This window comes from Dermacentor silvarum, chromosome 8 (genome assembly GCF_013339745.2).
Source record: "Dermacentor silvarum isolate Dsil-2018 chromosome 8, BIME_Dsil_1.4, whole genome shotgun sequence".
NCBI lineage: Eukaryota > Metazoa > Arthropoda > Arachnida > Ixodida > Ixodidae > Dermacentor > Dermacentor silvarum.
This window is the reverse complement of record NC_051161.1, coordinates 150,616,930-150,751,062: the sequence shown is the minus strand read 5'-3', so window position 1 is coordinate 150,751,062 and position 134,133 is coordinate 150,616,930. Positions and strand designations below refer to the sequence as shown.

At 47.6% G+C, this 134,133-nt stretch overlaps 1 long non-coding RNA gene across 3 annotated transcripts; it reads left to right on the top strand.

The window, feature by feature from the left end:
• Positions 1-17,097: 17,097 nt before the first annotated feature.
• On the top strand, positions 17,098-89,791 carry LOC125947427 (uncharacterized). 3 transcript variants are annotated; one of them, XR_007468287.1, is made up of 4 exons: positions 17,098-17,328; positions 65,258-65,485; positions 71,385-71,789; positions 89,560-89,791. It is a non-coding gene; the product is annotated as an uncharacterized LOC125947427 (long non-coding RNA). The 3 variants fall into 3 exon arrangements; XR_007468289.1 differs by lacking the exon at positions 89,560-89,791 and adding an exon at positions 81,422-81,534; XR_007468288.1 differs by lacking the exon at positions 89,560-89,791 and adding an exon at positions 73,679-73,732.
• The last annotated feature ends 44,342 nt before the right edge of the window (positions 89,792-134,133 follow it).

The window sequence follows — 134,133 nt, the reverse complement described above, 5'->3', positions numbered from 1 at the left end:
GGGGGAAATTAGTGTGGGCATTTCTTAGTGACTTCTTCGTTGGCTGCACATGTTCATCATCTCATCGGCTTCGTCGTCTTCATCGCTTGTGGGGACTCATCTTGAGACTGATCTGTGCCTCGAGTGTGATCGGTCCGCCGCGTCTTCGGGGCGTATTAAAGGTCGTGTAAACGCTACGTCGCAATATATATATATATATATATATATATATATATATATATTAATGAGAAGCACAGCGTCGCGGTTATCGATTTACCCAACCGGTTCGGTTGGTGAACCGACGGAAACTGTTGGGTATATAAACCTAAGATAACCACGAAGTTGTGCTTCGCAGTTTTCTACATGCGCGTGGCCCATTGAAAAATCCAGTTACTCTGTCTCTCTTTATGTATATATATTGTAAAGGAACAGACACAGAGACAGCACCCGTTCCTGGGCCGGCTGTTCTATTCTCTCCTCGTCCTCCTCGTCTTCTCTTCGAGCACCCGCCTTGCGAGCACCCGCGGCCAAGTTCACTTCGTCTTTACACTCGGCCACGCGGCAAGTTTCCGGCACGCTTGCAACAAAAAACTTGTCCAGGGTGTGAGGTCGTCGTTGGTGCAACGTCCAGCGCGCAACCAGCTTCTCTGGTGGGTGGCACTAGCTGTTGCGCGCTGGCCGCAGGCCTTGACGACTGTTTTTGAAAAAGATGACCACACGTAGTCCGATAATGTAGACCGGAACATATTGAGCAGAACGGGTGCCAGGGCCATCGGCTCCACTTTGTCTCGGTAGCCACCATTCCTTGGGTGCCGCACTGACTCTGAATGGCGCACCTTCACTCCTGCGTGGATGTTGCGCTTAACGGCGACAGCACCGATACAGGCAGCAGGGGTGTTCTCGGAAATAGAGGACCGTAGTAATAGGTAGTTCTTGTAAATGGCCTTGTCGGCCGCTGGCTCTTGCTTGAACGCCAAACCCTGCCCACTGCAGGGTAGCAGGTATCGTAACTTGCCAGCGTCACTGCTGCTGGAACAACGAGGTGTTCGCGCTGTTTGCTGCTGAACACTAGAAGATGATGAAGGGCTGCAACTGCTCCCCTGGTGTGGTCATGGCTTCGGGTAACAGGCATCCTGCAGTGAAGGCTGTGTTGTGATGCCTCCCTTGAGACCTGGTATAGCTGACCCTCCCGAAGACGAGGACGATGGCGGCACCGCGTGGAGGGGGCCTACACGCTGTTGCTGCTGCAGCGCAGGGAGGAGTTGCACAGGGTTCTGGGCCATTTGGTCCGAGCCCTGGTCAGGAACTCGCTGCTCGACACGCAAGTATGAGGCCGTCTCGTAGATGTGCCGCTGGCGGGCAATCGCGTCGGCGAACGACGCCCTCCCTGCAGCAGGCGTGGCGCGTGCTGGAGTAGGGCTTTTGTAGCGCTGGTCAACGCCAGTGCCGACGCCACTGGCATCCGTATGTATTTCTGCCGGTGCACTGGGATGGATATGTCGGAGGATCGGGGGTGAGGTTAAAAGACGACTCAGCGTCGTTCTCAAAGTGGCGGCCAGGCCGAGAGGTTGTGGTTACCCGCGAGAAGCTGCTTCAACGGCGCTATTATGGTGGCGAGGTTTCGGATGCAACGGCGCCACCATAATAGCGCCAACGGGTAGTAGGTTAATAAACATTCAATATGAGATTGAGTACCTATGTGTGTCCTATATAGCCTTCCAGCAAGTTGCCCTCAATGCATCTATGGCCAGGAACCCAGCATATTGTGACATGTTTACGAGATGAACAAATATTGCACTAATATGAGTAAAGCTCAATACAAACAGCACTTCTGTGTTTCTTAAGGTTATTAGTGCTTTTACGACGCTTAAGGAGTCCGTAAATATTATTGGATTCTGTTGTTTTAATTTCTTAATGTGTTTAACCGCAGACAGTACTGCATAGTCTTCTGCAGTAAATATACTTGTATAAGGGTTCAATACTTCTGATTCAGAGAAAGAGGGACCGCAAGCCGCGTAAGATACGCGATGTACCTTTGACGCGTCGGCGTAGAATTCAGAGCAGGAATACTTCGATTGGAGTGCACGAAAATGCATTGCGATTTCGAGCTCGGGAGCGTGCTTTGTGTCCTCTACAAAGGATACATCAAGTTCTATCACCTGCCACTCCCTGGGCGGTAACCATCGCCTAATGCTTACCTGAGGCGTTAGGCGATGTTCTAGAAGTGGGACATATATTTCTTCGCTAATTTCCTTCACACGCAGTGAGAAAAAGTGTCTTACAGAGCGTCAATTTCGAAAAATGTGTTGCACACGTATAATCGGTAACGGTTATGGAACAAGGATGTTCCTCATTAGAGAGCACTTTCAGAAAATAGTTGAAACTGACGTGCGATTTCTGCAGATAATGTGACCATTAAATCGATTCTACGTATAAGCTTTCAATAGGGCTTGTTCTAAAAGCGCCGGAGGCCAGGCGGATCCCTAGATGGTGAACAGGATCTAGCATCTTTAGCGCGCTTGGGGCGTTACCAGGTTATTGATAAACAATGAATAACGGCGTGATGAGATCTGAGGAAGTCCCATTCTAGAATGATGACATAGAGCAGCGGAGAAGCAAAACAAACTCAATGTGGTATAAACTGTCTTGTATGGCGACACGCACGGTACATGTTCTTAAAGGCTCAATCATGACTCAGCGCTTGCTGTACGTAGCGAAACGGCAGAATACAGCGTCGCGACTTTTCGGAGCGTACAGCGAAGCTGGTCGGAAATTAGTGACAATGCAACACCCGTATAGACAAGTGCGTGAAAGGCGATACCTTCGGCATAAACTTCAATCACGTTCGCATGGAATAAATGAGGACTTGATCAGTTCAATGAGATCATAGTTCTTGCCTCTGGAACTGCACCTTTTAGTTTTCCTCCGCAGCCGGAGAGGAGTTTTCCTCCGCAGCGGATAATGGGGGACAGCGAATATCGACGGGGAGAGAAAGCGTTGAAGCTTCTGGGAACAGGAGATGAGGAAGCTAAACGCGGAACTGGTGGAGTATAGCGGGACGGGGAGTCAGGAACACTGCCTTGTGGTTCACCGAGGTGACCCGAGAAAGATAAACAGTACACATATCAATATTATCTCGAAACTGGTGTAATCCTGGAAATTCATTTCAAATAGATAGGTCTTCCAAACTTGCGGCTGGCTTCCACTCGGGAACGTCTCCCAAGCTTGCAGCGCTTGCGGCTGGCTTCCTCTCGGGAACGATCTTCATCCGTGTTTCCCTCCCGCCGTCACCGACTGCATTTTCCCACCTGTTCTCGCCGTGGCTTTTCGTAGGGACGCTGCTCCTCGTGAGTGCGCACTATACGCAATCTATACGCGGCCAACCCATTACGACGAGAGAAGCGAAATTCAAAATGGAGAACAGCAGCTTGTCTTGTCGACAACGTACGACGGTGGCGCCGCCCTGGCAGAGTTGAAGGAAACTAGGCACGCACGAGCTTGAACGACGAAAAGAGAGGGTGGTGTGAACGTAGACATGGCTGACGCGGGCAGCACAGCCGTAAGTCTTTGAGAAACGTTTATTGCAGCGAAGATGTATATAGCTAGTTTCTGGCGGGTCACGTCCACGGACAAATCGACGCGTAGAAGAACAAAGTGGGCCAATCCTAGTGATTGTGATTGAAAGGGTACAAGCTCAGTGGCGCATATCCCTGTGTGCTCGGGTTCCTGTAATGTGCCCTCGAACTACCCTTGTCGCACGTGGAACCCAAAGAGACAAAAACAATGCTCCGAAGCGATGAAAAATCTTGCCCAAACACTAGTCTATGACGATGCGTGTCGAAACGTCAGTGATAAAACGTAAAGTCTTTGGACCAATAGCCGTTTCTCATTCTCTCTCGACATAGCCATTTCCCTTGCGACGTCATAAGTTGCCCCTTGGACTCGGTATGGGTAGGACCCGTGTCGCTCGCTCCCCAGAGGAATAGCGCGCCTTCAAGGAATGCCAGCGCGCTCAACAGCGCGAATGCAGAACACGCAGCGGCCTAACGTGCTGCGGCCGATGTTGGTAGGTGGCGTGAATCTAGCCGCCTAAGCTCGCTTTCACTCGCACATACAGCATACATGCAGCGCGCGGCGACGCTATGAAGTTATGTGTTTTGTCTTCTCAAGCATTTAACGTAACATCCACATAAAATGAAATTTATTCAAACAGAACCAACAGCTCCACTGGTCTTCTATCTTCATATTGTGGAAGTTCTCTGAATTTTGTATCCACAAGAGAGTAAACTGATCTTGAAAATGGTGCCAATTGATAACTAATTCACTAAAAATGCATATCCAAGTGATGAGACGTATAAGGTTTTGCTTAGAATGAAACGATTTTGCATCAAATTTGGGAGCTCAGTTTTTGCACGCACAGATCTGTTGACGGACACGAAAAATCCGCAGAACCCTAGCCTTAGAGAGCTTCGCTGTGATAAAAAAAATAGTATTTCTTAAGCTGTGAGTTGCACCTGTGGGTGGAATGTCATGGATCAGTTTCGACCACCATTCTTAATGAGTACCCACACCTTGATACACAATCGTTTTTCTATCTATAAGGACGGAGCCACCGCGACAAATGAGTGCGGCTTTCTTTCTTGCTTGCTTTCTTTTTTATCTCTCTTTGCCATCTACTGTCACCGTCATACTTAACCCGAAAGTGGGAGCGAGCGGCTTGCGTGGCTGTTAGCGCGCCGAAGCAGCAAGGGGTTGAATCGAGAGGAGGGTTAGGGCGGGCATGCGACGCCTGTCGACAGTATGTGTAACCTGTTGTCGCTCCACTGACTTTGAGATAGGCGGCCGGTACGCGCCTCCATTTCGGAGCCATGCACCGTTGACTGCGTCGTCTCTCGCTGAGGTGGTTTGAACACGCTGGGCCACAGTGGGTTCAACAGTGGTCGCAGCGACGCAAAATAAAGGTTGATGGTTCAGGTTATCAAGAGGAAAACAATGCTTCGCGCTTGAAATTTGACGTGCTTCGCACTTGAGCTGGACAGCTCATGTAAGCAAGCTCCATGCAAATATGTGCAGGTCAATTTCTATATTTTACAATATCAGAACCTTGGTGTCAAAATGGTTAAAACTTCAATTATACTATGCCCTTGTTCATTCACATCTACACTACTGTCTACAAATCTGGGGTACAACAACTAAGACAAATTTAGATAGCCTGACAATCGTACAAAAAAGAGCTGTGCGTTGCATAAAGAACCTTAAACGAAGTGACCACACAGCGCCATTTGTTTTTCAAACTAAACATACAATAGATCAGCTATTCCAATTAAGGCTTGCTATGTATACACATAGGAAAATTTTGCATGACCCAAAATACGAGCGTTCCGCTAGCAGCACCTCCCGCGTTGCGGTCGTCTCCGTTGACACCAAGGGCCGGGTACTTTCGGCCGCATCAATCGTTACCTCGTCGCCCGGTAAGGCCGAACAGCTAGCCCTAGCATTAGCGTGCTGTTAGATCCAAACAAAACTGGAAGTCTACACAGACTCAAGATCGGCAGCCAGAGCATTCGCATCTGGGGCTGTCTGTAAGGAAGTCGCCAAGATACTCGAAGGAAAAGTACTTGTTCATCACACCATCACCTGGTTCCCAGCCCATGTAGAGTCGAAAGTAGGGGACTTGACAACGCCAACGAATTGGCCCATGCTCGGGCGCCAGGTCTCGCATGCCGCGCCTTGGACCGGTGCACCGGGCGGGGCCCGCGACGGGTCTGGTCCGATGGTGGCGGAGACGGTACCCCGCCCCCCCCCCCCCCGCTTTAGGGACATACTCTCCACCTTTAACGAAGTCACAAAGCATTATCAACTTGCTTGCAGTGCATTTCCGTTGCCCCACCGAAACCTATCACGGCCTCAATCGGTTACGCTTAGGTTATTACAAACGCGCTCGTATCCCAGCCTCTCGATCTATGTCGTTTCGCGGAGGTCTCCCCTTCGTGTCCCGACTGCGGTGGATCCAGCGATTTTCACCATATGCTCTGGAAGTGCCCCTATTTACAGCACTACATGGATCACGGAATCTCGCAAGACATTTTATTTACTGATCAAGAGTCATGACTGGTTCCCTCAACTCAAGGCAGTCCAGAAGGTCGACGATGCGACGGTGAGGCTTGGCCTTCCCGTCCCGACGTGGGAGTGGCCCACGGTCCTCCCTCCATGAAAACGGGGGGTGACAACTTCAGGACTTCAATAAAGTTTACTACCTACCTACCTACCTACCTACCTACCTACCTACCTACCTACCTACCTACCTACCTACCTACCTACCTACCTACCTACCTACCTACCTACCTACCTACCTACCTACCTACCTACCTACCTACCTACCTACCTACCTACCTACCTACCTACCTACCTACCTACCTACCTACCTACCTACCTACCTACCTACCTACCTACCTACCTACCTACCTACCTACCTACCTACCTACCTACCTACCTACCTACCTACCTACCTACCTACCTACCTACCTACCTACCTACCTACCTACCTACCTACCTACCTACCTACCTACCTACCTACCTACCTACCTACCTACCTACCTACCTACCTACCTACCTACCTACCTACCTACCTACCTACCTACCTACCTACCTACCTACCTACCTACCTACCTACCTACCTACCTACCTACCTACCTACTACCTACCTACCTACCTACCTACCTACCTACCTACCTACCTACCTACCTACCTACCTACCTACCTACCTACCTACCTACCTACCTACCTACCTACCTACCTACCTACCTACCTACCTACCTACCTACCTACCTACCTACCTACCTACCTACCTACCTACCTACCTACCTACCTACCTACTACCTACCTACCTACCTACCTACCTACCTCCTACCTACCTACCTACCTACCTACCTACCTACCTACCTACCTACCTACCTACCTACCTACCTACCTACCTACCTACCTACCTACCTACCTACCTACCTACCTACCTACCTACCTACCTACCTACCTACCTACCTACCTACCTACCTACCTACCTACCTACCTACCTACCTACCTACCTACCTACCTAATACCTACCTACCTACCTACCTACCTACCTACCTACCTACCTACTACCTACCTACCTACCTACCTACCTACCTACCTACCTACCTACCTACCTACCTACCTACCTACCTACCTACCTACCTACCTACCTACCTACCTACCTACCTACCTACCTACCTACCTACCTACCTACCTACCTACCTACCTACCTACCTACCACCTACCTACCTACCTACCTACCTACCTACCTACCTACCTACCTACCTACCTACCTACCTACCTACCTACCTACCTACCTACCTACCTACCTACCTACCTACCTACACCTACCTACCTACCTACCTACCTACCTACCTACCTACCTACCTACCTACCTACCTACCTACCTACCAAAAACCCTGTCCACTTCTTCATCTGACAACTCATAATATCACCTTAGGCATAACCGACTTCGAACCCCTATGTTTAAAACCAAATATGGTACTCAGACACTCGCCTGCCTAGTACCTCTCTTCCTAAATAATCGACAAATCGCTAATATGATTCAGGAATGCAGGTCGGCTTACTGTGTCAAGAAATAGGTTAGGAATTCTCTTTTGCTTAGCTCTTACCACGCCTGTAGGGTACATAGCTCTCCTATTGGTCTCGAGATCTTTTTCTCTTTTTAGTCTCTCTTCTTTGTCTTAATTCTTTTTCTCCTATTTGTTGTATGTTTTATAACACTGATCAGTATTATTTGCTTGTTTAAATATTTCCCTGTTCCCTCGCAATACTGATGGTATACTTCGTATGAAGTGTACAAATCTTACTTTTTTGTATGTTTGATTGCCTGCCGCATACACGTTGTTCTTCCTTTTTTTTTCTTTCTACATCGTTGCCCTGTCTTTCGTAATGTTGCACCCCCTGCAGCAGTGTATCCGAAGACGTCCGACGAAAAGGCAGCCGTGAAGGAGGGTTTCCTTCGGCGCGGCGCTATTTCCGGCGTGATCAAATGCATGGACGGTAGCCTGATTGCCATTATCGCACCCAAGGTTGAGCGCAATGTTGCGTTCATGTGTCGGAAGGGCTACTACGCCGAAAACTGCATGTTCGTAAGTATGCGTTATGTTCTCTAGTGCTGCTCATTCTTTGGACAGTTGTGTTGCACTTGTCAACGCGGACTTTATCCATTTACATTTTCCGCAGATCTGCGACGCGGACATGAGGATCCTGACCATGTATCCCATGCGACCGGGGTCGGATAACGACTCATTCTTCTGACGGAGGACATGGCTGCGCCGGCGGTTCCAGGCGGGGCGCATCGCGAATCCCGGTGAATACCTCATCGGTAAAACTGAGCATTTCTGTCGCAATCACGCTTCATTAGCGAATAGAATGCCATGTACACCCCAACACAAACTTAAAACTAAATAACATGCACACAAGTGCCTGCCTAAAGTAGAAAAAAATCATACCAATTAGTGCTAGCACTGACAATTTTAAAAGTGTTAGGTTACAAGCATGCTACCAAGTACCTTCCAGGAGCAGAAGGAAGGAACACGTATTAGTGCTACTATACTGTGTCATTGGTTGCACCAATAAGTGTTGATTTCTTCAGTTTCAGGCGGGCACCGAGTAGTACGCTTGTAATTTGGTTAACAGTTTGTGTCGGGGCGGACATGCCCAACTCATGCTCTTACTTGGGACTCACGGCAGTGTAACGTCTGCAACGTCTGAACCATACCTTTGTTGAATGATGCTGTAACTTTTCTCACCTGTCAACTTACCTCTCGTCAGAGCAGTACTCAGTGCACCATTTCTGTCTTCATGCAGGTGACAGCGGCTACCCCTTGGATCAGTGGCTCCTGACCACGGTTCCCGGCCATGCTCCTATGCATACAGCCGAGGGGAAGTACAACATAGCACATGCCGCCATGCATTCCGTAGTGGAGAGGTGTACTGGGCTTTTCATGAGCCGTTTCTGCTGTCTGCAGCGGTACGGCACCCTCCTCTACGAGCGAGAACGTGCGGCCAACATTGTCGCTGCATGTGCTGTGTTGCACACACAACCTTCGGCTGTCTGACGGGGGCAAAGACGACGACGATGAAAGTGATGACGACAGCAGCAGCAGCAGTAGTAGCGAGCTCGATAACAAAGGCGACCCCATACCACATGGTCTGCCCCAAAACAGGGGGTCTCGATTGAATTATCTGAAAGGGCGGGCTGTCCGAGACAGTGTAATCGACATGTTCGACACAACCCGTGCACAGCACATGCATTGCTTGAGGAGTGTGTGGCTGCATTTGCGACGTCAACAGCATTGTGAGCATCGCTACGTGCATACGCGCTGTTGTAGTGCCAGCAAGATGTGGTGGTCTAATAGATACGAAATAATTGCATTGTGCATTTAATGCTGAGAAATTTCTGACAAAACATTTTCCCTACTCAGTTGTAGCTGATGTCTACGTAATCCAAAGCATTCACGATTTGTAGAGAAATGTAAAAGTTGTGTAGTCGAGGGTTATGTAGACCTTACATTTACAATAAGTAAAACAGACTATACAGTGGTAACATAAAAGTTTCAAAGAGGGTAAGTTTGGGCATGTTGGTATTCCATGACTTATACTTTTCAGCGCACGAAAAGGGACGAGACACCGAGGTACGACGCGGACACAGCGCTACACAACATAGCGCTGTGTCCGCGTCGTACCTCTGCGTCTCGTCCCTTTTCGTGTGCTTTTTTAAAAAGTAAAAGTCATATAAGATTGAAAGCAAGTTAAAATTAAGTGGATTTTAAAAGTGTGTTTGACATGATTTTCTTGCTGCTGCTGTCGTCATGTACATGCCCTGTGTGCCATGGATGTAGCGCGGTTTGTTTTGTAGCCTTTTTTCTTACTGGTATCCTTGACAGTTTTCCGCTCCCCTTATGCAATGAAGGACATTAGCGTTCATCTCCTCGCTTTCTGCTCTGGCAGAGGAGCTCACAAAAGCAAAAATGCACAGTGCGCATCACACCTTCCGCTCCACCTAGCATGCTGTTACACGCACACCTTCTACGTTCTGCACCCTATTCTCTCGCAACAACCGCAAAATTTCCTCCTAGTAACAAAAATGCTCTCAACTGGTCATCCAACATGTCAAGCGGTTTGGCTCCTGTGAAGTGTGTTCACGCATGAGCAGTTCGTAGATTTCAGCAAAGTGTCCTCACTTGTAAATAGTAGAGTGAATAACTGAAATGTTACACAATATTATTTTGATAGTGGAAGATAGCACTGCAAATGTAGCAGTGACATGTAAATAAAAGCATTAAACAAAACTGCAACTTTCTTTATTCTTCAACCTACAGCCCTTTTTTGAAGTAAAACGTGTTTATGCACACATCGCATGCAATATCCTCTACAATAAAGAACCATGAAAATCATCAGCCTGCAGTAATAGAGTCATATGCCACATATATCACATAACATTGTATAAATATCAGATCCCCTTGCACTTGCATCTAAAATATCACAAGTAACGGCACACATTGTTTCAGAAAACTATTGTGCAATCCATAGTTACACAGCAATGGCACCCAGTTTAAACTGTACTAGAAAAGAATGTACAGGTACAATAAATCATCACGCACCAGCAGAACCATATTTATCACAGCCAGATGTGTAGGCACATCACCAAATATGAAAGGAACATGCTGTCGTACAGTTACTTACAGAAGAAAGAAACGATGTCGTACTTTGATATTCACAGATATACAAATGAAATGAAGGAGCATAGTTAAGGAATTTTCATCCCATTTGTGTGTGTGTGTTCATAGGTTGCTTTAAATGTTATATTAAGGTCCGAATTCCCCCACCTCTCAAGAAGTGATTTGATGAGACAGGATGAAATTGTAGAACAATTGGGATGTGGCCTCGTGCGCACATTGACATGATAGCAATCAGGCACCTGGAAATTTAATTGCCACAGTCAGAATGCTCACACCACCAGGCTTACTGGCACTTGTACAGGTGAGCCTGATGGTGTGGACACACCTATTGCTGCAGTATCAATTCAAGCACAAAATCAAGCTGCATCTGCTATGCTATTTGAGTTTGCATTCAAGGGTGACATAAGCAGTTATTTGTTGCAAACCAGCAATAGTCTGACTTCATATCATCATTACATAAGAAAATTTAAAGCCATTAAGAAATGTGGTGACTAATTCCTTGCCTCTGCTTCTTTACATTTAATGAGGGGCCTGAAAGGGGTGAGGGGCTTGACTAGGACCATGAGCAAGTGCCACCAGCAACAGCTGCAGGAGGCGTTGATTCGTCCCCTGAGACCGGCGCTCCTGCTGTATGCCCCGCAGGCTACGCACTTCCTCTGTCAGCTGGCGCAGGCCAGCCATCTGCGTCTTATGGTGCTGTTTTGAAGAAAATAAATTAAAATTTACTTACAGAAGCTCAGTAACAAGGGCTTGGTATGTTTTTGTATTGGTCCGCATTCGCAGGCTTTGGAGTTACTGCAATAATGATGTTTTCACTCTATGTTAAGGCACCGAAAATATATTTCTTGCCCATCAAAATTCTACCGTCCCATTTGATTAAGATGCTTTTACATGGCTACTCGAACTGGACTTTTTTCTTTTAGCCAAATAAGTGCCTAGATATTGCCAGTTATATCATGCAAATATGTGCAAGAAATGATCATCACAGCACTGCATGTAAATTTTGTGCTTGTTTACTCATAGATAAAATTATTACAGAGGTCAGCACATGCTGGCCATTGATTGCGCGAGCGGCTTGAATTTCTAAGGGCCGTAAGTGGTGGCGTGGAGCTGAGGTAGAATACCCGGCTTCAAATCTGAAGGTCGTAAGTTCGAATCCTACTGCAGTCCACCACATTTTCAGGCATGGAGTGGTGCCTGACACCGGCAAGAAAAATATATTGCCGAGAGCTAGTTGGGATATGCTAGTTCACGTGCAACCAAACTAGGAAGGCCCATTAAGCTTCATCAAAGTCAATCCCTCACCAGAACAGGAATTGGCCTCCCTGGTGCAGTATTCCGCCACTACCTCCCTCATGACTGCGACAATTAACCCATGGCCCTCAGTTCCCAGTGGCTGCGGAGCACCTGGCCAATGCTGCGGTAAGACGTGCTACGCGGCAGAGGGTGCTAAGAATCTCTGGGCCCGGACAGGCCGCCAATGGAAACTGAACCTGGCAACGTTCAACACGCGCACCCTCTCGAGTGAGGCTAGCTTAGCAGGACTATTTCAAGACTTATCAGGCATTGCCTGGGATATTATTGGCCTTAGTGAGGTTAGAATAACTGTTGAGGCTTACACAGCGCTGACAAACGGCCCCGTCTCAGTATACTTTAGTCATGGGCGGTAAACTCAGTATACTGTAGGCATGGGCGACTTCAATGCAAAAGTGGGGAAAAATCAGGTTAGTGAGCAAGCAATTGGCAATGACGGCATCGATTCTTGGAATGCAAGAGGAGAGATGTTAGTAGAATTCGCGGAAAGGAATAGGCTCCGAATAATGAATACCTTCTTCAGGAAGCGCAGCAGCAGGAAGTGGACCTCTAAAAGCCCAGAAAAGCGAGAGAAACAAGGAATGAAATAGATTTCATACTCTCCGCCGATCCAAGCATAGTGCAGGATGTAGAAATGTTAGGTAAGGTAAAGTGCAGTGACCATAGGTTAGTGAGGTCTCGAATTTCTCTCAATTTGAAGAAAGAGTGAAGAGTCAAGAGGAAACAGGCCAACCTAGAGGCAGTAAGGGTAAAAGCAGACCAATTCAGGCTGATGCTCGCAAAAAATATGCAGCTTTAGAAAATGAAGATAAAGACAACTTAGAGGTAATGAATGAAACCGTAACTAGGTTGATCTCAGAAGCAGCAATTGAAGGTGGAGGTAAGGCACCAAGGCAACCAGTAGGTAAGCTCTGCCAAGAAACAAAGGACCTAATAAAGAAACGACAAAACATGAAAGTGTCCAACTCAAGAGATCAGATAGAATTCGCTGAACTGTCAAAACTGATCAACAAGAAGAAAGTAAGGGATGTTCGAAATTATAACGTGGGAAAGATTGAGGAAGCCGTAAAATATGGACGCAGCCTTAAATCAGTAAGAAGAAAGCTTGGCATAGGACAAGGCAAGATGTATACACTGAAAGATAAGCATGTTATTATCATCTGCAATTTCGATGACATAGTAAAAGCAGCGGAAGAATTCTATACTGACCTGTACAGTGCCCAGAACAGCCAAGCGACTTTCATTCGAAATAGTGATGAACCGGATACAGAGGCTCCTTCCATAACTAGCGATGAAGCTAGAAGGGCCTTGAAAGACATGACCAGGGGAAAAGCTGCTGGAGAAGATGGAATAACAGTAGACTTAATTAAAAATGGAGGAGATATCATGCTTGAAAAGCTTGCGGCCCTTTATACGCAATGCCTCACAACTTGAAGTATACCAGAGAGCTGGAAGTACGCCAACATTATACTAATCCATAAGAAGGTAGACGTTAAAGAATTGAAGAATTATAGACCCATTAGCTTGCTTTCAGTATTGTATAAAATATTCACCAAGATAATTTCCAATAGAATCAGGGCAACACTTGACTTCAGCCAACCAACAGAACAGGCTGGCTTCAGGAAGGGATATTCTACGATGGATCATATCCATGTCATCAATCAGGTAATCTAGAAATCTGCGGAGTACAATCAACCTCTCTATACGGCTTTCATAGATTATGAAAAGGTATTTGATTCAGTAGAGATACCAGCAGTCATAGAGGCATTGTGTAATCAAGGAGTACAGGAGGTACACGTGAATATCTTAGAAAATATCTGCAAGGATTCCACAGCTACCTTGGTTCTCCACACGAAAAGTAGAAAGTTACCTATCAAGAAAGGAGTCAGGCAAGGAGACAATCTCTCCAATGCTATTCATTGCATGCTTAGAAGTATTCAAGCTCCTAGACTGGGAAGGCTTAGGAGTGAGGATCAACGGCGAATATCTCAGTAACCTTCGGTTTGCAGATGACATTATCCTATTGAGCAACAATGGAGACGAATTGCAGCAAATAATTGAGGACCTTAATCGAGAAAGTACAAGAATTGGGTTGAAGATGAATATGCAGAAGACAAAGATAATGTTCAATAGCCTGGCAAGGGAAGAAGAATTTAGGATCGCCAGTCAGCCTCTAGAGTCTGTAAAGGAGTACGTTTATCTAGGTCAATTGCTCACAGGGGACCCTGATCACAAGAAATAAATTCACCGAAGAATAAAATTGGGTTGGAGTGCATACGGCAGGCATTGCCAAATCCTGACTGGGAGCTTACCACTGTCGTTGAAAAGAAAAGAGTGCAATCATTGCATTCTACTGCTACTAACATATGGGGCAGAAACTTGGAGGTTAACAAAGAAGCTCGAAATCAAGTTAAGGACCGCACAAAGAGCGATGGAACGAAAAATGTTAGGCCTAACGTTAGGAGCCAGGAAGAGAGTGGTGTGGATCAGAGAACAAACGGGGATAACCGATATTCTTGTTGACATTAAGCGGAAGAAATGGAGCTGGGCAGGCCATGTAACGCGTAGGACGGAGAACCGGTGGACCATTAGGGTTACAGAATGGAAACCAAGAGAAGGGTCGAGGTCGGCAGAAAACCAGATGGGGTGATGAAGTTAGGAAATTTGCAGGCGCAAGTTGGAATACGCTAGCGCAAGACAGGGGTAATTGGAGATCGCAGGGAGAGGCCTTCGTTCTGCAGTGGACATAAAATATAGGCTGATGATGATGATGGTTTCGAAGGGCCAATATCTCCTCCCACAGCTCGTTTTTTCGAGCAGCACTCATACGTGGCGAGAACTCAGTAGAAACTCTCACCAGGTATGGATTCTGCTCGATAAAGTGCAACAGGATAGCGGCCTGTTCTTTCGACACGCATGGACCTTTCGCCGACATTTTGAAGTCTTTCTAAAACTAGAGAACTTCAGCCTGACCGCATCACAGTAAGGCAAACATTTTGTCTAAACTTATCGCCCGCATAAAATGCTCACTTCGATTTGATAACTTTATGTTTTACCTTTTTATACCGTTAATGTAAAAAAAAAGTTCAAGTCGCTACTCACATTTACCGTTGTAGCAGCTTCTTTCTCGGAGCGGAACCGTCAGTACAGGGGCGCCTGACCGAGGAAGGGTTGCCGTCGCTGCGATCACTTTGACGAAGCTATTGTGCTGTCGTGTCGGTGTCTTGACAGTTCTCGATACACTATGTTCTGCACTGCTATGAATAATTCTTGTTGGCTCTTCCTAAAAAAATAAAGGATCACACGTCATTCAATACATGCAGCGAAAACCACAAAACATTGCAAGCACTACACGAGAATATTTACTTACCTCTTTCTTCTATCTCACGTTTCCCGGAAGCCACGTCTGAATTTCTTCTCAGATGAAAGTACACAGTCGTGGGCCACAATCACTTTCGGAACATTACGGACTAGCGTTAACGCTCAATGATGTGACACTCAGCTGCTCGGCTTTTGCAGAGGTCGCCATTTTGCGTGTGCTCAACAGCATGAACTGGATGTAGATTGGACAAATATGTGGCTACGGCTTCAAAAATAGCAGCACTTGCGTTTATTTTTTTATGCAATGGCCGCTTTCACGCTGTAAGGTTATAAAACAGATTTGCTTTACGAAGAATAGACGTGCACTTTTATTAAACGACTTTTCACAAAACAAATTTGCTATACAGCCCCGGAAAAAGAGAAGAGAACACGAAAGAAACATACGCCCAACGGAGGGAGCTTTGATTGGACTATTCAAAGAACATCGTTCATACGTATACACCATTTCCAAAAGCGGTGACGTCGCGCGAGAAGGCATTCTGATATTGAAAGTCATTTGTACAAAGTCGCACCCCAGAATACGTGGCGCAGATCTGACATCGGTATAGTGGCGGACATTGTTTAACTGCGCGAAAAAAAAAACGGACCACAGAGACAGCATGGAACACAGACGCGTACAGTCATTGTTCCTTCGACACGCATGGCCTGGAACAATGACTGCGCCCGTCCTTGTTCCATGCTGTCTCTGAGGTCCGTTTTTTTTTCGCGCAGTTAAACAATGTCCGCTAATATGTACAATGTTAAACAATGTCCGCTAATATGTACAAACGCGCCCAACAACAAGTTCTTCTAAACAACATCGGTATAGTGTTGATTGCGCGCCTCGTCTGAATCGCATCTCGTCGTCTGTGCCAGCGCACGCGGCGGTTGCAGGCACTTTAACTAGTTGGCGCCACCATACTGGCGGAGGCTTGGGTCGTCTACGCCTGCGCGCTGCGCGTTTAAAGGGAATATTTCTGCTGCGTGATAGCAAGCGCTTGCGTGGCTCAGTGGTAAAGTATCCGACTTCCACGCAGCGGGCCTGGGCTCGATTCCGGCGGAGAGCGGGCACTTCTTTTCGCATTTCCGCCGATATCGGTTACGGCCAAACGCCGCCGGCGGCATCATTGCGAACTGAAACAGCTATTAGAATGAGCTCATAACAGCTCACGCTGTAAAAGGAAGCTCAGTTAGAATCTCGCGAAAAATGCCTGTCAGGTGCCACAAGTGAAGCGGCTCGCTAATTTAGCAATGACACGCACAGAAGCGTCGCATCGCGAAATAGCGGCTCCGAAAAGGGAATGCAACCCCGCCACGCGTCTCTAGGACGGCGTAGTGATAACCAGTTGCATATGCCGCCGACATTAATGTCGGCAGTTTCGTCTCATTTCCGGCCGGTGCTGCTTTGTGGCACTGACAGTCACGCGGGGCAGGCGGGCCACTTGTTCACGCATTCGGGCAAAGTGTGACGGCGGCCGTACATGTTGGTTCTTTCTTTGCCAAGCACCTGTACAAGCTCAAAGTAAAGCCGGCTGCAGAAATAAAAATTTGTGCTGAAGCCGAGAGGAGTGACCGCGTCGCAGACGCTTCGAGCAAAGGTGTCGCCGCGGTCGCACGGGGATGAAACTGCAAGGAAAGGGCGATGCGTGGAAGGTCAGGCCGCAGCCCGGTGACGCACTGAGTGGCTCTAACATGCTCTTCTCCATGTACGCGTCGTGCCGTGGTGTGCAGCGCGCGTGAGCCGGCTGACGGAAAGCCGGCGCGGATATCACGATTAACGCCGAGAACCTCACCGCAGAGGCTGCGATCAAGACTGGCGTCACGGGCCCGGTGGTATCAAGCTAAAAAAGAAGGGTAAACTGAAGTTTGTCGGAACAGTGAATGGGGCTCTAACTGTGCTTGTTTTCCTTGCGTTCAGGTAAGAGGCATCTTTCATAGTGCTATTCTTTGCTCCACTAAATAGAATAATAATTGGCTGTTGTAATTTAAGCATTCCTTTCACTTCATTCCATTCTTTCCTTATCATTCGCCGCTCAACACTCGCCGATGCAGCGACATCACCGGGCGGAGCGCCGCTCGGAACATTATATTATACCACACATTATACTTGCCCTATTTCACTTCGTGACTAAGAACGCGCAGGATTGTTTTAATGATGGAAAAATTTGGACAAAAAGCACCACTGTATGACTTGTAGGTAATGTAGAATACACTGAATACGGAGATCGAATACTGAGATTGAATACCGAGATCGAAGCACACACGCACGCACATCTCTGCTCATGCTTCAACCAACGTTCACTATGCACGGTGCCATTTTTTGTTTTTACGCCCTAGTGGTGTTCCGCGGTGTTATATAGAACAGAAATTTTACCATATGCTAAACTAGAAAGACGTGCACTCATTTTGAGACCTATCGTGTACGCCTGCTCCTCCTCCCCTGTTCACGGCACCAATAATACGGCCTTTATGAAGGCCCCTCGTAAACGCATCCGGTGTGTACGATAGTACGGGAGAAATAACGTTTGACATCACCGCCAATAACCTGCCTACGATTGATTTCGTGCTTGTTCGTGCGGAGCGGACGCTGCAGACGACTACAGTCACCCATGTCGGCGTGAAAGAAGTTCTCTGAAGAGCGGCACACATATATGTACACATGTTCACATACTCAGTGACTTAAGCTTGTCCGACGGTTGGTTCCAAACCCTGTTCCCTCAGCACAGTGACTCGACGCTCGAACCATTCGACCATAGCAAAGGGAAATGGTATGACGACATTTGCGTGGCGATGACTGTGGGTGTGTGCCAATTCTGCCCAGCATCGCAGACTGTCTACGTAGACTACTAAGAAGACAGCCAAGACAGCTTCGAGGCCGTGTAATGGAACGCCTTTCGAACCATCTGGATGATGTATGAAAGACACGTCTGCGACGAGACGCCACCTTGTGGCGACAAGAAAAAGTTGAGAAAAGCACGCATTATTTCTGTACTTTAAGTCCTTGCGCCTGCGAAAAACACCATTAAGGGCGTAGGAAAGCACGTCTACGTTTTATTGTGCGCAGACGACCTTCCTGTCGGCTTTCCAAGCATCCTGCTCAGCTGCCATCCTGTTTGGACAGGAAAGTAGCCTGCACCGTTTCTGACTTCGATGCTGTCTTCGCGAAACTGTCTACTTTGACGCCTTCGTGAGAACTGGAACGAGACCTAAGATGGCCGCTGTCCACTTAGCCTCTACTTTTCCGTCTTAGGCAAGTATTGGAACACAACCCAAATCAGGACACCTCTATGATGGTGTGAGGCGTGGGCTGGACACAGGAAGGCTCACATAGTAGGAAACGGTTTAATGCTGGCCTAATGTTACACACACATCACGCCGACTTCGTACATGGCGGCCAAACGAACAAAGGATGACGCTGCCGGAAACGGAAGCAGGCAGGGTAGGCGACGATGTCGACGCGGCTACTTGCTGCGCAGGACACGTGGCGCCATCTGTAGCCGCCCAGACCAACTAGGCCAAGCACACATCACTCACATTCCACCCCCGTCCAGGTGACCAAGTCCCTTGGTCTAACTTGGCGTCCACAGGCAAGCACGAAGTCTCGCAAGTGACGGGGAAGGTGGCGCACACGCTGTTGGCGCTGAGGCTGTGTCTGGTCGATGGCAGTTTCATCGTAGGGACTGTAGTGGAGGATGTCTCCCCTTCAAGGCTGGACGAAAGGTGCGCAACAGGAGATGACGGAGGCACATACAACTTGATTTGCGATACATGCACAGTTCTTGGCTTGGAGAGGGGCTACTACTTTGCTCAGTTCTTGGACACAGAAATGTTGACGACTAGACAAGGGCTTGGAGAGGGGCTACCACTTTAGCGAAGCCCTTGATGAATCGACGGTAAAAGCTGGGTGTCAGTATCCAGGAAAGGACTTCCTTATGGTTTTGGGGTGTTGCGATACGGCACATGGCAGCTGCTCTTTCTGGATCCGGGCGATGGCCTTCGTTTGATATGATGAACCCAAGAAATTTGATGCAAGCGAGACCGAAGGAACATTTGTCAAGTGAGGCCTTAAGTCCACTGGCCTGCAGCAACTGGAGGGCTTCTTGCATAAGGTCTGCGAATGCGGCGAATGACTCTGCGTAGATAAGGATGTCATCGAGGTATACTCGTATGCCGCTTTTGTCCGGGCGAGGCCAAAGGCCTTGGAATACCAATTGCATGGCTCGCTGAAATGTGGACGGTGCATTCTTTAATCCGAATGGCATTCGGGTCCACATGTAAGTTGCGTGGTGGGTGATGAATGCTGTTTTCTCATATCCCTGGGGTCTCAGGCTGACTTGTCAGTAGGCGCACTTAATGTCCATTGTGGCGAAGTAGGCACAGCCAGCGATGTCCTGAATGATGTCATCTACCAGTGGTAGGGAGTGTACAACCTTGATCGTACGTTCATTGAGTGGAATGTAATTCACACACAAGCGCTTCTTTCCACTGCGAGACACCACAACGACTGGAAATGCCCACGGGCCTGATGCAGGGAGGATGACATTTTGGGCAAGAAGCTTTTTGATTTGCCTTTCGAGGAATTGCCTGTCTTCTAGCGTATATCCTTAAGGGCTGCGGCTGTACGGCACAGTATTAGGCAGCAAATCAATGCGATGTTGAATGTCGGTAAAATGACCAATGTCATCTTCATGGCGAGAAAAGACTGCATTGTTCTTGGCCTGTATGTCAGCAATGACAGACTGCTGTTCAGGGGAGAGCTGGCTGCCTAGGTTGGCTGGTTGAAGTTCGGGGTGGATGGTTACAGGCACCGTAGTGCAGACTTGTAGTGTGGTAGCGCTGCTGTCCAACGGCACTGTCCTTGCCGCCAAAGCTTGCCAGCGAGGCTCTTCTTGCGAAGGTAACGGTTCTCGTTGTAGACAGCCTTGTGACGTTGCTTCTGCCGGCGCAAAAAGTTTTGGGCGGCCTAAAATGACGGCATTGGCCATTCGCGGGACCAGACGCTGAGTGGCCAAAAGCGTTACACCCGTGGCTGGATGTTGCAGCTGAGTCGGCTCGAGTGGCTGGAAGATCAAACGGGCTCGCGCTGCCAAAAACCAGTCTTCACCCAGATTAAGGGGTAGGACGTTGTTCTCCAAAACTGCTGCCTCAACCACACCAGTGATAGGGCCAATAGTTATCTTAAGGAGGGCGGACCCGACTGGTAGCGCTGTACCGCCTCCAACGACGGCCAGAGGGAAATTAGTCCATCGCAAGATCATTGCAGAAATTAGGATGGCTTTAGAAATCAACGTCACGTTTGACCCAGAGTCGGGATATGCTTCAAGTTCTACGACTCCTGCAAGAGTCGCCGTGAAAAATGTACATTGATGTTGGGAGCCTTCAAGTTTGTCAGACATGCTGTGAAAGGCCCGTGGCTGTCGGGCATCAAGGATGGTTGACGATGGGGTTCGTGGTGCTCTGTTGCTACGCGAGGGACATGCTGACGCCAAATGTCCTAACTCTTTACACTTGTAACAAACTGCTTGTGCGATGTCTTGGCCCCTCCGAAATGCTGGGGCCCCATACTGTGCAGAAATCTCTTCGTATCTTCGCTCCTGTTGTTCCTTGGGCAAATGTGAAATGCGCTGTCTTGGCTGTGCTGTTGTAGCTGTTTGCGGAGCTGGTGGCTGAAAGTTATACTGCTGACGTCCTGGATTGCCCCTTTGAAATGAACGAGGCTGTGGCTTCTGTGGAAGCACCGGTTGCTTTACGCTTGCCCTGTCAGTGGGCATGTTGAGTGCACTTGTCTAGGCTTGTGCACGCGGACACGAAGTCACGCACTGTTGACGGCCTATTAGCCGCGATGGCTGCGATGACATGTGGCTCCTGAAGACCTTGTAGTAGATAATCTTCTGGGCGTCGGTAAGGGGGACGGGACAGCTTTCAATCACACGCAGCTTTGCGTAAGCATACTCTTGCAGGCTCTCGCCTGGGCCCTGTCAGATCTTTATGACGCGTTCCTGCCACTCGATGAGGGTCAGCTCCGACGAAAATGTTTCCTTCAGGGCGGCGCTCCACGTTTCCCAGGTTGAATGCTGATTTCTAAAAGCGAGGTGCCAATTCCGAGCTGTGCCTTTCAGTTTACTTGCGGCAATGAGACGGGTAGTGGTGTCATCCCATGCGGCAAGCTGCTGTACCCGGCGAACGTCATTGAGCCAGACATTGACATTTTGTGCTGGAGACTGGTCAAAGTAAGCAATCGATGACGACAGGTCTGGCAGTGTGGTAATTGTAGTCGAGGGGCGTGGCAGCTGTTGAAACAGAAGTGTCAGACTTTCGAGCGTCGCGGGGTCAAGGGTCAAACCCGAATTGCCGGCGGTATCCGCCCTCTCCACGCTTGACCGTGGCGTTGCCTCACGACGTTGGTGAATGTCGACTTCGAGACGCTGAATGAGCTCTTCCTTAGAGACGGTGCTCTCTAGCTCACGTCGGGCCAATTCTTCTCGGATAAGGGCGACCATGTCGCGACTCCGAGCCGCGACATGGTCGTCGAGTCAAATTCCTCCGAAATAATTCCGGGCATGATGCACCCCGAAACGAGGCTGGGCGCACGGGAGACTAGGCGAGTGAGCGCTAAGCCTAGTTGTCAACTAGGGCTAGTTGTCAACATTCACGGCACTCTTCATATGACGGCCGTGTTTTCTTCTGATGCGGAGCGAACACAGACGAGCGGAAAAATGGCAGAAGTATCTTCAGGCGTGAGTCTTCGGCGGCGTGAGTGCGTGAGTACAATGATGAATGCGGTTGAAAGGCGTACTCACCGGCGTTCGACGCTGGTGTTGACCAAAAGGTGTTCTTGCGCTGCAGTGGATGAGTGGCTTGGCAGAGGTTCGGGGTCGACTGCGCCAGATGTGAGGCTTGGGCTGGACACAGGAAGACTCACATAGTAGGAAACGGTTTAATGCTGGCTTAATGTTACACACACATCACGCCGACTTCGTCCATGGCGGCCAAACGAACAAAGGATGAGGCTGCCGGAAACGGAAGCAGGCAGGGTAGGCGACGATGTCGGCGCGGCTACTTGCTGCGCAGGAGACGTGGCGCCATCTGTAGCCGCCCAGACCAACTAGGCCAAGCACACATCACTCACAACGGCAATGACGTGCCGACGATGGCATGAATAGAGTCGGATGACAAAGCTAGAGTTACAACGATGACCCGACAACGACGGTATGACGACGAGTCACAAAACGGACGCAAGCCAGTGACTGTGTGACGACGACGCAGTGACGACTACGATATAATCAAAATTGGATGAAGACAGGTTTATTACCATATATTGATGAAGGAGAATCGACATTGATGTAACGACGAAAGCGGTTTGACGACGAACAGCACGACGACAATATTATGGCGACGCCGGTGCAGACATGATGGCGCGATGGCGACGGCATCACAACACGATTACCGAACAAAAATGATGCCATGACAACAGCATTCGGACTATGGAATTCGAACTACGAATGACGACAATGGTGTGACAAAAACTATCGCGTAGTCTGTACGATGATGATGGCGTGACGACGGCGGCATGAAGAGAGTCAGAACACGCAGCTGGAATGACGATCATGTAAAGGGAAATACCGGGGGCCATATAGTCGAAGATTGAGTCATATCCACTAACAACCAAATACACGTGACTTTATCTTATAGGTGCGACATAAACTCCGTGAACAAGAAAATTATGAAATTATCAGCAGTGGAGTTTTTAAAGAATGCTTCAGTAGCACATACTTCTCTTTGTTACAGTTGACCTTTTACGGCAGAGTAACCGCTCAATCATGCCCGCTTTTTAAACCAGAAGTTCTTCCCTAAAAAGGAAAAGTAGAACACAGAAAGACAGGAACTGAATTGAGCTTTTCGCTGATTTCTCGCTCAAAGGTTAAGAGAATGCTTTTTGCATCTGCATATTTGTCTGTAGATGCGGCAGCAAAATGGTAGCACTTAGCGAGGTTCTTTCTCTTTAGTAAATGAAGATACATTTGCTGCTTCTCACAACGCTCCGGGGTCTTTTGGCGAGCTGCCGAGGCGATCGTCCTTTGAGATTATCCCTAGGAAGGTAAAGGTTCATGAATTATATTTTTGCACATGGCTGTTCATAAATATCAGAAAAATGTCAGAGGCACGTTCACATTTGGCGAGCGAGGAAACAGGGAAATAAATGTCGTTGTTCGTTGCCCCCGTCAGTCGGCTGTCGAAACACCCAACAGACGGCATTGTTCTGTGATTCTGCCACCGAGCAAGTTTTTCCCACCAACATAGGACTCAATATCACGATTGCTGGAAACGCTCCGACGCTTAGGCGTTCGATAGTATGCCCGATGGTTGAGAGGAACCACACCACTTGCGCAGTTGGCCATCGTTAGTTGGCCATCGTTAGCTTTATCAAGGAAAGAGCTTGCATTCTTGACGGCACGTGGCACTTTACCCTCTTGTTGTCTGCAGATTCAGATGGGTGTATAAATATGCTCAGGATCTGCATTGAAACATTTTCCTGTCTCGACTTCTCTTTCGTCCTTACCGCAATATGTTAGATGTATTACGATGAATAACCAAAATAGCCCAAACCTATTCCCTTCTGGATCCCATCTATTTTGGCGTTGTCGGAGATTAGGAGCAGGCGACGAAGAAAAAGAATGGATCGTGGGCTGCGGCCTCCGCGCCTGGCGCCAAGTGCGCGCACCGTTATCATCATCATGACACCTTTTGTGTTTGTCTCTTGCCACTAAAGGCTTCGTTGAGTGTATCGCGGCTCGTCTTTTCTGGCGACGCGACCTGTAAGTGGCCGGCGTTCCGCAACAGGTGCTTAGTGGACGATCTTGTTTTCGAAGGTTGCGGCCGTTTTTGGACTGCTGATTGGGCGATTTTTTAACCGCGGCGTGGATGCTCTTCATAAAGGCTTCTTGAAATATCAGGCACGTTGCATCGACTAGAATTTCGATGTCCGCCTTGGTCAGCGTCGTTCCCACCTGTCTGCTTGTGCGTTCGAGCTCCTGACATTTTTTATGTGGCTTGTGTGCGAGTTCTTGCTGTTCCTTGAATTTTTGAAGCATATTGTCGCTGAGCTCTTGCTGTCTCTGTTGACTGTGGAGCAGCTTGTCTAGGAGGTTTTACTTGCTTTGGAATAGGCTGTGTTGACTGTGTAGTTTGCTCTGCTGGTTCTGCAGTCTGTTTTTGTGGAGACGTATGGCTACCGCTTCGGTCGACGAAAAGTCCATGCTACCCGTACCACTTCAGCCGTATAGAGCCGCTTGCCACGTAGGCCTAGCTCGCGTGTTTGACGAGTGGGGGCGTGAGCCAGAGCGGGAGCTCGAGGCAGTCCGCAGTATTAACACGATAGTGCTAGGTGCCCCGTGTAACAGTAAATCCGGTGTCGGCGTCGACGACGTTGTCCGTTTGAGAAAAATCATCCCGCATAACGCATCTCATATGTATAGGCCCTCCGCCTGGCGCATAAGCGTTACTGATCTAATAGAATTTCACAAAGTGAAATGCGTCAGAAAATTCGTGAAGTACGACTTACACACAGCCTGCAGACATGATAGTGTCGGATTGTAATTTGAATATACGAGAAAACATAATTTTGTTACGCAGAAACTCAAATACAAACCCCTTCAGCTACCGTTTGAGGTTGGTCGTAGTGTTTTTGGCGGTACTGCGAGCTACCTCCATGGTCCGCCCACGCAAGAGGCCGCGTTTATACCAATACCAGAGTGGCAAATACCGCTCGGTTCCTCGCACCACCATCCAGATGGCGCTCGCCTCCGCGCATCCGCGGCAGCGGAGGCGTCCGCCATGCGGGGGAAAGGAAAACAAAGAACCAGAAAGCTGGCCTTCGTGCATAGCGTTCACTGCCAGCGTTTCCTGGCAAGCATTACGGTTACACCAGCTGCAGTTGCCGGGAAGTGTGAGAAGCAGTCAGAGATCTTTGAATGCTATCACGTTACACTCTTGACAGGAACCTTCAACTTGGGCTCAACTCCGATGTTGCCTATTCAAATACATGTAAAACGCAGAAGCGCTTTTCTGAGATAACTATTTGGCTGATTTTAAGCAAATTTGTTGCATTTGAGAGAAAAAAGTTAAATTCTAGTGACTGTTGGTAACGGAATTTTGATTTAGGGCCTGAGTGTGGTAACAAGATTTTTTTTAATTTTCAAGTTGGAAACAAAACTAGACGCTTGAAGTTTCCAAATTTGTAGCTTTGCACCAAGAACACATATGACTGTTCTGTAAACTGGATCCGTTAGAGCATTCAAAGCACAGAAATTTTACAGAATATTTTATATCTTACGTGAATTTCTTACATTTTAGAAGGCGTTTGCAGGAGTGCCAGTCATATATTAGTGGTATATATAACAGCTTTGCTTATACATAAATTTTGTCCGCTTATGATGTACTTTTAGATTCAATTTACAGAATTGTGATATCATTTCTCATTGCACAGTTACACGGTAGTAAACTTGTAGTTTCGTTTTCAGAAATTTAGCGATTTTCAACAATTTTTATTTCAAAAAGTTGATGGCATTGATCGAAGTTCGCTACCAACAATCACTACATTTCGACTTATCCATTCGAATGCAACAAACCTCATCAAATTTGGTGCAGTTATTGCCAAGAAAAACAATTTCTCCTTTCTCATGTATTTAGAAAGCCGTCTCCAAGCTAAGCTTCTTCTTAAAGGGGAAGCTTACGTGTCCTCTAAGTTTAACTTGGATCTGGTCTGCCTGGGGGAGCTGCCCGTGCTGCTACTGCTCAAGCTCGAGGCTGAGGTGCCCAGCTCTATGAACTCTTCAATGGAGCCTGTTGAGGCGATGTTGGCGTATATTGTAGGATGGTGAAACAGTTTGGCTTCAGTCTCTTCTTGCACTCTCTACTTGCATTTTCGTGCCCTTCTCCACAGAGCTTGCAATGCAATCGTGGCCTTGTGGCTGTCCAGTCTTGCCGCATTTGTAGCAAAATCGGGGATCGGTCTCGGATTGACGTCTTCACGGTGTCCAATGTTGCCACAGGTTCGGCAGTACTGCACTGACTTGCGATGTGGTCTGCAGCGGAAGTGTACGAGCTGGAAGACGATGAAGTAGGCAATGTGCGGTCCTTTTAAGAATACGACTGCCCCGGTCCACTGACCCATCATTGGGGCGTGAATAACGGTGCATCTTACTCTCCCGACGTGGGAGCCGCCTGCGTCATCCTAAGGGTTGATCTTCAGGACCTGAATAAAGTTTATCATACCATACCATTGCCAGCGCTCGGATTCCTACCATGAGTTCTGCGGTGCTCGTTTCGGGTATGAGCGCATTGGTGGTGCTTCCGGAGACGTCGTCCGGGGTTCGTATGTTGCCTTTGACGTTGTGGAAAGTGCCTCCGAGCTGTATTCTGTTGATGATGAGCAGCTTCCTGGCGTCTTCCTTGTCGGCTGTGCTTGCGATGAATAAGTTTTCGATTCTTTCTACTTGCAAGTGTACTTTGTCGTTGAAGTCTTGCTGCGGCAGTCCACCAAATAGGCTTATGGCGTGCATGACTGTGACGGTGTTCTATTTGGAGAGTACGAGACCTGCATGCGGGCAGTAGACGATCTTAATGTCGGCGAGTGGCAGGGGCGGATTCTTGGGCCTGCGTTGTTGCTACAACGGTGATGGCATGGGTGTCTGCTCTTTGGGTTGTTGGTTGCCGGTGTTGTTGTATTGACGGTGCCCTTCTTGCCGTTTCTTGTTTATCGAGCTCCACGCGCTTTCCGTTTCGACTGTTCTGCTGCTGCCTGCGTGAGAGTTCCAGGTATTTATCCCGTTGTCCAGGTATTTACCGCGTCGGGTACGTTTACATCACATTTGCTTCGACTTCTTTCTGGTCTTTTGACATTTCGCTTGCTGCAGCTGCTTCTCGGCTCATCCTGGGGGCTCTTCACCGTGCCATGGGCGAGCGCTATCGTGCTTGTGCTCACGCGCCGCGCGTCACGACGGCGTTTCTCCGGATTGGGTTGCGGCAGCTGGCTTGGTGTTAGGATTAACCGGGCCAGCGTGCGGTAATCGAGAATACTGTTTGATATACTGTCTGCACTCCCACGAAAGTGACTAGTGTCCACAGATTCCTCTCGTCTTGGCTGTTAAACCAATGCGAAACTTCGGTTCTTCACTGGTCTTGTTCCGGAGTAAGAAGCACGAAGAGCGGAAGCCCCATGCAAGAAAAGTCTGCTCTCCAGGGCCCCCTGGCGGTGAGTCTCTTTTAATGAGAGTAAAAAAAAAAAACTCCTGCAAAGAAGGAAAACGAAGTGTGGCTACAAGGGCGCGTGGCACGGGAGTAGTTCGTCCTCGTGCTGGAATAAACAGCAGCGTAAGATGCGCTGCCCTCCAATCTTGGAGCGTATTGTTCTTCACGGTACTTTAAGCTTGGTCCACAGGACAACATTCCTTGTTTTTAGTTATCTTGCACACACTGGTGAATTTTTCTGTTATGATTGATTAGCAAATTAAGCAAAATTAACTGCCTAAATTTACAAATACTTGCATAATTGAATAAGCTGAAATGTAAAACTGCGTAGCGCTCTCGGAGACATTCTATTCAGTTGTTTGCAGCTCGCTACATTTCTCCCAGATATTTTGGGTGTTTCAAGGATGTGGCACAAAACGCGAAAAGAGGCATGCGAAGTGAAGGCGTGCCCGAGCGTTTCACGCGCGCGACATCACTGCTCCCGAAAGGGGTTTTAACGAACCAACGCTACTCAATGGCTGACTTGGTGACCACAAAAAAATTTACAAGGCGACGGTGTAATGAAAAAAAATTACCAAAAAGCTTTTAAACGCTCCCAACAAGCAAACCACATAGTCAACTGCAAAAGTAAAAAAATAAAATCTGTAGCTCCTCTTCTGCCGAAGAGGTGGGCGTAAGCGAAGCTTGTCGTGTGTTTCTTCGGTGTTCGTCCGAACGAATTGCACTGACGAGTACCAGTTGCGACGTTGTGCTCGAACCACAACCGGTGACAAGCACTACAGCTGGCTCCGAAGTTCCGATTGAGATACTCGCGTTGAAATCTGGTCGTCACATCGGGGAAGTTGGCGTTATCGTTGCCGAGGCGTGCACCACCGTTGTCGGGTTCCTGGAGGGGAACACAACGCTGACGTTTGGCCTCAACATCGCGCTCCCGCAACGCGGGTTGAGCGGCTCTTCGCTGACATTTCGCCACAATATCACGTTCCCTCAACTCGGAGTCCGCAGCCCTTCGCTGACGGTTCGCCAGGGCTTCGGAAGCCCTCACGCTAGAATCGGCACGTCGACGACGAGCCCTTTCCTGAGCGCGTTCATTCTGGATGGATTCCTATGAAATGTCTTCAGAATTAAATCTGTCCATTACATAAGACAATGAATGGTTCATACCCCCTTAAGCAATGGCTCATACCCGCGTAAACAGGGCCTCCCCATTACGACGTGAAAAGAGAAGTGAAATTCTACGCTGGAGTGACTAGCGGCAACGCAGCCAGGTGGGGATGCAGACGACGACGACAAACGCGGGAGCAGTGGCATGAGCGCGTGCAGACCACCTGTGCAAGTCTGAGAGTAGCTGGTTTTTTTTTTTGTTACATTGCCAGCGCCGGCTAAAGTTTTTTTTTCGGAAGCTTTCCCTTAGGCATAATACAAAGTACATCAAAAATACACGAACAGACTTGACTCATGCAAAAAATCTAGAAGGGGACGATGATGCGGTCCATGAATCCAACGTTTAAGGTGGGGTGGGCGGCCAGGCCGAAGGCCTGTTTCCCGTAGGTGGCAGAGACGGCTTAGGTGAAGTCCTGGGCACGTCGATAATAGGTGTGTCACTGTCACATTTTGAATCGTAGTGTCACAAAATGGGCACGATGTATCATAGGGACGCTGGTACTGGTGCCCAGAGAGCGGTCACAGACGGGGTGAGTGCGACTCCAACACGCAGCCTCAGTAACGTAACCTCCTCTCGGCGGGCTAAACCACTAGGGAGATCTGACCCACACGGAGGTATAAGAGCTCGTGTGGTACGTCGGAGGTTTTCTTTTTCCCGGAGCAGTTGTACGCAGGCGTCTTCAGGAAAATGCGGAAGTGGGTACGTTGAGTTCTCAGGGTCTGTTGCCAAATCTGCTTCAAGTAGACCCAGCAGGGCTACTCGAGGTACCCACTGAACGCGTATCACTAAATTCGTAATGGCAGAAATACGGTGAATGCTATCCGAGAGAAGAGAGGACCGAGATACCCTACGTATGTTGTGGATGGCTTGAGTCGAGTCCGTGCCAATGATGAGCTGAGAATACCGAGCAGCTTGAACAAAAGGGAGCAACGCGGCGAAGCCGTCCCGTATGGCGGCAAGCTCGGCAAAATAAGCCGGCGGTGCAGGATCGGCAACATACGAGCACGTCTGGCCTGCCTCTGGTATCAGTGGACACACGAGAACTGTGTGAATCGTGGTACTATTAACACTGGCGTCAGTGTATGCTACGAGAGTCGAATCGTTTTGTTTATCATCGGTGCGACGAAGTCGGGAAACTTGAGCGTTCGCCTGGCGAGGAACCGGGCTATGCAGACGACCAAGAGGCTTATTGTCACTTAATTGTACCCTGTTCCAGAGAGCTACATCGGGTGTCGTAGAAGCTGGGTTGTCTATTTCATGTCCCATGTACCGGGCAGGTGCAGCAGCCGAGCATAGCCTCGATGGCTTAAGGGCGCGCGCATCGACGCTGGTGCACCAGTTCGTCAAGAGTGTTGAGTTGTGACTCGGCCTGTAAGGTTGGCTGCGGATTTAGACGTGGCAGTCCCGTTATGGCACTCATTGCTTCATGAATAATGGCCTCAAGGCGAGCCCATTCTGTTTTAGTGAAGTGTTGAAACTGGGATCCGTAGACGAGTCGTGGTTTCAGTACGGAACGTACAAGAAGGCGAGCCATGTCGGTGCGCGCTCCGCCAGATTTCTTCGCAATCCGCCGTATCAAGTGTATCGTTTCTGTGGTTTGTTGCTTTGCCTTCTTGACCCATGGTACCGCAGATCCGGAGGCATCCATTTCAAAGCCGAGTAAACGGAGAGTTGAAGCCTGGTGCAGATTTAACAGAAGATCCAGATTTAACAGAAGAGGGCGGAGTACCAGTAGACGGTGCCCATACTTGTTCGCTACTGACATGTATGTTGTCTTGTCCTTGGAAATTTCAAGCCCTATCTGAGCACACCAGTTGTGTGTTACGTTCAGGGCCTCTTGAAGCGCTTGTTCTTGGTGGCAGATTTCAGGATGAACTGAGCAAACGGTGATGTCATCTGCATACATTACGTATTGTGCGTTTCGTATCGTCGCTAGCTTCCAAGCTAGAGGAAGGAGGGAGATGTTGAAAAGGACTGGTGCGAGCACAGATCCCTGCGGGACACCCCGATTTGCGACAAACTGACCTGCTGCGTGGCCAGCCAGGCGAATAGAGAAGGTGCGAGCGTGCAGGAAGGCTTGGACGAATGAGCAGACACGGCTAGGGAAAGGAAGCTAATGGAGAATTCGAACAATTGCTTCGTGACTCACATGGTCATACGCTTTGCGGAGGTCCATCGCCAGAATAGTGTGAATTCTTCGGGAGCTACCTCCGATAAAAACCATAGAAGAAAGGTATTCAAGGCCATCCTCGGTGCCCAGATGAGGACAGAGCCCAATTTGGCCAGGATGATACCAGGAGTATCTCTCGAGCCATCATGTAATACGTGTCGCGATCATACGCTCCATCAGCTTGCCTAACGTTTACGTAAGCGCTATTGTCCGGGGGCTTTCCGGGTTTGGGAATAGGGACCATTTCTGCATGACGCCAAGAATCAGGAATGGCTCCTGTAGCCCAAGCTTCGTTTATGGCACCTAACAGCACATCGAGAACCTTGCCTTCCATGTTTTTATACAGTTCATACGGTATGCCATCCGGTCCTGGTGCCTTGCCTGGCTTCGACAAGTCTATTGCCGCTAAAAATTCCGCCATAGTGAAGGCAGCTTGTATACCCTCGTTGTCGGCGAGCGTAGGCGGCGTGCCTGCGTCCGTGGGAAGGCTGTTTTGAACAACGAAAGGAGGCGGTGCTGCGTCCAAAGCAGAAAAAAAAGGTGTGGGCGACCGTTTCGGCGAATACTGCTGGTGTCTGGCCAGATGCTAACAGCGCGCAGGCTGCAGGTTCTGGAGGCCGCCGACCGCGTTCCATTACACGGAAGATGGTCCAAATAGAGCCATTGGATGACGAAGGGCCGAGGGAAGGGCACCAGTCTATCCAGCGGCCACGTTCTAAGCGGTGTTCATGGCGCCGAGCTACTGCAGTAAGGCATTGGGCCTCCAACCGGAGGGAATTTGATGAAAGGTCACGTTCTGATGCAAGGTCTGCTTGGCGGCGCGACGCCCAGAGACGCAGAAGTTGCAAATCTGGAGCGGTTCGCGATTCATCCACCAAAGAAGTACGGGTTGCTTCCACTAGTGCCGCACTAAGACAATGGGACGGGTCCTGCATGAAGCTGATTACAGTGCTTTCCGATGCCTCCCTATATCGATCCCAGTCCACCACTCGGTACAGCCGGCGAAGGCGGCCTGTTCCGCCCGAAGGTAAGCCAAGGTGAATCGGATGGTGGTCACTTCCCCAGTAGCCGGGTTCTCATGACCATGAGACGGTCGTCCTTCCTAGCCAAGGCAAGTCCGGTGAGTGTGGCGGCGTGCGAGGGTGGTCCCGCCGACGAGTAGGCACTGACACATTATTAAGCCGCGTGAATTGGTGGCCATAAATGTGTCCAGCACACACGTACCACGCGCACTGGAAATGGCGTAACCCCATGTGGTTTGGGGCGCGTTAAAATCCCCTGCTACCATAATGGGGCAACCAGGATGTTTCTGTCGGAGGTGTGCCAACCAGCCGAGACACAACCGAGCCGCACGACCACTGTAGGGGCGTGCATAGTACGAAACGACGATAACGTCTGTGCGTTGGAGACGAACCAATACGGCCACGACTTCTTGACATAAAGTGCACCACCGTGAAAGATCAACACGGGTCTGATAAAGGGTGGATCGTACATAAACGACAGCCTTTCCTGGAGGGACATCAGGCGTAGCACTCCTGCGGTCCAGCATTGAAGGCGATGAGTATGCCACAAATCCTGAAATGGGTGGCAGGGTTAGTTTCTTGAAGCAGTAGAGCCCAAACACGCAGTTTCCCATATCTGAGACGCTGGCGCAGCTCTCCGACCTTCCTGCCGATGCCGCGGCAGTGCCACTGTAAAATGCCTTCAGGCGCACTTGAAGACGTAGCAGCCATAACAGGTTAAGGTTGGCCACTACAACCGAGGTGAGATGCTGGAGCTGTTGCGCAACGAAGCGCAAGAGTTCTTGGGGTGAAAGAGACTGTGACATAGATGCTGGGTTAACCACGTGAGCAGGAATGGACTTCGACGTCGATTGTGATGCCCGTGCTCCGTCATGACGACGCTGGAGCAGTGTACGGCGTTCCTTGATACGCTGGATTTCCTTTTCGAGAGTGGCGAGGCGAGCGTCGATCTGGAATTCTTCATTCGCCAAGGGAAGCGGCGTGTCTTCTATCGATTGTGATGCCCGTTGCCGTTGTGGTCGCGAAATGGACGCCCTAACGGCTGTGCTATATGTAGGTTTGGCCGCATCACTTGTCGCTGTACTTGCTGTTGTCACCTGGCTGTTGTCACCTGTTGTCACCTGTCACCGCAAGAGAAATCCACTCGAACCTCCCTGGTAGGGCAGCAGCAACAACAACACAACGCATCAAGAACGAGCGAAGACTCTACAGTCACGATATCGTTTCTGAAAGAAGCCATAAAAGAAATAATTCCCTCCGTCGTCGAACAAGTCATGGCGCTGGTAGACAGAAAAGTAGAAGCTATGGAAAAGAAAATCCAGGCGCAACAAATAGAATTCACAAAAGCATTGAGAAAGCATACCAATGGTAGCTACATAAGGGAAAGAGCAGAAAAAGCATACAACAGGCAAGGCCTAATAAGCACGACACAAGAATCCACCGAAAATGCCTAACCGACCAGCAAAAACTACCGAAGAGTGCGAGATATGGCAGTGGAACTGCCGTGTATTTCGACAGAAGAAGGAACAGCTATTACAGCTGGTGGCCAAACAACAGAGGCCACCAGCTGTAATAGCCCTCCAGGAGGTTGGAGTCAAGCCAAGCCTACAGGGTTACGATACTCACGGTGACGACGTCAATACAAACAGTAAATGGAAAGTAGCGACATTAGTCCACAAATACATAACGGCAATACAGCATAAACCAATAGAAGGAATCGAAATACCACATACCATTACAGAAATCTTATGTAAAGGCAAGAAAAAGAACAGTGCCTTCATTTTAAACATTTATAGTCCACCTAAACAGAGAAAGATAACCTTCGAGCAGCTCTTTGGTGACGCAGTAAAACTAGCGAAACACAACTCTCTTATAGTTGTGGGCGATTTTAATGCAAAAGATCCAAGTTGGGGATACCTAACGCAGGATAACAAAGGGAAGAACATTTCAAAACAAATAGAAGAGACAGGCATGGCACTCCTAACAGATCCAACAATCCCAACAAGAATAGGAAACAGTAAATCCAATGACACAAGTCCGGATCTAACCATGTGCAAAAATTGTCAGGCTGTGGAGTGGTGCAACACCCTAGAAAATCTAGGCAGTGACCACTATATTATAGCACCACGATACACATAAACCAAATCCGTAAAAAGATTGGCGCAGCCAAAACAACGGACTGGCATGCGTTTAGAAAATCATTAGAAAAACGGATGACCGCCACAGACATAGCAAACTTAAATGAATGGTGCGATGAAATAAGAAGTCAAAAAGAAAGGTACACAAAGGAAATAACAAGAACAAACCAGGCGCCTGAGGTCGACTCCCACCTATTACATCTCTGGGAAGCAAGGAGAAGCCTTACAAAAAGGTGGAAAAGGCAGAAGCGTAACAGCAAATTAAAGGCAAAAATCAGAGATATCACCCAGCGTGCAGAAGAATACGCCAATCAACTAGCCTCAACCAATTAGGCCAGATTCTGTGATTCACTCAACGGAACCCTGGGTACGGCCAAAACATGGAACATACTTAAAGCCATGGTTGACCCAACAAAGACGAAAAGTGAAAATAGTAAAGCCATCGAAAGATTAATACACTCATACCCTGGCACAAAAGAAGATCTCATTCAAGCCATCCATAAAAAATGCTTTGGGGAAGACGCGAAGATACCTCCATACCACGGAAGGTATAAAGGATCACCGCAACCTGAGCTAGACAAGCCTTTCACGGAGGCAGAAGTCAGAGCAGCAATCTTTAGTACAAAAAATGTGGTTGATCCCTCTTATATAGGAATCGGTATAGAACACGAAAGTGAAACGTGTCTTCACAGAAGTAGTGTAATGTTTATTGCACATTGATATATAATGTCTATTGGTGTTTTGTGGCTAAAGCGCCCTTAGGCGTTGATGCACCCACGCTGACGCCTGGTGGCACGTCTCCTCCATCACGACTACCAACGTCGATGACCATGAGCAACCGTCGTGCATATGGAAGCTGCACTACGCTGCACACGCTAGCACAACGCGAAAGACGAAGCACGTAACTGACACACTAATACAACGCGCAAGACAAAGCACGTAACTGAATCGTCACCGAGTCAAATCAGCGCGTACAGCGCGTCGTAATTGCAGCCTCCGCGATCAACTTCAGAAACATTTTCAGAGCTAATTGCGGAGGCCACGCTCCGCTGTGCTGAGTACGGTGAACGCCACCTAGGTGGCGTTGGTAGTGCTTCTTGATGCCAGCGTCCCTTCGAATGCTGGCATCGAGGCGTCGTAGTGCTGAGACCACCGAAGCGTTCACTGTCGGTGCGCGTTAGTGTCATAATGCAGTACTTCTCTTTTCTGCTCGTAGGCGGCGGCACCGCCCCGAGCAAGAGCGCGGGTACACGGAGGAGTGTTAGATATATAAGGCGCGTCTGTGTAGCTCTCTGCATATGCGTTTGTGGCGCAATGGGTTAAACGCTCGGCGATCTATCGTCGCGGACCGAGAGGTCGTGGGTTCGATTTCCAAATTTTGCATGTTTGTGGAACTTTTTCTTCTGGTTTCTTTCTTTGTATTATGTTCTATGACGTATTTCCGTGACGGAAATACGTCAGTGAAGTCTTGGTGGACCCCGGCATAAAACACTTTCGTGTTAAAAAGAACACGGCTGCGGGTGCAGATCGAATCACTAACGTTATGATCACAAACCTAAATGACGAAGCCATTGTAGCTCTCACAAAATACATCAACAAACATTGGCTTGGAGGCACTGTGCCACGACAATGGAAACACGCGATTGTGGTCATGGTGCCTAAACCAGGAAAAAAGCTGAGCATCGAGAACCTGAGACCGATCTCGATTACATCCTGCTTAGGAAAAATCTTTGAAAGAGTGGTCAACGCCAGGCTCCTAAATCATCTTGAGTACAACGGACTGATGCCCAACACAATGTTTGGCTTTCGCCCACACCTTTCAGCGCAGGATATCCTGCTACTCTTAAAAGAAGAAGTACTAACGAACGTCTCAAAGGTGGGGGAAAATGTCATGATGGCCGTTGACATAAAAGGAGCCTTCGATAACATCAGTCACAAAGGAATACTTGAAGGGCTGGAGGAAACTAACTGCGGACAGAGGATATTTCAATACGTCCAGAGTTTCCTTAATCAGAGAACTGCAATAATAAAGATGGGTGATTATGAATCCGACACCATTCGGCCACCAAACAAAGGAACACCACAAGGGGCGGTAATTTCACCCACACTTTTCAACGTTGCCTTCATAGGCCTTGCAAAGCAACTCAAAGAAATCGCCGGTCTACAACATACGATATATGCCGACGACATAACCGTATGGACAACTACAGGTAGCCTAGCGGAGAAAGAAGATAGACTACAACAGGCAGCTAGCACCATAGAAGAGTACACGAGAATACGGGGACTCCAATGCTCAGCGGAAAAGTCGGAACTTATCCGCTTTACAAAGAGAAAATCGCTAAGGACGGACCCGTGTCTAAAGTTGCAAGTCAAGCTAGAAGGAAAAATCATTCAAGAGAAAGATACCATAAGAATACTCGGTATGTGGCTGCAAGCTAATCAGAGATGCCTGCATACACTAAATACCCTCAAATCAGCAGTGCAACAGATCTCACGCATGATCGCCCGTATAACAAACAATCGTACGGGGATGCGAGAACAAGATACCCTCCGACTGGTAAAAAGTCTCATCGTCAGTCGCATCCCATACTCACTCCCCTATCATAATATGAACAGGGAAGAGAAAGAAAAAGCAAACCAAATAATAAGAATGGCCTACAAGACTGCTCTAAGATTACCTCAGAATACTTCAAACGACAAGCTACTGGCGCTTGGTCTACACAACACGATTGAAGAATTAACCGAGCCACAGCTACGAACACAAGAAAATCGCCTGCTCCAGACTCCAACAGGCAGAGAAGTCTTAAGCAAGTTAGGGCGTGATGCACTAATGCAAAAACATCAAGAAACTAATGAGATACCCAACGAACTTAGAGAATGGTACACGGTATCCCCCATACCAAATAACATGGATCCTACCCTGCATGCTGGGAGAAGAACGGCTAGGGCACAATACATAGAAAAAATGACAAAATACATGAATACGGCAAGATTCGCTGACGCCGCGCCTTATCAGACAGATGCAAGGAAGGCGGTGGCAGTGGTCACAGACCGTAGAGGGAAAATTACAGCGTGCGCTTCAATAGATCGCGCTTCTACAACAGCAGCAGAAGAGGTTGCAATTGCGCTCGCAATAAAAGAGGGCTGGACGCGAAACGCTCCATTAACGATAATCACAGACTCACAGAAAGCTTGCAGAAACTATCTGAGGGGCAAAGTTGGAGCACAGGCGCTCCGAATACTTGTCGGGACTGGATGGAACCCCACGGTTCAATACATCCAAACGGTGACCTGGGAACCGGGGCACGAGGGTGTCACCGGGAACCTGCATGCGGACGAGGCGGCTCGAGGCTTTACAAATCACCGTGCCGCCCCAGACTCTGCAATAGAGGACCCTACACCCCTAGATCCTTGCTTTGCAACAATTCTGGAATACTTCAGAGAAAATAGAAAGATCTATCCACCCCCGCACGGTAAACTCAGCACTGCGGAGGCAACCGTGTTGCGAAGATTACAGACGAACACCTACATAAATTTGCACACACTCCACCTGATCTACCCCACGGCATACAGAGACATATGCCCGTGGTGTGGAGCAACACCAACACTCTTTCACATCACGTGGGAGTGTGCAGAACACGGAGAACACGAAACAAACGGCACGTGGAACGAATGGGAGGCGCTGCTGTCTAGCCCGGCCCTGGAAGATCAGCTACGACTGATCCAACGAGCTGAGCGGATGGCCCGTGCTAGTGGGGCCTTGGAATAGGGGCACCACCCTGCTGGACAAACTTCGTCTTTAACCCCCTACCCCCTCTGTGGACTGGGGTAGGAGCCTGTCCGGTTTCTGAATATAATAAAGTTTTACTACTACTACTACTACTACTACTACTACTACTACTACTACTACTACTACTACCTGGCTAGCGTCTTCCAGCGATGCTAGAACGGCGTTACGGTTCTACACAGGGACTTGTTTCATCGATTGACCTTGAGAGGTGCTTGGTTGCTGCCGAGAGTGGCGTTGTCGAGCTTTCTTAGCACCTTCCAACTTCGTAGGGCATGTCGGGGAAGTGATGTCATGATCATCTGTTTGGCATAGGCCGCTTCGAAAGGATGCTGATGGGTCAGGTTCAATGTTATCGTCTTTAGGTGAATCTTTAGTACGATGACTTCATGTGTCCCTGTTTAAAGCAGAAGTAGCAGTGCACAACGGAGGGTTTGAATGGGCGCGGGCGCAATACGCAGCCGTAGTACAGGATACGTTCAGGTGTGGAATTAGGACCCTGAAGCGTGATTAGGCATGTACGACCGCTCCCTAGGTAGCGAGCAGCGACGACCCTGTGCGTAGGACATGATTGTTCCTGCAGGAGCTTTTCAGGTTCTTCGTCATGGTCAACACTATTAACCACATAGCGCCTTAAATCAGTACCACTGGCGATGTACGCCTGGACTGGAAGGACACATTCTTCTGAGACTTGGATCTGTTGGAGCTCTTGGAGCTTATAAACTAGTTCCATAGCAGGCAGCCCTACTGAGACGGTATTGGTGGGTTTGTGTAGGGCGAAACCTTGAAATCTGGGCTTCTCGAGGCAGGCATCCAGAGCCGCTTGAATGGTACGGTTGGGCAGAGTAAACATGTCGTATCTAGCACGAGGCTTGATAACCACTTTGTACCATGATGTCGTTGGTGACACCGGAGGCGTATGTGTCGGTGGAGGGGGTAGGCCTTGCGATGAGCGAAATCTTTTTGGCGCCGCTGGAGCTGGATTTCCATCCGCTGGAAGGCTACGAGGTTTCGTCATTCTCTTGGCCGAGGTGTGCGCCGTGACTACAGGGCTGCTGTGCTCCGTGCTGGTGGTATCCATCCTCAGGTTACTTTCTTCGCCCTTTGCACTCGTCCCCAAAATGGAGACCGTCCTGGCAAGAATGGCAGTTGCAGCGGTAACGTTCCGGACCTTTGACACAGCGGACGACAGCTTCGATGCTCTCTGCCGAGGCGGCGAGTGCCGTGGGGGCGCTCCCACTCGCAAGGCCGCACTAGAAATCGGGCTGGACGCCGCAGCAGGAGGGTGTAGATGCCGACGGACGTTGTAAATAGGCGCCAGTAGTGATTATGACCGCCAAAGCGGTGCACAAAAACAGCGATCCAGTTTCAGAAAAAACACCAACAAACGGGTCGAAAATCCGGAGCTACGGAAACATACGTCCGATCAGAGCGAGCGCTGGGGGCGTTCAGGCTAGCGTTTACAAGCTGCGCTTGAAAAAAAATTAACATGACGAAAGTTTCAGTGAGCGATATACAAACTGACGGATGAGGAACGTGACCTTTCCAAGTGGGTGCCACGATTTGCACGATTTTCCCTTATTGTGGTCCATGTATGTATGCTTCATCATTCTTGAGCACACGATGGTCTCCATACTGCATCGCTATAGGTACTTTTATATGCCTAGAAAAACAAAAACATGCGCTGGTATAAATAGCCATATCACTGTCCATTGTTCCTAATAACAAATTTGGCCGGTCCCTTATCTTGCACACTTTAACAGAAAGTCCTAAACCGCGCTTTCATATCATTCTATGACCGGATTCCTGACACTTTTTTAGAACTAATCTCTTGAGCCTATTTAGAGTTTTCACAAGAACTTCTACGATTGCACTGGCGGCAGTCATTTTGGTCACACATGACAGACCATGGATAAATTTAATGATGGCTGTGTGCGAGCGACATTCCTGCTTTAGTTTTTTTACTGCTGCCACGCGGTAATTGAAAGAAGCCCTTCGGTCTAGCTGTTCAAGAGGTTTTTGTGATATTTGTTGACGTAAGGTGTATACTTCATTAAAAAAGTTGATCCGCACGTTATCTGGGAATACTAGGAAAAGGTCACACTTGAAAGCAGCAGTGGCAATTTCTGGCTTTACTCGGTCACATAGAGCGCCGACAAATAAGGAACGAAGACTTTGTCACTGTGGGACCTACTTCTAGCATTGAGAACGTTTCGATAAACAAGTAATAAATCTGTCAACTTTAATGTACCTTCCATCAGAATTTTATTTGCTGTGATGAAGTCTAAGATGATACGTATACCCTCTATTGCGTCAATAACTTGCATTTGAAGAAGGCAACGTAGGTTTCCACTATATAAACGCATCATTTACTTTAAGCGTTTGTAAGTTAATCTCAGATTATTATCGTACCACACCAGCAGCATGTCGTTCTGTATAGCGGGCAGGCAATATCCTAAGCTCATGCCATTTTTCTGGAGGTGAAGAATTCATAGAAAGTCATTCCATTCCATTACAAATGAAGAAGATAGGGAAAAGTGTGGCTGTTTGCCAATTTTTGAAGTGCGTATAATGCGGTATCATGACAAGCATGACGTTCATCAAATATATATTGTGGAAAGAAAGAAACGAGTACGTGCCAACGCACCATATGTTACTTTTTGATAAAGAGAATATGTAACAAGATTTCTAATTTTTGCATGTTGTACCTTGCCGGCTGGTTTAATCAACTTTGACTTTTTGTACTCGCTCGTCTTGTCTGTCCTTTATGTCTATGTGTTAATTTCCGCCTCTCTTCTAAAACCAGAATTTTTCGGTGTTCCCTTGAGTTGTTTTCACTCATTTACAAACATTTGTTGCTGAATTTCATTGATTTCTGCAGGGTCTCTGACGTCGTTTGTGTCGTCTCTTTCTTGAGTGATACACGTGTTATTTATGTTGGGGCTTGTGTGGCCTTACCTTTTGATTTCAGCAATGCAGAAAAAACGGTAACCATTCATTTCCGCAATATTTGGCCCCACTGTGCGGGAATAATATGTAAGCTTTAAAGCTTTCTTGAATAATAAACTAATCGAGTGAATGGCAAAATTAGGTTCTACTACTATTCCTCCACAGAAAGAAGGTCAGTATTTGAAAAACTTTCCGGAACAAATCAGCGATGCATGAATAGCTTAATTATTACAAATAATGGCGACAAACACGAATATACGCTCAAAAAATATTTACAGATGACAAGAGGATATTCTACTTAAACATTAGAGCTCTTTCTGAGGGTTTCACATACTGTCCCACAAGTAATTCAATGTGACAGAAAGACTACAAAGCTTGTTATTACATGGTTACGGCACGAAAAGACGTGAGAAAGATGGTTGCCTGAGGCGTTATATTGCATTCTTGAGGCGAACACCTCGAAAAGACTTCTTACGAAGACAAGGATGACGGACACCGCGGTGTGTTTGTCTTCCTAGCCTCCGTAATAAGTCTTTTTCGACGCGGTTCGGTTCAAGAACAAATACATTGGATGTATTAAGCAGTGCGCAATGACCCGAACGCTTATAGCGATTTTGTATGGCTCCTCTGCTGTCCGTTGTGGTTCTTGAAATGTATGCCTTAATCATTAGAAATGATGTTTACATTTTATTTTTATGGATTCAAATCGTTCATTCTTTTTTCGTCAGTCAGCTCAGACACATCAGCGGTAATATTACAAACCACACGCAGAAAAAGGTAACAATCAGTACGACAAACACTTGAACAAGCACTGAAGGTAAGCATGACTGCCTGGCATAACATTTTGTAAACTTTCAGAAAATTTGTTCTCCTGTATCCTGTCCGTCCTTGCGTCCTTTGGGTTAAGCCTTTCTAATGCTCATGGTATCTCCCGATTTTCAGCTGGAAACTCAATGTATTTCGAAGAAAAACATCAGAGGATCCCTTAGCTTTGGGTCTCTTTACCTAAACGTGGGAAAGAAGAAATTTAGAGGGCGAATATCAACTTTTTCGAATACGAAACGAATACGAATTGGAAGCATGGAATAGAGAATACAATATCGAACAATCAAACACAAGCTATTTAATATATTACAGCAGTATATTTTGGCCATAATTAATATTGCCAAGTGCTGGGATAGTTCGTACGTGGTGAAGAACCATCAACCAGCATCGTACCCGCCGCCGTGGCTTAGCGGCCATGGGTTTGCGCTGCTGAGCACGAGGTCATGGGCTCAAATCCCGGGAGCGGAAGCCGCATTTAAATGGGGGAAAATGCAAAAAACGCCTGTGTCCCGTTCACTGGGGCGCGTTAAAGATCCCCTGGTGGTCAAAATTAATCCGAAGTCCCCCATTACGGCGTGCCTCATAATGAAATCGTGGTTTTAGGACGTAAAACCCCGGAATTCAATTCCAACTAGCATGGCCATATGTACTGTTTGTTTCCTCTCTATGTGTTGTCTTCGCTGCTTTTCATCTTAATTAGGCACCGCGACTGTACTGATTAGTGCAAAAAATGCAGCCCACTATTAGGGACAGACAGACATAAAATTTATTTGGTCCTCAGGAACTAATAGGGACAAAGATCGTTTTTATACAGAGCATCACTACTTGTCATTAAAAAGGGGATGAATAGGCTCGCGACATATTTGGAGCCTGGTTGGAAACAAACTTTCCAAGAATGAAGACTGCTGTATGTCTAGCGTTCCAAAGGTTTAAATAAATGAATGCCGAAAAAAATAAGAAGTTGTTGAAAAAGTAAAAAAAAAAGGCTGCTGAAGAACTTGTGCGCCAGAAACAGAACTAAATGGGCTCGTTGCAAAGAAAACATCATTGGTTGCCGCGTAAAAGATGAAAGTGCCACATGACTACATTTACCAACACAATTAACAACAGACTACAAGCGAACATCACGAATGTCACATAGGCTTCCACCGCGAAGCCGAAAAAAAAGCTTGCATTGCCAACATTGTTCCTGAACTGCTTCGAATACAGTTGTCGTTGTTTCATTTCGGATCATTTGACATGCTTTGTTTAGGCTACAGAGAACAGTAGCAATTCGTTAACAGCAATTTGTTGCGACATATTTGGCTACTTTCAAGTATTCTAAAATACCCAATATTTCATTTTAATATAAAGAGTTAGTGTGTGATATCCGATTCGTATTCGGGACTTCCGTAAATCCGACTAACCCTAGAGAAGTCATTTTTCTTGGCTATTACTGCGCCAAATTTGACGACGTTTGTTGCATTAAAAATATAAGTTAAAACCTAGTGTTCGTAACACGGAAATATTTTATTTAGGCCCTTGAATGATTTATAAAAAAATTACTCAAATTCCAAAATTGTACAAAACGATACAGTTAAGTTTACAAATCTAAATATCTAAAGCGGATAAAATTGATGTAAAATACACACCTCTGAAATATACAACTAACGTGTGAGAAGATCTTTGCTATTCCCTCGTAAACATTCCAACATATCTACGCACGCAGAAAATTCACAAAATAAGGTATCCGACCGAATGGAGTTTACAGAACTGCAATACCTATTTTCCACACAATTTACAAATTTGTAAACTTCCTGTTTATACTTTTTTGAAATTTACTGATTTCAGCAATTTACGTACAAAAAAATTAAGGCTGTATTTCAAAATTTTGCTTGCCACAGTCACTAGAATTTAACCTTACCTGATAAATGCAATCAATTTTATTCAAATCTGTGCTGCGGCTATATCATAAAAGCAGTTCAGCATTGTACTTCTATTTGAATACGAAAATTGCAGCTGGCCCCTAGCTAAAGCCCCCTCTTCGCACGCTATGATGAGTGTGTATTTATATAATCTGCCCTTGGTACTGTGCATATCAGAGGTGGACGCACTGGCTACAGAGGTATTCCGCAAAACTTATGCTTGGAATTATGTTCGCGGTTTTGGGCACTAAGCACAGGCGTCGGTACATGTTTATTGGATGGCATAGCGAGTAAGCCTGTAGTGGACGAAGGTGACATTATGAGCATCGCAAGAACGCTGTTTCTGTGTACTGGTGGAGCAAGCATGGTGGTGGCACCGCTGAATCAGCTGCCGCTATCGCAGTAAGTGATTCCAGTCGCCGTGAAGTCTGGTGGTTTTATTGCGTGCTCAAGTAAGCGAAGATTGCTTTTCAGAATGTAATCCGCACGCAATAGCGCGAATTAAGTCTAGTGTTACGCGGCCAAAACTGTACATTTAACTACCGTTGCGAGATTTTTCAAGGACGACACTGCGGGAATTTAGGTGCAACAAATAGCCGGCGAGTGCAATGATTAGTTAGAGTCCAGTTACTAGTGAGCCTAGGACTACTGCGACTGTAGGGTGAGCGACTAGGCCCAGAAGAATGGTTATGAGTATTGTGGAATTTCGAAGCCTTGAGAGACAACTGCCCAGTGTATGTTAAAAATGTAAGGAAAAATATGAAGCCAGTAGGTAAAGTGCATAAACTGAGTGGCAGTCGATAAACTTTATCCGAAAGTTCAAGCGATGGCGAAAATAACCAGAAGAACGAAATCATTCTTCGGTTTTACGTCCAAAAACCACAATATGATTTTGAGACACGCCTTAATGGTGGACTCCGGATCAATTTGGCCACCAGATGTTTTTTAATGTGTACCCAATGCACGGTGCGCAGGATGTTTTTGTATTTCTCTCCCGTCGAAATGCGGCCGCCGCTGCCGGCATTCAATCCCGCACCTTCGGGCTTAGCCATTTAGCGCCAAAGCCACTTCGCCACCGCGGCGAGTAATAATGAGAATATGTATTTTCGCGAATAGTATCTTTAGCGAATAGATACATAGCAGCGAGCAAGGGATATAGCATCCTCAAATACTAACATTTCCTCCTATTTCTGTGATGAAAATATCTGGTCAAAAGGTGTCATCAAGTAGTAATTCAAGAAATCGGAGGCCACAACACCATTAGGTAGATCAATGTAGGGATGTGGCATCACCATGACACATCGAATACAGTTATTGGAACAAAGTCCTTGTTATATAATGCCACCGAGGACAATATCACACCGACAAAAACAGGACAGTAGTAGTAGTAGAAGTAGTAGTAGTAGTAGTAGTAGTAGTAGTAGTAGTAGTAGTAGTAGTAGTAGTAGTAGTAGTAGTAGTAGTAGTAGTAGTAGTAGTAGTAGTAGTAGTAGTAGTATAAAACTTTATTTATTATTATTGTAATGAAATCACAGAGGGTGGAGCCCTCAGTCAAGAGCCCCATTTGATGCTGCTATCCGGCTGGCCCGGTCAAGGAGGTAATGCTGGCCGTCCAAGGCTGTGCTGGAAAGAGCGCCTTCCCACTAGGATGGGGGCGCGTTGGGTGTTTTAGGTAGGCCGGGTGGTTTAGAGTATTTCAAACCACCCGTGCTGTGCTGTTTATGTTAAAAGTTGCTACCAGTATTCTGTTTTGGACGGCTGTTCAATAATGAGTCCTAGTGTTGAATGTTTAACTCTATCGCTGCCTAACATAGTCGTCGCGGCAATTTATTGGCCACCAACTGGAAACAAACGATATTTTTTTTCTTTTCTTGAAAAATTGCTAGACAATTTGCAGTCCATATCTCGTCCGTTTGTACTTATGGGCGACATTAATTTAAATCTACTATCTGATGACCAGAATACTAGAAAATTTAACAGTGTTGTCACATCTTTAGCGTGTTCAAATTACATAAATCTACCGACAAGAATTACAATTGATACTGCTACCCTCTTAGATAATTGTGTGACAAATACCGTACCATCTGATGTCGAATCTCACTGATTTCTGGCATAAGCGATCACATACCAATTTACTGCTCTATCCTAAGGGTGCAAAAACCTAAACGTACAGTTGTTAAATAAGTTACGCGTGATATTACTGAAGAAACTTTGGTGAACATTGAATACCTCGTTCAGAATATAAATTGGCATAACATATATGACATAGGTGACATAAATGACGAGTATTCAGAGTTTATAAGCAAGTTTTTAGACGCTTATAATAGTGCTTTCCCCTTAATCCAACGAAAGTTAAACAGAAATTAAGGAAGCCCTGGATAAGCAAAAATGTTTATGAAAAATCCGGGCAAAGAACAAGATGTACCATTCTTTTGTGCATAGTCTGGCCCCTATTGTGTTAAAGAAATATAAGATGTATAGAAATAAACTGAATAAAAATAAAGCTTCAAAAACTAATTACGTTCTCCAGCGCTTTGCACGAATCCAAAATGACAGTAATAAAGTATGGCGAGAAGTTACAAATCTAACCAAATGAAGAGATAATTTATTTCGTGATACTGTCAATCCCATCAGAGATTTTTACAGGCGTGGGTTACAAGGGTTTGTATAAGTTGTGGAACAGGCATTCACATAATTATGCAATAGGGTAACTACACAGAATATAGTAAATGTAATGAACCTATGATAACAGCAGTGAGTAGGGCAAAATGACAACACATAATCAACTTATTTCAGTTACATACTATATGTACTGCAAAAACAAGAAAACAACAAGCACATGAGATATAAAAATCGATAACCTCATCCACAATATCACATCCCAGATTTCCAATTTACCTGGTAAGTAAACAATGATAAATACAATAATGATAGAATCACTTACTCGTTGCTGACAGCACAGTTTGGCCAGCAAGTTCAACAAATTTGTCCACGGTAGGCTGTGCAACCACCGCCGGTGCTAAAGCATTCCAGTCACGAACAGCTCTCGGGAAGAACGAATAACTATATGTATTGTTAGCGCAGAAATATTCTTGGAGTGTAAGATGATGTTTATGACGGGTTTCTCTAGACGTATTGGAGGAAAGGTAGGTGTCAGGATCCACTTTAACCTTATTATGCAGAATGAGATACAGAAATTTGAGTCCGTGCAGCATCGCACGACTGGTTAGTGTATGACACCATGAACGAGATCGATACGCCAGATGGAATCCTTTCAGGTTTTAAGCTTGCCTGTGCTTTTAATAAATACTTCATCAATTTTGGTAAACGGCTCAGTGATGTACATTAATCTGACACTGTATTTGATAACCTTATCACTTCTCCATCAAAGTCTGTGTTTTTATCGCTGACATCCGTTCAAGAAATAGCCATTTTAATCAACAACTTAAACAATTATGTGTCTGCGGGCCATGATGACATAAAATCTGTTCCCATCAAACATGCTGCGGCTTATATATTTGAAGTTTTGTCTTACCTTGCTAACCTGATGTTTACAACTGGCGTGTTTCTGGGTGTCTTAAAAATAGCCAGAGTATGTCCAATATACAAAAGTGGTAATCGAAGGTAAATGTCAAACTTCCGACCCGATTTCCGTGTTGCCAATATTGCCAAGCGTTCGAGGGTGTCATTAATTGCAGGATTGAATGTTTCGTTACTAAAAACAACCTCTTATCTGCTTGCCAGTTTGGCTTCCTGAAGAAAAAATCTACAGAGCAAGAGCTACTTGCTATTAAGGATCAAGTTATTGAAAACATTGAAGACAAGCAATACACTCTTGGATTACCTTTAGATTTTCGGAAGGCGTTCGACTGCGTACATCATGACACTCTCTTACGCAAGTTAAATATTTATGGCATACGTGGTGTTACACTAACCCTACTACAGAATTATTTATGTAATAGGACGCAATATATGCGGGTGAATGATATCTCTTCTAACCGACTGCCAATCACATCAGGAGTTCCTCAGGGGTCCATAATGGGACCGATGTTGTTTTTAATGTACGTTAATGACATTACTAATCTACTAGGTGCTCATGACGTGATTATGTATGCTGATGCAAACATATCTTTTACTGCCAAATTTCTAAAGCAAGGAGAGGGTATAGTAAATAGGTATACTTAGATAACTTACAATCCTGGCTACAACGCAATAAGTTTTCCTTAAATTTATCTAAAACATGTTACATTATTTTTAGACCCATTAATACTGCTGATTTATATAAGATCAGCATTCAGTTCTGTAACGTAACAATAAATAAGTTTGACTGTAATAAATTTTTTGCGTGTGGTTCCATCAAAAACTTTCCTGGAACACAGATATATCCAAATTGACATCTGAAATAGAAGTGTTGGCTGTCTCTACAAAGTAACTAATCTGGTACCTGTGTGGATACGACTGCAGATCTAGTGTGCACTTATGTACTCTAAGTTAACCTACTGTGTTATAGTATGGGGAACCACTACCTCTACTAACTATCAGAAATTACTAATACTTCAGAAGAGAACCCTGCGGTACATCCATGGTTACTATGGCAGACCAAAAGATTTGTCCCCGTTGCCGTTATTTTGCAGGTATGATCTGCGTAAAGCGAATCAGGTCTACCCTTTTAGTTTGCTGCAATATACAAAAAGTAGTAAATTACACATACAAAACTCTCCTGTGTCTAATTGATGCATCGTCACTGGCACACCTCCTTGCCACTGCGCACGTTGTCTGCGCACACTTTCAGCGCCTATAAAAAGCCTCGTTACCAAGAAACGTTGTTCACTGTTGTACGCTCGTGTCTGCACGCTTCAGTGGCGATGAAGGTCGTCGCTCTGCGACCATGGCTGCGCACGGGGACCACCAGCTTTTGATGAGGAGGCGGACAACTGGGAGGCTTACAAGCTGCGTTTGGAAGCATACTTCGAGGTTCACGACGTCACGGACGGGAAGAAGCGCAGGGCGATTTTGATCACAGCTTTGAGCACGAGGACAGTGGATCCACTGGCTGCGCGCTGCGCGCCGGCGAAGATACAGGACCTGCAATACGACGAGGCCGTGAAGTTCCTCGGTGAGCGATTTGCTCCGACCTGTAACGAAATCGCAGAATCGTACACGTTCTTTACAAGGAATCAGCTTGCAGGAGAGTCGGCAAACGAATTCATAGTGGAGATACGAAAGATTGCAAGCAGGTGTAATTTGGTGACGCCCTCGACAGGATGCTAAGAGACCGCTTTGTCTGTGGGCTGCGCGACGCGAATGTGCGTCGGAAACTGTTGGCAAAAACGGAACTCACGCTGAGGGAGGCAGAAGAGGCAGCGCGTGCTGCAGAGATGGCGGCTGCAAACGTAGACGAGATGGCGAGCGCCCAAGATACAGGCAACGTGCACGCTATGCTTATGATGAAGAGGAAATGCCAGCCAAGCAGATATCCGTCACTGCGAGAAACTGCGAACAGGCAAGACCGGTGGCATGAAGGGGCGTGCACATGCTGCGGCCCAAGCGGTCATGCGGCGGGAAAATGCAAGTTCCGTCATGCTAAATGTTTCACTTGTAAGAGGCAAGGGCACCTAGCTCAGGTGTGCCAGCAGCGCCAGTATCAGCAGCACAGAGTAGCCCACTGTGAAGGACAATGGTCAGACAATGACGACTATGAACAATTCCTGCTCAACTTGCAAGCGGCGTCCGTGAACATGGTTCAACCACTTTTTTGCACCCTGGAATGGAATGGCGTGGCTCTTCGAATGCAAGTAGACACAGGTTCCCCTGTAACGATCATCACATGGCCCACCTACACCAAGTACCGTCACCTCTGGCCTCTGCTCCAGAAGACTACCTTGCAACTGACCTGTTTCCTCGGACAACTCCCCGTGAAGGGCCAACTGAACGTCTCAGTAACATACGGCGGGACCACTCTGGAAGCTACCTTGGTAGTACTGGGATGCTCTGGGCCTGATTTGTGCGGACGGGATGTCATCAAGGCCTTCGAACAGCACGGGAAGCAGGTGCTCGCCGTCGGAATCAAGGCCGCCCCCGGTAAGCCGTCCTCTTCTAAGGACGCGTTACTAGTGCGGCAATTATTAGGCGAATTTCAAGATTTATTATCTGATGAGCTAGGTGTAATTAGAGGGCCACCCGTTGAGTTGCGCTTGCGCGAAGGGGCCGTACCTCGTTTTCTTAAGGCGCGTGCCGTGCCTTATGCAATGAGAGAAGCAGTTAGCCGAGAAATAGAACGTCTCGTTGAGACTGGAATTTTGACACCAGTTGCTTGCTCTTACTGGGAAACGCCCCTTGTGCCGGTGGTAAAGAAAAATGGGTCAATACGACTTTGCGGTGACTTTAAGGTCACAGCCAACGCTGCGTGCCACACGGAAAAATACCCTCTGCCCAAAATTCAGGACATCTTTGCTAACTTAAGCAGAGGTGAAGTGTTCTCCACGCTCGATCTAAAGGACGCTTACAGTCAGCTGCCCCTAGATGATAAAACAAGAAGGCTTCTAGTGGTTAACACGCAAAAGGGGCTATTCTGCTTCAACCGGCTTCCTTTCGGTGTGGCGTCCGCACCAGCCATTTTCCAGAGACGCATGGAAGCCATTCTTCAAGGAATACCAGGCGTTCAAGTTTACTTGGAAGACGTTGTAGTGGCGGAGAAACAAGATAACTGCGATAAGTTGCGCGAAGTTTTCCAGAGGTTTCGTGACTACGGCGTGAAACTTCATCCAAGCAAATGCAAAATAGGAGAGAAAGAAGTAGTTTCTTGGGCATCGAATATGCGCAGACGGACTTTTGCCTAAAGCGCAGAACATTGAAGCTGTATCGGGAATGCCAAGGCCGACGTGTGTGTCTGAGCTCCGGTCATTAATCGGCTTTGTCACCTACTACAATGCATTCCTTGGAAACTTGGCAACGGTGCTTGCACCGCTCTATGAATTGTTAAAGAAAAACGCTCGTTGGCAGTGGGGAGCAAGGCAAGAAGCCTCGTTCGAAGTAACGAAACGCCTCATAAAAGACACCAAGTTCGTCACGCACTATGATCCAGGAAAGCCCCTCGTGTTAGAAACAGATGCGTCGTCTTACGGCATCGGCGCTGTGTTATACCACCGGGTCAACGGAGAGGCGAAGCCAGTCGGCTTTCGCTCGCGCACTCTAACTGCCGCAGAGCGGAATTACGCACAAATTGAGCGTGAGGCGCTGGCAGTAGTCTTTGGCGTGACCAAATTTCGGGAATATCTACTGGGTAACACTTTCACGCTAATTACAGACCACAAGCCACTGCTGCGACTTTTCAGCCCAGAGAAGCCCGTACCTGCGCTGGCAGCTGCGCGAATTCAACGTTGGTCTTTACTGCTCAGCGGATACACCTACAAGATCGAGTACAAGGCAGGAAATACTCTTCAGGTAGCAGATGCCCTGAGCCGCCTTCCGGCTCGCCGCCCGCACGATGCCAGTACCGTGGAGTCCATCAATGACGACGCCCGTGAGTACGTACTTTTCACTGACCAACTGGAGACCACGCTGATGTCGTCAAGTGATTTGGCCCGGATGACAAAAGCAGACAGCACCTTCAAACAAGTAGCTGGCTATATTCGCGACGGCTGGCCTAGGAAATTACCGGGATTAAATCCAGACTTGCGTCCATTCTTTTTCAAAAAGCACGAACTTGTGGGCAGTAATGACATTGTCTACTGGGGCCATCGAGCAATAATTCCGGTCGCTGCGCGGAATGCCGTATTACGCATGCTGCACGACACACAACAAGGAATGACGTCAATGAAGAAGCTGGCGCGGTCAATCTGTTGGTATCCGGGGCTGGACAGGGACATTGAACGTGTTGTAAATACTTGTCCTGTATGTGTACAATGTAGCAGCATGCCACCGGCCAAGGAGCCTGTGCCATGGCCGGAAACTGGAGAAAAGTGGTCAAGGATGCACATAGACTATGCCGGTCCGATTGACGGACAGATGTTGCTCATCGCAGTTGACTCGCATACGAAATGGATATAGGTGAGCCCCATGAAGATAGCCAACGCGGCACGTACTATCGAAGCATTACAATCAATGTTTAGTAGGTTTGGCCTGCCCCGAACCGTGGTTTCTGACAAAGGGCCACAGTTCACTAGTTCGCAGTTTCAGTCGTTCATGAAAGAGAACTGAATTTGCCACCTTCGCACCGCGCCTTATCATCCTCAATCAAACGGATTAGCAGAGAGGGCAGTGCGGACGGTTAAGCTGGGACTACGCAAGAATGCTAGTGGCACACTGCAAGGTCGATTGGACCGAATTCTCCTTCAATATCGACGCACCCCTCTGCCCAGTGGAACAACACCATACTTCATGCTGCTTGGTTTCGAGCCTAGATGCAAGTTGGATAACATCGTGTCATGCCGCCCTTATTCTCACGCAGATACCGACCACCCCGGAACGATCCGCCAAGTGGGAGACTCTGTTTGGAACAGGAACTACGGGACTGGAGCCAGATGGAAGGCCGGTGTCGTGCAGGCCCCCGAAGGCCACCGCATGGCAACCATCACATCAGGAGATGGCGAGCTTCATCGTCGGCACTACGACCTGCTAAGAGTGAGGAAAACTAACTCTGGGTTCGCCGCCTGTGAAACAGAAATCAAGCAAGAGCCCGGCGTTGACGCACAGCAGACCGAAGCTGGGGAACCCGGTGCACCAGTGATCGAAAGCGAACCACCCGAGAGCCCAGGTGGGACAGACGCGGATAGCAGACCAGATACGGAGGACAATCAAGTTACAAGTGACGTCAGCGGCGCAAATTGCGATACCAATAAAGATTCCGATCCTGGCGAGAACATGTTACGCAGGTCCACCAGAAACCGCCGCCCGCCAGATCATTACCAGCCTTGAGGGGGAAGAAGGCTGATGCATCGTCACTGGCACACCTCCTTGCCACTGTACACGGCAGGCTGATGCATCGTCACTGGCACACCTCCTTGCCACTGCGCACGTTGTCTGCGCACACTTTCAGTGCCTATAAAAAGCCTCGTTACCAATAAACGTTGTTCACTGTTGTACGCTCGTGTCTGCACGCTTCACTAATGACGCATACTATTTTTGTACACAAATCCACCAGGTCCCTAAACACGTACTAACTATGGCAAAAAATTAAATTTTCAGGTAATTTCAACTCTTAATAAGGTGTCAACAAATGTTAATTTTGGTGTGTCTTTGAGCGTACTTAAGAACAAACCAAACAATATTTAATTGATTCTAAGTAGAGTTTGGTATAGCGCCAATTTATTTATGTCTGTTTGTTATTTGCTTCTTTGTAATAACTGTATGTTCATCTGAGATTCTGTGTTTATATTTTTACATTTTCAGTTATGCGTTATATGGTGTCAAACTGCACAGGGGAGCCGAGGCCTTCGTCAGGCCTTCCAGCCTTTAGCCCCGGCTTCCTCCTCTGTAAGAAGTAAAAATTAACTTCACTTCACTTCACCATGTAGAATGATAGAGGTTTGCGTGACCTCCACAGAAAGGACATTTGTTGCGGTACTGGGTAGGGTAAAAAGTGTGACGGAGAGCAAGGCTAGGAAACGTTTTAGTTTGGAGCTGGCGCCATGCGGCTGGATCTGCACGGTTTAGTTTCACGTGTGGTGGAGGAAATGTTCTGCGGGATAGTCTGTGGTGTTGTAGTATATGCGTGTATGTAAGCGGTGTTGTTTCCGCTTTGTCTGGGTTGGACTGGCCTTCCTCCGGCGCCTAGAGGGTGAGTCCTCGGGCTGTCGCATAAACGCGCTCATTGCCAAGGAGAGACGCATGCCCATGTGTCCAGACTAGTTGAACTAGTGGGATATGTTGCTTCTTGTGTAGCATTTTGTGATCCATCGGGAAAATCTGCCCTTGGGCGTAGTTCCGACACGTTTGCTGGGAATCTAAGAATTTTGCTACGCGAGAGACATTCAGCCTGGGGCAGACGACGAAGAAGACGGTTCTCTCTGGTGCTAGTGGCTGTCCACCATCTTGGCTACTGTGTCTCTCACGTATTGTATATACAGTGTAAATAGTCCCGCCTTGTGTCGTTTTCCATAACATATTTGTAGTGGAGGTGCTGGGTAGTTCCCTGTTTCGATAACGGAGCTCCGCAATGGGCCGCCTCATCACGCTTGCGACCATGTCAGTCAATGCAGGCACATCGTCTTCACCCCCTGCCCCTCCCGTATCTACCACCTACATCGTTCTGCCTCCTGATCGTGATCCTGGCGTATTTTCCAGCCAGGATGGGGTTGACTTCGACAAATGGCTCAACCTTTACGAGCGGATCAGCGCCGGCTACAGGTAGGACCCGACCCTTATGCTCGCCAACGTGCTTTTTTACCTCGATGGCCCACCGCGGGTGTGGTTCGAGACGCACTAGGTGAACACTACAAGCTGCTACTCTTTCAAAGAGAAGATCCGTGACCTTTTCGGTGACAGCACTGCTCGGGAGCTTGCTGCGCGGAATGAACTTGCGACTCGTGCACAGACAACCTCCGAGTCATACGTCTCTTACATTCAGGACGTTATCACTCTTTACCACCGGGTTGACGAGCACATGCCTGAGTCCGAGAGGGTTTCTCATGTGCTCAAATGTATCGACGACGATGCTTTTAACCTGCTCGTCTATACTAACCTTGATACCGTTGACACAATCATCAAAGAGTGCCGGCGGTTTGAACACACCAAGAGCCACCGTCATACCAAGAGATTCACCCGGCTGCCCAATACGGCTGTAACTTCATCGTGTGATGCCGTTCGCCTGCCACCCCCCCCCCCCTGTGACCACGTTACGCGCATTGTTCGTCGCGCGAGATTGAGACCCCCCCCCCCCCCGTGATTACAACCCACGCCAGTCACCCATCGCCGCCATCGGCGTCCCTCATTCAAGCTGTCGTCAAGCAGGAGTTTGCCAATCTCGGCCTTCCATCAGTGTGCCCACTGACTCGTCCTGACGCTCGGCCTTATTCCTCTGGACCCGCGCGACGATCCTACACTTCTCCCGTCTCCTTCCGCAATCCGGAGGAATGGAAAACACCCGACGATCAGCCCATCTACTTCTCCTGTCATCAGGCCGGGCACATTGCTCGTTATGGCCGTTGCCGTTGGATCTACGCATCTCGCCAGACCTCCATGCACCATACTCCTTTTAGACGTCCAGCCACTGGTTCCCCTACTTACCACTCGTCGTCCTCCCACGAACCTTTTCCCTCTGACGCCACTGCTTTTGTTCGCCGCTTCTCCCGCTTCCCGTCGCCACAACGCCGCCACTCCCGCTCTCCGCAGCCTCGCCGCTTTTCCTCACCGTCCTTCTCTGGACGATCGCCGCAGGGAAACTAGATAGTGCAGCTTATGGAGGTGAAGCTGCAATGCCATCGTCCCCTGCAAGTCCTCTACTGACGCTCCCCACTCACCATAGCCTCCTAGAAGTCAAAGTCGACAATGTTCCTGTAAACGCCCTCATCAACACTGGCGCACACTTGTCTATTATATGCGCCCCTTTACGCCGCCGCCGGCAGAAGATTATGACGCCGTCTACGACTCAGACAGTGCGCTGTTGCCGATGGTGGTGCTGTTAAAGTGATCGGAATGTGCGCCGCCCGTGTCAGCATTGCCGGTCGTCACACTGTTATCTTTTTTGCCGTCCTTGCTCACTGCCCCCATGATCTTATCCTTGGCCTTGACTTTCTTTCGGCACACTCGGCCTTAATTGATTGTTCTTCTGAAACACTCTGCCTCGATCTTCGTCTTGTATCAGATGCCTCCGAAACGCCCGTCAGCCGGTTAAGCCCCACCGCTTTTCTTCGCCTACCGCCTCGAGCCATCACATACGTGTGTTTGTCATCGACTCCTCCCGTTCCTGACGGTGACTATATCGTCTTTCCGATTAGAGACGTACGGCTGACCGGCAATGTTACTGTGCCACATGCCATCGCCACATTAGCTGATAACAGTTTGTTCCTACCGCTACTAAAGTTTGGTCTGACATCCCAATTGTTGGCCCACAAGATGTCGCTTGCCCACCTCACCGCTATAACAGACCATGACGTCAAGGTTGTCGCCATAATTGCACCTGAAGAAGCTGAAGTTTCCCCATCACCAAGTTCTGACGACAGCATTGTTCGCAACATGACTGACCAGGCCGACGCTCTCTGCTGGGATTTGGCCTCATACAGCGACATTTTCGACAATCGTGATCGACCCCTGGGCCAGACTAAGATTGTCGACCCACCGAATCAACACTGGCGACTCTTTGCCCATTCGGCGTCGACCTTACCGTGTGTCCGCATCAGAGCGCGAAGTGATTCAAAAAGAAGTAGCTAGAATGCTTGCGAAGGACATCATCGAACCATCATCTAGTCCTATGGCCTCTCCCGTCGTATTAGTAAAGAAGAAAGATGGTTCCTGGCGCTTCTGCATTGATTATCGGGACCTCAACAAAATCACCAAAAAGGACGACACCCTCGACTGCCTCCATGGTGCCACCTTCTTTTCATCCCTGGACCTTCGATATGGCTACTGGCATATTGCTGTAGACAACCTGGATCGCGAGAATACCGCCTTCGTGATCTCTTGCGGCCTTTACCAATTCAAGGTGATGCCTTTCGCTCTGTGCAACGCACCAGCCACCTTTGAGAGAATCATGGACACACTGCTTCAAGGATGTAAATGGTTGACGTGTTTATGTCACTTGGACGGCATGATAACACACCTTGAGCGTTTTTCGATCATTCTAGCAATTTTCCGACGAGCTGGCCTCCAGCTAAATTCCTCGAAGTGCCACTTCGCTCTTCGTCAAATTACTGTGCTGGGCCACCTCGTTGACGCTTCCGGTGTCCGACCAGACCCAGCGAAGGTACGCGCTATCACGAATTTCCCCGTTCCACGGTCTGTCCATGACGTTAGTTTCGTGGGGCTGTGTTTATACTTTCGCCGTTTCGTGAAAAACTTTGCGGCCCTCGCACGTCCACTCACTGATCTTCTCAAACAAGACCCCCGGTTTTGTAGGGGTCCTCTACAAGGTGACGCCTTCTCTGAGCTCATCGCCGCCCTAACGACTTCACCTATTCTTGCCCATTTTGACCCAACTGTTCCCACAGAAGTGCGCACAGACGCTAGTGGTCACGGCATCGGTGTAGTTTTAGCCCAAAACCAACGAGGCATTTATCCTGTTATTGCGTACACAAGTCGTCTCCTATCGAAATCTGAACGCAATTACTCTATTACGGAATGGGAATGTCTTGCCCTTGTCTGGTTGGTTTCGAAATTCCGTCCTTACATGTATGGCCGCCCTTTCCGTGTTGTCACTGATCATCACGCTCTCTGTTGGCTTTCTTCACTGAATGACCCTACTGGACGACTTGGTCGTTGGGCGCTGCGCCTTCAGGAATACTCTTACTCAGTTACCTACAAGTCTCGCCGCCTCCATCTGGACGCGGACTGCTTGTCCCACTACCCTGGTGACCAACCAGACGAATCGGAAATCGAACCTAGCCCCTGCGTTATGTCTATGTCTCAGTTTCTCGAGATTGGTGACGAGACATTCAGCCTGGGGCAGACGGCGAAGAAGACGATTCTCTGTGGTGCTGGTGGCTGTCCATCATCTTGGCTACTGTGTCTCTCACACACTGTCAATACAGTGTAAATAGTCCCGCCTTGTGTCGTTTTACGTAACAGTATATATCATCTCATCTGGGGGTTGAGCGCTGATGGCCAGTGCTGTGGCAGATTCTGTTTCCGTTCAGTTGTCAGTGCGTATTGTCGCTGATAATACTGCTTTGCCCCTCCAGTCGGCCACCGCTACCACTTTAGTTGTAGTGTCGGAGTAGCACGCGGCGTCTGTATGAGGTGTCGAGGTCGTGGCCGTATGCTCGGTGCAGTGCCAATGCACGTGCAGCGCGCCTGCCTTTATGGTGTTCGGGGTGCATATTCCGAGGTATGGGTGCCACTGTAATGTTTTTTCTGTTGTTTGGTGCTACTGACATGGGCTCGTGTGGGGCAAATTCTGATGTTCGGTATCGTGACTGTCTGAGTACGTGCCTTCCATTCCATGTACATTTCAGTCGTTCAATCTGATTGACTTTCTGAACTTCGATTAATTTGGCCATGGTGTTGTGCAAACCAAGCTGCATTAGTCTGATTGTTGAGGTGTAGATAGGAAGGCCTGTCGCCGTTTTCACCGCTATGCATATGAGGATGTCTAGCTGGTTCGTTTGTCTTTGGGTGAGTCGGTGTTGGTAAGGGGCGTGATAGGTAATGCGCTTACGATTAAAGCGTGCGTGATGCACATGATGTCGCATTCCTTTAGGCCATGGCAGCGGTTGGTGACCCTCCGGATCATGTGCAGTACCTGATTAATATGTTTCTTCAGTAGCGTGAGGGTATAGGTCGCCTTCGCATTGGCTTGAACGTGGAGTCCCAGTTACCGTAATTTGTTTACCTTATTTACAGGTTCACCCTCGATAGTCACCGTGATGTCTGGTGGTAAGTGATGTTTCCTTTGCAGTTTTTTACTATAAACAGTTCTGACTATTGAGCTGCGCACGTAAGTCCCCGTGCTCGTGCATATTGTTGGGTGACATCTGCTACAGCTTGTAGTTCGTCCTGTATTTCACCATCGGAGCCACTGGTGGAGCAGATGGTGATACCATCAGCATAAAGCGCATGCCTAATTCCCGGTATGGCATCTAGCAGCGGAGGTAGTCTGCTCATAGAGAGAGAGAAATTTATTTACAGAAAGGCATAGAGGTCGGCCTGAGCTGTAACTTGCTCTGGCCTGCTACTCTACACTGGGGAGAAGGGACGGGGAGGATCATAGCTATGTTAAATAGCACGGGGAGAGCACCGACCCTTGTGGGGTGCCTTTTCCCGCAAAAGCGATGGAGTCCGAACGTGTATTCCCTATACCTATTGTTGCAGTGCGATCTTTAAGAAACGCCTGGACGTAATTGTATAATCGTCGGCCACATTTAGTTACCGCTAGATTGGTTAGTATGGGGTCGTGAGCTACGTTGTCAACGCCGCCTTTCAGGTCTAATGCAAGGATGGCATTGGCTTCTTGGGTGCTGATATGATCAATTATCTCTTCCTTAATTTGGAGCAGCACGTCTTGAGTGGATAGCCGCGGTAGAAAACCGAACATTGTGTGCGGCAAAAAGGCTTGCTCTTCGAGGTGCGTCTGAAGCCTAGCCAGGACAACATTTTGGAATAACTTTCCTATGCATGACGTTAGCGCGATGGGTCTCAGTTGGTGTAGCGAGGGCGGCTTGCCTGGTTTTGGCATCATTGTAATATCGGCGTGCCGCCATTCTTGCGGCAGCGTGCCCTCTAGCCAATGCTGTTGAAAATAATCCGTAAGTTCTTTTATCGATCTGTAGTCGAGGTTCTTTAAAAGCCGGTACCTTATTCCGTCTGCTCCTGGGGCGGTGTTGCGTACTATTCGATGCAGTGCCGCTCTAACTTCATGTTGTGTGATGTCTGTCTAATTCTGAGGGCTCCGCATGCGAGTAATCCATGTAAGCTGGTGTGAGGCCTCCACCCATGTAAGTATCTTTTAGCTGTTCTATTATGGCCGCATCATTCCCAGGTGTCTGTCTCATGATTTTTTGAAGGGCTTTGCTGCTCGTTGCTTTGGTTTGATTAGGGTCGATAAGATTTCTAAGCAATACCCACGTTTTGGCGGTGCCTAAGGTATCCTGAATTTGGTTGCATAGGTTATTCCAATTGTTTCACGTTAATTTGGTTGCGTAGCTTTCCGCCTGGGCTGTTAAGGCGAATATCCGTTGCCGAGCTTGCAATTGTGTTTTTGCTTTTTTCACCTTTTTTGCAGGCAATGGCGAGCCTCCCAAAGGTATAATAGGCGTCTGTCAACATCGGAATGTTCTAGTGACGTGTCCATGATTTTCGTTGTCGCACGGAGGTCTGTCGGAATTTGTCGGATGCATTCCTGCAGAGTTTCTAGTTTGAAGCCGCCTTCGTCGGATTCGTTGGTGCTTTCTTGCTTGCGCCGCTGTCGGAACTTGTGCCAATCCGTCATTAGTCTTTTACGTTCTTTGATTTTTGTTCGCAGTGTTATTAGATGTGCTTCTATTATATTGTGGTCACTACCGAATGTCTCATCGAGGTTGTGCAATCCCTGGCACCTGATGTCTTTGATCAGCGTAAGCTCCGGGCAGGTGTGTCGACTTACACTGTTGCCTATTCTCGTTAGGGGGGCTGCGTCTGTTAGAATAGTCAAGCCTAGTTGTGCTATCGTCAGTGCTAGGAGTCGACCCTTTGGATTAGTTGTCTCGTAACCCCACGGTGTGTGCGCTGCATTAAAGTCCCCTACGATAAGTAACCGTTCTTTTGCTTCTTTTAGTACGTATTTGAAGAGCGCATCGAAACAGTCTGCCCACTCTTTAGGGGCGCTATAGGTGTTAAAGACAAAGAAGATAGGCTCTTTCCTGACTAAGGGAATGATTTCGATGATTACGTTTGGTATGTGATCGGAGCTTAGGGTGTGGTCGATTGCGGTGAGTCTCATTGACACTGTTGCTGTTTTAATGGGACGATTCTGGTGTTCTTTGTACGCAAAATATTGTATCCAGTCAGTTTAGGTTCAATGTATGTTTCTTGTAGTGGCAATATTTCTGGTGTGTGCGTCTGTGCGTGTATGAACTGCGTTAGACTTGCTCGTTTCCGGTGAAAACTGCGGCAGTTCCATTGGCCAAATTTTTATGGGTTGTGTTTGCGCTACATTTTGTTGTCTAACCATTATTTATTGTAATTTGGCCTGAGATGAAGGGCGTGTGTATGGATGTGTGCGGATAACTTCTGTTGCCTCGAGCGGGATAGCACGGATGCGGTTGGGGTTGGCGTTGTGGGTGACCGTTCGAGTAACTTCGTCACGAATTTGTTGTCTAAATTATTGGGTTAGCTCACTGAACATGTGTTGCAGGGTGGTTTTGATTTCTTCCTTTAGTTTCGGCCAATCTTGCGTGAAACTCTCCTTGAGTTCCTGTCTGTCCCGTTGCATTTCATTGCTCAGGCGCTCTCTATCTTGTTGAAACTCGTGTTTTAACTGATGCAATTCCTGTCGAAAAGTTATTGCCATTTGGTTTACTAATGTTCGCATTGCTTGCCTAAGCGTTCGGGCTATGTTAATAATCATTTCCTGCACCTGGGCGTTGGTAGCAAGCTTATTTGTGAGAGGTACCTGCCCTGTATGAGTATTGCGTGTGCATGTTTTAAGGTGTGGGAAATTAGTGGCAGTGGGCGAAGGTAAAAGGGGAAGAGTTTGAAAGCCGCTCAGCCCAGCTCACCTTTGGTGGATTCGTTCCAGGGCCCTCCGTCACCGCTTTCCTCTCGCTCTTCTCCAACATGTCGATGGTTGACCGTGATTCCGCCCCTTGCTCAATTGCAGCTGCTTCATGTCGTTCATCTCGGACCGCCCTAACGCGCGGTAGGCTTTGTTATTTGGATGTGGACGTGTCCCTGGATTTATCTTGTTTCTTTGAGTTCGCTCATCTTCGGGGCGATCGGCCTCTGTCTACGCTCGTGTCATGGAAGCTGTCGACAGTTTTGACCCGGGAGTTTGTGGTTGGTAGGTGCTAGTCCCAGGGTTGTTGGTGGCGGGAATGTTGTTGGCGTCACTGGTGTAGCTGGCGTTACGTAAGAAGTGGGATTTGTTGAAGGGCTTGCGCTGCCTGGCTGAAAAGCTTGGGTCCGTAACTGGGTGATCGCCTCCACACGCCACACACTTCAATGGGCATTGGTGGTCCTCCGATGGGCTTTCGCGTCTGCAGTTCTTGCACCGGGCGCTCTCCGGCGTGGCACAGATGTCCACCCTGTGGCCCCTTTATAGGCATATGCTGCATGCCCGAGATAGCGGTCGGTAAGGTCGACATAGGAGTTCTCCTCCATATTAATAAATTGTTCGTGGAACTTCCAGCCTGTCGAAGGTAATGAGAGCAGCCATCGACTTTTCTAGCATGCGTGCAAAGAGAATCGGTGCTTGCGGGAAGCGGAGATTAGTCATTAGTTCTTCCGGGAGAGTTTCGCTGGCGATCCCAGTGGCAACTCCCTTGCAGGACATGTCGGTGGCTGCCACGTATGCGTATACTTGGTACTCCGTCCCACCAAGTTGGAGGGCAGTAATCCGTCTGATGCATTCCGCCAGATCCTCCTTTGGCGTACTCACCACTGCCAGGTTCTGTTCGTTGCAGATTCTCAGTGGGAGTGTGTCAGGTTCGGTTGCCGTGATGCGGGCAGCTTGACTCACCACTCGGGCGACACGTTGAGATTGCCATTTGCTGAAGTCGAGGCCGTCTCGTGGACAGAAAACGATCTTGTAATCGGACGGTGGAAGTGGTGAGAGTCGTGGTTTTCATTCGTGTGCCTAGTTGGGCGTGCGGTCTGGTTTTGATTCTCCAGTCGTAGTTGTCGGAAGGCTGGCGTCGCGTCGGCTTTTACGGGAAACCGTGAACCAGTCTCCCCCGTTCTCGTCAGTATCGTTGCTTGCAACTTCGATTGCGGCGTTGATTTGCATTTTTTCGGAGGTTTGCGTGTCTTCCTGGTCTACGTCGACCAAGGCGGTTGTGATGGGGTCCATTTTGACCTTGCGAAGAATTAACTCTCAAAAGATATATCCCGGCTACAGTGGGCGGCCAGCCGCCGACACTGTGATTACTCCCGTTCGGATAGGCTTGGCTGGGCAACCGTCACCTTTGATCTTCAAGAGGAGACAATTCAACTTCAAATCGACGCAGGGATGTTTTTCGAGTATCGGTGTGATTGCGTTGCGGTAGTAAGTGAATTGGGATCACTCGCAGCACTCGGCGTGGTCGAAATCTAGCATTGGAGGTCAATACAGCGGAAGCACATGGATCCAGCTAAGGAGAAGCTTTGGATCATAGTGTTCTCACTTCGGTGTCATCGTCATTACAGCGATATGAATTGTAAGGTATCAATCACCTAGCCCAGCAGTGGGCACATTAAGGACAATCCAAGACAGGTATCCGAAAAACGCGAGCACTATGCTGGCGTATCACTATGTTTATTACCTCGTTCTAGAAAACGTCCGACTGCATAGCAGCGTTAGGGATTTTACAGCGAAATTGTACATGACTTCGGCGTACGATGCATAACCGGTGGACTACAAAAGTTACAGAATGGATATCAAGTGAAGGGAAGCGCAGTCGAGGCCGGCATAAAGCTAGGTATGGTATGGTATGAAAAACTTTATTGGGGTCCTGCAAAGCGTGTCTCAACACGCAGCGGGCCACTGCCACGTAGGGACCGGAAGGCCAAGCCTCTCGGCCTCATTGTGGGCCTGCTGGACACCTCAAAGTTGGTCGGCCAGAAGAGTGCTGCGTGGGGAGATGAAGTTAGGAAATTTGCAGGCGCAAGTTGGAATCAGCTGGCACAAGACAGGGGTAATTGGAGATCGCCGGGAGAGGCTTTCGTCGTGCAGTGGACATTAATATAGGCTGATGATGATTATGTATATGACTAGGATCCCGGAATTTCTTCGTCTCCGTCGCCAGAAAACTCAACCAGTCATGGTGGAAGGCGCGCCGCTGGGTTCCTTGCTGCACCACCAGATGGCGCTCACCTCCGCACATCCGCGGTGCCAGCCGGGAGGGGGAATTAAAAAAACAACAACCAGAAAGCTGGCCTTCGCGCATGGCGTTCGCTGCAAGCGCTTCCCGGAAAATATTATGGTCCCATAAGCTGTAGTTGCCGTGAAGCATATTAATCAGGGAGTGACGTCACTAATGTTCATATTGTAACGCCTTGGTTGAGGCGAAAGGAAGAAGAGGAGGACGACGAATCTTTTGGTGTGCGGAGCGCAGAAAGAAACCGCGGCTGGACTGCTTTCCTAGACTCTCATCCATCACCTGTAAATAAACACGCCTCATCCGTAACAGTTTTGTGGTGGAGGTGCTGGGTAAATATGTAAAAGAAGAACCCGCCTAGCAAATGATTTGATGTGTATCGTTATAGCGGTATGGAAAGGCCTCTCCAGAATGACCGGCGTGAGTACGATTGGTGGCGACGGGAACAGCAAAGTCACCATGCACAACAGCGCCGTGCTGAGAGTAGGCACGATGCTGCGGTTCTTGTCCGAAGCAAGCCACGCACAGTTAGGACGCCCGCATAGCAGTGCGAATAAAATGAGCGACGAAAGCAAGAGCAGCGTCAATATGCAAAACGGCGTCGTGCTCAGGCTCTGCATGATCCAGTTCGAGGCTACGTCACATTGGTCTATTGGATCAGGTTATACCACAGCTTCGCTGTCCTACCACTTTCAGTGCAGTGTATATTGGATCCCAATTCTTTCTGCAAGCAGTTGGCCAGTTTCGTCATACATAGTCTAAGGATGGTATCCAAAAAGTGGGCGTTTCTTCGTTGTTGTTATCGTCTTTGTCATCTGTAATCCCCATCAGGTCAGCTAACACATTCTTCTGAATGGTGGTCTGCAATTTGCCTAAAGATGGAAGGTGGGCCAGTAATGCATGGCAAATTAAGAATAGGAAGCAGAGTGGAAAATAGCCCAATAAGGGGTAGGAAAAGCGTGCTATATAGCTTACTATGCAACAAAACCACGTATACCGGGACATCAAGGAAATGTATTGCGCAACCACATCAGGACAATAAATGCGGTTAAGAGTGCGTGGCAATCGTACAAGATATTTTCAATTACCAACAGTTTCAAAACACATATGTTGTGTAATTCTCCCAGCCATGGCCGTGTTAATGATAATATTTTTCAGCCTCCTGAGGTCACAGCTTTGAGTCTCATGTAGACGTGCACTACGCGTACTGGCGCAGAACACTGCTAGTAACGAGAAATATTTGTCCGTGTTTTGCTTGTATTGATAAAAAATATTCGCCAATAAGTTTGAAATCAAATGCTATCACCGCGTCAGATAATAATTTCCACACCTGGTATAATTTCTGGATCAATGACGACTATCAGGAAATTGCGCTAATAACCGTGACCAGGCTATTCTAACTAATATCATATTGACTGTAAGATATAATGTCAGCTTGTTGTGCAAGTCACGTTGATCACACGTGCAGTCTTTTGGGCGAATGGAGAAATGTGACTCACCCCTCCACGATCCTGTTTTCATTTTCTCCTCTTTCACTACGTTTCTCTGTGCATTTTCTTTCGAAAAGCAGGCACATGTAAAAAATCACATGGGGTAAAATGATTTGTGAGTCAGGAACGCTACCCATTGTACCACAAGCACGGATAAAATTATTTGTGAGCTTTCCACTGCGCTATGTATCATAGCACCCGTGTTGTTTCGGTACGCCAAACTAAATAATTTGTTTAATCAACTAGGCATGACTGTGTCTTAAACCTCTTGCTATCTACGTCACAGCATACCTTAAGATATTTCATATATTGCGAAAATTCCATAATCATAAATGCCTTCCACAGAAGTGTTTGACCGTTACTCCTTTGTACCTAGGCAAGGACATTGCAGTGTAGTAATTTTGTTGTTGTTTTTCACATGTTGCTTTATGCTCAATTTAATGGATAATCATTTATGCTTTCACAGCATAAGGCCAATACTATTATGTGGTATTGTGGTATGCAGGAAACGCAAAGTCCGTGCCATGAAGAACCGGAATGAAAAAGGTCTAAAATACTAACACTATTCCATCGTCTGCAAGGTTGTACGCAACATACTTTAGGAATTACTTTTACATCGCTTTTCGAAGTTCTCCAAGGAAACTAAAAGGATTGTCAACTACAATGTTGACAATCGAATTATTATTTATTGGTTTGAAGTTGGTCATGTGCATTCCATTTGCTGTTATGACAGGTAAGCAGCCTGTTTTTATTTGTATAGTTTCTATAAGGCCTCATGCGTTTAGCTCTCATTTTTGAGAAAGAAAATCTCGATGCATAGGATAGTTGTTACGTCACGAGTCCCCATTTACAACCATGCGAGCGTCTCTATCAGATCTACCCGATGTGAATATAACGCCTTTAATTTATAGAGATGACTGACCGCCCTTTCACGCAGAACGCACGGGGTTTATACTGCGATACATGGCTTTCACTTCAACTTCCCCACATCCGGCTGTGAGGCTGGGCGTTGCCGCAGCCCAGTTATACTCTTTAGGGGGGCACCAAGGTCATGAAATAAAGTAGTTAGCGTTATATTCGCCGTCAGCTGCTCGTCTTGCCACGTCTGCCACTTAAACATGATTATATTACCCAATCCATTGAGACAGCTTGTGCAATACCTGCACCAGGTGAACCACAATTTGAATAATGCGGCGAACAGGTACGCAGTTACTGCCGTGTTCTCCTTTCCCACTAGGCTAGCCCCACTTTATCTCCTCATCGCTTGCTAGGCTACTAAGATATGCTGCCAAGAGAAGCAAACCAAACCTCCTGTCATGGTATGCCTCTTCGCTTGTGAAAGTACTTATGCTGGGCAAACTTTCCAATAAGTTAATAACCGAATGGGGAGAATGTTTAGAATCTGTAGGAATTGATCGCGCATTTTGAGAAACCGTAAATTTTGCCCTTGAAGCGGAATATTTAGAGATGCTTAGAACCTAAGCAAAAGCAATGATAAAACGGCACGTGAAATATTGCATGCGTTTTAAATTCAAAAATGTAATCAATATGTGAGTCAGACGCTTGTTGTTTGTATAAACGTGAGCATGACTTGAAAATTTGCAGATAACTTTCCTTCTCTTAATAGATGGCCTGAGCAACCCTAATGCTGCGGTTGTTGGGCGTGCGAATTGAAAACATAATAAATTTAGCTTGCTTCATTTGTAATAAAGTGGTTAGTAGTGCGTGTGACATGTGCTGATAGGCCTCCTTCGTGGCTGTGCCTAGAAGTTACAATATGCCATTCAGTACGGTCCAACTAGCCCGTTGAATATGTCCTCGAGTTATACAGATAAATTTAAAGCAGATAGCCTTCTTCGTATCTCTCAGCCATTTTCGTGGACGGTGGTGGAGGATCGACGGTCGTACACAGCAAGAAACATTTCGTACACTCGCACTCTGTTTTTTGCCCTCTCGCTCCCTCTCCCTCTTGCTTTCTCGTTCCCTCACTTTTACGTTAATTCAGGCTATTAGCTTACATTGACAATCATTCTCGATGGTTTCTGCAAATTTTTTTGTGTCAGTCATGGCATAGAATGCAAGGCCTATAAAACTCTGACACGAGAAGAACGAGAAGGACGCCAAAAAAGCAGACTACCAGCTTAGGTGCCACACAGTTGACGCAAGGTCATGGAAAGCAGAACCGACCTGTCAGTTTGGAACGCTCTGTCTGAACGCTCGAAATATATTGGTTTACGCGCGACAATTTCTCTTCATGCAAAGCGATAGAGGGCTGACTGATGGGTGCGCTGCCACTATTACTATTATCACACCACGCATCAAAATAATATACGCTGGAAGAAAACTTGCTTCTTTATTTAGAGATAAATATTTTATCAAGGTGGATCATGAGTTAAACGGGTCCTGGGGTGATCATGTTTTCGAGATCGTTAGCGGTGCAGACGAATAATAGTTTTGGATTCTCCAGTTAAATTTGAAAAGGCGATTTCTCGAGTGAGTGAGGAATTGAGCATAGAAGGCAGGAACTAAGGTTTACTGAAGAATTGCTAACACAGATAGCATCCATTGCTTACGGCTCCTAGGCTCTAAATTGTACTGATCGCACCTACAGGAACAGTTTAGTTTAGCTACAGGAACAGTAAGTCACTTTATGATCAAAATTGCGCGTATGCAAGCAGTTGCGTGTTTCATGCATTTTTACTTGGCTTGGAAGAAGCAACCGAACGCGGCGGCGTACAGTCGGTGGCCTGGGCACTTGAACCGAGCATTCGCGATAAGTTTGGATGTTAAAAAAGATGCAAGTTCTCTCTGATTCTTTTTTTTAAGAAATATTTACCCCGCCACACAGTTGACACGTTTCGCCGCCTTGGAACCTAGTATGGCAGCGATCGAAATATCTTGATTGATAGCGCTGAACATGAATATGACCACCTTCGTTCGGAAGTGTGACGCTGAAATTGTACTGTTGCTGATCTAACCGCTAAAAATGGTAACCTAGAAATCCATGCACGAATAAATACTATAAATCTTTATGGATCACAATATTCATGCAATTATGACACATTGGATTCCAAGATTATGGATGGGTTCTCTGTAAGGAAGGAAAGAAAGAGTGAAGAAGGAAAGGCAGGGAGGTTAACCAGTTTAACTTTACATTGACTGTCCGCGGTTTGAATGTTTTCATGTGTTACGAAGAATGTGTGCTGGTAGTTGTCGCCCCCCTTATTGTAAATGTATTTTACCAATGAGAAGCTTGCGCTACTGAAAAATGTTTGATTTTGGGGGAGTAAAGTCCTGAAACAGCACAGTGGGCTGCGAGAGACTCCAAGGTCGAGTACTCAAGCATAACTTTGACAAACAAGTGTGATAATGAGCTCACTGCAAAATTGTACAATATCGCAAAATTTCGAAGATGAGTAAAGAATAAATTAAGCGGATATAATGATGTATAGCTGGCTATCCTAACTACACAATACTCCGTATAGCGCCGTCTAGCTGCTAACCTCATTTAAACAAACACGCTGTTCAAGAGTGATACTGAGGAAGGATAACAGCGACAAATAAATACGGAGAAAAACTGCAACTAAACTTCATTAGGTCGTGTCATACAGACAAAAAAATTCGTAGTTTCGCCCGACAGGCGAAGCACCGATTGCGATAGCAAATTAGTGGACAGCTATACAAAGCAAGGGTAGTAGTTGTATAGGCCGTATTAACTTGTGGGGTTCTGTAACCCCCCAGCCCCCCATGCGTCCAGCTCCACCAGTCCAAACGTGTGCATTCAGCGCTCTGTTCACATTGTCATTACAATTCAGGAGGTGGCCTTAGGTCAAAATTTTCTGATTAACAAAAAGACTATATCAGTGTCTTGTATTCATTCATCATCATCAGCCTATATTTATTCATTGACTCTGAGTAAAACTCAACTCAAATCCCGAACTCAAAACTTACTTTAAGTAAAACGCTGAACAAATAAACATCGTCATCATCTTTGGTGTCATTATATTAGTATAATTATTCGGCATTTGATTTGGTGTTGAATTCCTCTGGCTAAAGAAAGGAAATTGAATATTATGCAAAGTGCTTGCTTCCCCCCCACACCACCACCCCAAAAATGGACCCCCCCCCCCTGGCAGAGATCCTGAGTCCGCTACTGCTTTGACACACTGCATCCTTCCTAGACGAACACTCCCACAAATATGCCGAAGACGTCTTCGCCCAAACTCAAACGGCGCGCCTGATTGCCGGATCCCGGCTCACTGAGTCCCAAGCCGGGCAGAAAATTCGGTACGACAGCCGACACCGGGATGTTCGATTTCCTCCTTGCTTCGTTGTCCTCCTATGGGCACCATGTCGCCGCATTGGCTTGTCTGAAAATCTGATGCCGCGATCGAGACACACGTAGCTGTCGACTCCCTCAGAGCGCACATTCGTCATCTGTCAAGGACCCCCGACCATCGCCTAGCTTCCCAGGAATACCAGCCGAGATACCTCAAGCGACCATTTCAAAAGTGATTAGTGCTCATCAAGAGTGCATACCATCATCTTTTACAACGGCGACGAAGCCTTCTTCTCCCCTGTGGTGCCTGCGACAGCCTCAAGTGAATTTTGCTATTGCCGAAATTACGAAGAAGGCCAATCATCCATCGCCGGCTCTGAAGCAACTGACGCTCCTATTACTGCACCAGACATATCCTTACTGCATACATGTATATACCGATGGTTCGACTTCACCTACCAGCTCAAGTGACGCATTCGTCGTTCCAGCCAAGCAGGTTACAGTTAAATTCAAATAGTCGCGTATGACTACATCTACGTCGGCAGAACTTGCAGCCCTTCATGCAGCTGTGACCTACGTCACCGAAGAGCCGGCACAGAAATGGGTCATATTTTTGTGACTCTAAGGCAGCTCTTTAAAGTATCAAGTTTGCCTTACATCACAGAACTTACGAGCCGATGATATCCGACATCAGAGAAATATACTACCATGCTCTGGACACAGGGCACAACATAATATTTCAGTGGATTCCTGCTCACTGTGGCAATGACTTTGCTGACAGGGCTGCGTGGTCTGGCCACGAAGGCACCCAGACGTGTCCAATACCTTTGGCGAGGGCGGACACGCAAGAAGACACAAGCTTTCTGGAGTTCAAGTACTTTGAATTGCCGATTGCATAAACTTGACCTCTTGCTGCGGCTACACTGCCATCTAGCCTTTCCCGCGGCGAAACAACCTTGCTGTGCCGCTTGTGGCTGGGAGTGGCGTTTACGAACGCTTACGCCTATTGTTTGTTAATGGCCGAGAGCCCCATGTGCGATTCCTGTAGGTGCAACGAAACCATGGAGCACGTATTGTGTACGTGTCCTTGCTACGACGTACAAAGTCTCTCTATCAGGACAACTTTAAAGCGACTGGACTCAAGACCGTTCTCTGAGTCAAAGATACTCGAACCGTGGCTACACCCGTCACTGGCACCAAGAGCGATTCGGGCGCCAGTACAACACTTGGCGCAAATTGGAATCAGCTAGCGCAGGACAGGGGTAATTGAGATCGCAGGGAGTCCTGCAGTGGACATAGATATATGCTGGTGATGATGATGACAGTTGAAGTGCTCTGGTTTAAGAGACCGCTTATAGTGTCCCTGTGCTCAGTACTCAGTACTCCCTTGTACTCAGTACTCTCTCTCTCTCCCTCCTTTCCCCTTTCCATATCCCCTCTCCTTTACCCTTGGTGTAGGGTAGCAAACCGGACTCTCGTCTGGTTGACCTCCCTGCCTTTCCTCACCTTGCTCTCTATCTATCTGATGCCGTGCTACACAGGGCCCTACACGATATTGCGTCAGCTTGGCGATGTGTACTACGAGATCGCTCAGCTGAACTCGCGTGTTCCCACTGACGTTGTGCACGTGTCCTGGCTGAAGCCTTACTTTGCCGCGAGTTTTCGTGCCTTATAGTTAGCACCAAGACAGTGCTTTTCTAGGCGTGGGTTACGACGCAACCAAGGGCGGCGCCACTCAGAAGACGATTTGACGTGTAGAGGTGGATTCCGTCTCGACAGCCATCTCGTTTATGTATCGTTGTCTCTCTTGTAATTGGTGTAAATACATCTTTATTTATTTACATAAATTGTAACTTTGTGTGACTTCTGCATCGTAACAATATCTATACAAACAAACCGACAAACAAACACAAGTGTGCTTTAACTACTAGATCCGGGGATGTTGGAACTCTTCATGGACCATTTTTTTAATACTTTTACAATGAATATGTTACATAGTTACGACGCACGTGAAGTGTGTACTGAATACGACAGCACGCACTTGGAAGGCTGGAACATAAATGTTTATTGCTTCCGTCTTGGAGCGTGTAGGTAATACGAACAGAAAGGGGGAAGGGAGGACAAGTGAAAAGCCATCAGCAAAAAAACGCCCGCGCCGCCAGCGCTTGCAAGGCAGTTTGATTGCGCCTGACGTCGCTTTAGTGCAGAACATACGATCTCTTTTCAGAAATTGCGCGGTAACGTGAAATGCTATAAATTTTGCACACCGATAATATATCATTAGTGTATTGCGTAACTGTGTGAAAAGAGAGCGATGGATCATTCAGCTAGTTGCAATATGACTTTATTTCAGATTCATCGGAAGACATGACAGGACTCCAGTACCTGCACAAGCACCTATCTTCCTCCGAAGCTGAACTCGTGCTCCGCAGTCGGCAGTTTTCTCTTAATTTGACAATGGGGGCCAGTGATAAGGCACCGGAAAATTTTGAGATTAGCCTTACAAACGGAAAACTATTACAGACAAGCAGCGCAGGGAGTTCTCCAGACTCCAGAGAAAGGTGTCAATATATAATGGATAACGCAATATCGTGCCACATTTCTATAATTGGCTGGAACGCCACATACGACGGAGAAATGAAGCACGCAAATTTAGGAAGCGAGAAGTTTCGTGTAACCATTATTCTTCAAAAATACGACCTCCCACTGAACCCTGCTGATATTTGGATATACATGAAGTTTGCAGACACCTCCTCAGGTGAGTGGTTATTTATATTTTCCCTCTTTGTGAATTCGAAAAAATGATAACATAGATATATAAAATTATTGCTTCGACATACGCGTTGGTCGGAGGTATTTGTATCGCGCAGGATTGTCTTGTTGCACTCTTGGAAGCGCATGCAGCAATTACATTCGAACGCGTAACGCGATATTCACTATGCGTCGGATGAGTTCCCATATTTCCTATGTATTGTCAACGCCTCTATAACGAATACTACTACAACAAATTCTCTTGTACAACGAAGAAAGTAATTTAGGCGTCGCCGGTGGCTGATTGGCATGGAGGAAGTAAAAAACTCGCAGTTTCGCCCGGAAGGCGAAGCATCGATTGCGATAGCAAATTTGTAGAGAGCTACACGAAGCAAGTATAGTAGTTCAGTGGGCAATATAAAGTTGTAAACATTCGCTTGCTAACTAAATATACAAGCACGCTATCACGCGCGCACAGGTAAACATGAACACATCTCGCTCAATGACCGCGGGAACTCGCTGTGAAAAAGCCGCAGTGAGAAAGCGCGGCGGCAACAGCGGGCAAATTGAGCATCGCGCTGTATCTCGTCTCGCTTCAGTTCGAAATAAACGTCGAAAGCACAGCGCATACGAAGCTACCAGCACAAAGTGCACCGGCACATGCACTTCGCCCACATCGCAGATCGCTTTCAAGAGATGGCGCCCGCGCGGCAACTTCGTTAGCAGCCGCCGACGGAGCAGAACCTACCCCCACACCTCCCTCTCCGCCGCCTCGCCCCCGTGGCTCGCGCGCGAAAGAAGACCGCGCGCTTCCGGCCTGGCTTCCTGCCGCGCGTGCCCTACATTAAGCCGCGATTGCCGGCTCACCCTCGTAGGCTTTCAGCCGCACACACAGGGTACGGCGCGAGGCAACGATTTTATCGCCGTTGGACTTATACGGAACTTCACGGCGACAATGACGCCGACGTCAGAAATGCGCTTGGAGTGTCCATATAATTGCTATTGCAATAAAAACTAGGAGGGAGCATTACTTAACGCAGCCAGCCTTGCTTAGTGTCGGCCCAACACGTGACCTCTTGCGTTCAAATCAGGGAGCAAGACTGGAGATTTACCGAGACCTTTGTGTGGTCCCCGTAGATTTTTAATCAATGCGAGCTTGTTCGGGGGCCCATCGGGGGCTCTGCCGCAGTGATGCATGCAGAGCGGGAGCCTAGCAATTTAACGCGCTTTCTGAGGTGACTATCACGTGTTGGGCCGACAGGTTTGGTTTGAATCGCGTTGCGTGATGCTCCCTCCTAGATTTTTCTTTCCTCCATGCTGATTGGTTGCTTTACACCGGACGGCACGTAGCGGTGCGGCCACTGCCCTCCTCCGACATCGTCATGGTGGAACTGCGCCAGGACTAACGACGGCGCTACCGACGCACCTGACGAGCGTGCCGATACCGAAAGCAACCACGCTGCACTGCTCCAGGAATAGCTCGAGTCATACGCAGCTTGTAATGCTTGTATGCTTGTATTGCGTAATGCTTGTATTACGTCGCAGTTGATGACGACGTAACTATCTCATCGTGATTGATGGCTGGCGACGTCCCTAGAACCATCTAAGGCAAAAAGGTGCAAATGACAGCGATGGCCGTGTCAACGTTTGAAGGTCGTGTCAACGAAACAAAATTCTGACGGCAAGGGAGGCGATAGCTGTATTCGACGATCTGCAGCTTTAACTTGCGCAGTTCCTGCGTTTCGTCGTACAGAATGCTGTGGAACTGGTTGGCTGCAATCACACTTTCTGCTTGACAAAATGTGCCGTAAAAAATTAAGACGGATTTCACTAAGTCTCCCTTGAATTCTTATTAATAATAGCTTTCTTTTTCTGGTCTTGCTTATCCTTACTAAGGAGTACGGCGCTCAACATTTGCAACGAAGTGACCTGTATAAGGAGAATTTTAAAGGTCTCGAGAAGTTCTCATAAAGGCGTTTCACTCTATGAACCTTCTGGATTATGTAGCGGCCGGGCTGTCTTGGATTGAAGCAATGATAAACCACACCACTGGCTTCATTACTGAAGCGCAGGTACTAGAATAAGAACGCATGCCGAGGTTCTTCTCGCCATGAATTTCTGAAGATGTTAAGTTTTTGGAGTGAATTTGTGACCAAAACAGAAAATAACGGCGCGCTTGCAGCCGCCATGCGTATCCAAACCAAGGAAGTTTTCTGCACGAAGTAGATGCAACGACAATAGTCAAGAGCGGAGTAGAACTTGTCTTAATATATGCGTTTCAACAACCGATCCAACAAAGCAGTCCTAGCACTTTCGAGAGAAACCAATCGCGCGTACAGAAGCTGCCGAATACATTTTGAATTGTATTGTTCGACCAGGCGTAAATAAAGCTGCACGACCAAGTTATGGAGCATTGCAAAACGACAAACCGATTATTTCATTAGTAAACGCGCCGCACTGCTTTCGTAAGCCAGCTGTATACACAGCACTAGGGCTCCGCTAGCCACAGATTTATTTACCACACAGAGCCGCAGATGATAGTAGGCAAGCATGTAAGACTTGCAAGTATGCAACTGGTTGCGCCGTCTGGTCGCAGTTGTAAAGGCTGCATGCGGTATGGCGTCTGTACTAGAGATGGGCAAAACGGCTCACTTCAATGAGCGGCTCAGAACGGCTCAGCTCACTGAAATGAACCGGTTCATTTGAACGGCTCACCGGTTCACTTAAACGTGTAATCTGTGTTATGCGTATTCTATAGTTATGTGGCTTTGAAAAAAAAACGATATATGCATAATTAAATAACCGTGTTATCGGTATTTTCTCTATGCTTAGAGAATATTTTTACATATATTAAAAGCGTGAATTGAAGCTTTCTTTTCTGATATTGTGGATAAAATGCTTATGATACTGTTACAGGCAGAATGCGACGTACTTTTTTCAGAAAAACAAAATGTAACTTCATCGTCATTACAGAAGCTTGTCCGTTTTTGGGATACATTAAAATCAACTTTTGTCAAACTAAGAACACAAAATCATTGTACATTATGTTTCAACTTTATTCATTTATTTACATACTATAATATGAGTAAGCTGTAACGCCATGCAAAATGAATGTAGAAATCATTTCTTGAAGTACAATACAAAAATCATACGAAAGATCCACAAAACTGCCGCACGTACGTTTCGTTTTTTTTTTTAACACGAAAGTGTTTTATGCCGGGGTCCACCAAGACTTCACTGACGTATTTCCGTCACGGAAATACGTCACACGAACATACACGAAAATAATACAAAGAAAGAAACCAGAAGAAAAAGTTCCACAAACATGCAAAATTTGGAAATCGAACCCACGACCTCTCGGTCCGCGACGATAGATCGCCGAGCGTTTAACCCATTGCGCCACAAACGCATTTGCAGAGAGCTACACAGACGCGCCTTATATATCTAACACTCCTCCGTGTACCCGCGCTCTTGCTCGGGGCGGTGCCGCCGCCTACGAGCAGAAAAGAGAAGTACTGCATTATGACACTAACGCGCACCGACAGTGAACGCTTCGGTGGTCTCAGCACTACGACGCCTCGATGCCAGCATTCGAAGGGACGCTGGCATCAAGAAGCACTACCAACGCCACCTAGGTGGCGTTCACCGTACTCAGCACAGCGGAGCGTGGCCTCCGCAATTAGCTCTGAAAATGTTTCTGAAGTTGATCGCGGAGGCTGCAATTACGACGCGCTGTACGCGCTGATTTGACTCGGTGACGATTCAGTTACGTGCTTTGTCTTGCGCGTTGTATTAGTGTGTCAGTTACGTGCTTCGTCTTTCGCGTTGTGCTAGCGTGTGCAGCGTAGTGCAGCTTCCATATGCACGACGGTTGCTCATGGTCATCGACGTTGGTAGTCGTGATGGAGGAGACGTGCCACCAGGCGTCAGCGTGGGTGCATCAACGCCTAAGGGCGCTTTAGCCACAAAACACCAATAGACATTATATATCAATGTGCAATAAACATTACACTACTTCTGTGAAGACACGTTTCACTTTCGTGTTCTATACCGATTCCTATATAAGAGGGATCAACCACATTTTTTTTTCTCTTGAGTACACGCGCGATACTGGCGATCATGCCATCATACACCAGGACAAAAAAAAAGAAAAAAAAAGAAATCAAGTTCTATTACAACACAACAGATCATTGGCCTCGTTTTATTGACGTCCTTATGATACACGCTCAGAAAATGCACTGAAGTGGATGTCATGGGCTAAAATTTCATGACTACACTAATTAGCACAAATGAAGACCAGGACGTAAACTGTACGTTCACCTCTTGTCGTTAAAGGGCCCCTAAGCCACCCAGAGGTCGAAATTTAGTTGTGGTGTTGCAGTTGTGCACGAGTCTACAACGAACACGTAGCCGCGCTAATCTTTCGAAATGGTGCTGTAATAGAGGAGTTAGGGGGGGGGGGGGGGTTGATGATCGAAAAACGGCCCTCGCTCGTTTCGCTCTTTCCTTCGCTACTCTCCTCATCGGCTGGTCTCCCCTCCTCGCCGAGTGCTTCTCGAAAGGTCACGTTACATACGTTATCGCCAACGCGCTTCTCAAAACACTGCATACTTCCGGTCACGTCCACGCTAGCGGCACATATACCGACGGCGAACCGTCCGCCAGTGCCGTAGATAAAGCCCCTATAAATAAAAAGTAGCGCCATTCTTAGATCTTGCCGCCACCGCGCTCACCCCGGCGTTTCCTCCTTGCCGCCTCCTGTCGCCCCAGCCTCCTCCGCTCCCCCATTGGCCAATCCGTGTCACGTGGAAGCTCGCTTTGCGCTTTTGTATATTTTTTTTCCTTTCCAGCGTGCTCCGACTGCCATTCTCGGGCCTGTGCGACGAAAGTGCTGTACGCACAAACGGATCAAACGTGTTAGGGACAAGAACTTCGTTCTGATGGCATGCTGCTGCGCCTTAAGTTGCCGCAACCGACAAGGCAAGGGCAAAAGGCTTTTTTTGTTTACCATCCGGCGTGCCCAAACGCTTGCTGCACACTTCATATTTGCGCCGTCTCGCATCGTCCAGTTGCTACTTCCAAAACGGCATTATTAAGACCAGTTACTGACTTACGAAGCAAAATCGCCCCTCAAAAACTTCTCCGCAGGGCGCGATCGAAGTTTTCCTCGGATTTCCTCTGGTAGCGCGTTAGCTGTCGTCTGCCACGGCAGGCCCGACGCAGGCGGCGCCACTGTCGATATCGCGCCTCGATCGGGCTGAGTGCGATAGTGGAACGGAGGAGGAGGGAAGTGGATGGTGCTACTTTTTATATATAGGGGTTTTAGCCGTAGAACGTCTGCCGCGCGAGAGGTGTCCAAAGTAAAATCCCTATATAAGAAAAGTACCGCCATCCTTTGATAAACGCCGCTTCTCTCTCTCTCTCTCCTGTATCTCTGATTGGACGATGATAGCACGCGCTTTGCCCGGCCGCGTATTTCTATTTGCGCCCCGTACAGCGCTCGACCGCTGGCGCCACGCTGCGCCGCTCGCGCGTACCGCGTTTCTAGGTGGTTGCTTTCGCCGAGGGCGCTCGAACGCAATCATATGGTTCGCATGCTTGCTGACCGTGGAAGTGTGGCTGTATGGCTGAGGGGTTATATCGAGATGTATGCGATATTGTATTCCCAGTGCCATTGTACAGAGCGGTATACAGTGGAGGACCAGGACAGGATGTCCTTAAACGGGTGAAAAGAATGGAGGTGCCTACTGGGGTAAAAACATTCTTTTTTAGGCTACACTCAGGAACACTGTCAGTGAAAACATTCATGGAAGAACGTGGCTTCCGTGTACCATGGGGCTCATATTGCTTGATCTGCAAGCAACCTGAAAGCATAGACCATGTGTTCTTGCATTGCTGGGAAGGTGTCTACTTCTGGGACGTCCTAAAACGGACAATGAAGAAGGATTTTCCATTGAGTCCGCATGGGATAAGGTACCTAGCGATAAACAATGAGGACGGAGTTCCATACGATTTAATAATGCTCCAGGGCCTCCACTGTTTATGGCGGGCGAGGATGGCTGGGTACCATTGCGACCCAGACGCTAGGCCTGCACGCATTTATTTTCGAGAGAGTATGTCTCGCTTTATTGCAATAAAGAAAACACAGGATTGTGTACCCGATTGGCTGTCGAGGCTAGAACCTTTGACAGCTTTAAAAGAATTTTAGTTAGACAACGCCAGTCCATGTAGGACAGGTGGCTTTTCTGTTTTTCAATATGTTTTGTAGTTATTTGTTTTGCTATTGTTCTCTAGTGTGTGCTCTGTAAATTGTCAAAGACCGGCAATAAAAAAAAAAGCTGTATGGCTGAGTGGTTACGGCGCTCGCTTCAGGATAATGCGTACGCGGGTTCGATTCCCGCCTTGTCTCGATTTTATCACGCTTTTCCTTTTGTTTTCCTGTCTGTTTGCGCCCGGCACCACGGCGGAAGCCGTGGTGCCGGGCGCCGACGCGAAGCGGCGGTCGTTGGGGTGTTGCGGAGCGCAGCGTAGCAACACCCCAAATAAAAAAATACTGCTCCAGTCAGGTAGACTGCTCCCTCCCTGATAGTGAGATTATATTTGGATCATCAAAACAGTGATGCGTTTATTTAGAAATACCACCGATCCCCTAACAGCAGGCTAGTCAGCCCCAACCTAGCGTGTTCTCCGTCAACGCCTCCTCCGTTCCAACGGCGGCGCCTAGAAACATGGTACGCGCGAGCGGCGCAGCGCGGCGCCAGCGGTCGAGCGCTGTACGGGGGCTGAAATAGAAATACGCCGCCCGGCCTGAAAGCTTCAACGTGGACTTTCTAGGTGCGCCACCGTCGACTTGGCTTTCGCAAGCAAAAAGTAAAGAAAAAAAAAAACAAGCGCTTTAGGAGAGGAGGCGGCGGAGGAAAGAGTAGATGGCGGTACTTTTCTTATATAGGGATTTTAGTCCAAAGTAGACGGCAGTTCGGCCGGCGCCCCGCCCGCTGCACCATCAATGGCCCAATCGACGACCGCGAAGCTGCTCGCCTCCGCCACCGGCAACGAAAACATCAGTGCAGCCGGGAGACGACGGGCTCGGCTGTGCTCGCATCGCAGCCGACGGCGCCGCTAATAGCGTATTTTTCCTCTTTGTGTACAAGTTTTGCGAAGAGCGATAGCAACGATAAGAAAATATTGCGGCTTGTGAGCGTCGGTATTTCATTTCAAAGCGCCGTCCATTTTAGCTTTGAAGGGAACCAGAAAATGCCTAGCGACGATATCGGCGCCGTTGAGCGATCAGCGGCGGCGAATCTGCCGCACAAATGAGTCCCGGTCTCATCCTCTCTACGTACGGCAAGGAAATCTCGCTGTTCGCGAGCAAGAACCGCTGTCGAACGGCGGCCCGCGAATGTCAAACGGCGTGCGATGAGTTACCGTGCCGGTAACGTGGACGCGGCGCTTCTCGGCTAACCGCTGTTGCTGCGGTGCGGCCCGTGTTATGCGAAGCGTACCGCTATAGACCCTGTGTTGCGCGCACGTCTGGAAAGGCCAACACTGTCGCACTCTGTTCGCACAGCTAATCGGACCGCTAAGCACGACTGTGTTGGAACGCGAGCGATTTGGAACTTGCGTTGCGGGCTGTAATTACCGATTCGCAAGGGCGCACTAACGAGCAACACGACGAGGAAGAGCAGAAAGCGCGCGTACCTGCTAGCAGACTAACCGGAAGTCGTAGGTTCTTGTTCAAACAATGGACATCGTTTCCGCAGTTGACATCACCAGATTGCACCTGCTGACATCGTGACGACCGCTGGGGATACCGGAAAGGCGAGGGGAGGAGAACGGCATTATTATTTAATTTTTATTTTTTTTGGCGCTCCCGCAGCGCGTAGCGCTGCAGCGTTTGTCATCGTTGATCGTGACGGCATTCTGAACTCGATGCGCGTTTACTTGAAATGTTCAAAAATATCTGAGGTGGTTTAGGGGTCCTTTAAAGACACGGAAGACCATCTTCGAAGTGTTTTTGGACCAGCGCACGATGTGCGATCGGTGAGAGTCGTGCGACATCGTTCGAACAGCAGCAGGCAACGAACGGTACCATGCTTTGCCAATTAAGACTTCTTTACTTCTCCCCTCGGTGGCATCGGGTGCCACACCATAAGACGCACAAAAAACCAAGGGGACTGCTGCGCACACCACACACTGCGAGCGAGTACCAGTAGCGCGAGTTGGCCCACACCGGCCACCATTCGTCGGTCAGAAATCGAAAAACATCGAAACCCAGCAGAAGACCCAGCTCTGACGGAACGGTTCGGCACGGCTCATTCAAGCAGAGAGAACCAGCTTCCTCACTCCGAAAAGAACTGCCGCTCACTTACTGAACCACGGCTCCCTCGGTCTTCAAAAGAGCGGGCCGCTCCTGAGCGCTGAGGAGCGAGCCGGCTCTTTTGAAGAGCGAGATAGCCGGGGCGAAAAGAGCGGCTGGCTCCTGAGCGCTCAGGAGCGAGCCGGATTTTTTGAGCCGCTCTTTTGAAGAGCGAGAGAGCGGTGGTTCAGTAAGTGAGCGGCGGTTCTTTCGTTCTTCAGTCGAAGGCGAGGGGGTGAAGGCGACTCTTGCGAGGAAGGGCGGGAGGGTAGTTGCTTTCTCGTACCGCTAATAGATGGCGCGGAAGTCGCACCCAGCAGGAGACGGCTGTGACGGAACGCATCGGCACGGCTCTCTGAACGCGAGAGAACCGGCTCCCTTTCTCCAAAAGAACCGCCGCTCATTTTTACTGAACTACCGCTCACTCGCTCTTTAAAAAGAGCCGCTCACAAGATCCGGTTCGCTCCTGAGCGACCCATCTCTAGTCAGTACATGTTCTTGTAAGCTGTGTTTGCTGTTGCTACTGCCGATCGCTGGTTAATTTCGACAATAAAAGTATGCACAATGTGTTAGACCGTAATGAATTGAGGACCTGGAGTATATATTTAGAGCTCAGTTGAAATTTATTCTAGCTTAAAATGACGAAGCACTTATGCTCAGCTGAATATGTCGTTACTTTAGGCGCCTGCATATGTATTTATGAGTATTCATTATGCTTGCATAAATACACGACTTAAATTTCTAACACTAGGTCGAGCTGCGCGCAGTTCCCATTTGTCCACTGCAGTTTTCACGTGTTGCCCAAAACACATAGGAATACTATGCAAGGCCTTCAATGTTAAACTATCAGTAATTATAATAATAGGGCTATGCTAGCTGCTATTCTGCGGTTCTTGTGTTCAATGCGCTCATTCTCCAACATTTCCTTTCTGATCGTACGTTTAGTTTTAATGGAATATGCAACGTCGCGGGGGCGCACAAGACTTTCGAAAAACGTAGACCGAATGTGTCACCCGACTGCCGAATTAATCACCCGAAGATCATGCGATTCGTATGCGCATGCTGTAACTTAATTGTACTTCTCCAAGTTTGACATCTGTCTTGGCGTTGCCTGAAGCACATGAAGACGACTGAATAAACGTGCGTTTCAACAACACCACCCCCCCCCCCTAGGTATTACAAGTTGGTTATGTACGGTGACTCCCCCCCCCCCCCCCCCCCAAATGTAAAGAGACAGTTTTAAACTGCTAAATTCTTCCAGAATCTAAATGGTTCTATTACAGGGAAGTTTGTTCAATTACTATTGAAAACGCCATCACAGCATATCAGTGTTGTACGGAACGGCGTTCCTGGAACTGGTTCCTTTTGGCCGGAGCGGCGGAGCGCTACTGTTTCATTAAGGGCCGGTGGAACTGTAACGGTAACTCTTTAGGTTTACGAAGGAACGGCAGAGGGAACGGTGTTCCATCTGTAAACGTTCCGCGGCATTAAACAGACGCACGCACGTACTCAGCACAGCATGCAAGGCGCATGGACGACCGCGTGGGGCGCTTGCCTGTCACGTGACTACGGTGCATTTTTTCGTGAGTTCTCTGCTATATTTCTTTTTACTAGGCTTCGAGATTATCACGTGACGCTCCCTCATGTAGACCATCAACCTAAATGGCTGCGGTGACCAAACCAGCCAGCTTTACACCTCGTCCGCGCCCGAAGATTACTTCTCGTTGGGGCACCAAACCCTTCCAGCCGAGGAATAGGATGAGCTGTCGCGGTACCTGCTGGTACCAGTTGACTACCCGCTGTCACAAATGAAGAACTTCGAGGGACTGAACCAACTTTTCCTGAAGTACAGCACGGTAGCACCCACAAGCGCTTCGGTGGGACGGCTCCTCAACATTGCCGACGAAGTGCTGACGAAGAAACGGGTTCGTCTGACGAACACCAACATCTAGATGCAACTTTTGCTGAGTTCAAACAAGGGACTTCACTTTATTGCGAATATGTACGCGTATAGTGGACATTTCTCTACCGCTCATACTGCAATATTGAATCAGCATTGATTAAACGCCTATGTATTGTTCCTTTCGATGCGGTTTTTTGGGCAGGAAATTTAATTATTTGATGCATGTGAGTAACTTTCTGTTTGCACATCTGAAGCGCAGTATGCTGACTGCGCATTTGAAGACCGAAGTGGCAGGTGCAATATGTGCTGCACTTGTAATAGACGAGCACCAAAGTTGCGGTTAGACATGCCTGGAGTATATGTCCGGTGCTCCCTGAACAAATTCGTCTAGGAGCATATCTTTGGATTATTTTATCTCTAGATAATCTGCTGTCGGCGATGTTCGAATTCGTATAATATACGTATTTAGATGTGAGTTTTAAATTGCTCACTTTATATCGCCTCAGGATTATCCGACACTATATCTTAAAAAAATCAAATGTAACGTTAATGTAACGACACGTTCCAATGTTTGAAGTGTAACTGGAACGCGTTCCTTTCGCATTGAAGAAACTTGTAACGGTTACTCGTTTCCATATTGGGAAGGAACGAGGAACGAGCTTTCATTCCTGTTTTTGGGGAACGTGTACAACACTGCTGCATATCTATGAATCATTCCAGGTTATTACGCAAAGTTTAATTTTCAATGTATTACAAATGCAGGCTGCGAAATATAAGTTATTCGACGGCTTCGCAATAATGCTTTAGATTGTCATGTGGGTCTCAAAAAATGTTGTTGCTAACAGCCATAGGATGTCGTTCCATGCGAGGCCCCGCAGCTTCTTGAGTGCGTGGGCGCCACATTTGTTACGCTTCGTTTTCTTTCATTCTGTTCCTCTTCAAATATTGTGAAGATAGCAGAGGGATGAAGGTGCGAGGCGCAATGAGGAGGAGCTAATTAAATGAAGAACGAATTGTTCCGAGATCTCGACCGTGGATTCTCCTTGCTGCCTAGGCGCACTCAATTACTTGCAGATCGTTCCGTGTCTCACCAATGATTCTACGCGCGTTTATTCCGTCAAGAAGCTTAGCGTGCGTGAAACTCGGGACATAGGAAGACGCTGAAGGATGTGCGAAAATGCGCAATGTGCGATTCCATTTAATGAATGTGACAATATATGAGAAACATTTGTGACGATATGTGATATAAAGAAGGTGACATTTGCTCTGAGCAAATCACGGATGGGCATATTGCGAGCTTACGTGCAAGCCATATGTGCTATATTGTGACTAAATAATGTTGCAACGAGGTGAGACACACACAATAAACACACAAGCTATGTAATTTGACAGATATAGGCCCACGATGGCTGACAAGCAATCCGCTCCTCATCACTTTCAATCAAATTTAGGAGAGCTTTTGTAGCCGCACATAATTGCAGAACGTAATTGACGGTATGCGCAGGAGCAGAATGTTTTATAAGGTTGGTCGATACTCATTTACAAAAATTACGATAGCAAGCTAGGAGCTGGAAAAAAACTATTGACGTAGATAAGAGCAGATTGATTTTTTTTTTTGCGGCTTTAAAATGTAAGTACTCTGTCGCAACCACTTGATGATGACACTAGCTTGATCTTTTCACATTTTATGAAGGATCTAAACCAAGTTAGCTACTGAGGAAAAACAGTGTCTAAAGTCCACAAGGGGCGACGGCATGTTATGGAGAGCAGTGAAATGGAGAACCCTTGAACCCAAAATTTATGTCATGACTAAGCTGGAAATTCTCGTGCTTCCAACGTACTTTTGGCACAGCGGCCATTGGACAGAAGGAGAAGAAATAAAATTAAAGAAATGTAGAACGATATATCACTGCAGATGTCGGCGAGGGCTGATGTAAGATGAGTGCTGTCGCAAATTTTACCACGAAATATTAATACTCGTATGCTGACTTGTAAGCAACCCCAATTAATTTCCGGCAACGTGATATATAGAACACGTGTTCTCGATTAGGTAATGCACGGATATTTAGAACTGATGTTTTATACAATTTAGCGTCTCTGACTATACTTTTACAGCGAAACCGCTATAGGCTAGGTTACAGGAGATCGCGTTCGTGTACACCGGAAGTAGGCAACAATTTTGTGGCGTCTCGTTCACTTGTTAGATACCAGATTTGGCATGGAAGAGTACGAATGTATGACTAAGATGACTAGCATGACATCAATAGCATCTCATGCTTGTCAGTAACGTCACGATTAACGAGAATAAATTTACGTGTGGCGCATGCCCACATTGGATCTGCGGGTATGATCCTGGGACAAGAAAGAAAGGAAGAAGAAAGGAAGGAAAGAAATAAATAAAGATAGATAAAAATAAAAATTGGCTGTGGCTTAACTCAGTTATGCTTGGGTGTGCGTAGCGAGAGATACGGTTAATGTTATTATTTAGCTTGGTTCTCTGTATGGCTACATCGGTTACCACTATCGCCTTGCCATCTTCTAACGAGCGGGGTAACTGTTTCAACATCTCGTCGGTGTCGACCGGCACATTCACCACGGATCCCTCGACGCCAAACTGTCCGTTTCTCCAGTTCATCAGGCGTCGGATCTGAACGAAGGGGATGCGTGGCGAAATCAAACGTTCCGCCACGTCGTTCAACACCAGTAGACCTGGTGGCATCGGCGGGTAACGATACCCGTTACTCACGCTGTAAAGCGGGATCTTCTGCTTCTGTAGAAAGTTCCTACACGCAGCACAAACACTCGCCATGCGTCCGCCTTCCTCATCTCATTCAGGTACGGGTAAACCAAGTGTTTCACGCATTGCGCTACTCACAGGACTCAAATCTCGCATATACCAAAGTCTTTCGCAAACGTCAGACGCAAATCCAAACAGATTGTCTGTAAAGTCCGCTTGGAACATGCGCGTCGCACTTGAACTTTTAGCCAGCCGAATAACATGGTCCGTCACACGGCGAGCCTTCACGTCCACCAACTGCGTTGTATCGGCGGCTAGGTGCTGCGCTCTCCGAGCTGCATCACTCTGCCGGCTCTGTTCGATACGCCGAGCACGTTCTTCTTCTGTCCCCGCAGCTTGTTGCCTCCTCCTGGTTTCATTCGGTCGTTTATCCGCGGCCCTAGCACGAGATGCCGAACTAGACAACGAACCATCCTCATCTGAATGCACTCGCCTGGGCACTTCGAACTTACGACGCTTCTCGAGGCGTGCGCCTCGTTCTTCCTCCGTTACCTCGGCTCGCTGCCTCCTCTTGGATTCTTACTGACGACGAAGCGTGTCTTCTTTCAGTCTCTCCGACTCACTTTCCATATCTGCCGACGAACACCACCGAGCCGCCCATTCTATATATACGATGCAACGCCGGCTCCTCCGGCGATGCAACGCCGGCAACGTCGATGCAGCGCCGGCGCTTGCTAGGCAACGGCTCAGCTCGCGGTTTCACCGGCTCCTCCTCAGACGTCATGCCAGATGGTGCGGCGATCGACGCTTCCAGCTGCGGTGGTTGCTAGGCAACGGCTCAGCTGGCGGTGCGGCCACCGACCACAGCGAAACGGCGAGAATACGGCCACTGGAGGAGGAAACAACTTTAATAAGAAAAATTTCAGGGCGTTGTAGATGGCCGCTTGTCTGGGGCGACCTCTTCCGCCCAGGCAATAATTCTTTTTTGTGGGTTTTCCTCTGGAGGCCGTATTAGGGTCTCCCGTGTCGTTTCAGAGGGAGCTGGCAGAATCTCTCTGGCTGGGGGAAGACCCTCGCATTCCCAGAGGATGTGTGTTTGGTTGGCTGTGGCATTTTTGTCGCAGTTTTTGCATAGTGGGTCAACCTCCCGTTCTGTAAAGATCGCTAAGCGATGAGGAGTGATAAGGCTGTTAGTTTGAATTCAGCAGAGGATAGTGGCCTGCGCTATCGTAAGGTTGCTGTGTGGTATTGGGTATATTCTCCTGTTCTCTTTATATAGGTTGGTAAGTTCATTGTAGGAAGTCACTACCTCTCCCATCGGGGGTCCGGTTCCAAGGAGAGCGCGACCCAGTTTGTCAACCCTCGGGCCACTTTATGCGCTTCCTCGTTGCCGGGATTTCCCGAGTGAGCGAGGACCCAGACAAGACTGATTTTTTATGTCTTCCTGATTGAAGTTTCTCAAGGTCTTGGCTGTATTTAGTCCCACACTGCCCCTCATAAAGCTGAGAATAGTGCTCTTAGGGTCGCTAAGAACACTATGGGTAGTTGGCTTCATGATGGCCAGCGCTATGAAAATTTGCCTCTTTGATTGATGCGGCTCTAGTTGAGGCCACATTTACGATTCTAGATTTTCCGTCCACGGCCCTCAGGGTGTATGCGTTGCGTCCCTGGTTGGCGGCACCGACAAAGACCGCGGTTTGGTCTTGCTCGTGCTTTTTGCGTAATTTGTCTGCCCTGGCTTTTCTCCTGCTGTCGTGCCTGCCCCCCAGGGTGTTTTTGGGTATTGGCTTAATTATTAGGTAATGTCTGATTGCGGAAGATAGTGGTGCTCTGCATCCCGTGGTGTATATGGGTCTATGAGTCTACTCAGGATGTGCAGTCCCGTCATTGTGTCTGATAGCCGTGTCACTTGTGCTGTTTTTTGTGCTTCGATCAGCTCCTCTAGGGTGTTGTGCATATTCCAAGTTGGAGGAGCTTTTCGGTGCTGGTATAAACAGGCAAACCTACTGCCCATTTGTAAGCTTGTCGAATTATAACTTCTATTTTAGCTTTGTCTGATTTCCTGAGACGATAATAGGGGAAGGAGTAGACTATGCGGCTGATTAGGAATGCCTGAATCAATCTACACAAGTCCATCTCCTTCATTCCTCTGTGTCTGCTGGCCACTCGCCTGAGCAGTCCACAAATTTATTTGGCGATGTTCTGCAGCTTTGTGAGGGCCGCGGTATTCTGCGTGTTCTGTTGAATAAGGGTGCCCAGCACTCTAATGGACAGAACCGGAGGAACCGGGCCGCTTTCCAAGGCAATTTTGATCGGTGCTTGTTGTTGGGTGTCAGTGTCTCGCCTCTTTTTGGATTTATTTCCAATGATTAGGAGTTCGTATTTCGTGGGGGAGCATGTTAGCCCGTTGCGTCTGACGTACTCTTGCACAACATTTGCTGTCTCCTGTAACGCGTCATTTATCGCACCATCCGAGCCGCTGTTTGTCCAGATGGTAACATCGTGCGCGTATATGGCATGTTTGATGTGTGGTATCCTGTTTAGTTGGTGTGGTAGGTTCATCATGGTGATATTGAAGAGTAGGGGTGAGAGGACCGCACCTTGCCGGTAGCCTCTTGTCCCTAGAGTAAGCTTTTGACCACGCACTTCACCCAGTTGGATGGTAGCTGTTCTTTCCTTGAGAAAGTCGGAAATGTAGGCGAAAGTTCTTTCGCGTACATTCAGCTGGGATAGGCCATTTAGGATGGCCTGATGTGCTACATTGTCATATGCTTTACAGACATCCAGGCCCATTACGGTGCGAGTGTCTCTTATTGTACGTGGATCAAGAATGTCGTGTTGCAGTTCAAGCATAATGTCTTGTGTTGATAGACATGCTCTGAAAACGATTAGCGTGTCAGGGAGTAGGTGTACTGTCTCAATGTAATGGTTTATTCTGTTTATATTACACGCTCCATCCCCTTGCCTAAGCAGGAGGTCAGAGAAATTGGTCTAAGGTTTCCCAGTTCTAACCTCTTGCCCGGTTTCGGTATGAAGATGACCTTGGCAGGTTTTCAGCTAGGTGGAACTTTTCCTTCGGTCCAGTGTGTGTTAAAGAGTTTAGTGATTTCGCTGATTGAGCGATCATCTAAATTTCGGAGCATTTTGTTTGTTACGCTGTCTTCCCCGGTAGCGGCAGTGGTTTTAATCTGGCTGAGGACGGCTCTAACCTCTGCTACGTCTATATCCCTATCTGAAGCTGGATTGATTTCTCCTTCCTATTTAGGTGGTGTGAGTATGTCCTTGCTGGTGGTGAAGTATTTGCTCTGCAGTTCCTCTATTAGGTCATTCTCCTCCCCCAGGATAAGAATGAATGAGTTTCTGCATGTTCTTATTTGTGATTGATTTGGTTTGCACGGGGTCTATCAGATGTCTGAGTAGAAACCAAAAGTTCTTGTTAGCTAATTGACCATTGAGCCGGTCACACATTTGGTGCCAGTGTTCTCGGCTCAATGTTTGCGTGTATTTCTCGATTTCTTTGTCGATTTTAGCTATCTGCCTACTTAAGGTCTTGTTTTTTTTTTGTGACACCCATCTCTTCTGGATAATTTCCCTAGCCTCCCACAATTGTATAAGCCGTGAGTCAGGAGATGGCTGATCCTCTTCGATCTCGGCTTCGGCGGTGGCCTTGTTTGCGTCCTCGATTAGATTGGATGTCCACTCTTCCAAGTTTGTGATTGCGTCTAATGTCTCTAAAGCTGTCCCATTTAGTATGTTTCACTTTGAATTTTCCTTTCTTGCTTTTACGGAGCGGAAATGTGGTGACAATAAAGTAATGATCGCGGCCTGCATTAGTTTCTGTGTTTTCCCATTCGGCAAATTCTACGTTTTTGATGAATGTTAGGTGGGGCGATGTGTTTCGATAGACGCTGTTACCTACTCGGGTGGGGTGTTCTGGGTCTGTGAGGAGAGTTAAACCAAGCTCTAGACCGGTTGTCCATAGGTTGGTCCCTTTCTTGTCACAAGACTGATAGCCCCATGTCGAGTGGTGAACATTGAAGTCGCCTACTATAGTTAGTGGCGAGCTTCTGACATGTTTCTGCGCCTTTACAAAACGTCTTGAGGCAACTATGCCCCTGTTCTTTAGGGGGTGATTAGCTCTCGGTAAAAAAGGAAGAAGTTAAGAAAAAAATACGGGTGGCTCATTCCCGCGTTGGATATGGGAGTATGAACCGCCGAGAGCAGAAGCGGGAGAGATCTCGTCGACGTCGCGCCAACGCCTATGACGACGGGGACGAGTTACGGCCGTGGCACCGGGTGAAAACAAGACGCCGGTGTCCTTGCTCTTTGACGACCATGCCGAAGACGCTCAATATAGTCAATAATGATGACATATAAATTCACTATAACAATATTCACTATAGAAGACCCATAGTGGAAGGGCTCTGAATTTTTTATACTCCACCACAAGCTTGTGCGCTCTAGGAAGAATATTGAAACTAAGGCACCAATTTGAAATAGGTGTCTTTCTATTACAGGTCGGTACACCAGCACAACATGTTGAGATATTGTGCTGGATATACGTGCGCAATAATACCAGTGCCACACAGCACACTTCTAATCGCGATCGAGCTCGATCCAAATCGAAAATCTCTACCACGATTGGCTCTCTCTCGCAGTTGGCGCAAGGAGCCTAATGCGACCGAGAAATCCGACCCCGATCGGGCTCGATCGCGATTGGAAGTGCGCCGTGTGACACCCATGTTACGCCCAAATTTCAAATAAGTGTCTTTCTGTTACAGGTCGTTACACCAGCACAACACCTTCAGATTTTGTGCTGGATATGAGTACACTTCCTCCTTTGACACAACTTGGCGTGTTACAAAAGAACGGCCTCTCAGAAAGTGCGTGGGATAAACTAAAGAAGATAATGTATTGGAATCTCAAGACAGATCTAATACATGCGATGATAACGAAGTACAAAGAATGGGTTGAGAAAGAAATAAGATATTAGTAAACATTCCAGGGCGTTGACCTAAGTGTGCTGCATATTGTCTTCGAGCATCATTATTAACTCTCAATAGTTTATTATTTCTCTTACGTAGGCTACTGTTGCACAAAATTGCCTATTCCTGTGCTTATAAGTGGTGGAATAATGGGGAAGGGCTGGATTGTGTTCACTTTGACTGTATGGTACATACTCATTTTTGAAAGCAGCACGAAGGCGAAACACAGAGGGCAAGAAACAGATGTTTCTTGAATTAATACAAAGATGTGAATTAGGATGTTTCTTGCTTTATTACGCTGCAGTGACCGCTTCGCTGTGTCGGCTTCTTCTCAATTATGGGACACCTTCTCGCTGTTCTTCACAACATCTGACAAGCTGCGCGCCCATCTTTCACTGTATGATACTGTATGGCTGGCCTATTCATACTGTATGGTCAATTGACCTCTAGGTCAGTTTTCAGAGCATATGGCACGGTTGCTTGCCTTAGCGCTTTGCTACATTAAGAGAGCTTGTTTCGGCGCTTTTCGCTTGCAGTATGTACGTGTGTATGAATCTTTGTTTGTTGTATATGTAATATTTCATGGTATCCCGATAAAGGAAAGAGCCTAAAGAAAGGAGAAAAGTTGGTCCAGAACGGAACATTCGGTATTCTGCCTTACACTGGGGCATCGTAGTAATAGAAACAGCTGAAGGATACAGCGAGATGGACAAACACAATACACATACGCACATCAACAGCAGTCAGCCCATGTGCACGTTATCAACAGTCAAATATTTTATTATAAGAACGTATTTAAAAAAAAAAGAGAGTGGTGCGTTACACAAGATCGCTACTTCGAATTTGTCTTTCCCTAAATTTGTCGGTTATCGACGCAAGCTTCGTACTCTTTCGAAATAGTGGGTGGGATTATAGCGCTGTGTTGTCCTTTTTTTGCTTGCATTCCCTTTTCCTGTAGTTGAAGAAATCCCCCACTTCTCGGCAGGATGAAGGAATTATTTCAATAATATATAAGCACTCCGTATAAGCAGTGCAATGATACTTGAAGTGAGTGCATAGCATTTCATAGTCACTCTTTTTGTTACAGCTGTGATACGACGATTTATTAGGCGTCTCACGCAATCGAGGCAGTCCACGAACGCTGATGGTGCGCACAGCGACAGACGCAAGAGCACGTCTTCCTCTTCTTCACTACAATGGCCCCCGGGAGAGAAGATGAGCCATCCTGGCGACCTACGGCGTAGGTAGGATCAGGGGGTCATAGTATGGCTTAAGTCGGCTGACATGAGCCGTGTCACGTCCGCGATGTCTAAGGTCGTGTGATGGCGTCACAGGCTCGACAACGTAGTTGACAGCCGAGATACGGTCGATGACGCGGTAGGGACAATCATAGCGTGCAAGAAGTTTGGTTGAAAGGCCAGGGCTGTGAGGTGAGATCCACAACCAAACAAGGGAACCAGTCGGAAAATGTAGTGTAAGCACGTTACTGTCATGCCGCAGCTTTTAGCGACCTTGGGCGGCGGTCGTAAGGGTACGGGCGAGCTGCCTACAGTCCTCTGCGTGTTTGGCGGCTTCAGACACTGGCGTGCATTCAGGAGCGTCGGGTCGGTATGGGAGCAGGGTGTCCATTGTACACGAGGGCTCGCGGCCATATAACAGAAAGAATGGCGAAAAGCCAGTGGTAGCTTGTGTGGCGGTATTATAGGCATACGTTACGAACGGCAAAACAGTGTCCCAGTTAATGTGGTCCGAGGCAACGTACATAGTCAACATGTCACCGAGTGTGCGGTTGAACCTCTCTGTCAAGCCGTTCGTTTGCGGGTGGTAGGCGGTAGACTTGCGGTGAACGATGCTGCATGCAGCTAGAAGGGCTTGTATTACTTCGGACAGGAACACACGCCCCGGTCGCTGAGCAGTTCGCGTGGTGCTCCATGTCGAAGAACGAAGTTCCGCAAGATGAAGAAGGCAACGTCACGCGCAGATGCCGCCGGAAGTGCGGCAGTCTCGGCGTAGCGCGTCAAGTGGTCGACGCCTACAATTATCCATCGGTTACCCGAGGAACTGCAGGGAAGTGGCCCGTATAGGTCTATGTCGATGCGATCAAATGGCCGGGCCGGGCAGGGGAGCGGCTGTAACTCGCCAGGAGGGCGCTGTTGAATTTTACGCCTTTGGCACGCCGTGCAAGCGCGTACGTACTGGCGCACGAAGTGATACATGCCGTGCCACTAGAAACGCTGCCTCAGCCGAGTGTACGTTTTCAGAACGCCGGTGTGACCATTATGAGGAGCGGCATGGAAATAAGCGCATATGTCAGTACGCATGTGTCGTGGTATCACAAGCAGCCATTTGCGACCATCAGGCAAATAATTTCTACGGTAAAGGACGTTGTCGCGAACAGCAAAGTGAGCGGCTTGGCGACGAAGTGTTTGAGAAGAGGGTGTGACGGATGGATCTTGGAGGAAATTCAGCATAGCGGAAAGCAGGGGATCCTTACGCTGCTCGTCCGGCATATCAGCGATGTTGATGGTCGACATGCATGCGAAAGGCGTTGACACTGAAGCCACATCGGAAGGTATCGGCGATCGGGAAAGCGGATCGGCGTCAGAGTGATTTCTGCCTGATCTGTAGACAACGCGGATGTCGTATTCTTGTAAGCGAAGTGCCCAGCGGCCGAGGCGACCTGACGGATCTTTCAACGAAGACAGCCAGCAAAGGGCGTGGTGGTCGGTAACAATGTCAAAAGGGCGACCATATAGGTATGGACGAAATTTGACGCGAGCCCAAATAATGGACAAGCACTCTTTCTCTGTGACAGAGTAGTTGGCTTCTGCCTTCTTTAAAGTGCGACTCGCGTATGCGACGACGTACTCGTCGTAGCCGTCTTTCCGTTGCGCATAGGACTGCACCAAGTCCGATGCCACTGGCGTCCGTGTGTAGCTCTGTGGGCGCTGTCGGATCGTAGTGTCGAAGAATCAGCGGCGAAGTGAGTAGACGACGTAGTTTCTTGAAGGCATCATCACACGAAGTTGACCACGCGGAGATGCCGCTGCTAGCCGTAAGCAAATTGCTCAGTGGTGCGATAATAGTGGCAAAATTGCGCACAAAACGCCGAAAGTAAGAGCAGAGCCCTATAAAGCTGCGGAGTGCCTTAAGAGTAGTGGGCATCGGGAACTCTGCAACCGCGCGAAGCTTGGCAGGGTAAGGAAGTACACCATCCTTCGAAACAACGTGGCCCAATAATGTTAACTTGCGGGCAGCAAAACGGCACTTTTTGATGTTGAGTTGGAGACCGGCAGAGGTGAGACACGTCAGGATCTCACGCAAGCGAATGAGGTGCGTCGGGAAATCGGGCGAAAACACGACCATATCATCAAGGTAGCATAGACATGTTTTCCACTTGTAGTGTAACACGAAGGATAGTGTCCATCATACGCTCGAAAGTAGCGGGCGCGTTGCAGAGCCCGAATGGCATTACGGTAAATTCATACAAGCCGTCGGGCGTGACGAAAGCGGTTTTCTCACAGTCGTCTTCAGCCATCGGCACTTGCCAATAGCCGGAGCGAAGATCCAAAGATGAGAAGTACTCCGCGCCTTGTAGGGAGTCGAGGGCGTCATCTATCCGAGACAGCGGATAGACATCTTTACGAGTGACCTTATTGAGCCGACGGTAATGCACACAGAAGCGTATTGAGCCGTCCTTCTTGCGTGCTAATACTACAGGAGACGCCCAAGGACTCTGGGAAGGCCGAATGACGCCACGATGCAGCATATCGTCGACTTGCTCGGTAAGTAGCTGTCGCTCGGCTGCCGACACGCGGTATGGCCGCTGGCGTAATGGTGGATGGTAACCGGTGTGGATGCTGTGAGTTACGGTCGCCGTACGTCATCCCAGGGATGGTTGGTCGCAATCAAACGACGAGCGAAAATTCTGAAGAAGCGCGAGGACTTGCTGGTGGTACGGAGGTGGCAGATCGGCGTCCAAGGCAGATTCAAGAACGTCTGACGACGACGACAATGATGATGATGATGATGATGATGATGATGATGATGATGCGCACAGCAATGGAGAAGTGAGGGCGTCGAGCTCATAACAGGCCATGTCGTCGGAAGTATCGAGAATGTGAAGCGGGTCAAGGGGCTGAACACAACCAAGGGATTCTCCATGGAGTAAGGTCACAGGGGATTGAAGCGGGTTACACACAAGCATATTGGATAATCCAGATACAGTGTTGAGGACGGCAAATGGTAGAGGTAGAGCCTTGCGACGTAGAAAAATTGGCGATGGTGTAAAAAGAACCGTAGCGTGTGGCGCGGCGGAGCAAGATACGGGCACAAGAACCGACATCTCGGGTGGTATGGTCGTATCGGAGACAACGGTGAGCTTGGCGGCTTTACTTGCAGAAGGGTCAGGCAGCGAGGCTTCGGAAAGCGGGAAAAGCACCACTTCGGCCCGAGTACAGTCGATGATGGCACGATGGTGAGACAAGAAGTCCCAGCCGAGAATGATGTCATGTGAACATGAAGGAAGCACGAAAAATTCAACAACATAAACAACGTCGGCAATGAGCACTCTTGCGGTACATTGAGCAAGCGGAGCTATATGCTGCGCACTCGCGGTACGCAGTAGCAAACCAGACAACGGCGTGGTGACCTTGCAGAGCTTACGACAAAGCTTTTCGTCCATAACAGAAACCGCAGCCCCAGTATCAATGAGCGCAATTATGGCGGTTCCTTCGACCAAAACGTCCAGTAAATTGCGTGGCGACTGTGCAGGCCTTGTAGAAGTCGCGAAGCTGGCAGTTCGTGCCTGCAGAACTGCAGCAACTAGTTTCCCTCGCTAGGTGACTGGCGACGACGTAGGGGGAAAACGATGGTTGCCGAAAGGACGTCGAGGAGATGGCGAATACACTGGGTCGGTATGCAAGGAATGGCCGGTAGCATCATGGGAATATCCATACCCAGGCGTTGAGACAGCAGGGTTAGTAGGTGGCATGCGACGACGGCAGAAGCGCGCGACATGGCCGGCGAAACCGCCAGCGAAACATATGGGTCGATTGTCGTGCGTGCGCCAAGGGTTCTGAACTTGGCTTCGAGGCGGAATAGGAGGCGACACGGGAGTTGGTACTGCTTGAGGCTCGCACTGTCGCAGGAAAAGCGAATGTCGGCGGCCAGGTCGCGCTGCGACTGCGGCATAGGTCAGAGGTGCCGCCACGGGAGGACGTGGTTGAGCCAAAGGTAGCGAGTCGGCAAGTTCCTCGCGAATGGCTCTCCTAATGGGAGCAGCCAGAGATGTGTCAGGCTGTAGGGGTCGATCGCTGAGAGGCAGCATAGACAGTTGGCGCGCCACCTCCTCACGAATAAAATCCCTAATCTGAAAGGAGAGTGAGGATTCTGGCGAGGAGTTGGAGGGAAGGGTGAGGCCCGAGAGAGAGTGGGGCTGGTGTAACAGCGCTGCGCGCAAGGACCCTCTGGCGACGCAGCTCATCGAAGCTCTGGCAAAGAGTGACGACAGCTGCGACAGATGAAGGGTTTCGTGCGAGAAGCATTTGAAATGCGTCGTCCTCGATGCCCTTGAGGATGTGCTTCACCTTGTCCTCTTCACTCATGGTAGAATCGACGCGGGCGCAAATACCGACGACATCCTCTATGTAGCTGGTGTACGTCTAGCCGGGCTGTTGAGCGCGCTGGCGTAGACGCTGTTCAGCATGGAGCTTTCGTAAGGATGGGCGGCCGAAGAATTCCGTGACTGCGGCCTTGAAAGCGGACCAGGATTGGAGTTGCCGCTCATGATTGTGGAACCAGAGGTTCGCAACGTCAGCAAGATAGAAGATGACGGAACGTAACTTCGTCGGGTCATCCCACTTGTTGTTCTCACTGACGCGCTCATAGGTAGAGAGCCAATCTTCCACGTGAGTCTCACCGGCTCCGCTGAAGACGGGGGGATCCCGCTGCGCTGGACGGCGCAGCAAATGGTGGGCGCGGCGGAAGCTGCAGGCGGATTGTCGGTAGACTCGAGCATGGTAGCGGCTGAAGCAGTCGGCAACGTTCGGCTGCGAAGTTCCAGGTTGATATCGGGGATTGCAGCACCTTCCACCAAATGTGATATGACGATTTATTAGACGTCTCACGCAATCGAGGCAGTCCACGAACGCTGATGGTGCACACAGCGACAGACGCAAGAGCACTTCTTGCTCTTCTTCACTACACAGCTAATGCTTCCACGTGTAGCGCAGAGCCTCTTGAGCATGTGGAAATGTTTTAGTGCGTGAATGAAATCAAACATTTAAATATTATTTTGTGGGTGAGCCTATTTGCTTGTGCAACGCGTATATCGGATACGTGAGCTGTGCGAGCCATGTTGGAGATATTGAGATCACGCGAAAAGGCCGATGTCATCACAACAAACAAAAAACACCAAGAAGAAATGGCTGTGTACAAACCTCTTCGTTTCCTTGCATTGCTGTAAAGGCTCGTATAGATTATCATTATGTTACGTATTATGAATTTTGTAGTTTACACAGGTTACTGAGTCAAGAGTTTAGCATTGGAAACCAAGATTGCAAACTTCGTAGTTAATTTTTACGCGATTGCCATTGTGACACCTTTATCTTCATACACGCGACCATATCCAGCTTCACATTCACCACATTGTGAACAAAACATTATCCTCTACCACCATTACAGCCGTGTTTAACCACTGGCACGAGACTACAAAGCTTGCTTTTATAACCGTGAGCTCGATTTAGTAAATTGGAGCACGTTTAAACACCAACAATGCCAGATTTTCGCGAACTCTTCTGTCAGCTCAGACATCGCAAAGAAGAAGCTTTCTGAGCGTATTCAGCACACAGGAGAGTCACACACAGGTGACGTACACACCGTGTACGCCCCCTGCTCAAGAGTATCGGGGCTGTGGCATCCAATGCACTTGTAGTGCTGAACCCCACTACTGTCGCAGACATCAGTACTTGTCAGCGCCTAGATGAGTTACATATGAACCGCTTCACCCTGGCACATCTGATTTCAGGGCCTCCAATGATAGCGAGCAACGTGCACTGATTCGCTCCATCATCCAAGAGGAACTGCACGCACAAGCTTCGTCAACCCCTTTTGAGGTCAATATGATGCCTTCTGGTGGCGGCCTCCGCCATATCGTGATGGAAGAGATAGCTGCCGTCACCTGCCCACGAGTCCTGAGCCCCCACCTCATACCTACGCGAACTTCAGCTCAGGTTGCCTCTATAGCCACCTCAGCAGACACACTCACCGCACGGGTCCCTGAATCTTACAGAACACCAATTCTTAAGTCTTACAACGCATGGAGCCCACCTCGACCTGCTTGCTACTATTGCGGCATCCGTGGCCAGATTTCAAGGTTTTGCTGACGCCGTCAGCAAGATGATAGACGTGGCTATGACGGTTTTGAAAGCGATGAGTTTTCTGGCCCTGTACCACAACGTCGGCGTGCGTACTACAATTATTATCCTCAACGTTCCCAATTTCCGCAGGAATTCAACGCTGCCGGTTCATTGCGCTAACCGCGTCGTCGCTCTTCATCACCGATGCAGTGCTCCTCTTCCCCTCTTCAACCGGCTACTTCATCCTCCGATCACCGCCCGGAAAACTATATAGTGCAGCTTCACGAGGGAAAGCTGCATGTTCTGGACAACTTGAAATTCCTCCGGAGCATGCGTCAAATGTACTTTTGATGCTTGTTGAAGGTTTACGGGCTGAAGCCTTGGCTGACACGGGTGTATCGCTTTCCGTTATTAGAACTGACTTGTGTTCCCACTTGCGAAAAGTGAGGACTTCATATAATCGCCCTCCCCTACGTTGTGCTAATGCAGTGCTTATTCGGCCCTCCGCTGTTTGCTCTGCGCGTGTTTTCATTGATGGCATACTACACCACATTCAGTTTGCCGTGCTTATCTTCGTGTGCCTACGCAATGATGTCCTCGGCGTAAGCTTTAATATTGCTACGAGAGAGACATTCAGCCTGGGGCAGACGACGAAGTCGGTTCCCTCTGGTGCTGGTGGTTTCCACCGTCTTGGCTACTGTGTCTCTCCCATACTGTAAATACAGTGTCAATAGTCCCGCCTTGTGTCGTTTTACGTAACATCTTTTTGGTGGAGGTGCTGGGTAGTTCCCTGTTTCGATCACGGAGCTCCGCAACGGCCACCTCATCACGCTTGCGAACACGTCAGTCGGTGCAGGCACATCGTCTTCACCCTCTGCCCCTCCAGTGGCTCCGACATACATCGTTCTGCCTCTTGCTCGTGATCCTGGCGTATTTTCCGGCCAGGATGGGGTGTTCGTCGACAAATCGCTCAACCTTTACAAACGGATAAGCGCCGGCTACGTGCTTTTTTACCTGAATGACCCACCGCGGGTGTGGTTCTAGACGCACGAGGCGGACATTCCCAGCTGGGACTCTCTTAAAGAGAAGATCCGCGACCTTTTCGGTAACAGCACTGGTCGGCAGCTTAATGCGCGGAATGAACTTGCGACTCGTGCACAGACATCCTCCGAGTCATACGTCTCGTACATTGAGGACGTTATCGCTCTTTGCCGCTAGGTTGACGAGCACATGCCTGAGTCCGAGAGGGTTTCTCATGTGCTCAAAGGTATCGCCGACTATGATTTTAACCTGCTCCTTTATACCAACGTTGATACCGTCGACACAATCATCAAAGAGTGCCGACGGTTTGAACACGCGAAGAGCCGCCGTATTACCCAGAGATTCAACCGGCTGCCCAATACGGCTGCAACTTCATCGTGTGATGCCGTTCGCCAGCCGACTACCTGTGACCACGTTACTCGCATTGTTCGTCGCGAGATTGAAGCCGCCTGTCCTGTACCTATTCAACCCCCCCCCCCCCCGTGTTTACAACCCACGCCAGTGACCCATCGCAGCCATCGGTGTCCCTCATTCAAGTTGTCGTCAGGCAGGAGTTTGCCAATCTTGGCCTTCCATCAGCGTGCCCACTGACTCGTGCTGACTCTCGGCCTTATTCCTCTGGACCCGCTCGACACCCCTACACCTCTCCCGTTTCCTTCCGCAATCCTGCGGAATAGAGAACGCCCGACGATCAGCCCATCTGCTTCTCCTGTCACCAGGCCGGACACATTGCTCGTTATTGCCGTCGCCGTTGGACCTACGCATCTCGCCAGACCTCCATGTACCCTACTCCTTTTAGACGTCCAGCCGCTGGTTCCTCTACTTACCACTCGTCGTCCTCCCACGAACCTCTTCCCTCTGACGCCACTGCTTCTGTTCGCCGCTTCCCCCGCTCCCCGTCGCCACAACGCCGCCAATCCCGCTCTCCGCAGCCTCGCTGCTTTTCCTCGCCGTCCTTCTCTGGACGATCGCCGCAGAAAAACTAGATAGTGCAGCTTATGGAGGTGAAGCTGCAATGCCATCGTCCCCTGAAAATCCTCTACTGACCCTCCCCACTCACCATAGTCTCCTAGAAGTCAAAGTCGACAATGTTCCTGTGACCGCCCTCATCGACACTGGCGCACACTTGTATATTATGAGCGCCCCTTTGCGCCGCCGCCTGCAGAAGATTATGCCGCCGTCTACGACACAGAAAATAGGTGTTGCCGATGGTGGTGCTGTTCAAGTGATCAGAATGTGCACCGCCCGTGTCAGCATTGGTGATCGTTACACTGTTGTCCTTTTTGTCGTCCTTGCTCACTGCCCCCATGACTTTATCCTTGGCCTTGACTTTCTTTTGGCACACTCGGCCTTAATTGATTGTTCTTCGGAAACGCTCTGGCTCGATCTTCCTCTTGTATCAGATGCCTGCGAAACGCCCGTCAGCCGCTTAAGCCCCACCGATTTTGTTCGCCTACCGCCGCGAGCCGTCACGTACGTGTGTTTCTCATCGACCCCTCCCGTTCCTGACGGCGACTATATTGTCTCTCCGATTACAGACGTCCGCCTGACGTCCAATGTTACTGTGCCACATACTATCGCCACATTAGCTGATAACTGTGTGTTCCTCCCGCTACTAAACTTTGGTCTGACCCCCAAGTGTTGCCCCAGAAGATGTCGCTTGCCCACCTCACCGCTATAACAGACCATGACGTCGAGGTTGTCGCCATAACTGCACCTGAGGAAGCTGCAGTTTCCCCGTCACCAAGTTCCGATGACAGCATTTTTCGCAACATGATTGGATCAGACTTTTCGCCTCACCAGGCCGACGCTCTTTGCCGGGTTTTGGCCTCATACAGCGACATTTCCGATATTCCTGACCGACCCCTGGGCAAGACTAAGATTGTCGCCCACCGAATCAAAACTGGCGACTCTTTGCCAATTCGCCGTCGACCTTACCATGTGTCCGCATCAGAGCGCGAACTGATTCAAAAAGAAGTGGCTAAAATGCTTGCGAAGGACATCATCGAACCATCATCTAGTCCTTGGGCCTCTTCCGTCTTTTAGTAAAGAAGAAAGACTGTTCCTGGCGTTTCTGCATTGATTATCGGCACCTCAACAAAATCACCAAGAAGGACGTGTACCCTCTTCCATGTATTGACGACGCCCTCGACTGCCTCCATGGTGCCACCTTCTTTTCATCTCTGGACCTTCGATCTGGCTACTGGCAAATCGCTGTAGACGACCTGGATCGTAAGAAGACCGCCTTCATGACCCCTGACGGCCTTTACCAATTCAAGGTCATGCCTTTCGGTCTCTGCAACGCACCAGCCACGTTTGAGAGAATGATGGACACACTGCTTCAAGGATATAAATCCTTGAAGCAGTGTTGCTTTCTTTCGCATGCGATAGCGGCTACGGGGCGGCGGCGGCATCATCGCGACCCGAAACGGCTATCGGAATGAACCCACAACAGCTTACGCTGTAAAACAATGCGCCGAAGCTAGTCTTCCCAAACGCTAGTCTATGACGATGCGTATCGAAACGTCAGTGATAAAACGTAAAGCGTAGCGACCAATAGCTTTGTCTCATTTTCTCTTGGTGTTGTAAAGTGACGTCAGTCACAATCAAACTGCCTCGAAAGCGCTGGCGGCGCGTGCGGTTTATTCTACTATCGTTTCTCTTGCCCTCCCTTCCCCCTTTCATTTTCGTATATATACGTTCCCTGGCGGAAGCAATAAACATTCATGTTCCAACTTCCAAATGAGTGCTGTCGTATTCGGCATACACGGCACGTGTGCCGCAACTGTGCAACACTTGGCATAGCCATTTCGCTTGCGACGTCATAAGTTGCCCCTTGGCCTCGGTATGGGTAGGACCGGTGTCGTTCGCTCCCAAGAGGAACAGCACCCCTTCAAGGAGCGCCGGCACGCTCAACACCGCGAATGCCGAACGCGCAGCGGCCTAACGTGCTGCGGCCGATGTTGCTAGGTGGTGTGAATCTAGCCGCCTACACTCGCTTTCACTCGCACCTACAGCATACGGCACGCGGCGATGCAACGAAGTAATGTGTTGTGTCCTTTCGAGCATTTAACGTAACAACCAAATGAAAAAAAAAATTAATCAAACGAAACCAACAGCTTCGCTGGTCTTCCATCTTCATGTAGTGGAAGGGCTCTGAATTTTGTGTCCACCAGGAAGTAAACTGACCTTGAAAATGGTGCCAATTGATAAATAATTTAATCAAAATGCATATCCAAGTGTTGATACGTATAAGGTTTTGCTTAGAATGAAAGTATTTTGGATCAAATTCGGGAGCTCAGTGGGTGGATTGTCATGGATCAGTTTCGACCGCTTGGGGTTCTTTAATTAGCACCCAAACCTTGATACACAATCGTTTTTCCATCTTTCGGGATGGAACTACCGCGACCATTGAGTGCGGCTTTCTTGCTTGCTTGCTTGCTTGCTTTTTTATATCTCGTAGCCATCTACTGCCACCATCATACTTAACCCGAACGTGGGAGCGAGCGCCTTGTGTGGCTGTTAGCGCCACGAAGCAGCAAGGGCTTGAATCTTGAGGAGGGTTGGTAGGCCATGCGACGCCTGTCGACAGTATATCTAAGCCGTTGTCGCTCCATCAACCTTGAGATAGGCGGCCGGTACACACCTCCATTTCGGAGTCATTCACCGTTGGCTGCGTCGTCTCTCGCTGAGGTGCTATGAACACGCTGGGCCACAGTGGGTCCAACGGTGGTCGAAGCGACGCAAAATAAAGGTTGATGGTTAGGTTATCAATTGGAAAACAATCGTTCGCACTTGAAACTTGAGCTGCTTCGCACTTGAGCTGGACACATCATGTAAAATAGCTGCATGCAAATATGTGCACGTCAATTTTAATATTGTATAATATCAGAACCTTGGTGCCAAAATGGCTAAAACTTGAATTATACTATGCCCTTGTTCATTCGCATCTACACTACTGTCTACTAATCTGGCGTTCAACAACTAAGACAAATTTGGATAGGTTGACAATCCTACAAAAAAGAGCTGAGTGTTGCATAGAGAACCTTAAGAGAAGTCACCACACAGCGCCATTTTTCCCAATTAACCATACTCACAATAGATCAGCTATTCCAATTAAGGCTCGCTATGTATACAAATAGGGAAATTTTGCATGACCCAAATACCCTGTCCACTTCTTCATCACCTGACAACTCAGAATACCACCTTAGGCATAACCGACTTAGAACACCTATGTTTAGAACCAAATAAGGTACTCAGAAACTCGCCTGTCTAGTACCTCATTTCCTAAATAATAATCGGGAAATGGCTAATATGATTCAGGAATGCAGGGCGGCGCACAGTCTCAAGAAGAAGATTAGGAATTATCTTTTGCTTAGCTCTTAACACTCCTGTACGGTACTTGGCTCTCCTAGCGGTCTCGATATTTTTTTTTCTCTTTTTTCGTCTTTCTTTGTCTTAATTTTTTTCTCCTATTTGTTGTGTAATGTTTTGTAACACTGATTAGTATTATTTGATTGTCTAAATATTTCCCTGTTCTCTCGCATCACTGATGCTATACTATGTATAAAGTGCACCAATCTTACGTTTTTGTATATTTGATTGCCTGCCGCATACTCTTTGTTCTTCCTTTCATTGTTCTACGTTGTTGCACTGTCTTTCGTAATGTTCCACCCCTTGAGCAATGTATAGGTAGGGGGCCTTTGTCACGCAGCTGCATCTGCCTTTAGCCCCTACATCCAATAGAATGAATTGTCTAAATAAAGCATTAAACTCCATGGCTAAATAAAGCCATGTAGTTTAGTGGGCGTCTTCAGTTTGAATCTCGCAAAGAATGCCTGTCAGGTGCCACAAGTGAAACGGCTCGCTAATATAGCAATGAAACGCACAGAAGCGTGGCATCCCGAAATAGTGGCTCCGAAAATGGAATGCAAGCCCGCCACCCGTCTCCAGTAAGGCGTAGTGACAACTAGTTGCATATACTGTCGACAGGAATGTCGAAACTGTCGACAGTTTCGTCTCGATTCCGGCCGGTGCTGCTTTGTAGCACTAACAGACACGCGGGGCAGGCGAGCCGCTTGCTCTCGCGTTCGGGCTAAGTAGGACGGCAGCAGTACATGTTGGTTATCTATTTGCTAAGCACCTGTACAAGCTCAAAGTAAAGCCGGTGCAGAAATCAAAATGTGTGCTGAAGCCGAGAGGAGTGACCCCGTCGCAGACGCTTCGAGCAAAGGTTACGCCGCGGTCGCACGGGGATGAAACTGCAAGGGCGATGCGTGGAAGGTCAGGCTGCAGCCCGGTGACGCACTCAGTGGCTCTAACGTGCTCTTCTCCATCTACGCGTCGTGCCGTGGTGTGCAGCGCGCGTGAGCTGGCTGAACGGAAGGCCGGCGCGGATATCACGATTTACACCGACGCCGAGAACCTCACCGCAGAGGCTGCGATCAAGACTAACGTCACGGGCACGGTGGTATCAAGCTGCAAAAAAAAAAGCTGAAGCTTGTCGCAGAAGTGAATGAGGTTCTAACTCTGTTTGTTTTCCTTGCTTTTAGGTAAGACGGAGTTTTCATATTACTATTCTTTGCTCCAGTAAATAGAATCATTGGCCGTTGTAATGTAAGCATTCCTTTCACTCCATTCTATTCTTTCCTTATCATTCGCCGCTCAAGATATGCCGATGCGTCGACGTTCGCGGGCGGAGCGCCGCTCGGAACATTTTATTATACCACAGATTATACTCGCCCTATTTCATTTCGTGACTAAGAACGTGTAGGATTGTTTTCATGTTGGAACGACTTCGCCAAAAAGCAACACTGTGTGACTTGGAGGTAATGCAGAGTACACAGAATACTGAGATCGATAACTGAGATCAAATACCGAGAGCGAGACACGCGCGCGTACGCACGCACGCACATCTCTGCTGGTGCTTCAACCAACGCTCCCTATGCACGGTCTTTTTTTTTGTTTTTACGCCCTACTGGTGTTCCGCGGTGTCATACAGAACAGAATTTTTACCATCTGCTAAACTAGAGAGACATGCACTCATTTTGAGACCTATCGTGTGCGCCTGTTCCCCTTCCCCAGTTCACGGCACCAATAATACGATCTTCAAGAACGCCCCTCGGAAACGCATCTGGTGTGTAGGATAGTACGGGAGAAAGAACGTTTGACGTCACCCCCAACAGCCTGCCTACGATCGGTTTTGTCCTTGTTGGTGCGGAGCGGAGGCTGCAAGAGACTAGTCACCCATGTCGGCGTGAACGAAGTTCTTCGAAGAGCAGCACACACACATGTACACATGTTCACATACTCAGTGATTTAAGCTTGTCCGATGGTTGGTTCCGAACCCTGTTCCCTCAGCACAGCGACCCGATGCTGGAACCATTCGACCATATAGCAAAGGTAAATGGGATTACGACAATTGCGTGACGGTGACTATATCAGGACACCTGTATGACGGCAATGGAGTGCCGACGATGGCGTCAAAAGAGTCGGATGACAAAGCTAGAGTGACGACGATGACCCGACAACGACGGTATGACTACTAGTCAGAAAATGAATGAAAGGCGGTGACTGTTTGACGACGACGCAATGACGACCACGACATAATCAAAATCGGATGAAGAGACGTTTATTACTATATAATTATGAAGAAGAATCAGTGTTGATGAAACGACGAAGGCGGCATGACGACGAACAGCACGACGACAATATTATGACGACACGCCTGTGCACACATGATGGCGTGATGACGACGGAATCACAACATGATTACCCAACAAAAACGACGGCGTAACAACGGCATGAGTACTATGAGATGACGACGAATGACGACAATGGCATGACGAAAACTGTCGCGTAGTCTGTACGACGATGAATGCCGGGACGACGACGGCACGAAGAGAGTCAGAACACGAAGCTGGAATGACGACCATGGCAAGGCAACGACGGCGTCACGCCCAGGAGCACCACCGTATTGGCGCACGCTGGTAGGCAACTTGGGGCACTGTGTAGGCGCAAGAGGATAGATAGATAGATAGATAGATAGATAGATAGATAGATAGATTCTATGCCAGAAGTAGGAAAAGTATACTAATCGCATTAATAGGATTAGCACGTCCCCAGATGCATGTACAGTAGTGTGGAGTGCTGGATTAAAGAAGTAAGGACAAAACTACAGCACCAGACACGGTTTGAAACCAATCCAAACGTTGTGAGATTGGCCAAATAATCAATTTTCTTTTGCTGAATCAAGGCAGCGAATTCGTAGACTGGCTTAGGCCTCCTCCAATTATTTGTTCAGTAAGCGGTTCACCTGCGCAGCACACATGGTTCTCTTGCAGTTGAACCGTTCAAAAAAGTTTCCATTTGCGTCAGTATTTATCCCATGGAATGCAAAAAATGTTCCTACTTATAGCATTCGAACGAAATCAATGTTCGTCGACTACGAATAGTGCACTCTCGAACCGATTACCAATCGAACAGCAATTAATATTTCACTCGTATTCGAAGTTCCCGAAATTGGCACACCCCTAGTTAATATTAATGAGGCTGATTGATGCTACCTGGCCGGACGTGCAAGAAAACCTGGGGATAGGTCATAATAATGCTTCGAATAAGTGTCAGTGAATGCGTCACAAAAAAAGTTCTCAAAATATGTGTGTTTGAACACGGAACTAAAGAAGCGCCCCGTTTACTGCTCGTTAGAAATCACGCAGAACTCAGAGCGATGAGAACCACCATGACTTATTGGCTTTACTTTTAAGATCTGGCGGTGCCAGCGGCACACGGAAAATACCTTGGGTCATATAGTCGAACATTGCGTCATATTCACTAACAACCAAATGCACGTGGCTTCATGTTTTACGTGCTATATAAACACCGTGAACAAGACAATTATGAAATTACCAGCAATGCAGTTTTTAAAGAATGATTCAGGGCACATACTACTCATTTTTACCGTATTTATCCTGAGGAAAACTTTGTTACAGTGGACCTTTTATGGCAGAGTAACCGCTGAACCATTTCCACTTTTTAAACCAGAATTTATTTCCTAAAAAGAACCGCAGAACACAGGAACTGAAGTGAGCCTTTCGCTAATTTTCCGCTCAAAGGTTAAAAGAATGATTTTTGCTTCTGTACATCTGGAGCGATTTGTCTGCAGATGCAGCATCAAAATGGTAGCACCTAATGAGGTTGTTTTCTTTAGTAAATGAAGATACGTTTGCGGCTTCTCATAACGCTCCGTGGTCTTTCTTCCAGCTGCCGAGGCGATCGCCCTTTGAAATTATTCCTAGGAAGATAAAGGTTCATGACTTAAAATTTTGCACATGGTGGTTCATAAATGTCAGAAATATATAAAAAACTATCAGAGGCACGTTCACATTTGCCGGGCGAGGAAACAGGAAAATAAATGTCATTGTTCATTGCCCCCGTCTGTCGGGTGTCGAAACGCCGAACAGAAGGCATTGTTCTGTGATTCTGCCACAGCGCAAATTGTTCGCACCAAACATAGGACTCAATATCACGATTTCTGGAGACGCTCCGACGCTTCCGCGTTCTAGAGTATGCCCGATGGTTGAGAAGAATCACACCACTTGCGCCTACCTAATTTCACGAAAGTGCAGAAAGGTGTACAAAATTGTGCAGTCCGGCAAAAATGGCATCTCGGATAATCTGAATCGCTGTGCTTCGTCGTTTCTATAACGCAGGTATTTTCGTAAGCCTGTTCATAGCGCTTGCCTCACTTTTACCATTAAAAGCAAATTTACATTAAAGCCACAATATTCGCGTGACATTGCGTGACGCAACCGCTGCCACGAAGTTGACTTACCGTTCTTGGACTATGGTGAATATCTTGTTTCGTTATTTCAGTCATAGAAGATCACAGCACATCATAATGCTACGCATATTTTTGTTGATAAGGTGCTTTGCGAAGTCCATTTCACAAGCGCAACCATTTGTTCTCCTGTGGCTTAGGGTAGAATAACACGAGTAGTCTCCCGGCAAGAAATATTTTTGGTAGGGATGTTTGAGTTGGTGATTTTCGGCATCAAACTCAAAGATTTCGTGGAGCCTATGTAAACCTTTCCACGCCTCATGGTCGAGGAATAAACACCACTGAAGCATTTATTGAAAGGACATTCATGCCTCAGCTTAAAATCTTGTTTGCTCTCAGCGCAAATCTATGCACAGGGTTTCGCCAACCTGTTAGGGGTTGAGAAGTCCAGCAGTGCGTTACAGCTAGATGCGACCTCCTTCAAGTTGTCGAAAATATTACGTTTACTTGGCATGGGCTTCGGCCTCACGATCACGTGCTATAGGTAGGTCCTTTTCTACCTCGCTCTGCAATAATGCACTATCTGCAAAGGACATTCTTCTTCTTTCTGTTTTACCTGCTTTACGGGTTTTACGTGCCAAAACCACTTCTGATTATGAGGAACGCCATGGTGGAGGGCCCCGAAATAATTTGGACCCCATGGGGTTCTTTAACGAGCACTACAACGCAAGCACACGGGTTCTTTTGCATTTGGCCTCCATCGAAATGCGGCTCACCCGAAGCACCAACGACCGAGTCGGGAGACCCAGTGCCGAAAAGCGTCGCTCTTGGTAATCAAATCAGCAACGCAATAGATAGGGACATAATTTTTTGGGTGGATGTTCCAAGCAAGGCCTGGTAATAGACCGTGTTACTATCTGGCTATTCTCCAGTATACTCTGGGCCGATCTCCGCCAAGATGGATATGTCGTTATGTATAAACGAGCGGGTTGCACAGTAACAGCGGACCGCGCAGAAGCTATCGTCATCGTCACATTCGCAATACCGCCTTGATCTTCCTACCTTGTCCTTACAGTTTACTCCAGCCCCTTTCCCAGCCTGGAGCAGTAAGCTGGAGTCATATTACTCAGGCAGACCTCTCCACATTTCTCTCAATAAAGTTCAATCCACAGCAGACACCTTTCCGTCGAGCACAGCCGCTTTATAGATAGCCGATGCATCGAAGTTGCCACGAGGAATTTCAAATGGAGTTTTAACAAGGGAGAAAGAGAGAAACGTTTATTGATCGAAACAGTGTCCCGAGCGAGGCCCCGTATTACCCCGAGGTGGGAGGGCTCTTCAGTCCAGGAACTATCTAGCTTCGACTACCCTCTTGGCCCTGGTGACAACTTGTCGTTGGTTTCCTAGGTCCCCGAGGGCGAGCTCCCAGGTTTCGACTACGTGGTCTTCGTTTCCTTGTGGTGCTCGGTTCGCGTCCGTTTCCGGCTGCATTTAGCTGTCTTCATGCCACGGGCATTCCAGGAGCAAGTGTGCCAGGGTGTCTGCTACGTAGCAGAGTGGGCCGTGAAGTGTCGGGTTGAGGCGGTACATTATCGTCCCATGAGTGTAGGTGTTGTTCTGTAAGGGTGAGCCGGGTGCGACTGTTTTCACAACAAATCCATGCAGAAGCGGGGCCTCGCCTCGATGACGTGGCCTCGCCTCGATGACGTATCGCCATTTTCTTTTTTTCTCTCTCTGTTTGGTGGCGCGGTCAGTGTGGGGCACCTCAGTTCGGATCAGCTCCTTCTACGTCAGCGAGAACTTGGCGCGCGTATTATATTGGAGGCCTGCGTTGTTTTGCTTCGCTTGTGAAAGCGCGGAATGGAACGATGAGCGAGCCTCCTGACCGACAGAAGGTGATCGAAAAGTACCTCCAAGGGTTACATCATCATGAAGACGGCTACTCCCATGGCTACCTGAAGTCAGACGATGAGTTTAAGCTTTTTGAGAGGTCCTTGGCTGCCGTCAACGCGAGGCATGCTGTGCGGACATTAAGAGACCTGAACAAGACGTCTAAATGTAAGGATGTACCGACTGCTTCCTAATGTTTCGCTCTGCGCGTAGATTTATCATTGAAAAACGCAGTAGTAATTTTAACCAGGGACTGAACCCTGTAGAACGACTTGTTTTCAGTTGCGGTTAGTGCGCAACACTAGACAATTGATTTAACTTGATTCGCCTTTTTGAAGATCGGGTTATCATTGTTCTGATTACCGGTTCAGAGTTCCCCTGGCACTGATTTATTTCGGTTAGAGTGGAGCATTGTTCTGGTTACCGCCACATGACCCTATCCTCAGAAATGTTGATAAACGTAAAAACAACTGAACTGTTATTTTTCGGTTTCAGTCACGATTAGAACCGCGCCTGGAAGCTAATTGTGAGTTTGAAAAAATGAGAGTCTGCCCCTCTGCTCTTTACATAAATGCTTCAGAGCTGCGCTTGGCCGTTTGTTTTGGCCACGTCATCGAGGCGAGGCCCCGCCCCTGCACGGTTTGTTGTTAAAATAGTCGCACCCGTTCTGTAAGCATCTGAAGATCATGCTAACTTCAATGCCGAGTTTTGGGTGCGGTGGAGGGTACACCCGGCGCTCGAGTCTGCAGTGCAGTAGTATCGCCGAATAACTGGTGGGTACGGCCTCCACCTCTTCTGCCGCGAGATGGACAGCGTGCGTCCAGGTCTTGCTTGAACTTTCCACTAATGGCGTTGTCTCTAGCATGTCTTCTACTCTTGTGTTATGTGAACTGCATGTTGCGAGGGACGGTGCAATACGTCTGGCGACATTCGCTGTTTCCGGTCAGTGTCGGCAACGAACGTCTGGCTGTAGTTCAGGTCTCGGATTACCGACCTTCCGGTGGGCGTGAGCTTGAGTCGTTCCAGTTGGCTGTTATTGCGCGCTTCGGCAAGCTCTTGCCACGTGTTGTGGACACCCATCCTACAGAGACGTGTACTGGAGGCCATGGGGGGAACTCCTAGGGTAACTTTGATTGTCTTCCTTATCATGATGTTAGCTTTTTTTTTATTTCTGCTTTCTTTAAAGCCAGGTGCGGCGTTCCGGAAGATACGCGGCTGGTGAGCAGTGCTTGTGTTACTTTTAGCGTATTTTGCTCCTTGAGCCCGCTTCTTTGGCTTGAGATTCTCTCGACGATGTGCATGAGTGGCGAAAGGGTACGTTGTAGCCTCGGTAAGGTGACCATTCCCGATCCATCGTTATGGATGTGGAATCCAAGTAGTTTTAGAGTCTAGACTTTCGGGATTGTTGTCCCGTTGAGGGTGACGCTGGGGTCGGGCTCTTCGTAGCTTAGCGGCCGAACTCTCGTTCTTGCTTTCAGGACGAGGTGCTCGTACTTCTCGGGGGCACAGCGGAGGCTGCAGTTTCGGAAATAGCTTTCGATGGTGTCTACGGCTTCTTGTAGGCTGCATTCTTGTCTTCCAGTGTTTGACGCTCTTGTTCAGAGCGTGATTCCATAAGCGTTCATCGCGTGCCGCATATATGGTATGGTCTCGAGGAGTTTGGGTAGCTTGATCATTGTTGAAGAGTAGTGGTGAGATGACCGGCCCTTGCGGGGTGCCTCTGTTGGGATGTTGGAAGCTTTTATAGCTGATGTTTCAGATCCCGACAGTTGTCATGCTGTCCGTCAGGAAGTTTCTGTCGTTCGCGTAGGCCCTAATGCCGCAGTCGGTGCCTTTGAGATTGTAGAGGAACGCGGCGTGGCTAAAGTTATCGAAGGCCTCCGACGTCGACTGCCATTATGGCATACTTGATTCGATTGTTCAAGTGATTGAGGAGGTCTTTGAGCAGTAAGACTACGCCCTGCATAGAGAGGTGCTGCCTGAAGCAGAACATTGTTTCCGATAGGTGCTCGTTATCTTCGAGGTACTGGGTTAGGCGGTCGTGTACCATGTGCTCTAATAGCTTTTCCACGCATGAGGTGAAGGAACAAGGGTGAGGTAAGGGAGATCGGACGTAGGTTCCCCATGCCGAGAGGTTTGTTGGGCCTGGGGTCATGGTGATCTCCGAGTGCTCCCATCCCACTGGCAGTTGTCCTTTCTCCCTGCACTCGTTGCAGTAGCAGAGGGAAGCCACAGTGGCCTGTTGCGGTAGGTTGCGTAGATGTTTGTTGACGATCCAGATTTCGCCGGGGCTGGTATTTTTGGTCAGCAACAAAAATACGACATATCAAATATAAACAGCCAGTGAGCACATTGCGCGAAAGTTACCCACTGTCAGTGTCAATGGGGCACGTAACCATAAACAGAAAACGATCAGAACACCCATAGCACCAGGAATTGTCCAAGGAACTAACCTGGGTTACAGACAGTGGTAAGCCCATGCTCCACTCGGTGTCGGCCCCAAATGAAACTGCAAGACGGTAGGCGTTTAAATACGCTCGTGTTCGATGTACCGGGCTGCCAGATGGATGAAGCAGTCTGGTCTAAGCGGAGCGGAAAATCTTGCCGGGCTATGTTAACACCGTCGCCATCATCGTCATAGCACCACAGGTGGCCTGCAGGAGTGGCACATTGAATTAATTCCTCGACGACGGTTGTTTGGTCAGGAAATCCAAGGAAGAGAGAGAGAGAAACAATTTATTTAAATAAAGATTGCGCTTGGTTACTGTGGGCGGAGTCCCTCTTCGAGGGCGCCATTGGCTATTGCGGCGCGCCGGGCCTGGTCGAGGGTCGCCAATTGGCTACCCAAGTCCAGTCCGGAGAGTCGTGCTTCTCACGACCAATTGCTAAGTGTGTTGTTAAGTAGCGGCGAGACGGCGTCTGCCGGACGCTGCGTTCATTGGTAAGTGATGTGTTCTAGTGTTGGGGTGAAGTCGCACTATAGACATCTGTCGCAGCGTTTGTCGGGAAACATTTTGTAGAGTCTATGTAAGTTTGGGTAGGTGTTTTTCTGTATTCGGCGCCATTCCCTCGCCTGTCGCCTGTTGAGCTTGGGTTGAGGTGGAGCTTTGGTTCATCTTCCAAGTCGTTGTGCTTTAAGTAAGCAAGGAAGCAAGCAGCACCTGTGTTCCAAACAGTCGTAAGCCCATGCTCCGTTCGGTGTCAGCCTCCAATGCAACTGCGAAGCGGTGGACGTGTAAATACACTCGTTTCGATGTACCGGGTTGCCAGATGGATGAAGAAGTCTGGTCTAAGCTGAGCGGAAAATATGGCCTGGCTATGTTAACACCGTCGCCATCCCCGTCATAGCACCACAGGTGGCCTGCAGAAGTGGCACATTGAAATAATTCCGCAACGAAGGTTGCTGGCCAGGAAATTCAAGGAAGCAAGCAGCACCTGGGTTCCAAACAGTCGTAAGCCCATGCTCCGCTCGGTGTCAGCCCCCAATGCAACTGCAAAGCGGTGGACGTTTAAATACACTCGTTTTCGATGTACCGGGTTGCCAGATGGATGAATCAGTCTGGTCCAAGCTGAGCGGGAAATCTTGCCTGGCTATGTAAACACCGTCACCATCACCCTCATAGCACCACAGGTGGCCTGCAGGAGTGGCACTTTGAATGAATTCCGTGACGACGGTTGCTGGCCAGGAAATCCAAGAAAGCAAGGAGCACCTGAATTCCAAACAGTCGTAAGCCCATGCTCCGCTCGGTGTCGGGCCCCATAATCCTATGACTGGATTCCCGACCCTTTTTAGAAGTAATCTCCTGAGCCTATTGCATTTAAAATTTTCAGAGGGACTTCAGAAAGCAGAACTTTTACGCCTGCACTGGCGGCAGTCATTTTGGTCACGTATGACAGACCATGGATAAATGAAATGATAGCTGTGCATGAGCGATATTCCTCCTTCAGTTCTTTACTGCCGCCACGCGGTACTTGAAAGGAGCCCTTCTGTCTAGCTGTTCACGAGTTATTACTTGTCGACATAAGGTGTATCACTTCATTAACGAAGCTGATGCTCACGTTATCTGGGAATACTAGGAAAAGGACACATTTTAAAGCAGCACTGGAAATTTGTGGTTTTACTAGGTTAAATACAGCACCGACAAATAAGGAACGAGGACTTTGTCACTGTGGGACGTACTTCTAGCATTCAGTGCATTTCGATAAACAAGTAACAAATCTGAAAACATTAACGTACCTTCCACCAGAATTTTATTTGTTGTGGTGAGGTCAAAGACGCTGCAGGTGCGCCGTAAAATCGCCAGGCTGAATTTTTTTACTCCTTGTTTCATAACCAAACAGGCTTAGCAAATGCCACTTATATTACCATCGCGTATTTTTCGTTCTAAAATAGGCCAGTCATGCTTTGCCCGAACTAAAATCTTTCAGAAATATTTTTTCCACTTACGAGCGAACAATGGAATCATTTACCGGAATGTGTTTTTGAGGGCACATCTTATGTTTCATTTGAAAAACTGTTGAACAAGCATCTTCTGTAAACCCTCTCCTGCATGGGCAGCAGTGCTGCCTGCAGTATTGTGTAAATAAATAAATAAATAAATAAATAAATAAATAAATAAATAAATAAATAAATAAATAAATAAATAAATAAATAAATAAATAAATGCACTCTCTATTGCGTCAGTAACCTCGTATTTGAAGATGTCAAGGCAGGTTTGCACTACATAAACGCATCATATACTTTGGGCGTTTGTAGGTTTATCACAGATTATTATCATATCGCACCAGCAGCATGTCCCTCTGTATATGAGGCAGGCTCGTGCAGGGTATAGGGGTCAGGCTCCTAAGCTCATGCCGCTTTTCTGGGGGTGAAGAATTCATAGAAAGTGATTCCACTGAACCTTCACAAACAAAGAAGATATGGAAAAGTTTGGCTGTTTGTCAACGTTTGAAGTACACGTAATGAGGTATCATGACAAGCATGACATTTGTCAAATATATATTGGGCAAAGGAAGAAAGGAGTACGTGCCAGGACACCATATGTTACTTTTTGCTAAAAGGAACAAGAAACAAGACTCCTAATTTTTGCATGTTGTACCTTGCCGGCAAGTTTAATAAAATTTGGCTTTTTGTAGTCATTCGTCTTGTCTTTCCTTTATGTCTTTGTGTTAATAGACACTTTTAGTTGGGCGTACGTAACGAGCCTACGTACGCAGGACGATACGTTGCGTACGGTGCAAGCGAAGCGCGCAACAACACTTTTAGTTTACCGTATCGACCATGTCGGGATGCGTTTCGTTCAACTAGACGTATCATACGTGAAATGAAACGGCTTTTGAGTGCTTCTTAGCGCCATCGTGCGGTGGCGGCCGCGATAACGGCCACTAGCATCCAAGTGGGCACGAGAGCAACTGAGTGGGCACGAGAGCAACTTCGGCAACATGCTTCATGCTCGGCGCTTTTGCGCTTTCCAGGTGCTTCTGGCCTCTGCTGCGCTGTGGTTTTCGCCATCGGTGGATGCTTCGGCGAACCCTGCTATCCCGTCACGGCTGGTCAGCGTTTTCGGAGACCGCACAACGCCTGGTGGTGGCCTCGTCTTTGGCTGGTCACCCTTGGTGCGCAGTGCCTTCTGCGCACCAACGTCATCGACGATAGCAACCCTCAAGGAAACTATAAAGAGCCTGCAGCGCGACCGTCCTTTCAGTGGGCACGAGAGCAACTTCGGCAACATGCTTCATGCTCGGCGCTTTTGCGCTTTCCAGGTGTGTAACAGATACTCTTTACATACTAAGAAAACTGAGAATCGTTGTCTTCTGTTGCTCCCGTGCCCACGGGTTCTCTATGCCATTGTCTGCGAATGCTTTTCAATGCTTTTTCTACTCCTGTGCTCTGGGGATGTTGAAACCAACCCAGGCCCAAGCACTCGTAATCAAGCCTTACTTGATGTTGAGTCATTGCCAGATAACCCTTCAGAACAAATGTCCGTCATTTTCTCTCTTTTAAAGGATCTGCAGGCGCGATCTATCCACTCATCCAAGTGTCACACAGAGCTTGCTGCCGACGTAAAGGCTATCAAATCTAGTCAGTCAAACATAGAGACGAAAATTAACAGTATCGAGGAAAGGCTTGTCACACTCGAACTGAAAACGCCGAGACTTGAAAATGTAGAAAAAGAGATGGTCATTCTACAAGATTCGGTGAAAAAAATGGCGAAGCAGAACGACCTTTTGCAATCAAGATTGAATGAAATGGAAGACCGTTCAAGAAGAAACAACCTTTTATTCCATGACGTTCCGGATTCCAATGAATCTTGGGCGCAAACCGAAACACGCATCAAAAATATTATAACCGGCGTTGCTGATAGTTTCTCCCCAGACTCAATCGAACGCGCGCATCGCCTGGGGCCATTTGTATCAAATAAATGCCGACCAATTATTGTGAAATTTTCCAATTACAAATATAAAGAGAAAGTGCTTTCAATGCGCGCGCCACTCAAAGAAACAAACGTAGGCGTCAGCGAAGATTTTTCGCCCGCCACACGCCATGCCCGGAAAAGGCTTATCGAGTTCGCTAAAAGCTAGTTTGATGGAACACCTTTTAAATTGGGATATAACAAGATATCCATAAATAAAAATCAGTTCATGTATGACCCAGCATCTGACACGGTTGTTGCACGTGCTCACCCAACTGGCGATAGCCGCTCTTCACGCAATAAGGCACACACTACAACATAGGATCACGTGAGGGGTAGTGGATGCCATTCATCGCCTTTAACAGTACTTTTCTGCAACATAAGAAGCGTACTAAATAAACGCGACGGTCTCGTTTCTACCATTGACACTTGTACTGCTGACATTGTGGCACTAACGGAAACCTGGTTACATTCTAACATTCGCGACGCTGAAATCTTTCCATTTATTGACCGTTTCACAATTTATCGATGCGATCGCATCAACAGGCCCGGAGGTGGCGTTCTGTTAGCCGTCCCAAAGGCATTTCCTTCTCAGCGCATTGAAATAACGAGCCACCTCGAAATGCTTTGGGCTTTAGTTGAAATTAATCATCAAAAAGTTGTTATAGGACTTTGTTACCGCCCCCCTTCATATACTAGCACTTTCGTAAATGAATTACACGATGCCATTAACAGCGTTCTTTCACGTTACCCCACTTTGCCACTGTTTCTACTAGGAGACTTTAACATCCCTAGCATAGCATGGTATTCTGAACCACCATTAGCTTACAACAAACTAGCACAAGATTTTTTAGACTTGTGTTCCACATTTTCACTCACTCAGCTGGTCCGGCAACCTACCAGAATCACTTCAACCGTGTCGAACATTCTTGATCTGTTGCTAACATCCGTACCTGATTTTGTCTCTAACGTTACATGCTTACCTGGCTTAAGTGATCATTAACTTATTACCTTTCAGATGAACTTTTCGCGACCTAAATCTTCAAAAAAATATAAGTTTATTAGAAACTACAGGAACGCTAACTTTGAGGCAATTAACCGTGAGCTTTCCACCTTTATAGATACATTTTTTAACCACTTCGACAACCGTAGTGTTCAATCTAACTGGAGCATGTTTATAGCTAAAGTCGCTGAATTAACCAACAAGTACATCCCGCTTCACCGAATAATTTCAAATCGTAATGCACCATGGTTTAATATTACTCTTAAGCGTCTAGCAAACAAAAAAAAGCGGCTGTATAGATTAGCCCGGTTACGTCCTAGTGGCATGCGCTGGGAACTGTACAAACAAGCTTCCGAAGAATACGCGGCTTCCCTTAAAAAGTCGAAGATTAATTATCAACAAAATACCTTGCCATCTATGCTGACCACCGATCCTCGAAAGTTCTGGCGCTCTGTAAATCTTAAGGCTGATGACACAGTAAACCTTATCGACAGCACTGGTGGTGCCATCTCTCCCGAAAAATGTGCATCCGTATTTAACACCATTTTTTCGCGGAACTTTTCTGATGACCAAAATATCCCGCTGCCAGAATTTTCATGCTCCGAATACACCACTATGTTTCCTATAATTATTCATTCTACAGGTGTAGAAAATGTTATTAACAAATTAAAATGTTCCTCTTCACCCGTCTGCGATGAAATAACCACAAAGTTCTTGAAAGCCACAATGGTGTATTCATCAATTATTTTAACTAGACTGTTTCAGCAATCATTGGACACGGGATCTCTTCCAGTTGAATGGAAGATCGGGAAGGTGATTCCACTTTTCAAGTCAGGTAACCAGCAATCTCCAATAAATTACCGGCCCATTTCCCTCACAAGTATTCCCTGCAAAATATTTGAGCATATTTTATTTTCAAACCTTGCTAACTTTCTCGAATCAAACTCATTTTTCTCGCCATCACAACATGGTTTTCGCAAATCATATTCTTGTGAAACCCAACTAATATCTTTCACTCACAAACATCATGCCATCCTTGATCGTGCTTCTCTTATTGACTGCATTTTCCTAGATTTTTCTAAAGCGTTTGACAAGGTATGCCATAAACTGCTTCTCTACAAACTACGTCAGCTAAACATAGACACTAAACTGCTCTTTTGGCTAGAAATCTTTCTTACTAACCGTTCTCAGTTTGTGTCAACAAATAACGTAAATTCAGAGCACACTGCTGTTCGATCTGGGGTTCCTCAAGGGACGGTATTGGGTCCTCTACTGTTTCTTATTTACATTAATGACTTACCCTCGTGTGTTTCCTCGTACATTAACCTCTTTGCCGATGATTGTGTTGTCTATCGCGAAATAACCTGCGTTGATGATACTAAAGCCCTTCAGTCCGACCTTGATGCTATTAACAAATGGTGCAACATATGGTTGATGGAACTTAACATAACGAAATGCAAGCATATGCGCATATCTCGAACATCATCTGTTTCGTCCATTTACCACATCGCTAGTATGTCTTTGGAGACCGTGTCCTCATACAAATACCTTGGCATTCACATTACATCAAACCTTTCTTGGGCAGACCACATTTCGTATGTAATTAGCAATGCTAATCGAATTTTGGGGTACCTCCGTCGTAACTTCGCACAAGTATCTTCATCCATAAAATTAACCATGTACAAAACGCTCATTCGCCCGAAACTAGAATATGCTGCCTCCGTCTGGGATCCAAGCCATGAAAACCTAATTCGGTCACTAGAAATGGTTCAAAATAACTCCACGCGTTTCATTCTTTCTAACTACAACAGAACAGCAAGCATATCAGCCATGAAATTAAGTCTTGACCTATCAACCCTTGCATCCCGCCGTAAGTTGTTTCGCTTGAGCCTTTTTCACTCCATATTTCATCATCCTCAGCTCCACCATGAGCTTATATCACCCCCTCAGTATGTTTCATCTCGCTTAGATCACGCACAAAAAGTTCGAATTCCTTTTTGCAGAACTGACGCTTTTTTTTCAGTCATTCTTACCACGGACATCCGAAGAGTGGAATCACCTTCCTTCGGATGCAATCTCCATCAGAAATCACCACCTATTCAAGAACGCCCTAGCTAACATTGTATAATTAGAATTTTATGTGCTTGCTCATTCTTTGTTATGTATATATGTATATTCTTTCACATGTAACTCACTCCCCTCTCTAATGCCTTTGGCCCTGAGGGTATGTTAAATAAATAAAAATAAAAAAAGTCAAGCCGAATCGTTGGATCAACGTTTTTGCGGTGTTTGCGTCGTTCTGCGTGGTTTCGCGAAGTCGCCTTTTGCGTGCGCGTACGCTTTTACCGTGTGTTTGGTCGCGCTGTGTTCTTTTAGACTGACTGTGTTGAACCCTTCACTGTAGCCTTGCCGTGCTGAGCCCTGCGGTGTGTGTGCGCGCTTAGTGTGTGGTGTGGTTTTCTTCGTACTTGCCGTGAGTGTACCGCCTTTGTTCAGCTCGGCGTGCGCGCTTAAGGATGCCACCCTCAGGCGTTTTATCAAATGCGCGCTTGTTGTCGGTCCTGACTTGGGCCGAAATTGATGACCTCCTGTTGTCCCATAAAGAGCGGCGGCTGCTAAGAAATGAGTATACCTTGGATCAGCTTGAAGACGAAATGAGGCGAAGCAGGGAGGCTGAATTGGTGAGGTACCGTTCTCAACATGGACTTCTTGACATCGACGGCATGGACTCTTCAACGTTCAAACTCATGTTCCGGTTCCACAAAAATGACTTTGACGATCTCTGTAGTGCCCTGCTATTGCCGCAAGAGATCACAACTGCAGAAAACTGTAACAACTGTAAAACAACTGCAGACTTACTTTTTTTTATTTCGGCGATCGTTCGCCGAGTAGCGCGACAGCAGCAGATTTAGGCGCTCGCGCACACAGCGCGCCGTAAAAGGCTGCTTGAGGACATCTCTGAGGCGCCAAGCGATCTCCTCCCATTGTTCGGAATGCCTGAACGGATCGCTCGTCTGCACCTCCGTTAGCAGCGCGACATCGTCTTTCAACACAAAATAAACTCGATTCGCGCCGGCTTTGTTGTTGCTCTGTCCGTTCGCCATGGCAGCCATCTTTCAAGCGCTATGTCCGCTACGTCTGGTTACGTTTATGTGCGCCGCGTTTTTTTGCGGGCGTACGCGCGCATCCCTGGAAGAGATATGTTACGTACTGCGCATGCGCACTTCTCTACCGCAGCCGGGCTGCGTACGTAGGCTCGTTACGTACGCCCAACTAAAAGTGTCTAATTTCCGCCTCTCTTCTAAAACCAGAATTTTAGGTGGTCCATGGAGTTGTTTTCAGTCATTTACAAACATTTATTGCCGCATTTCATTGATTTCTCTCTGACGCTTTTTGTGTCGTCCTTTTCTTGAGTGATACACGTGTTACTTATGTGGGGCCTTGCGTGGCCCTACCATTTGATTTCAGGAATGCGGGAAAAAGAGTAACCATTTCTTTTCGCGCTATTTGGCCCCACTGTGCGGCAGGGGCGTAGCCAGGGGGGGGGGGGGGGGGGGGGGCTGATGATGGGGCTTCAGCCCCTCCCCGAAATTTTTTCTCGGCGCCCACCAAAACAACGACCGGCGCCTCGAATCATTCGGGATTTTTTATACAATATATTCTTCACGATCGAAAAGACATTTCGGCACGAACATTGCGAAATCGGGGGCTGGATTTCGTGGCAGCGCTTCTGCGCTTGGAGTCACCAGACTCAACGAGCCCCATCTGAGTAGAAACTTTAAAAGGTTTTTCGATAGCGAGCGGGCGCGTCGCGGCATCTCGCAGTGGCCGTGGCATCTACGGAGAGCATAGATTCCAATTCCGAACTCTGTGGGCATAAAATTCTCATAAACTTTTGACGCGAAAGGTGCACTGACATTTCCAAAGGCGTGCTTTAGATTTTCAATTCTGGAAATTTACGGGCTTAATGTTCTTATAAACTTGGGCTAACAAGCGCGCACTGGAGCCCTCGTATTCACACCGTTCCATAGATGGAAGCACGCGCTCGCTATCTTCCAAACACGAACATACTAAATATCACCATGGCTGTCAGCTGGCAGGTGATAAATTTTTCCAAACATTTTCAGGAAGCGCGCCCAATGTGATAGATCGGCTGGACCAGGGCAGACAAAGTAAAATAAGAGAAGACAGAAGAAAGTTATAGCGGCCTATTATTGAGACAGTTCTTTTATGCAGACGACAAAGTCTGGCTCTCTGTGGCCATAGGGACAAAGGTCCTATGGATTAAAGCAAAGCCCCGGCTGTAAGTAGTGGTATTTTCAAAGCGCTTCTTCCCATGCGAGCTGATTGTGGAGATACTTATCTCAAGAACCATTTGGAAGGTTGCCCGAGTAATGCCTCGTATTTAAGGCCAGATCTACAAAATCAAATAATCTAAATTTGTGGTGAAATTATCAAAGAAAGCCCACATGCAAAAGTAAACGCTGCAGCTACTTCTCCGTACTTGCTGACGAAACGATGTATATTGCTGGAATCGAACAGCTTACTGTTTGTGCAAGGTACCTAAACAAGGATGCCAACGACATCGAAGAAGTGTATTTAGGTTTTAGCACCAGAATAGGTGCCCTCTCTCATTGCGACTGCAGATTCTATGTAAATGTGTAGAAACTGATGAAGATTCTCGTCACCCTTCTCGTGACCACTGCCAGCGCAGAGCAAATATTTTCAAACGTGAGATTACTAAAAAACTACTTGCGCTCTGCAATGTCTGAGAAACGCATGATTAGGCTGTATTTTTATACGCCCACAGAAACGTCGGCATCAACGTGTCCGAAATCATTGACCGCTTCGCTAAACTTCCCCGCCAAGTGAAGTTTGTCCTTTAGCCAGCGAAGCAGCAAAAATCAATTCAAGTAAAAAGCTCCGTGCCATCAGGTCCATAAACTAGTAATTATGAAAACGTATGACTGTTCATTAGCTTTTAAAACCGCGGAAAATTTCACCATTTATTGTAACAGCATCATGATCAAAATTATGCGAATACGAAAATTACGAGGACATCAATAACCAATTTTGACCGACCTTGCTCATTGAAAGCCCGGCCCACACAGCGTTTCCCAACAAACACACTCGGATATTGGGTAGTTAAACTTGCCGCATCATCTGCGGCTTTCATTTGACCCTTTCTTTCCTTTTTGGCTTCCTGCTTTTACTTCTTTTTTGAAACAAAGCAATATCCTTCTTTGATTCTGGGTGCAGAATAATTGTTGCCGCTGTGCAGGCAGCTAAAATACACATTTTCGTACTGATTTCTGCACCTTCGTCTAATATTCTACCCATATGATGCTGTCGCCACCACAGCATGACCCAAGTACATATCACGATTTCTGCGATCATAGTATTGTTCTTGCCTGGATCGTCTGCTTTTCTATGCGTATAGTTCACTATCTGTGGCTGAGCAACATGTTTATTTGTCTTGTTTGACGCATTATATACAGTGACGTTTGCTTAGATACGTAGATTTATTGGAGACTTATACGTACATTTAAATATCTTGTTGCGAGGTTTTGTGTATACAAGCACCGAACTTTGTTTCCAGCGACACTTTTTTTTGCCCTTTATGAAGTTGTATCTTCGCATTTGTATATTCCATTCTATCTTCGCATTTCTAATGTGTATTTCGCAGAACTCCTGCTTTTTTATATGTACTCATAGTTGCGACTATAATTTCGGTGCAATTACAATACACGACCGGTAACAGCTGCTCCTGCGCAATCCATTGCAACGAGAACAGCGTCATTGAGGTTTTTCCCTGGCCGTTGCATATGAACAAAAAGGTAAACAAGGTTCTTGAATGACATAGATTCCTCAAAATATTTGTCCTCAACATGTTAATTTCATGGCCTTTACGTTTTTCATATTACCTGCATGCACTGCGCTGCTGGTTTTGAACTGATATAGTTCTAAAGTTCGCGTGATATTTTCTGTACTTATTAAATAGACAAGAAAAAAACATGGAAGCATTGATATGAGTTATTTCTGCCACAACTTTGGGGACACACAATTATACTTTTTATGAAACGAAATACATACTTTACTTGTATTCACAGTGCGTACGTTCAATAACTCGTTTGCAGCATCTAATATGCAATGGCATTGGCAATGGCAAATGCAGTTAGTATTCATGTATTTGATCCCTCGACAAATTCTATAAGGAGGCGGCCGCGCTGCAACCTGAGACCCCACCCCCCCCCCCCCCCCCCCCCCTCCCCCCACGAACAAAATTTCTGGCTACGCCACTGCTGTGCGGAGATATTATGTGCTCTTTAATGCTCTGTTGATAGATAAACTAATCGAGTGAGTGGCAAAATTAAGTCTTATTACTATTTCGGTGCCGAAAAATGTCAGTATTTGAAAAAAATTCTTACTACAAATCAGCGCTGCACGAATACCTAAACAATTACAAATAACGGCGTCAAGCACGAATACACAGCAATAATATTTACAGATGACAAATTCTATTGAAGCATTGGAGCTCTCCATATATCGGGATTAGAAGCAGTGTGTTCTACCTATGCTCCACGCCACCACCACTTCACCAGGGGAAAAGCAGCTGGAGCTGATAAAATAACAGTCGATTTAATCAAAGATGGAGAATATATCATATTTGAAAAGCTTGGGGCCCTTTATACGCAATACCTCACGACTTCAAGCGTACCAGGAAACAGGGAGAACGCCAACATTATATTCATCCATAAGAGAGACGTTAAAGAATTGAAGAAATATAGACCCCTTAGCTTGCTTTCAGTATTGTATGAAATATTCACCAGACTAATTTCCAATAGAATCAGGGCAACACTTGACTTCAATCAACCAAGAGAACAGGCTGGCTTCAGGAAGGGATATTTCACGATGGATCATACCCATGTCATCAATCAGGCAATCGAGAAATCTGCGGAGTACAATAAACCTCGCTATATGGCTTTTATGGATTATGAAACGGCATTTGACTCAGTAGAGATACCAGCAGTCAAAGAGGCTTGCTGAAACAAACAGTACACGAGGCATACGTCAATATCTTGGCAAATATCTACAAAGATTCCCGAGATACCTTGGTTCTCCACAAGAAAAGTAAAAGATTACCCATCAAGAAAGGCGTCAGGCAAGCAGACGCAAGCTCTCCAATGCTGTTCACCGCATGCTTAGAAGTGTTCAAGCTCTTAGACTGGGAAGGCTTAGGAGTGAGGGTCAACGGCGAATATCTCAGCAACCTTTGGTTTCCCGATGACATTGTCCTATTCAGCAACAATGGGGACGAATTACAACAAATGATTGAGGGCCTTAACCGAGAAAGCGTAAGATTGGGGTTGAAGATTAATATGCAGAAGACAAAGGTAAAGTTCAATAGCCTGGCAAGGGAACAAGAATACAGGATCGCCAGTCAGCATCTAGAGTCTGTAAATGATTGCATTTATCTAGGTCAATTACTCACAGGGGACCCTGATCATGCGAAAGAAACCTGTAGAAGAATAAAATTGGGCTGGAGTGCATACTGCAGGCATTGCCAAATCCTGGCTAGGAGGTTACCGCTGTCGTTGAAAAGAAAAGTGTACAATCATTGCATTCTACCGGTGTTAACATATAGAACAAAAACTTGGAGGGTAACAAAGAAGCTCCAGAAAGAGTTAAAGACCGCGCAAAGAGCTATAGAACGACAAATGTTAGGCCTAACGTTAAGAGACAGGAAGAGAGCAGTGTGGATCAGAGAGCAAAAGGGGATCGCCGATATTCTAGTTGACATTAAGAGAAAGAATTGAGCGGGGCAGGCCATGTAATGCGCACGATGGATAACCGGTAGACAATTAGAGTTACAGAATGGATCCCAAGAGAAGGGAAGTGCAGTCGAGGATGGAAGAGAACTAGATGGGATGATGAAGTTAGTAAACTTGCAGGCGCAAGTTGGAATCATCTACTGCAAGACAAGGGTAAATGGATCGAGATTGCAGGGAGAGGCGTTCGTGCTGCAGTGGACATTAATATAGGGTGATGATGATGATATATCGGGGAAGGAGGGTTTAAAATTGTCACACACGTAAGTCAAAGCAAGAGACAGGTTACAAGGCCTGTTAATACATGGTTACGGCACGAAAAGACTTAAGGAAGATGGTTGCCTGTGGCGTTGATATTCCATTCGTGAGGCGATCGCCGCGAAAAGACTTCTTACGTAGGCAATTCAGACGGACACCGCGCTGTGCTTGTCTTCCTAGCCTGCGTAATGAGTCTTTTTTTCACGCTGTTTGATTCAAGAACGAAAAGAAATTGGCTGTATTAAGCAGTGTGCAGTGACCAGAACGTCTATAGCGCTTTTGTATGTCTCATATGGTGTCCATTGTCGATATCGAAATGTGTGCTTTAATCATTAGAAATTCTTTTTACATTTTATTTTTATCGATTCAAATCGTTCATTCTTTTTTCGTCAGTCAGCTCAGACACATCTGCAGTATTATTACAAACCACACAAGCAGCAAAAGGTACCAATCAGGGCGAATAACACTTGAACAGGCGCTGAGCGTAGGCATGTCGACCTGGTATAACATTTTGTAAGTTTTCATAAATTTGTTTTCTTGTATTCAGACCGTCCTTCCGTCCTTTGAGTTACGCCTTCGCAATCCTCGTGGTATCTCTCAATTTTCAACTGCAAACTCATTGTATTGCGAAGAAAAACATCACAGGATCCTCTAAATTTCGGGCTCCCTATCTAAATATGGCAAAGTAGAAATCTAGAAGAAGCCGAATCTCAACGTTTTCGAATACAAAACGAATACCAATTGTAAGCATTGAATATAGAATACAATATTCAACATTCGAGCGCAGGCGAATACATTTACAGCACAAATATCTATTTGGCTGTAATTAAGTACCGAAATACCAAATGCTGGGATAGTTGGTACAGGGTCAAGTACCATCAACCAGCATCGTCCCATGTACTTTGTTTCTTCTGCATGCGTTCTCTTCACTTGTTTTCATATTCATTAGGTACCGCGACTGTACTGAATAGTGCAACGCAGGCAGCGTACTATTAAGAAGAAAGGTCAGTTTTATGCACAAGATAACTAATTGTCATTCATAAAGGCATGAAGAGACTCTCGCTGTATTTGGGACCTGATTGCAAACAAGCTTTCAAAGAATTAAGACTGCTGCATGCATGTCTAGCGTTCGAAATACGGTAAATAAATGGATGACGAAAAAAAAGATAAGTTGTTGAAAAATAAAAAAAGGCTGCTGAAAACTGCTGTATGTCTAGCGTTCAAAATGCGGTAAATAAATGCATGCCGAAAAGCAAGTCAAGAAGTTGTTGAAAAAGAAAAAGGCTGCTGATGAACTTGCGTGCCGGAAACACCTGTAAATGGGCTCGTTGCAAAGAAAAGATAATTTGTTGGCGCGTAAATGATGAAAGTGCCACATGACTAGATTTACCAAAGCCCTAAACAGACTACAAGCGAATATCAGGGATGCCATGTAGGCTTTTACAGTGAAGCCGAAAGCAAAGCTTGCCCTAACCATTTCGTTCCTGAATTGCTTCGAAAACATTTGTCCTTGTTTCATTTCGAATAATTTGAGATTATTGTTGAGCAGACCGAGTAATGTAAACATTTAGTTGTGGTGACATGTTTGGCTACTTTCAAGTTTTTTTTGTAATTGCCGAATAGTTCAATTTGGAGTACGTATACAAATGGTTACTGTGCAATATTCGATTAGTATTCGGGTCTTAATAAATTCGCCCATCCCTAGAGAAATCATTTTTCTCGACTGTCACTGCGCAAATTTTGATGAGGTTTGTTGCAATAAATGAATAAGTAAAACCAAGTGTCCGTAACAAAGAAACATTCATTTAGGCCTTCGATTGTTTTATATAAATGGCTGAAATTCCAAAATTCCAAAACGTAAAACTGTTAAGTTTAGAATTCTAAATATCTAAAGCGGATAAAATTGATGTTATATGCGCACCTCTGAAGCATACCAATAACTTGTGAGAAGACTTTTGCCAAAGCCTCGTAAACATCGTAACATATCTACGCACGCTAAAAATTGATAAAATAAGTTTGTTCCCTTTAGGTGTTCGACCGAATGGAGTTTACAGAACAGCAATACCTATTTCGCCCCACAAGAGTTATGAATTTGTAAACTTTGAAATTAACTGATTTCGGCAATTTTCGTTGAAAAAGTTGCAGGCTATATTTCAAACTTTGGCCTCTGCCACACTTACTAGAATTTACCTTTCTCTGTCAAATGCAATCAACTGTATTGAAATCCGTGCAGTGGTTGCATCATGAAAGCAGCTCAGCGTCTTGCTTTAGTTGAATACGGCAATTGTAGCTGGCCCGTAGCTGAAGCTTCCTCCCAACTTCGCACGTTATGATCAGTGTGTATTTATATCATTTGCCCTCGGCACTGGCCATGTTGAGACTGGACGCACTGGTTACTGAGGTATTCCGCAACACATACGCTTAGAATGATCGAGGTATTGTGCACTAAGCACATGGATGCGTTTGTGCATGTGCATCAGATGGAATAGCAAGCAACTGTGTACCGGTCGAAGACGACATTATGCGCATCGCAAGAACGTTGTTTCTGTGTACAAGGTATCCTTATTGGTGGAGCAAGCAAGATAGCGGCGCCTACTGAATGAGTGAACGATTGCAGTCGCCATGATGCCTACTGGTTTTATTGCATGCTCAAATGGGGAAACATCACTTATCAGAAACGAATACACTCGCGAGACGGCAGTCTAGTGTTCTGCAGCCAGAACTGTACATATAACTAGCGTTCCAGAATCTGTCAAGGACTACGCTGCGGGCATTTATGTGCAAGACATAGCGAGCTAGTCCAATCATTACTCAGTGAGTCCAATTAGTATTGAGCCTAGGACTAGTGAGACTGTAGGGTGAGTGACGAGGCCCAGAAGAAGACTGATTATGAGTGTTGTGCAATTACGAATCCTTGAGAAACAGGGGACCAGTAAGTAAAGTATGAAGCCAGTAGTTAAAGTGGCTTAAAATTTGGTGCCACTGGACAAAATTTATCCGAAGGCAATAGACACCGTGATTCAAGCGATGGCGATAATATTTAGAATAACAAAAATTCTTCGGTTTTACGTGTCAAATCCACAATATGACCTCAAGGCACGCCGTAGTGGTGGACTCCGGATTAATTTTGGCCCCCTGAGGTTCTGTAACGTGCACTCAATGAACGGTGCACGGGCGTTTTGTATTTCTCTCCCGTCGAAATGCGGTCGCCGCGGCCGGGATTCGATCCCGCACCCTCGGGCTTAGTAACCTAACGCCAAGGCCACTACGCCATCACGGCGAGTAATACTGATAATAGCTTCAGCGAATAGAAACAGAGCGCCCAGCGTGGAATATCATCATCATCACCAGCCAGGAATATAGCATCTTCTAATACTAACATCTCCTATTTCCATGACCAAAATATTTGGTCAAAAGGTATCATCAGGTATTCAATGAAGAAATCGGATGCCACAGCATCACTAGGTAGACAATTGTAGGGGTGTGGGATCGCCATGACACGCCAAAAACAGTTGTTATTGAAACGACTTCTTGATTGTATCATGCCGACGAGGACAATACCACAGCGACGAAAATAGGACAAACGTAGGATCATAACGTCCTCACTTCGTTGTCGTCGTCATTAGAGGGATATCAGTTGTAAGGTACCAATCACCAAGTCCAATCACCTAGCATGGCAAAAAGGAGGGGAAGGCGCGACAAGGCGGCCTCTTAAGTGTCGTCTGGTTGTGCCGTACGTGCAGAACCTCTCGCACCACCTAATTAAAAAAAATGGGGGCAGCTTCACACTAGTGGTGCGAAGACTGTGGAAACAGCGAAGCTGTCGATCCAACCTAGCTTTATCTAGAATGAGCTAAGTCGCAGGCCCGGATCATTTTGTTGACGCTTCTGGCTGCACACATGCTTTTGCTCGGTAACGCGAGCTCGTAACTCCGAATCTTCTGCAAATCGCCGACGTTTCGCCTCCACTTCACCGGCGCAATACTCCGGATTGGTCCGAAGTCGTCTCATCCGCTCTCGAGTAGCGGCAGGACGGTTTTCGAGGCACGCTTTCCTTTCTTCGGAAGTAACGCACTTCTTCGGTCTCCCAATTCTCACAGCGGTGGGCTCGGCGCTGAGACCTGGGGCATTCTGTCGCTGCAGCGGCGACGCGGAGCTATTATTATGAGGATCATCGCATTGGTCTGTCATGATCACGCTCACAAGCGAGTGCTCAAAGCTGTCTTAGCTCTGCCTACCACAGCTGTGGCGACACGGCTATGCGAGAGCTCGGCGTGCTGACGTCATGGCTCGGTAAAGCTGGGCAAAGCGACAGCGCGCGCGACCACGTCGCGGCTTAGCTCCACCTACACAGCTGTTGCGAGGCTCGGAGTTACTAGGCGACCCGTTGCTAGGCTACGCGGAGTGACGTCATCGCTCAGCGAGGTTTTCCTGCGCACACTGCCCGGAATAACCACTGGCTTAAACAGTTTCAGTGTTAAAAAGGGGCTGTGAAGTGCGGTGTCCCCATAGTCATGTGCGCCAATTATCCAATTATGTCCGTCGCTAACCAAACATAACGTTGCAGTCAACGAGATGCACGTTTGCAAAAATAGTAAAACAAAACGACCGCGTACGGTCGTTTTGCGGATTGTTTGTATGTAGTGCATGCTCAAAAGCATGCACTACATACAAAGCTCGAACAAATACGATACTCAACGCGTAATCAGCGGGTAACAACCGAAATGAAAGAGCAGCAGCCACTTTTCAACGTTGGCCTCGCAGGCTGCAATGAACAGCCGATGTAATTTCTTAAAATGCATGACGAATGTATCTCGGTGGTGGAGTCGCAGAGCTGTCTCGGAAGCTCGTGCGCCGTACTCAATGAGCACAGACTGCGGTGGTGTGGTTGACCAATTGACTACAACCAAGATGGTGGCAGTGCTACTTCCGGTAAACCGGCGCATGCGCTGATTGGTCAGTGGGATCGGTCTGTTAGCATAAACTCGTTAAAAGCTGTTCCGAAACGCTAGACTGCTACCAGCGCAGCGTGATAGAGGGCGCCACCACCTCACAAGCGCTCGATTGCTTCGCACTTCCCCACCATTCACGTTAGTTGAGCTGCGTTACTGGAAGCTGGATTGGAACTGCATTTTTTTCGTCCCATCGCAAACACCGGCTCACTCGGGTAGCCTACTTACGAAAATCTTATCCCGATGGCGCTGGCATCCTCGGCAGGTCAAATTGGGACTTTGCCTGCCAAATGCGTTTTGGGCACGCGCGCACGTCGGGGCAATAGCAAACAATTTATACAATAATAAAAAAGGTCCTAGGGCCTTTACATTTCAATATACCAAGACTTATATTGCCCCTAGAAAAACGTATTACCAGCAATCCATTTCTGTTTAAAAGTGAAGCCGACTTTAAGGCGATCGGTGTAAGCTTGGTCTTTGTGTGCTGGCTTTCCCAAGTTCGGTGTTGCAGTGAATGAAGCCTACTTTCCGGACGCGAATTATTCGATGTGAACGGGTCCCCATAACGGTATCACATTCTGCTCTTAAAGCCGAAGCTTAAGCTTCCTCCAGATTTTTTTGTTCAGCCGACTAGACAAGAATGTTTCTTACGCCTTCTCGCTTACAATGTGACAACATACTGTCAGTATTTGTAATTATTGGGAAAATTCCGTGATAATAAATACCTTCCACAGAAGTGTTTGACCGTAACACCACCTAGCGGGTTTCCGCTGAACTATTACATCAAACCTCTGTAGTTACGGAAGGACATTGCTGTGTGATGATTTTTTTCGTTTACATGTTGTTTATAGTCAAATGTATTGCATAATAATGCATACTTTTACTGCATAAAGTAAACGTTGTTATGTTGTATTTTGGAATGCAGGAAATGCATGGTCCGTGTCACGAAGCACAGGAATGAAAAAGGTCTAAAATATTAACACTATCCCATTGTCTTCAAAGTTGTGTGTACACAACATAGTTATTTACGAATTACATCGCTTTTCTAAGTTCTTCAAGGAAGCTAAAAATGGTGACAACCGAATTATTATTTATCGGTTTGAAGTTGTTCATGGCCATCCCATTTGCTGATATGACAGGTAAGCAGCCTGTTTTTATTGGTAGTTTCTTAGTGGCTGATGTGTTCAGCTGCCCTTTATGAGAAAGAATTGCTCGATGTATAGGATAGTTATAACGTCATGGATCCCCATTTACAACCATGCGGGCGTCTCCATCAGATCTACCCGATGTGAGTATGACGTCTTTAAATTATAGAGACGACTGACCGCCCTTTCATGCAGAACGCACGATGAGACTTGTATACGTAAATGGGCTTTACTGTGATACACGGCATTCGTTTCAACGACCCTACCTGTGAGGCTGTGAGGCTGGGCGTTGCCGCTACCCAGTTATACTCGTTAGTGGCGTAACAACGCCACGAAATAAAGTTTTTACCTTTACCTTTATCAGCTGCTCGTCTTGACACGTCTGTCACTTCAACCTGATTGTATTACCAAATCCACTGAGAAACATTGTGCAATACCTACACCAGGCGAACCACAATTTGAATAAAGCGGTGAACAGGTACGGAGTTCTTGCCGTGGTCTGCGCGGCCACTTGGCTGGCCCCACTTTATCCCTGCATCACTGGCTAGGCTCCTAAAATGTGCGGCCAAGAGAAGCGCACCATACCTCCTGTCGCGGTATTAAATCCCATTTGCTTGTGAAAACATTTACGTTGGGAAAATTGGGCCGGTGAGTTAATCACCGAATAAGGGAAAATGCATAGAATCTGAAGAATTGAACGGCACATTTTTGAGAAACCGTAAATCTTGCCCTTGTAAGCGAAGATTTCGAGATGCTTAGAGCCTAAACAAAAGCAAAGATAAAATGGCATCTAAAATATTGCGTGCGTTTTAGATAAAAAATATAATGAACATATAGTTTTGGTTTGCTAAAACCAAAACAAAATGTTTTGGTTTTACAAACATGAGCATGCCTTCTTGAAAATTTTCAATTAACTTTCCTTTTTTTTAATAGACGGCCTAAGCAACCTTTATTCTGTGGTTGTGGCGCGAGCGCATCGAAAAAATATGTTTCGCTTGCTTCTTTTGAAATAAAGTGGTCAGTAGCGCTTGTGATATGGGCCTATGGGCCTTCTTCTTCGTGGCTGTGCCTTGACGCGGTAATAAGCCATACAGTACGCTCGAACTAGCCCAACGACGTGCCCTCCGGTTTTACAGATGAATTTAGAGCAAATAGCCCTCTTTGGCTTTCTCAGCCATTTTCATGGTCGGTAGTCGATGGTAGGTGGTCGGATGAATAGATGAAAAACTTTATTGTAGTCCTTTAGGGCACGCGTTGCAGCGGGCCGCTCCCGCGTGAAGACAGAGGCCGAGCCTCTCCACCGCGTCGCGGGCCCGTTGGACAGCCCATAACTATTTTTCGAAGTAGGGACTGCGTAGCACCGCATCCCAGCGTGAAGAAATGTTGATTTAATCGCCGCGTAACGCGGGACACCACCAGAGCATGTTAGGTAAGTTCTCTAAGTCATGGCATAGTGCACATGAGTTTGTCTGAATTTCTCTGTAAATCCTGTGAAGAAGGACGGGGTTTGCGTATGTCCCCGTCTGTAGAAGCCTGAGTGTTAAAGCCGGATGTCTATTGAGTTTAAAATGTGGGAAGGGGTAGATCCTCCGAGCCAAGTAAAAGTGCTCAGTAAATTTGTAGTATCAGCAAGAAAATTGTTCGTACGTTCACTCTGTCTTTTGCCCTCTCGCTCGCTCTCCCTCTAGACCTTTCGTTACCTCATTTGTGTGCTTTGCGGTGCCGCGAAGGCATGGGGCAACTACGAAAGCATCAAGCAGCGGTCCTAGACTGACTGGAGTGCAGCTCTGATAGCTGCTTTCGGCCCGCTCACGTATGCCTGCGACAATCCTGGCCAGCACTGATCTGCGGCTGGAGCTCCTGAGGTGCACCACCTTGACGTGGCAGTGGTGCCCAGCAGCGCCTCTACGGAGAGGTCCTCGGGCTGCCCAACCACAGACACCGGCTCACCGGGTGTCGCCGTCGGCTTTGCCGGGGACGGTGGCGGGCGCATGGCGACCACCGCTCCTGCTTCGACATGGCCGTCTGTGTTGGCCGATCTTATGCGACTGCGGCCACGCGGAGCTCGGGGGCAGCGCCATCGGGTCGCTACGACTGCATCCGACGGGTTTTTGGCCGACAGGCTCACGGCCGGCCCCACTGTGGACCCCGGTTGTGAGCGGCTTTTCCTGCCGCGGGTCTCGGACCCTGCTTCGGCATCCGGCACCCACACCATCACTGCCGGATCGCGAGATGACATCCCATGCGATGCGGTTGGCGACGTGGTCTCCGGGCTCCACGCCAGAAGCGCAGCTCCTGAGTTCAAGTCAGCCGTTGGCCGAGTGCTTTCATGTGCCGCTGGGAGGCAGTGGGAGACCAACGGGAGACTAGAGGCCCAGGAGGCCACCGCTTTCGGCGCGCACACGGCTCTCTACTGTTTGGAGCGTTTATGGACTCGTAACTTCTATTTTCGCGGCGAATATTGCGGGCCAGGTCTCTCCTTCCGATGGCACGGCTTCTGACCAGGACATTTCGGCTGTCAGGTCGGGCACCTCGGAGTGCCTTAGACCGGCGGCTGCGGCGCTGCGATGGCGCGGGTCGCGTCACACGTCGGCATGGAGGCTCACCCCGTCGTTGCCTCGAACACATGGCATGTCGTCCCGACGCGCTGCAGATGACCGCGACCAGTGCGGCCCTGCCCGTTTGGCGAGACAGACGGCGGTTTGACGTCCGAGACGGCCTGCCATGCTTTGCCAAATGCGACGGGACGGTCATCGGCGAGACATGCGACCCGAACGCAACACCCAGTGCCGACCTCCAGAGAAGCTGGTTGCGTGCTGGGCGGCTCACCACCGACGACCTCACACCCTGGACAAGTTGCCTTGTTGCAAGCACACCGGAAACTTGTAGCATGGCCGAGTGTAAAGACGAAGTGAACTTGGCCACGGGCGCTCGCAAGGAAGGCGCGGGGATAGAAAGAAGACGAGGACAAAGATAATAGAACAGCCGGCCCAGGGAATGGGGCTGTGTCGCTGTCTCCTTAATTCCTTTACAATATATATATATATATATATATATATATATATTATTTACAGTACACTCAGGGCCCAGAAGGGCGTTACAGAGGGGGTGGGTGCAATAAAGAATAAAAAATACAATGCGTTCAAGTTATTATGAATACTTAGAGTGATAAACTCATAATGTAATCAGGTATTGCACTCTTGCAAGATATGCCTCCTCGATGCAGGTCATGGAAGGGGGAAGGCAGTTCCACTCGGCACTGGTTTTTGGCAGAAATGAATCTGAGAAAACATTTGTGTGACAGAAAGGAATGAAAACTTTAAACCGGTGATCAAGACGCGACGACATGTAGCAAGGTTCTTAAATGAATTCTTGTTTAAGTCAGTTACTTTGGTAAAGGATTTATTTGGGAAAGGCAGAGAGGGAAATGTTTCTTCTAAGCTGCAGATTAATAAGGCCAAGGTTTGACTTGATTAGAGAAACGCTAGCTGTGCGTGAATAATTTGAAAGGATGAAACGTGCTGACCTGTTCTGAACTGACTCAATGATGTCTGCTATTGTTTGTTTGACCAGGGTTCCAGACAGATGACGCATACTCTAGGTTTGGTCTAACTAGTGTTTTGTAGAGCAGTAACTCCAAATGAGGTGGGGCTTTAGAAAAATTCCTGCGAATGTAGCCAAGGGATCTCTTTGCATTGTTAG